Raw genomic sequence first — 144,179 nt, forward strand, 5'->3', positions numbered from 1 at the left:
TTCTCTTGTTGTGACTGAGGTGTCTTGGTATGGGACGTTTATAAACGACTGAGCCTCCAGACTCCTTGGGAGAGCCCAAAATACCTGAGTTCTCTCAGTTTTTAACATGGACTTGATTGCATTACTCCCTTATGTTTGAAGTCAGAAGCCATTAGGATGTTGGACATGCCCACAGCCCTTTTCAGGGGCTTGCAGCAGAAAATGAGAACTTGTTGGATGGTAACTCCCTTTTCCCTGCTGAGAGGAACTAATGCCCATACCAGTGCATGGTACTATGCATGGAGAAGCGTTTCTGACTTAGTACTGGCTACATTTAGCAATGTAGACAGAAATGTCATGGGTCACAGGCCACAGCATACTTCCGGTTTTGAAATGTCTTTTTACTGCTGAGAGTAGCTGTGCCATCACGTAGTCCCTTTCTATGGCAAGGACATTTGGCTTCTAAAACTGGTACCTTAGGTGATGTGTGGCCCCAAATACTTCCTTAAAGGCAGGAGAATTTGACCACCCAAATACTAAACTTCTTTAGCAATAAGACATAAGACACAGAACCTGCTTGTAGAAAATAACTGTGCTTAAACAGGGGCAGAACTGAACAAGATAAAATTAGCTTACTGTCCTTACCCTCTGTTCTTCAACATACACCAGTAGGTGTGAATTGCCCTAGAATTTTTACAGAGAGAAGTGCATTTCCATACCAAAATATAATTCTTAGCTCTTTTTCCATTGATATAAAACAGTTTGTCTCTTGTAGAGTGTCCAGTGTAAGTGGTGTAAAAGACAGCATGATCCCACTCTTTATTTTAGAAAGCTTGGTGTAACCACTCACACGAAGGAGAGTCAGCAGCAGCACTGACTGTTGTTTCAACCACGGTATTACACCATTTTCCATGTGATACAAGTATCTGGAGAGAGATTCAGAAGCAAAGCAAAATACTGTAAATGGGGTCTCCGCTAAGTTTGGGTAGGCTGTTCTTCATTCAGAATGTTTTGGTCTTACACAGATATTTGAATAACTGAGTTTCTTTTTGTTTGTTCACTGTTCCAAAATTCAGAGAGGGAAAATTATTTTAGACTGGATTGAACAGGTTTTATGTTTGTCAGTTTAACTTTAAAATGGCTGAAACTGTCATGTTTTGAACATGGTTCTTTGACTCATTGGAAATAAACCCTTCTATTTAGTTTTCAAGAAATTTTAAGTGTTTATAAAAGAATAAAACAGATGAAAAATAATTTACTTGATTGTTTTTAGCTTTTATGGCATTTTTTTAGATTTTTTTTAAAAAAGCATCTTGTTGAAATTTGAACAAGCTTGTAAAATTTCTTGCTGTGGCCCAGTTTGGAGTGTTTTTACTGAAAATACCGGTACTCACTTGTGTGTAATCCCACTAGTAAAGTAAAAAGCATGAAAGTTGTTCCAACTTGCACCAAAATATGCTGGTCAAACTTTCCTGTTACAGTAGCGCTAACTTCCTCCCAGCATTATTCATTCAACCTTTCCTACATTTTTGTCCCCCATGTTCCTTCCTTTAGACACCAAAACTCTGTTTACAGGCAGCAGTGTAGTATAAAAGTGTAATAGTGACCATTACACATGGAGCAGCTCAGTTATCTAAAATATGCAAAGCCTGTTACATGGTGCAGTGTCTCTTGTTTAAAAACTCGCATGCAACAGTAAAATACATTTATTTGTGGTTTTTGACTTTAAATGACTTAAAAATGTAATCTGAGGTTGGTTACGGGAAGTGAACCACAATTACTGCTGGTTATAATATGACTTATTAGTTTCAGAAGGTTGAATTGTTAATATCAGAGTTCAGATTTGGTTGCTTGACCATGCTATTGACTGAAGCTTTTAAAGTTCCATATATGGTACCATGAAAAGCATGAATGAAGGACCTTATTCATGAAAGAAACTGGAGCTACTTCTGCTCCTCCCTCATGTTGCTTAAACAAAGAAAAATTGAGGCATGGATTTCCAAGAGGAATTCTCAAAGTACATTTGTTCCTGTGGAGATGGGAACACTTTCACTATAATATGCAAATAGGTGAAGATTTGGGGGGGATGTTGGAAGCAGAAACATCTGTCCTCCTTCACTTCCCATTTCTCTGTCAGACATGGAGAATGTTCAGCATAGAAAAGCACACATTTACAAAAATTAGACTGTAGAATTTTTCATAATGGAGGGAGAATAAATATGTGCAATCTTTTGCTTTTGTCTTCTAGAGTACTTGCTTAATTAAAACTCTATGATTCAGTAATTATAAGGTAATGATAAATTTAGCACATATATAATAAAATGTAATATGCAAGAAAACATAATCTGAAAAACAATCCACTTAAATTCACCCATAATGTTGATATAAAAATCACTTTGCTACCCTGTATTTTTGTTCAAGTCATTCCTTTCTCTGTATCTTTCTTCTGTCTCTCCTTGTCCTATTGTATCACATGTAAGCTATTTGTCTTCATTTCCAAGGCATTTTGGGCTTCTGCCCGTTTTTTAACCATCTCTTATTCACTACTGAAATACAACTTTTGCTTTTCTATGACCTACAGTGTCAGATTCTGCATCCTTCATATTGGAGATTCAATAAATGCCTGTGTTTCCTTCCACACTGTGCCATTTGGGAAGAGTTCTTCATAAACATATCCACTGTTTGTCTTCATACTTTCCTTTTTCAAAATGCTCATTAAAAAAAGAATTTAAAAACTGAGCAAGCCAACTTGTCAGCTGCTAGTCTGCTGGTGTCCTGACCTCTCCTCTCATATTTACTAGAGTTATCTGCTAGTTCCTCTCTTTCTGTGTCACTTGGGTTTTGTTTCTTTCATTTATTTAGAATGAAAGTCCTTTGGGCTAAACCCCATCTTTTTTTCCAGTATGTTTGTATACTGCTCTAGTTGAACAAAGCTACTCCTAGAACTAAGACTTTGAAAGACTTAGGAAGGCCATGCAATAGCTTCTATATAATTATTACCTTTGCAGTTTGATATCTAAAATAATCTCTAAGCTTTTATAGATGGGGTATTTGTCCTGGTGTTCATTCAGTTTTTAAGACATGACCATTGACGGTTGCAGCTGTCTGGCTACCTGATAGCTAAAGAGCTTATGCATATGCCATTATGGGTTGTCATAAGCAGATAGTGGCAGGTGACTTTGGGTTGCAAGGAGAATTAAAGAGCAGGCAGGATCATCTAATGTGGTGTGTTCTGGTATTACTGCTATTATCCATGTATCTATTTGTTGTCAGGATACAATTTTGCTCTTGCTTCTGATTTAGCTGGGTGCTTGAGGATTCTGTGTCCTTTTAGTGTAAAGCAGGTCTGTTACTCTGTGGCTGTTACTTCTCTGAAGATTGGGCTGGAACACCTCTCCTGTGAGTACAGGCTGAGGGAGTTGGGGTGGTTCAGCCTGGAGAAGACAAGGCTCTGGGGAGACCTTATTGCAGCCTTTCAATACTTATAGGGGGCTTATAGGAAAGACAGAGAAAGACTTTTTACCAAGGCCTGTAGTGACAGGACAAGGAGCAATGGTTTTAAACTGAAAGAGGGTACATTTAGATTAGATACAAGGAAGAAAATTTTTGATGAGGATGGTAAGACACTGGAACAGGTTGCCCAGAGAAGTTATGGATGCCCCATCATTGGAATTGTTCAAGGTCAGGTTGGATGGGGCTTTGAGCAACCTGATCTAGTGAAAGATGTCCCTGCCCATGGCAGGGGGATTGGACTAGATGATCTTTAATGGTGCCTCCGAACCCGAAGCATTCTATGATTGTTTTCTTGAATTCCACTGAGAGTTGTGTCTGGTAGGTCATTCTTCAAATGCACCGTCTGTCTGATTCTACATGGCAAAGTAGTTTACTTTGAAGCCTGTGGATTCTTCATGGAATGGATGAATACATAGGGTCCTCTGGCATGTTTCACATGGTGAATGTAGTATATGGATGTAAAGGTGCTTGCTATCCCTTTGATTTAGTGCTATTTGTATGCATGTAGTTTTACTCGTGCGAAGAAAAGTGTCATGCCTGATTCTGTAGGATTTTCATTCTTTGGCATGCATCCTGTTTTGTTCAGGGCTCTGGAGGTCATATGGTCTTTTGGCAGAATAAGGAAAATGGAATCAAACTTCACGCAACTTGGTGTCTTTTTTGCTGGACTGTAAAGTATTGGGCAAGGAAATAAACAAAAGCAACCTGGTTTTTTATAATTCCCTCCAATTTCTCAAGGCTGTCAAAATAATTTCAGGAGTTGATTCTTGGTTTATTCTAGGGCCTAATCCAATTTTCCATCAGAACTAATGTGGGAACACTCCTTTGTTTTCAGTGGAAATCGGAGAGTATCCATAAGAAATGTTACTTCACAAATGCAAGCAAGATCTCCCTTTGCTGAGTAATACTTGGTGTTCAGCTCAAAGACTACCTCACTAGCTTCAAAATATTTTAAATTTTGAATTTACAAATGGAAAAGAAGGTTTGCCTCTCTCTGTGATGCTAGTTCTTCTCCCTAAACCTTTTTCTTCTCATTTTCATCCCCCTTTTCTTTTTTCCCTTCCTCACAGAACACTGTAAATTAGACTAGGACATGGACATAGTCCTTCAGGGCTTGTTACAGTGATAGAAATGAAAGTATTGTTCTGTCTATGCAATGTTTTCCACTTGCATTACATTATCAAGCATTTGGTTTGGTTTAGGTTTCGACGTTCTAGTGTTAATGAACTCATTACAATGATATCTGAGCAAAGGTGTTACAGGTAATGGGGTTCCGCTTCAGTTCCTGAGATTATTGCATAATCAATGGACCTTATTGTCCAGACATTTGTTGTTTATTTGGCCTGATTCTACTCTGCTCCCTCTCAACTTCACACCTTTTCTTCTAGCCATGCTTTTCAAAATTGTTCATTTTTCCTACCCTTACTTATTTTCTTTCTCCTTTCTTTGGCACTTTCCTAACCTTCCTATGGTTTTTCCCTTGTTGCTGAGGAGGTAAATATCTATATTCTGAATAGTCTCCAGCCATTCCAGTCCAAAAATGTATTTGCCTCATACTGGTTTGCCAACTTTTGCTTGTTTTTAGCACTACTAACAAGCCTTATTCATTGTTTGTTCCTTTGGGATTTTATAAGGACTATTTCTGGAATAAAACTTTTCATAATATACATAATGTGTCTATTATGTGTACTAACTTTTTTTCTCGTCCAGGAGGAGATTTTGTTTGAGTACATTCCACAGAGGGTTAAGTCTGGCTGGGACCCCTGCAGTGGCATTTTAGAGGTGATGTTATAACACTAACTTAATCTGTGACAGGCAGGATCTCATTAGCTTAAGACATGAGTCAGTGCCTTGAATGAACCATCAATACAGAGAGTCTCTGGAAGCACTTGACTGCAACCTGTTGAGAAAGGGAAATCACCTCAAAGTTGTATTGGAATGGAAAAAAAGTCTGAGGAATTCAGATTCTTGTCTGCGGTGTTGCTTTGACTTGAGAGTCCTAGCTGAGGAGAACCCTTAAATTACGTAGGGCCATCCTTGAGCAAAGGACAGGTCAAGGTACAGTATTTCATTTCTCTCTGCCTCTAGATGTTGTGATTGGTTTCCATCTTCTGCTTCTCAGTGGTAGAGGTTGTTTTACTTTAGAGTTTGTCTCTTATTAAAAGGTGGTTTCCAAGGGGCTGGCAGATGCTAGCTATTCCTTTCCTATTGCAGTGTGGCTCTTAAAACTGTGGTATGGGTTCATTCTTGCAGTGTCCACACCCAAGATGCCTGTGAACAAGGCTTGTGCACCCTGAGCTGCAAGACCAAGTTTGGAAGCTCACAAGGTAGAAGTGAGGGAAAGGAGCCTGTGGGTAAAGTACTACCTGGAGTATCTGTGTCAAGCAGGACAATAAGGGGAATGTCTCTGAAATGCAGCAATCTTCACAGCCCACTCCTACCCCAGTACACATCAAGCCTCTCTGTCAAAAATGGACATGATAAATCTTCCTGAACATGCCAAGTCAACATCTCTGTCTTGGTGAGTCTTGGTTACAATTTTGCTAAGTGTGGGAACTCATCTGTTATGTGCAACTTCAGAAATCATTCTGAAAGCATCATTTGTCTGGCAAATTTGCTTGAAATTTTCCCTCTTTGGTTCCTTTTCCTTCTGATCTTGGATTTCAACAATGTGAGGAAAGAAGAGTCCCCTGAATATCAGAGCCTCAAACTCTGCTGCTGAGGCTGCAGGCCATTGCTTGGCTTTCTGGAAGAGAGGTCTTATGCTGATGAGGACTCATGGGAGCTTGCTTATACCAGATGTGTTGCTTATTACTGTGATGAGGCTGGCAGGTGAGAGGGAGCCTAGATGAGAGCTAGAAAAATTGGTTGTCTGCATTGGATCTGCAAGAAAGCTTGTAGATCAAAGGTCTCTGTAGATTTGCTTGTAGACCAAAGGTAGTGGGTTGCTTCTGCTGTTTGGGTGGTCAGATATATGAATTGGGGTTGTTCTGGATCACTAGTATAGGTTCAACTTGGGCATTTCTCGATTTTCATGATTTGTCTTTTAGGAAACATACTGGTCAGCCTTTATTGAAGACCTTTTTTCTTTCCTTAGTGAGGAAGGAAGGGTTGAGGAAGATGAAGGAGGGAGATAACAGGACTGAGGATTAGAACTGTAGTTATTTTTAAAAAATTCTTTTATTAAAAATGTGTTATGGTACTGCACTACAATCTACGCTCATTTACAAAGTGTTTCAAAATGACACAGCAGTGTGCATAAAACAATTTGCACCCCAAATTGTCACACATAAGACTAATATGAATGACCAGCAAAACATGTTAATGGGCATGTGGAACAGGAATGGGAAAGGAAGCCACATCACTCTACTCATATTTTGTAATGAATTCTTCCAGTGACTGAAAACATAAGTCATTATTCTCCTTCATTTATAGCTATGAGCTGTGTGTCCATGCCTATGTGCTGAAAAGCATTGATGCAGTATTGAAAGAGCACTACACTGCTCATTTAATCAGTGTTGGCTGTGTATTTTACATAGAGCAGATCAAATCTGACTGATTTATCACAGACTTTGAGATAAGTTTTTCTGCTGGTGCAGGCATATTGCCCATTAATGAGAAAGGGAGTTAGACATGTCAGGCAAGAGCCTTCTGTCATCTGCTTACTGTAATGCTTCTCCAGACATGGTCCCACCTATGAAGTCAGGCTATAAGTAGGGATTTTGATTTGGAGGATTAAACTGGTATAGAGCTCTACAGAAGTAATAGGTGCAAATGGAGCTCTATGCATAGGTCAGAAGGGAAGACTTCTGCATGCATTTCAATGTGAATTTATAAATAATTGATGTAACAGTTGTCTTCCCTGTGTCATTTCTTTCATAAAAACTTCCAGACTTTTTTAAGTTGTGGGGAAAGAATATAAAAATTAGTTTTCTCCATTTAGTTTTCATAAAAACACACAAGCTTGTTTGTTCTGCAGTAGTGCTAAGTACTCTGTCATTTATCATCACTTTGCCACTATGCGCAACATGGTCACTCTGCAATGCATAAATATAAGATATACACATGATCAAAAACTGAAAAATGCTGGATATCCAGCCTGTAATTTACTTAAAATGTTTGAAGTGAATGGTAGCAGTGTGCTTATGTATTCATGGATAATAAAGTCCATTTGGTCCTCTTGTGAATATTTGCAATTTATCAGTCGCTAACACTTAAAGCCCTATAAGGGATGTTTTTTATTGTATGTTCAGTTGGGTCCATCATCCAAGGAATGAGATTTGCTTAATCAGACCAGATGTCTTCTGTCTTGTGCCTACAATAAAATAGATACAAGCTGATCTTTGATAGACTGAGTCCCATAATTCTGACTGTGAGCCTTTGGGAAATTACGTGGTTAAGTGATGACAGCAAAAGAGACTACTTCTGAATTTTGTCTATACTTGATGATGAAAAGAATTTGCAATCACTTAAAGATTTCGATGTATTTGCGTGGCTTGTGCATGTACAGAGTAAAACATATGTTTAGTATGTGTCTGAATGCCCTAAGCCAAGGATGAAGAAGTGTATGTGTCTGGCTTCACTTGAACACAGGTTGGGACAGGAGTTAAAAATTTTATATTGAATTCAAAAACCTCCCTTGTCACATATTTTCTGATTAGTGTTATCTGCAGTGTATCTGACTAAAGCACTTCTGTGAGAAACTCTGGGTTCTGTTTGGGGCTTTGTCATTGGCCTGTGAACAACTTTAAGTCAGTAATTTCACTGGGTTGTGCTTCAGTTTCTCTGTCTATAAATGTAAGATAATGTTTGTGACAAGCTTCATAAAAGATGCTGTGATCAACTCATTAAAAAAACCAAACAGTAGATGAGAATGGGCTGGGTGGTAAAGCTGTTAATTTTTTTTTTTTTTTCCAGCTCTCTTTTAGTGTAGGTTATGTCTCAAGTTAGGATGGACTTCCCTTTAAAAAATGTTTGCATGTATCTCTTATTGCTTCCAGAACTCCCCATAATCTGTGTATTACTATCAGACTTTGGATAGGTGACTTGCAGGGGAAGTCTTAGAGCTATAAGTACTGTGAAGTCAGTGAAATACTGCTCTTAATCCAGGTCAGTGCTGAATTCATGCTTTAAAAGGCTAATGGTTAGTCTTTAGTAGGAAAGACTCTAATGAAAGCCAAAGCATCATTAACAGTCATGTAAAAGCAGAGCTGTTAGTCTTGGTATCCTCTTGCGTTCTCTCCTGGGAGACTAAATCACACCACTGTACATTCTATATAAATTAATTGGCTAAAGCATAGATCTTCACTTTCTACTCTGAATGACAGTGAAATTAGGTCTCTACTTATTCCGTAAAATATTTTAGAACTATTCTGGATGAAAGGTGTCAGAAAAGTAAGATGTTTTCCATATATAACATTTCCATTACTTAACACAAACATACCCTAGTTTTAACTGCCATTGCTATGCAAATTCCATGTCCCATGTATCAAGAATTACCAGAACTATTTACTATCACTAGACAGTAGAGCAATCAGAATTAGGGGCCTGTGTCTAACAGCTTTTAGCCAAGGTACACCTATGCCTCTTGAAGAGGAATATGCCTGTCCCCTGGAACATCCTCTCCTTAGACACAATTACTTTTACAGTGTTGAGCAGGGGTGTACCTAGGGATGCAATTGTGACAACATCCCACGGCTCTTACCAGCTGCTTTCACCCCAGGGAAAAGAACGGACTCGGAATGGGGACACTGCACAATGCTTCACTAGTCAGGTGCAAGGCAGGAGCCCTGCAATGAGCATCACAACTCTGATATGCTGATGTTATGGCACTCTGCGATTCCAGTGGAGATGTGTTTTCTCTGATTCCTTTTACCAGAGGAGAGGAAATAAGTCTATTTCTGGATGCTCAAAGGAAACAGGACCTTGTGGGCTCCAGGCTGTCTTTGGAGAACATTTCTGTGGTCAGTGCTTCACTTGCATTGCCTGATGACAAAAATTGTGGAATGAGTACATTTAGCTTTATAGGTTTTGGGAGAAACGTGCATTATCTGCCAAATTGTTTTGTAGACTTTCAGCATCAAAAGCTGAGTAACGTTGCCTTAGAAATTCACTAGTGAAATATCTCTGGTTGTAGGAAGCCCAGGTGAAAAATGCATGCAGCAAGTCTTATTCTCTTGCTATTTTTTTTCCTGGTTTATGAAAAGACAACATGTAGTTCCCTTAGCAAAATCCATGAATATTCTAAAGTATGTTTGCTATTTTCTTACAAAAAAGGCGGGGGGGGGTGTTAAGTGTTTTTGGACTTGCTTGTCAGTAACATTCACTGAGCTGCACTAATTTTGAAAAATTCAGAATAGAGTTTTGCCACTTTAGAGATAATCCATGAAAGCTCTCTTCCTGCAGACTGCAATAAATCATCCCCTCCACTAAAAGCCTGGATGTCATTTGAAATTTATTGCATGGAGCTGGTAGTGGACTTAAAAGCCATTTCACATGTCTTATTACTCCAGTCATCTAATTTATGGGTTTCAGCCACAATTGTAGTTGGAAAAGTATTTTCCTTCAACTGATTAATATGATTTCTGCTTTTGCATTCATTTCATTTTTTATAATTTTCTATAATCATTGCAAGAGACTTTGGCATCCAGCGTTTAGATATGAAACTGAAAGAAAGGTGCCAAGACAGACTGATGCAGATTGACTAAGCTTTACTGGCTCTTAGCTGCACTTGTCAAAAGGTATCTTAGTTATTGTTAGTTGAGCAATCTTGCCTAAGGAAAGAGAAAGCTGTCAGGAGCTTCCTTGTTTAACATGAGAATCTGTAGCTCCGTGGAGGGAGTATGAAGGCAACCTATTAAACACAGATGAGGTAAGCATAAGTAACACACTTAGCACAAAGAATAGTAAGTTATTGGCATTTTTTTCTTTCCACTTCTTAGTGTGAAAACTGGTTTGCATTTACTGTGCTAGGTAAGACTGCCTTTTGATTCTCATCAGGCTGATCACCATAAGGAAAGATGGTACGAAAGACATGCGTAAACCTAGTAAAAAGAATTACAGATATTAACCTCAAGATGGACCATGTTATCCATTTTAGGAGTTTAGTCTTGTGCTCAATTCTGTTGATACGAGTAGTATGTGAATTAGTAATTCCGCAACACACATTACTGGTGTATGTGGTCTGCATGTATGCTCGCACAAATAGTTTATAATGTGTATTATGAAAGTGTCAAAAATTCTACAGGCACCTTCCAGAAGAAATACTGCATAATTCTTGCCCTGACTAGCTTATGCTATTCTTAAATGTGGCCCAGCCCATATTTGTACCAGTGTATGCATGCATGGTGATGGATAGCTGGTGAGGAACAGCATCAGTAATACCACAGTTAATTCCCTAGTATTAGAGCATGTTCTCACTGTATTTTCCTCATATGTAAGTCAGTGCAATAGTGACAGGTCAGGCATAGACCCATCCAGAACTGCTTAAAGACAGTCGATGAGGTGTTGGAAGAAGTTTGTCTGCAGCACCGATATGGCAGTTTTTACCCTGTCTGGTGCCTGTGGCCTGAATGCCCACAGGTAGGTGGCTGAGGGCAGAGCCAAGCTGCGTGTGATGCTGCTTTGTCAGCTGGGCGAAACTATGATTACTGGCCAGAGCGGTGACTTTACTACAGCAGTGAATGTTGACATGCTACAAACAGATGTTTGAAACCAATATATGCTTTACTACATGTTTATGTAAATACAGAGTCTAATGAGGAGAAGGAGGAAGTCATACAGCTCTGACTCCCAAATACCCATTGACTCTGTTTCCTGAGAATTTGAAAAGATTAAAAACAAGAATGGTGTAAAGAGAATCCTACTGCGGTTTCTACAGTGCATGTTTTCTGCTAATAACACCTGGGAGGCAGTGCGAAGTAAGAGCTGAGGTGCTTAAGGGCACCTCTAGTGCCATCTACCTCCTGTGCACATCTGTGGATGTGGGCATGCATCCAAAAGGAGGCTGAGAAGAAAATCAGGCAACGATGAGACCATTGCAACAGGAGGAAATAGTCCTCCGCTGCTGAATCTGTAAGTTTCTGGGTGTAACCTGGGCACTCCAAGATTCAGGGTATTTGCCAAGTGTTTGAGTAAGAGCAGACCTCAGAACTATCAGGTTGATGTCAGGGAGCTGAGATTGCTGCTTGTGCTACCAGGAGGAAATACTGCACCTGGGATGCCTCCTGTTCCCCTTGAAAGAAGCAGCCACCAGAAGACAGATTCTGCAAACCTCAGTAAGGTAGAAATGCTGCCTACCTCATGCCGCATCTCTGCTGGGTGATGTGTGTGGAGCCTCAGTGTCCAGGTTCAGTACAGGTTTATCTGGCAAGTCTACATGGCAGTTTCGTAGGGAATTTGCTCTTGGATACTACTGCAGAATAGAAAGCTGATGCTGTAATAGAGAATACAACGCTGGAAGTCCCAAGATGATGAAAGATTAATGAGTAAGGGTTAGGCTTGCAACAGCTGTTTCTTTCTTTCCTGCACATAGACAGTAATGTTATGCAAAGGTAAACATATTAGCCAAATATTAACTCTTTTTTAAACACAACAAAAAGCAGCATGTGACAGGTTCCTATATCTAAAACAGAATAATGCAGGTTGCCAGTTTCAAGCTGGTATTCAATTGAGCTGCTACTGGAATTTCAAGACAAGATTGTTTTGTGTAGCACCATCAGTTTGTGTTAGGATTTAATAATGAAACAAAGACTTGTTTTCCGTGCAGAAAAGTTTATCTAGGAACCAGATCTTGAGCAATTAATGCAGCTACTACAGCCACAAGACCTAAGGTGATTTACCCAATTTAAGGCTTGCAAAATAAGCACTGCATGTTTTCTGTTGTTAATTTTTCACAGTTCATACTTCAGCATAATGATCTGTCTGTAGTTGGACAATATTTTTGGGGATGTTCAATCTGAAAATTAATTTGCTTCATCTGTAGTGACGTCTTCTTTGTGTTTGCTTCCTGCAAATGTCCCTGCTGTCAAGTTTTGCTGGCACAAATTTTTAAACTACATGCACAATTATTTGTGCTGGAAGTGCATGTGCACTCTTTCATTCGGGAAACAAAAAAATGTGTAAATACTCTCAATTAACCGATAGCGCTTGAAAAGAAAATATTGAACTGTCTCTGCTTGCACTTGCAGAGAGTTGAAATAGAGATTTGCCCTTAACTCAATTGGATACTCAAGTAAATTTTAAACTGCTGGGGGCGGGGGGGAGGTGAAGCTGAATTAATCTAATAAATTCCTTATAGTGAATTATTTGTTCAATTGTTTAATAAATAATTCAACCTATTATGTTTTAATTATTTGCTTCTTCCACTTGGCTTTTGTTTTTTAAAGCAACGTTGTCTTTTTATGAAATCAATGGCTTTCATTTTCTGGTCCCTTTATTTTTCACTGTGAGATGGCAGGTATCACAGGCAAATGTGCAGTCATTGTGCTATTTATTCACCTTGCCACACCGAAGGAGTCTTCTATACATTGCTTTCTATGAGACAGAAACAAAAAAGACCAACTGGGAAGTGAGACCCCAGAGCAGTGCAGCTCAGCAGACAGCAGATTGCTAATGGCACCTGTATTTCAGTTTACAGTAGTGACTGCTAACAACACACACAGTGCGCTCTGCTTGATTTTTTTTTTTTTAGCCCCCCCCCCCCACTTCTTTCCCCCACTCCCACATGCTTAATTAGAAAATCTGATGCAGCCAGAGACGTTATCTGCCATGTGTGTTAGTGAGGAATGCATTCTTTGATGTTCCTGATAAGCTTTTCTGTGTTGTGGGTAGTTAATTGGTGGTGGAAAGGAAATGTCTGGACTAGTGTAAAAGGAAGCTTCCTAACTGTCTCTCATGCAGCTGGTCTCACTGGTTGATGAGCCAAGGTGTGGTATTGATGTAGCAGTGGTGAGGAGGTCTGCCAATATTGCCCACCCCCCAGCAGAACTGCGCAGAGCACCTGCACCTTTGGAACCAGTTCTGAATTCTTCTCATCTTTCATCTTTGCAAGGAAACAAAAATAGGAATAAAACACAGTGCTTCCCAAAACCTGGAGGGCCAAATTTCCTGCTGGTATAAATCAACATGTGCATGTGGACTGTAGTCTCTCCTCTGGTCATGCTAGTCCATCAGCCCTTTGAGAGCAGGGAATGGGGATGGTGAAGCATTTGTAAAACAGTCAACTAGCCAATGGGTCAGATTCTTGCAAAACTCAAAATAAGAACATCAGTTTTATTTGAGGTTTGTTTTCTGCAGCTTTCAAGCCTTATTTTGCCTTTCAACCTTAGTTTGCCTTTGAAGACTTCTCTACTAAATTCTACCTCTCCATTTACAGTCTTACAAACTGTAGTCAAATCTTGCTTTATTCTTCTATTTTAACTAGACAGTGGAAGGATTATGATCTTTCTCTGGAGGGCAGGGCATATTTTGGGACTTTGGTTTTGGTTTGTTCAGTAGTATTAGATCATCTGACTTTTTCTTAGATTTCTGTCTTTTTGCTGTTATTGCTCACAAGAAAACTTTCTTCATCCAGTAATAGATTACTGTCATTGTGAAAGGTCCTTCTGTTCCTAATGAATTTGAAATATTTATCCTGGTTCTTTGGCTGTTTTGGCTATTGGATTGTTACGTCTTTTTGCTTCCCTTCTCCATTTTCTGCACTGTTTAGTTTCTGGTTTATTCTTATCATTTTCACCTTTCTCCTTCTTCCATTTGTTATATGCATTTGAAAAATTACAGATGCTTTCACTTCCATTGTAAGCCTGGCTGCATTTCTGTAACCAGTGTGATTCTTTTTTTGAATCATTACACTGTGGCTTTTGGGGTACCTAATAAGATATTCTTAAATCATAGAATGCTTTGGGTTGGAAGGGACCTTTAGAGGTCATCTAGCCCAAAACCTCTTGCCAATCATTGTCATCTTTCCATCATACATTTTTTTCCTATTGGCTGAATTTGGCCCTAATTCTATTCACTTTTTTGAAACTGACCCTTGAAGAGCACCAAGTAGAAAGGTAGCTGGTTTGAACTTTGTGCTGTGTGGATGTAACAGATATAATGGAGCCATGTTCACTTGTGCGTAAGCAACACTCATTTTAACTGTTTCTATTCCTTCTCATCTGCCAAAATGATATGTGGTATAGGATGAAGGTCCTCAGTGAGACCCAGACAACTCCCTCCCTCCTTATTTTCACTAAATTATTATAATTGACTTTCTTTGTTTTCCTACCCACCCACCCCAATGTGGAACTGAGAGATTTAGCTAATAATCAATGTTTATCTTGCTGGGAGTTCCACAGTGGCTTGGGCTAGTTGAAGGGCTCTGGCAGAGCTGTCAGGCCCAGTACTGACCCTCCTTGCTATCTACTGCATGTTGGTAGCACAATGTGGTATGCAGACTGCTTCTTTCTCCTCTGCCTGGTGTGGTGAATGGATAGCAATTACACGAGAGTCCAGCTATTTAAAAGAGATCCAGAGCAGCTCAGAACAGATTTTCTGTGTTAAACAATTAGCTGAGTACTGAGATATTAACCAGATGTGCTACCCTTTGGGCCAATTTTTGCAGTCTGGTTCACAAATATGTGGTAGGAGAGGAGATTCAACCTGTTTTCCCTCCTCATTCAACGGCAAGGGAAAACGGTGATACTAAGAATGTCAATGAGGAGAGCCAGATGGTTAACTATTCTTGGTCATGCGCCTTTCACAGTGTTGTGCTGCCCTTCTTGCTTTGTTCCCATCCGTATTTGCAGTGCTATGTTCCACGTTGAAGGGATGCTGAAGCATCTAGAAAGCATGGGAACACAATAGAGGAGAAAAACCCGGTTTTGTCCAAAATACCAGATTTGGAATTAAGGCTGAAGAGGACTTAACTTCAGTGATATCTGGGAGGTTATAGTATCTGGGTGAGTTAATGAGTTGTGAAGCATGATTTCCCTTACCACGGACAGTAAGGCCCCCCAAGAGAGGTCACCAAACCCCCAGGCTCTGCCAAAGGGTAATGGAATATGTGAGGAAAGGGTTCATACAAATTAATTTGTCAGAGAAGTGAGGCTGAGGAAAAGCTTTGCAGGGAAGGTCTTGGAAAGGACAAAAGAGAAGATAACTTAGGAAGCATCTTATTCTTTTCAATTAATTTGTCTGGTCTCTAGTTCAGTAGGCCCAGGTAAAAGGATGCTACACTACTGATGAACATGAATGATTGCACTTTCACTCCTTAGTCTCTGTGAAATAGGAGACTAGGTAGCTCTGTTTGCAAGCTGTGAGGGAAGCATGTTACAGCTTCATTTGTGATCAACCTCAAACTTTCCCATCATGAGAGAGTCTTAGATCAGTGATTGCACAGGCCACATCACTTGCATGGTCTATGGTATGCGTATAGGATAATGACTTTTAGTAGTTTGTGCAATGCACAATTTTTCAATTTAAAATACAAATTGCTAAGTTGTGAATTGCACAAACTATTAAAAATTTGTATTTCAGATTGATAAATAGCAGCTAGCAGCATGCGTACACCACAGACTGGTAACTCCTGGTGCTTGAAAAAATCACAACCCTCTTACAGGTTTTACAGTCATTTGAGAGGACGTTTGAAGGCCTGAGTAGTGTGACAATCCCTGCTAGGGCTGACAGTGTATGAGGAGGATTTTTGTATTTTATCTTTTTTCTTTTCTGCTGCTACTGACTCATCCACTCTTTTTGCTGTCTGTTTACACTCATTTGTATGCACTTACTCAGCTGACTGGTTAAGTTCCACCACCCACTTACAACTGCAATGAATAATGTTTTAGGCCTGGTGTCTCACAAGTGCAGGCCCCTCACACATCAATGTCATTACTGGAATTGCTTTTACTGATAGCAGCCACGTGGCAGGTGTACAGAGAGAGCAGCCTGCAGAACGAGCAGCGTGAAGAGCATCATTCATCAGGTTTGCTTACAAAAAGTCATTTTGTCTGTTAGCATGAAAATGTTTTGGTCCCCTTCCTCCTCCATCCTCTTCCTTCCACTGCCCATGATTGCAACGTGCTTTTCTCACTGTCTTGATTTTTCACATCATGGTTTCAAGTCAGGACTCCAGGTGGGACTAGGTTGTGTCTTGCTGTTGCATAGAACCTTTGAAGAAGGTTCAAGGAGTCTCTTGTGCTTTTGGAGGAAGCTTTGTTACTGCCACTTGCACCAGACCAGTTTGATTCATCTCTAGTCAAAGATGTACTTGTCTGCATCAAGCCAGTTGCTCAACCTAAGCCATTGCTTAAATTTAAGCACATGCTTAAGTTTTGCCTGAGCTGGAACCTCACAAGGCCCTTGCAGGAACAGACAGCAAGAGGTTCATAGGCCCATCCCTGCAATGCTACTCATTGGAGGATGACGTCTACGCCCTACAAGGACAGGGTAGCAGTAGCTTTGTTCTGGTAGAATTTCTTCTCAAGTGTATCATTCGTCTCTGAGGAAGGAGCCTTTACCACATGTGTTACTGTGCCCAGAGACTTGACTGGGATGTGACTGATTGAACCCAGTCTGCACTTGCTTTATTCTGTATGACTTTAAGTTCCTTCTGGGTATTTATGATTTATTTTGATGTTTGTTTTATTTTATTTTAACAAAGTGCTTCTGCTTACTTGGAATAATCACCACAATTAATCCAGTAAGCTTTCGTGTCCTTAAAAATGGTAACTGAACATTGGCATTAGAACAATCACCACAACCCCCCCTTTTAAATCTCAATTGAATCTGAAAGACAAAAAAGACTTTAAAGATCTCAGTTGGCATATGAAAGAATGCCCTCTTCTTGTTCTAGGTTGTATTGTCTCATTAAAATGCCCTCTTTCCTGTAGTCACTATTTCACAGTTCAGCCATCTCCAGATACTGTGAAACAGCTGTGCAAAGGTCAAGTGCAAGAGGGCAATGGGAAAAGAAAATGACACCACAGCTCCCAGGGTTTCCAACCACCCTGTTAACAAATTTACTGACACAGGACATAATTTTTACTGACGCTGCCCATTTTTTACTGACACTGACTCTTAAGACTCCATAGGGAGCAGATGCTGACATCTCTCTTGACTTTGAAAAGCTCATTGCTGAAACAAAATGGTTTTATGCAAAGATTTACATACAGTGTCTAAACATTAAGCAGGGGATCAATAGTTCTTCAAGTCTGAGTAATGATCCCACATGGCAAAGCTACATTTTAATTAATAAAAATGCATCCATACTTCATCTTTGTAGTTTTTTTTCCCTGTCTTGGAGGGAACCAGTGCGTCCAGGGTTTGTTCAAGCACATCCCTATTTCTTATCATATACTAGCCCGAGCCTCTTGGGCTCTCATTCTGCTTCGAGACCTGTGCAGACAGACCTGACACCTTTATGACATTTTAGTGAGGCCAGCGGAGCTTGGTGCGGGTATCTGTATGTCCTTGCAGATCTTACTGTAAGATCAAGCCCTTGGTTAAGAGGTGAGGGTGGCTGATAGATTTCAAAAAGCTTGTCACCTCCTGGATAGATTTCATTTAAAATAGACTTCATTGTTCAGAGTTGTCTGTTTTAGCACCATGCTTAGCTTTTGTTTCCTTGGTCTCTCCAGTTGTTTGTTGTTGACTTTTCAGTCCTACATAAACATGGTTTTGTCTGGTTCACCTCTTAAACCTGACTGCTAAACTGTGCTCTGTGTGGTGCACTTGCAATTTTTCCCCTTTTGCTGCTTGTGTTCCCTCTCAGTTGTTGACTGTGACTGGAAAATAGGCGTACGAAGCATTTTGCATTCTCTGAATGTACCACACAGTAATTCTGCTGTCTGAAAACTCTGTAATGTCAATAATTGATGCACTTGAGAAGTGGTAATTAAATTAGTTAATTATGCTGGTAAAATTACATGCAATTATGTGACTGCAGGGTATGTTTAGTAAATTAGGCTTTCCCATACTCACTACATATTGTGGTGCCAATTTTGTTCCTTGATGATTAGGTAGCTTTTGATACTTCTTAATTGATTTAATACCTGGATCTTCATTAGCCCTTGATTGCTATGCAATGTATGTCTGACATTTTTCTCTCTGATATTTCACAGAGTATCGTTCATCAAAAAAAATCAATCTATACATATATACATATTCCTGTCAGATGTTAAAGCATCAAGACTTCAGGGAAATGCTCTCTTCTACAAGTGTCTTGCGGTGACTTGCCCACTAGTGTGAGATGCCAATCAACTAACTGTCCCTGGGAACCCTCTAATATAGAATGACTGATTTCATTTATGTTTCTCTTGAAAGATCCAAATAAATAGGTGTCTCAGGGAAGATCGGCACAGTCACAGCTGTTTTAATGACACCTGTTATCTTTGCAGAGAGCAGTGAAAGGTTATTAAAAGGTAACATTAATTCAAATAAAAATTTCAAGGGGGTCAGATTTGATTGTGTCTGGTGCATGGGTAGGGTTTGTTATTCTTCATTCATGCTTGCTCAGTATTTTACATGTCAGAATCACCTCCCAGCAGATGGTTACCTTCATGCTGGCTGTGTTTACTATCAGAAACCTTTCTTAGATCTGCTTGTCTCCACACCCCATATTTCTCCCCTCCAGCACGTGCTCTGTTGCTGTCAAAAATGATGCTTCTGAGTATGATCCCTGTTTGGAGATGTTAGTGACAAGCTGTACTAAAAGCCAGATCATGTAGATTGAGCTATGGTCTTTTATTCCTGTTCATAAGGCAGAATTTCTGTGGGAGAAAGGAAGGGGTAGGGTGGAGCAATTGCTTGTTCTTTGGCTTTGGAGTCATGAAGCATATACCACTGTGTCTACCTGAGCCCAGTCCAGCAATGTGCCAGTATCAAAAGCAGTGGGATCTGAATGACAGCACAGTTAAGTAACTGGACTGAACTGACCTGAGAAGAAAAGGTCCAGCTACTGTGATGACTTTAGAAAATGATGGATGACTGTATCCTGTTGATGTAATGTTTCTGGGAACTTGATACAAATATAGGCAGGCAGCACCCTTGGTTTGTCAGTAAACTGTTTTGAGAAATACATGCTTTTCTTTGTCCCTGTCCCTCGGCAGCACCATTGGCCAGGCTGCTGGGGAATGTGGAGCCAGTGCTTGTGCCACACTGTGAAAGGTGCCCATGCTAATGACATGCTTATCAGTGAACTAAGCATGCACTCTTGGAGAAATAACTCCTGAGGAAAGGATTCTGGAGGCAAGCAGGTAGTCTTGTCTGAGTTTTGCTTCTTAAAGGAAAAGCAGCTTTCCTGTATTTATCTATGGCTGCTATGGCAGCTTTGTGATGGCTTTAATATTAACCCAGGGGGAATCAGTCCATGTTGCTTCTGTTTGCTTTGTTTAGGCCTTTACTGTCTTTTCCATTTTCCTGCTTCCTCTCAACAATGTCTATTACATAAATTCTTTTTCTTCCACCTCCCCTCATCCCCCCGCCTAGTTTTGGCCAACTCTCTTTACATGGGAAGAGTGCAGCTTAGGCTTAAAACTTTACAGGAGAGAATTTCCAGTGTTTCCAGAGTGCTCAGTAATGTCTAGAGCTGGCAAGATGGGTGGCTTCTTAAACCCTATACATCATGACTCTTCAAACTGGTTGATCTTGGGGACTGAGGCTGTGTAGTTTGCGAGCACAGGGAAACTTCTGAAAAGAGGGAGTCTGCGTTTCTCCAGACTTCTAAATTAGTGCTTATAGGGAAGTTCCTGCTTTTATGAATGCAACAATATCACAGATTCTTGAGCTGGTTCTGTAATTTTCAAGTTCAGTGTAAAATTTAAGTTGACTGGATACTACTGGATGTGAAGGGTTTCCTATGTACTTACTCCAGCAGCAAGAACTGTGGCTCTGTTTAAGAGGCTAATAGGTATTTTGAAAAACTATAGTTTTGTTCTATGAGAAGAGGGGCTATTAAAATATGAAGGAGTAGAGCCGATTAGAAGGAAAACAGTGAAGAAATGTGCAGATTTAGATGGGAAATCTCTCTCCTAAGGATATTAGCAGTATGTATATAGAGAGAGATAGGACCTCCTGCAGGCATGTAATGGTCTTCCCAGTGAGTCTGTTAAAATACCACCTGCTTTGCCTGGCAATCTCTGATATTCAACAACTTTGTTCAGATTTCCATATTTGGGAAGGTGCTTGAATATTGAAAATGAAGGGGACATCAAACCTAAAATAACTGTAGGAGAGCTGGGGATGTGCAGAAGTTTCTTGCTTTTTTTCTTTAGTGGGGACAATTTCTACCTGGCTCTTTTACAGTCTTCTGAAAGCAGTGCGTTCAAAACAACCTATCTTTATTTGGCACATTTGTGCTAGTGAAGCTGGCGTGCTACCTTGTTAGCTGGCGTAATGCCATCCCAACAGATGGACAGGAGTATAGACAGCCAAGAGACCATGTACAAGCATCAGTATGTGTGTTGAGGGCAAGATCCCCTAACCAGAAGTATTGAAATGCTTGTCTGTCCTGTGTTTTTGTGCTTGTGGCTAAGATGATGTACCAGCCCTGAGTGGAATTAGCTGCCCTGGTATAAGCTAATCCTTCACCCCTGGCCATGCAGAATTTGGGTTACTATTCCACCAGCTATTCATGTGGGAACTCTGGGGATTCCTGAAAAACACTAATGCTTTCAACATAGCAAATAGTTTAAAGTGTGGTGGGGCCAACTTTTAAAGTCATATGTGCAATAGGTCATACTTATAACAGTCTCAGAGAACAAGCAGAGCTTCATCAACGGTGTCAAAATCAGAGGTGTAAATGACTGAGTCCAGTTCTGCACAATTCATTGTGCCAAGATTTCTGCCCAACTTGGAAAGTGGGCAGAGCTTGTCTGTAGGTTGCCACAGAAATTCATTGTTAGACTTCTCTGGACATCTTTCATGCTGTTTGTCTTTGCCTGAAGAGACAGCATTTTCCCAGTGGGACACACAAAACCACAGCTGTTGGCATTAGGTGCTTTTGTAAATTCAAGTCGTGCAATGTAATACTGCATTTATGGAATCAAAGACAAAGAATGGATTCGTCTAACGTGTAGTCTAAGGAGTGGAAGGAAAGCCACACCTCCATAAGATAATAGCACTTGTTGAACTCTAATCAGCTTTGAATTTGGGATTCAGGTAGTGGATGTTTAGTCTGGGAATGGCCACTTTTGTTTCAGTTCAAATTTGCTGCAGGGTGCTGTAGGGTAAACTGAAAAAAACTTTGCTCATAACTGAAATGAGCACTTATTTGTAAATGTCTTGCTAACTAAATTGGTTTAAATTTGCCAGGGTTAAACTGTAATCAAACTCTAAATATAGACTCTTTCCAGACTCCTGCTTGAATTTACTTCATTTAAGAACTGGCAACCATTTCAGAAGAGTTGTATAGTATTTTTAAAACCATACAGAAGACACTCATAGAATGCTATAAGCAGCCCACAAGGGATTGAGATCTGCAGTTCAGAGCCCTGCACAATTGTGAGTAAAGGCAGACAGTGGTATTACCAATAGATTTGTAAAGCCAGTGCTGTAGTATTTTGTATTTTGAAAATTATCTTTGCAACCATAAAGACTGTGTGCTTAGATTTTCTCTTCCACCAACAAAGTCTTAGATTCAGCTTTTAGCTGAAATATTTTCACACAGAAAAGTCTGTCTTGCCATAGGTGACTAGATGAGCATTTTTGTCTCAGGCCTGCTGGTGTCAAGGTCTGCTTTGGTACATACTCATCATGTGGTATCTCTTCCTTACCATGTACTAATAGATATTTTAGGATAACTTTGCATGAAAGACCTGTAATTATATTCTGCTAATTTTAGCAAGTAGAGCTAGTGTTGAAATGGCAATATTCACATTTGCACATAATCAATTCAACAAATGAATCTCTTCCCTTTAAACATAACACCCAATATCTCCTGTATTAAATAGCCATTGGCAGCCTGAATTGCAAAGGGTCCTGCAGATAAGCCAGCAAAGTCACCGATCTGGGTCAGGATCACGTTTGTTGGATGAAATATTAAATGAATTGGTCCCAGTTCGATTCCAAATAGGTATATGTGTGTAGGTGGCAGAAATGTCTTTTGGCCTACAACCAGCCTTGCTTTTCTTGGAAGAAAGAAAGAGTGTTGAGACCTCTGTTAGACTGGAGAAGAGAAGGCTCAGGGGTATCACATCATTGTATATAAATACCTGAAGGGGGAGTGCAAAGAAGACACAGCCAGGCTCTTTTCAGTGGTGCCCAGTGACAGGCAAGAGGCAACAGGCACAAACTGAAACACAGGAGGATCCCTCTGAATATCAGGAAACACTTTTTCACTGTGAGAGTGATGGAGCACTGGCACAGGTTTCCCAGAGAGGTGGTGGAGTCTCCATCCTTGGAGATACTCAAAAGCCATCTGGACATGGTCCTGAGCAACCTGCTCTAGGTGACCATACTTGAGCTGTGGGGGTTTGGACAAGATGACCTCCAGAGGTCCCTTCCAACCTCAGCCAGTCTGTGACATGAAGCTAATTGTTGTTGAGATTGAATTCACATCATATGTGCCAGACTTCTCAGCCAAAAGGAATTTAGTTCTCTTTTATTCCATGCCTTTTGGTTACCTGCAGAAGACAGTAAGCAGTATCTGTATTCATCAGCATACTTCCTCCTTTTTTCTGCAGGAAGTGCTCAGGATCAAAGTATTGGAGAGCAGTTTAAATGTACTCAGCAGGTCCTTGGTTCTCTATTAGTGCTGTCAGTAATTTTTTTTTTTTGTAAAGTAGGTCCTTATGTGAAGGCATGGGAGAAAGCTGTACCTATGATCTCTCTGATCACTCTTTCCAAGTGTCACAGCTCCCAGTATGGGGCTATTTGGGTGTATCCCAGTGAAGGATTTGGACCTTTGCGTGATAATAGCCTCCATTCTGATCTCTTGCCATGGAGAGAAGGGTGCCTTGCTCCTTACTCTGCAGTCCCCTAGTTTGCACATATCCATGCAGACTTCTCTACTTTCACTCTTTGGATGCAGCTTCACATTCTTTGTAACACAGGTTAATCAGTCTCCCCCCCTCATCCCACCACCATTCACAACTGAGTTACAGTGATAGGCTTAACTATACTTGAGACCTGATAGAAACTTTCCTTGGGAGCCTGCAGTGTGTGCCTGATTAGGTTTATAAGGACATAGTAGTGGTCATACTGGCTTCAAGCAAAGGTCCACCTATCTCAGTAGACTCTCTCCAGTTGTGGCTGCAGGTGGGTTGTGTAACAAAGAGTAAGAAGAGTGCAGGGATGCATGTGTGATACTTCACCATAATACTCCCTCATCTCTGTCTGGCTTTCCCTTAGCTGGAAGCATTTCCCGTGGCCCTACTGACCCTCATTGAATTTATCTTCCAGAAACTTACCAAGTTTCCCTGACAGCTTTTAGCATCTGCAGAATCCTTTGGCAAGGAGTTGTATGTTTCCTCTCCATGATGTGGAGAACCACATCTTCATGTGTTGAACCTAGCTTTTATTAACTTTGTTTTTTTCTACCAGTGTTTTTCTAAAGAGAGAATGAGAGAATGGGAGGGAAAGAAAACATCATTGATTCTTGTCCCTTCTGTAGTGCTTGTGATTTTACAGGCCTGTGTTACCTTATCCTCCTTCAGTTTGCTTTTTTCCCTAGATTGAATTACTCTCAATAGCACTTTCCAAATAGAACTATCATCTATTTGTCAAGGTTCTTATAAAATATGGGCAGAAAAAGGTTGAAAATGTAGAAAATTTTAATATACCCAGGAATCAGGCATGTCTGAAGTGTTAGTCACCTGTCCTGATGCAAACAAGCACTCTTTCGGTTCCTCTCTTTTCTCCCCACCCCTCCTCTTCTTCAGATCTTTTTGTGATGCCTTGGATAATTTCTCTGTGTGTAAGTTCTGACTGAGCCTTGGGAAGAGTATCTTCCCAATTAATGACATAGCAACTATTGTTCTAATTGCTTTTGTATTGTTAACCCAGAAATGTCGTATCCCTGGCTGTATTTTCATTTCCCACTGAGTCTTTCTAACAGGGAGAGTTCAACTTTTAATCTCTATCTGGCCAGATAGAGCAATGTTATGCAGATAAATCTGAGGTGTAAATAGTAATGCACCCCACTTTTTACAGACTTGTCCTTTTCTGGGTACGTGATTTGGCATGCTGATGCACTAGGCAGGAATACTCTTTGCCTATAATATACTCTACACCATTACTTGCAGTAATAATATGATCACCTGTATATCCTTAACCAAAAAGAGAAAGCACTTAATTAAGTATAATCTTCTGTACAGACCTGTGGAGTAACAATTTGATTTCACAGACTCATCCTAAGTCCACTTAGATTCATAAAGCTCCACATACAGTGCAACCAAATATGCAGGAGAGTACTAGTGCATATTAGTTTGCACTAATATGTGTATACTAGATATTAAATCTTAATGGTAGGCTTAACAGTAGGCTTTCTACCAATATATTCTCATCCTTTGCATTTTACATATTAAATTATAATTAGTAGCAACAAGTGCAGACTAGATTCTCCCTGCAGAAAAATAAAATGCAATTGGATAGCGAGCAAGGAAAAGGAATGCAGATATCAGAATGGTACATGGAGCAGCTACAGTACAGTTATATGCTGGATTGGCTGTGGCTCTCCTGAGCTATCACAGCTTGTCCATTATTTATATCAAGTTCAAAGATGGTTCCATTAGAAAGATGGAGTGCAAGTCCTCCACACAAACCAAAGATGCTTGTTTACTCTTACAGCTCTCCTTTCATCTCTGGTACTTAATGATTCTTGGCTTTTCCCTCTTTTCTGTCTTCACTGTCATGTTAATGCAGCTGATAGTGAATGTTGTCCTTATTTTAACCCCCGTCAATTTAGGTTTGGGTTATCAAGCACCCAACTCACAGTGACTCCAGGATCAGACATTTAGCTCTTTAGTAGCAATGTGGGTGCACTGCAGTAGCTTTGATGCACTGGCTGGCTGTTTCATCATTTAGATAACCTTTCCTCTGCTTGCCACTGCTCTAATATATGTGTTTAGCCTGTTGGACACCTCTAAATATACTTAAATATGCTTTACTACACCTTTTTTTTTTTTTTTTAGTCTGAGATTTGGTACTGTTTTTTCTGTCACATAGATTCCTTACATGAGTCCTGTCTACTTTATTGATTTCTGATGGGAGATACAGCACGGAAGTCTAGGCAGAGGGGTTTGAGTAGATCAAGATTGTACAGTTCAGAGTAACTATAAAGTCTCAGTTTGCCACTGCAGTGGAACAAATGGCAGAACTGTTAGCATGAAATTATGGTGTCTAGGGCAACTATATATTTGAGGCTTAATCTAGTGCTATTCCAATGGCTCTGGAAACTGGAATTTGGATGCTGCTGCTGTGATAATGTATTACAATGATACCTGTGTAAATTGGTGGCTCAGCTTACAAGTACCTTGGATTCTGTTGGCTTTGACAGGGAGAGAGGAAAGATGGAAATCTTGCAGGGTGAGGTCTCTAGGTAGAGTCATTGGACTGGTATTTAATGTCTTGTCTGGGTTTTGGTGCCACCAGTCCCAGATATTTAAAAGGTCTTAAGTTAATTCTCCAAAAGGTTTATGTTGTGAGATGCAGAAAACCAAAGCAAATTATTAAGTGGTAAGGGGGTTTTATGTTCTCTTTTAAAGTCTTTTCTGTTTTTTGAGTTTCAATGTCCCAATTGGGTCACGATTTTAAGTGGTTTGTTTTCTTTTTTTTTTTTTTTTTTTTTACACCACTGTTAGTTTTAAAGAGACATTTTGGGTCTTGCATAACTGCTAACTTTTGGGAGCTGGAACTTTAACCAAAGCATCAAATACTGTAACACTTATGATTGAAATTGTCAGAGCTGGCAAGACTGGGCTTTCTGATTGTCAGTTTATTTTATAGACATGATCAATTGTAGTAGGTCATATAAAATGCTGTAAAAATAAAATTAAATTATATGTTCCTTCAGTTTGTTACAAAGTAGTTGAGAACATGCTGTCAATCAGCTATGCCTATTGAACATGTCCAGCCAAACCCCGAATGTGTTATACATGTTAATCTGTTTGTACTTGCAAAGAGTGTATATATACAGAGTATTAGGGCGTGAGCTCTCTGTGCATATTTGAAGATAAAAGATTTTTTGTTTCTTTGAATAAGGAATACTTTTATTTTACAGTGCATCAAAAGTAACCCTAACTAAGCCATATAAAGGCATATCACATCCTTCAGCTTTGTGACTCACTTATTTCTTGATTATACGCCAAACACAAATTCCAGTTCCTTGTGTTTTACTTACAATAACATTAGTGTTTAATTCTACAGACTCAATCAAAGCTACACTTAATATAAAGAAAACAAATTCCCTATTTTATAGCTGCATTAAATACTTTCCCCTAAAATGGTTTAGGGGGGTGGTTTTTTTTATTTATGGATTTTTTTCACAAAGCTAGAGACTTTGTTTTGGTTTTAGTACTCTGTATTTATAGTTGTGGAACGATCATTTTCTGGTTGATTTCACATTGAGCTCTCTCAAAACTAGTTGTAATAGTTCCATGCTCTTTAAATCTTTTTCTTTCTATCACTGATGTTACAATATATTATACTTTATATTCTTAAGCTATTAACTCTCAGCTCAGTTAATGATTTGTTGGTGGTTTAAGGGAGAGTATCTGGGTCGTTTGTATTGATATTAGCTTTTATTTTCTTAAGAATGCAAATAAAATAAATAATTCCAATAGTGGAAAAAGAAAAGCAAGGGGTTTGTTTCATGGGGCTTAGATAAGACAGGCCAACACATAATGTGGTGATCTTGAACTGGCTTTGGTTTCTAATTTTTTTTTTGGGGGGGGGGGCAAATGCTTGCATGGTGTTTGGTAGTTAATGATGATTTGCTTTTTCTTGGAGTGATGCAAAGGATAAATGGGATTTTTTTTTCTTGATACCTGGTCTCCAGTGTTTAAGAAAGTTTGCAAGTTACTTGTGGGATGTTTTCATTAATCTTTCCACCCAGTTCAATTTAAAGGTCCAAAATCAGAGACTCTGAATATATCTGCAGGCTGGGGAAGTAGGATCTGCTTCCCAGCAGGCACTGGAATATCTTAAGTCCTTGCTCAGCATAGGAACAACTGAGCAAGCCAGGCATCCCACTGCAGAAGCAGAGTTCTTTTGTGTCCATAGGCATGACAGATAGGAGGAAGAAACCTGTCTCCTTAATAACGGAAACCTAGTCTGGGTTTTGTATCAGGTTTTGAAGGGGGGGGGGGGGGATGGTGGTCAGAAGTCACTGCTTTCCTTTGCCTTTCCTTCACCCAAAACATACACAAATGTGCACACTGGCTTATAGGAACAGAGTGGACAAAAGCTGTGTTGCCATAGCCTCTCTGGAGGCATGGGCATGATTATACTGTAGTGGCAGTTGGGTTTGGTCTGCGGGATGATCTTTAAGCAGATGATGGAGAGGGAGTAAAATGAAGCAAGGAGGGAAAGATGTGGAATGGAAAGAGTGCTGCTTCCCCATCCTCATATTGTGCTTGTTCACAAAGCTTCACTTTGTAAGGAACAATCTCTTTGGTGTTCCTAGAGTCCTAAAATGGCATGAACATGTATGACAACATCACACCTGAAATGGTGCAGGACCAAATGTCCTCTAAACATCCCCAATTAAGTGTTGTATCCTAGGTTGGGACAGTACTGAGATGCTGCCTTGAGGCTTGCTGAAGTTTGTTGTGACTTGACTATGGGTAGTAGCAAGTGCCTCATATGGAGTTCCTTTGTTAAATATGGACCTGAATGCAGTCCTGTGTTCAGTGCCTCATTTACCAGCTGCTATTTAAATTTCCCTCTTAGCTCCACTTTCGCCGCAGGACAAAATGCCATCTGTCCTTTCTTGCTCTGGGACTGACTGCTACTTTACTGCTTTAACTAAGTGCTAGTCTTCCTTGTTTGTTGGCAGGGCTCCTGTTTTCTAATGTCTACATTCTTCTTTCTCTTTAGCAACTGTATATGCACAGAGTAGCATCACAACTTTGGGATGAAGAAAAGAAATTTGGATAGACCAAACTGAGGGCAGAGCTGTACTGAGCCACAGACTTGTCTTTTCTTTCTGGTTGAGGAGTTGACATGGAGGGTCTTGTTCAGGCTTGTGATAATTGGTACTTGCTGAATATGTGCTTCCATGCAACAAAATAACCAAAATAATTATATTTATTGAATATTTCTATTTTATTATACTTAGACTGAACTGGTCTGTGTGTGAAAGTCATATAAGAGCACAAGTGATCAAATCAAAGGTTTCATCTCAGACTACTTCTTGCTGAGCATATTATTCTGAGGAGTGTGGTCTGAAAGACAAAAGCCTTGAGTCATGGCATAAACTGGAAAAGATTTCACGGTAAAAGGTCAGAAGAGCACACTACAAAAAGGTGAAGGCAGAGGGGAGAATGGGCTGTTGAAAGGACTGGTTTTTGGCTGATGGATTTACAAGCAGAGCAAATGAGCAAAATCTCATAGAGCAAGAGAACGAAGACAGTGTCCTTTACTGCAGCCTGATTTTGGCACTCCTCTTTCTCCTCATTACCAGGAGAATAATTCCATGAAATGCAGGTTTTCTGCTGAATTCATCCAGGATCTGGGTCTGATCTGGATCTAAGCATACCTGGGTAGGATTCTTTCCATCACCTACCATATCCTGCTTCTTTTGAAGAAAGATGCTCTTCCTCTCTGCCTGCTGCAAATATCCCATATGTGATGAACCTGCACCCGGAGTATGTACATGGAGTTACTGTCTATTGGATTCCCACTGTAAGCAACCCAAAAAAAGGTTACAGCTTTTTACCAGTATAGGGTTTTTTCCATCCTCCGGGTGGCTACAGAGGTGATGTTGGTGCAGGTCTTCCTTTCAGTTAAAATCTGTCAACTCAAATATACATATTTTTAAACCCCATAGTGCTGTCATGAAAGAACCTTTGCAATGAAATGTTTTGAATTGGGAAACACTTCAGATATCTGGCCCCATCTTCTAAAGTCACTAAAGTTTCTAAGTTATTTTCATGTTCGATATGTGTAAATATGGATCTAGTCCTTGTTGTGCTCTTCCAAGGCTTTGTTAAACTGCTAAACATAAGTGTGCTCAGGGAGGATTTAAAGTCTAGTGCTGTTACCAAAGCAGAGCCACCAAGGGTTTACTGCTCCCATACAAAAGTGTTGCTGTTAGGTGATGTTTTGTCAATGGGAGAAGACATCACAATGCTGTTTCCTGGAAGCACTGAAATCTATCTATTTTATAACTATGCTTTCCCCACCCTAGCAGTCTCTAGTCTTAGCACCATGTCTGTCTTTTTTTGTTTTTTGGGTTTTTTTAAATATCCTATTACTACAGCTGGATGATACCTTTTATTTTGTAAAGCGTACCTCACATAGTATCCACCATCACTCCAGGGGTAAATAGGATAGCATATGCAGTCTGGTGTAGGTGTAGAGGTAACTACATTGAGTAGGAAATGGGAAGTGGTATGGAAGTGGAGCATTTCATAATTCCCTGTCTGAGTAGCCTTTTGCAGTCAGGACATCAGCAGAGGTACCAAGGCAAACAGCAAACAACAGTAGAAGGGGAGAGAAATTGAGGGGGAAATAAGGTGGAGAAGAGAGATTTCGTGGGAATAGGAGTTTGCTCTTTGTTGCTGTTGTTGAATTCTGTTTGTGTGGGTGGATTGGCAAATCACAAAGCAGGTGTAGGGAGTTGAGGGAGAGAAAGAGTTTTTGCTGTTAGAGGCGAGAATGTGTGAAAGGACGGAAAGAAAGCCAGTACTTGTTGAATACAGGGGCCATAGTTCACAGGTTGGCAAGAGTAAGCCCGTGAAGAGTTTTTAAAACAAGGAAGTCAGTTTTGATCTGAATCCCATAATGAAGTGAAAGCCAGTGGAATTGTCCAGCACTGCCAAATCCAAGTATTCAAAACTCATGAGTTTTCTCTCCCTGTTCTATTACAACATCTTGAAACTGGCCTAAATGTCACAAAACTTTCAAAAATAATCTTGAGTGATTTTTATTTCTTTATTTTTCCTTTTAAACTTTATTCTTTCTTTTCATCTAAATTTGTCAAATTTCAGCTTCCTCTGAGACCTTGCAGAGCACCAAAGCCAGCAGAAATATTTATGTTCACATAGTCTTTGGTGTCTTAATTCAGTCTGGCAAATTCAGCTCAGATATTACACTGATGACTTTCTGTGTCATGTCACAAATTATTTGCCAAAAGTATTACTTTTGTTTCTTTCTTCAATTTATACAGAATTTTTCATCCTCCTTGATGAAGGCAGGTGTGGGTTGTTTGTTTGTTTTTTTTTTTAATATATTGAGAGAATTATCTACAGCACAAATTTGTTCATGGTCTATTTTTAATAGTCAGACTCTGCAGATTCAGAGTGAGACTATGGAAGTGTGCAGTGGCCTGACGGTTCCTAAGCTATCATCAATAATGTTGATCTATGCTTCGTTTATTTTTTTTTTTTTATAACGTTAGTGCAGGCAGCATGTTGACAGATTATAGAGCCCTTCACAAGCTGTCCAGGTAGTGAATCTTTTTATAAATGGGACTGGCATGTGGTTATAGAGTTCTGTAGTGGCACGTCTGGAGAGAGGGGTGATTCAAATGCAAAGCAATTCTGACTTCTTTCAGGAAAGATGTCTCCATGCAGTGCATCAGACTCTCTGCAGCAAGCTTTTAACTAGCACATTAAAGTAACTTGCTGCTTTTAATTGTCTCTGAGACAGTAGTGATAACAGATCACAATGAGAATAAACCTCTTCTTTTGTGTGTGTTACATCACATAGCATCTGTTGTCCCTAGCTTCCCATTTTGACCTGTATTTTGATAGAAAGATTCCCAAAATCTATGTTCAAAAACCTTGCTGTAGTTGTATTTCTTAGGGCAAGCTGTGTGCATCTTCCACTGGTCCTGTGCTAACTACAGGAATGATTGCATGAATTCCAAATGTACATTTGGCACAGGTGCAAAACTTTTGATTGTGAAAAGAAGTTAAAACCCTTGCTCCATTTAAAGGGGGGGGGGTGAGGGGGGTAGAAAAAAAAAAGCTGAAATTTTCCATGGTAACTTGAAAATGAAGTACTTTGCTCTTGGTCTGTTCTGATTTTACTTTGAAATAAAGCCTTAGAGCCCAAGCTGTAAGTCTCTTGGTCCAGCAGCAACTCTGTTTCTCAAGTATAGGCTGCTTGCCAGCCTTGCAAACTAAAGAGGATTTGAGAACCCAGAAGTCCTGGATCATTTGTGCCAGTTGCAAGATGTCATAGAGCTTTGGGTTCTACTGTAGCGCCAAGAATGGGGACGGAAATATGCTGATGTGCAGGGCAGGCAGCAAAACTAGCTCTGACTGAGTTAATTTGGGGGCTAGAAGCCAATATCTGCCTTGGCTTTTGCACCTTGCTTCCCAGCAGGACTGGTGAGACAGTGTTGCTTCTGGTACTTCATTGTGCCCCGTAGGCAAAGAGTCCTAGCTAGTGCTGAGCCTCCTCAGGCCTGCAGAGCTGCTATGTTACCAGCTCCATGGCAGCAAGCCTGCAAGCTCTGAAGTCCCTGACTATGGATGTGATTTGACTGTGAAAACAGTTTCCATAAGGCATTGCTGAGGCCAGAGGATTTGGGAGGATTAAGCAAGGGATTGAACACTTTTGTATAAATAACCAGAATATCCAGAATTATAGCTGTTAATGCTAACAAACATTTTAGGTGGATATAAAAACGTCATGCTTTAGGGTTTGACTTTTAGGGATCATGACAAAAACCCCTTCTAAGGGGTGACATATCCCAAATCTTACCTCTAATAGGTTTTCTTCTTTCTAAGACACTTGGTACATGGCTCAGGCTAGAGGCAGGATGTTAGAATAGACGGGTCACAGGTAAGATTCTGTGTGTCACTGTTTATTGGTCTCCAATGGCTTCCTCTACTCTTACTCACCATGAAGACTAAGTGATTTTGGTACATTTATTTATTTGCAAAGCATTATCCAGCATTACTAAGGAGACATGCATGTGAGTAAAGTGTACATTGGCATGAGTGCCTCTCATTAGTTGGACAGCAGTAGCGGATGCTCACTGGCTGTACTTGTTGTTCTAGTAATCGGGCATCTTCACAGAAACATGTCAAAGGGTGGCAAGGAAAAGAAAAATCTCACCTTTCATTAGGTTTGCTTCTGTGGCCTGAAGTTATGACTTAGCTTTCAGGCATGAGAAACACCCGTAGTACCACACCTCCCTGGCAAAGCCAGGTGCATGAGCACTCCAGAGGCTTGTTCTTGAGGGAAACACTGGAAAGGCACTTGTTCTCCGTGCCTGAATAACATCTAGTATTGTTACCTCAGGCACTTTTCTGTCTAGCCCTGTTAGTAAAAGAGTGTCAATATAGAACTGTTGCTATGCTTGCAATAGCATTGCAGCACGTAAAATAAAGGTCAGTAGTTGTGACCTAAAGAACTTAACAAGAGAATGGATAGATCTGGAAAGCAAATGGGCTGTAGTCAGTGGTGCCCAGTTCTTATCTCATTGGTGCAACTGAAAACTTTCCATCATCCCTTTCCCAGTTTATGGGTGGGAAACTGAGCACATCCAGGGAAAGGAACTGCTGGAGACCCCTGAGTAGGCTAGAAGTGGAGTTGGTAGTAGGGCTGTGCCTGTTATGGCCTGCTGCTCTTAAAAGAAACAAGCAATGTTCTTCAGGATTTCATACATGCAGATGGGCTCCCAGTTCTATTTCTTCATGTTTTGCTTGTTTCCGATGATCTTCTTTTGAGCTAGGGTTCATTGTGGAAGTACTAAAGCGTCACAAAAACACACACTTTATAGGATTGCCAAACAGGTTTTGTGCTTTTAATCAGTTAAAGTAAACATCTGGTTCTTTGAGAGATAGTTCCACTAGCTCCTGAACTGTGAACATGGGCCAAATGTCCTCAAACTAGGTGGAAAAAGACTCATAAAAGGCAGAATTAATGAGATCCTGTAGTCTGAGCAAGGCTCATTGACTTGCCAGATCCTACATAACCAATGATTTAAACGGCATGAATTACAGAAGCACTGTCAGTACAAGTTGCAACTTTATTATGCCTGGTATAAGTTGCTGCATTTCTTCATCCTTCATTTAATGAAGGATGCTTTGAGGTTAGAATGTGCTGTAGAAAGTGCTAAGCAAGTGAAATATTGTGATTCCTGCTAAAACTCTGACTTCAGTCAAAGTTTTTTCTTTAGAAGACAGAAGAATGCATCCAGGCATATTTTTTTTTTTCTTCCTCTTCTGTCTTGTGAATGAGAAAGCAAGGATATTGCAATGTGTAATATAGATGCAACAGTTCTACCTGCCTGCAAGAGCAGGGAGATGACTTATGCTGCTGCTTGTTCTGCTACACCACAACTGCAGGTGGCACGCTCCTTTCTTTGTCTCTTGTCCACTGAGATCTGTGGTTTGGTGTCCATGACAGTTGCACAGTTAAGTGACACTCAGATAAAAAGCTTTCTTGTAATTCCTTTAGCTATCCCTGCTCACAGCAAAGGCTGGAGGAACTTTAGCAAGACTTTTTTTTTTTTTTTTATTTTGTTACAGTGCGTGCTACTATACATTGAAGTATATATCTTCAGTGCCAAAAGGGATGTCCATTGAGATCTAAGCGTATTTCCTTTAATGTGGCTCTTTGTAAGCGTACCTACTTATTCCTGTCATCTTTATCTGCTCCCTCTGCATGAGAAGGGAATGCATACTTCTCTCCCTTTACAGGTCAGGAATTTTAAACCCTGTGGGACAGCACACAAATGCACTCTCTGGGATAGCTAATGACTTTGTTCTGTTACTCACATGAAACACTATTTTGCCTTGATTTCAGCCTTCGTTCTACAAGATGCTCATTCTAGTAAAAATGGCAAATAATGGAAACATTTTTCTTTTGTGCAGATTTATTCATGGGCCAGGCCTCCCAGTTAACTGCATTGCTAGAAGTAAGGGGAGTATCCCACTTGCAGAATGATGCTGGCATTAGCACCTGAAAGATAACTCCAAAGTAGGCAGTTTCTTCTGTGCAGTTAAACTACTTCTGAAGTAAGAAATCAAGTGTTGACTATTTTATTTCATATGCAAACATGGGTAGGAGGATTCTACCTAGAGCACATTTTGCGCATGTTTTCTAATTGTCTATGTAGTTGGTGGAGTGATGTTAGCCAATAAAAGGGTACAAATAGTTTCCTAATTGGACAGTTGGACTCCAGTGCATCAGAGTCATCTTTTGTCTCTGTTGCTAATGTCCAATGCTGTTTCCAGTTTCATGTTCATTTCAGGTTTCACAGGCTGTAGCTTTCTGACAACCTCTTTCTTCCTCTTGTCCAGAAGTGTCTGCAAGAGCTCTGCCAAGGGCTTGATTTGCCGCATCCACTGATGTGGCATGTCTGTGTTTACAGATGTCCAAGAGAACCCCTCCAGTGAGGTGATGTAGGCAGGTGAGAGTCAGGACAGCAGCTCCTTAGACCTTTCTCCTGCATGAACTGGCCTGTCTAGTGCAAGTGTGGTTCAGTGTGACCTGGCTGTCACACTTCCAGTTTCAGAACTCATCTACCTGCAAGGATCTCTGTCCTGGTCTTCCCTGTGCAGTGTGGACATACCCTAAGCTAAAAGGCCAACAGCTCTTTTATTACAGAACATGATACTAAGTCCGTTGGCAGTTTTATGCTTTTACTACTATTCATTAGGTTATATAATAATAAACTTTCCTACTCAGTTGAATAGTTAAGCAGATATATTCTCTTGTTTTTTATGATGCTAAAATTGCTAGCCAATTTTCATGAGCCTTGCGTACAATATTAGAGTTCTCTGGGTAATACATCCTGTAGTTCAGATAGTACAGTGTACTGGTATGTATAGTATTTCAAGGTGCATGAACTGGTATCAAGAGTTGTCTGTTCTCTTCTGTACTTTTGAAAATATATGCACACTATGACATCTTTGACCATTATTGCTAAGCGAAGCAGAATGAGGTGCCCTCGCACATCATTTCTGCAGGATACTACCAGTGGTAGAACTGGAATTCTGAGTGCTAGACTCTTGGTTGTTGTGGTGTATTCCAATTCAAAGTGTCTTGGTTAAATTAGGTGGGGATTGAGACAGACATATCAAAACTGAATTAAGCCTTTGAAGGATTAGAAGTAGTAATTATAATCAGACAAGCATTTAATTGTATGCAACTTAAAACAATGCCTGTCTATTTCTTTAGCTTGTGATACATTAAATCTTCTGGTATGTTATGCCAGTTCAGAATAGATCCTTTTTGTTCAAGGCTTCAAATTCAGAATTAAAGTCTTCCAAAAACCTTTTTGTGAACTGTTCTGTGAAGTTTATGATGACAAATAGCAATTCATAATTGATTCTTCTTACATTGGTATGCAGATCCATCTGAGCATGACCAGGGAAGCCAGGAACTTGCTGCTGTCAAACTTCCTTGAGAGCCTGCTGGAGGCATAATGTGCTTTCCAATATTTCTGTGTTACCATGATCTCTAATCTAGAGGATGAAAAAGGAATAAGAAGGAAGGACGTATTTAGTCAGAAAATCCTCAGAACTGATTGCTTGAAGTGGTTAAGAAAGCTGACAACATAATTGCTGTAGGGACTTCTTTTCCGAGATTCTTGGCCAACACAGTGATCATTGGCTGGGCTGAAGGTAGTACCCCATGTCAAGTAGGTACAGAGAAAAAGGGTAAAAAACCTGCCTGTTAGGTGGGTTTAATGCATAACAGGCAGGTTAGAGTGGGGGCAAATGTAGCATGCCAGGAAGCAGAGATGAAGCTTGAGAAGCATATAGCCATAGAGACAGTAACCTTGCCATCATGAGATCCAACAGACTTGCAGTTTTCATCCACAGCAACTGCTGCTTTGGCCCAGGTCTCTTGCATTGTGCTCCCAATGTTAAAGGAAGGGAATGAAAGGGAATCATAGAATCATAGAATAGAATCATAGAATCGTTTAGGTTGGAAAAGACCTTTAAGATCATCCAGTCCAACCATTAACCTACACTACCAAGTCCACACTAAACCAATCAAGGGTAGACTAGACTAAACCATGTCCCGAAGTGCCACATCTACCCATTTTTTGAACGCTTCCAGGGATGGTGACTCCACCACTTCCCTGGGCAGCCTGTTCCAATGTTTGACTACCCTTTCCATGGAGAAATTTTTCCTAATATCCAATCTAAACCTCCCCTGACACAGCTTGAGCCCATTTCCTCTCGTCCTATTGCTAGCTACTTGGGAGAAGAGACCAACACCCAGCTCACTACAACCTCCTTTCAGGTAGTTGTAGAGAGCAATAAGGTCACCCCTCAGCCTCCTCTTCTCCAGGCTAAACAACTCCAGTTCCCTCAGCCACTCCTCATAAGGCCTGTGCTCTAGACCCTTCACCAGCTTTGTTGCCCTTCTCTGGACACACTCAAGCACCTCAATGTCTTTCTTGTATTGAGGGGCCCAAAACTGGACACAGTATTCAAGGTGTTGCCTCACCAGTGCCGAGTACAGGGGGACAATGACCTTCCTGCTCCTGCGGGCCACACTACTCCTCATACAAGCCAGGATACTGTTGGCCTTCTTGGCCACCTGGGTACACTGCTGGCTCATGTTCAGCCAGCTGTCGACCAGCACCCCCAGGTCCTTTTCGGCTAGGCAGCTTCCCAGCCACTCTTCCCCAAGCCTGTAGCATCGCATGGGGTTGTTGTGACCCAAGTGCAGGACCTGGCACTTGGCCTTGTTAAACCTCATACAGTTGGCCTCAGCCCATCGATCCAGCCTGTCCAGGTCCCTCTGCAGGGCCATCCTACCCTCCAGAAGATCGACACTCCCACCCAGTTTGGTGTCATCTGCAAACTTACTGAGGGTGCACTTAATCCCCTCATCCAGATCATTGATAAAGATACTAAACAAGGCTGGCCCCAGAACAGAGCCCTGGGGAACACCGCTTGTAACCAGCCACCAGCTGGACTTAACTCCATTTACCACTACTCTTTGGGCTCGGCCACCCAACCAGTTTTTAACCCAGCGAAGACTACGCCTATCCAAGCCATGAGCTGCCAGCTTCCCAAGGAGAATATTATGGGAGACTGTATAGCTGTCATCTTCCATTTGTTGGTGTGCCTAAAGGTTGTAGAGGTGAATGCCTGAAGGCTGGACAGCTGGGGGATTTAAGAAGAAACAATCTTGGTTTTGCTGCTGCCCTTGGGGCATGTCTCATTGTGCATGTCTGTGCCTCACTGGTCTGCCAAGACCTTTTTGTTTTTTCTGCCTTACAGGAGTCTGCAATGGAGGCATGCCTCTTTCTAGCATGTCTTACATGATAGTTTGGTGGACCTAGAGAAAGGTTTGAGGCTGAAGATTTATGCTTTCTTTTGGGGCCATATACACTAAGGGATAACTCGTGTTCTTGGATCTAGCTCATATTTGCCATAAATACTCCACTTGAACATTCTTCTTCACTTCTTGATCATTTTCCAGATGTGGCCCTGAAACAGTGCTTTCCAGGTATAGTGTATTTCTTCACCTCACTCCCTTATTCATGACTTTTTAGTTCCTGAGGACATATCTGAGTGGGGGATTTACCTCTCATCCTTTCTATTTATAAAATAAAGAGAGAGCTTTCAGGTGCTTACACTCACCCTGCTTGTAGCAGATTCTCAGAGGTCAGTGACATATGTGATATGGTGGAGGAGACTGTATAAAATGTGATGTATTGTCTCTTCATCTGTCCATCGAGTTTAGACCCTATCTTTTACTCTGGCAAGTGAAAGCCACTCATCCATTAATCACAATGTTGATAAATATGGGGAGCATTGCAGGGATGGTGGGTTTAAATACTAAGGGCCTGCCCTAAATTATTTGCCCTGATAATTAAGTTTTCTCTGCTGTTTGAAGCATATACCCAGCAGATAATAGCATTTAACCCAAGACTGAATACGTGGAGTTTGTCTACAAGCCAGATATATAAAAAACATAGAAATCATAGAATCATAGAATGCTTTGTGTTGGAAGGGACCTTTAGAGGTCATCTAGCCCAACCCCCCTGCAGTGAGCAGGGACAGCTTTAACTAGATCAGGTTGCTCAGAGCCCCATCCAACCTGACCTTGAATGTTGCCAGGATGGGGCCTCTACCACCTCTCTGGGCAACCTGTTCCAGTGCTTGACCACCCTCATTGTAAAAAAACTTGTTTCTAATGTCTAGTCTAAATCTATTCTTCTTTAGTTTAAATCCATTATTCCTTGTCCTGTCACAACAGACCTTATTGAAAAGATTCTCCCTATCTTTCCTGTAGGCCCCCTTTAAGTATTGGAAGGTTGCAATATGGTCTCCTTGCAGCCTTCTCTTCTCTAGGCTGCAAGGAGACCTTATGGGTCTCCATAATGGGTGAATGCTTCCAACTCCGAGTCAGAGATCTGGTAAAACATGGAGGTGTTGGGGTAGGACTTAAATGTGCGTATTGGAACATTGTTTATATTCCCTATGTTGCTCATATTTTTCAAGTATTTCAGCAAATTTTATTAATGTTTTAAAGTCACTATTATCTTCAAAAGTAGTTTTTAAAAATAGTATATTTGAAGCTTTTAGCCTCATTTCCCTGTGTTTAAATGATCTCTGAACAGTGTAGGGTTTTCATGAATATATTCATCATTTGAAATCATCTTGATCTGTAGATTGTTCTCAAGCAGCTTGTTATGACTGCACAGGATACAAAATCTGAGCTGTGTTGGTTACTTTGATTGGATTAAACTAGTGCTTGGAATCAGGATTTGGGTGCAGATACTTACAATTTCAAGTCCCAAATTTGATTTCCACAAACATTTCTTAACATTCAGATTGTTCCTGCTAATGGGTTTGCTTGCTTAACTCCTCACAGAAGCAGCTGAAAATATTTGCTAGTTGTTACCACTGTAGTTATTTTGGAGATATTACACTATTTCAGTTAATCTTAGCCCTATTTTTACATGAATAATTAGAAAAAGAAAAACAGATACTATGCCTGGTCTAGTGTCTGTGAAGCACATTGAGAACCTTCTTCTAGAAAAAGGAAAAATAAACAGCAAGTAGAAGATAGCACTGCTTTAGTGACATTGCAGTAAATGCGCTCATTCATACGAGTAAGGATTTCTAGAAAAAAAAATCTTATACATAAGGTGATTAAGAGAAGTAAACCCAGCATTGCTTCTTTGTTGTTAAACAAAGATGTTATTCTTGCACTTGTAAGATTTAGTAAGACATTAAGCATGTGTGCATGATGTCAAGATATTGGCTCTAGCATGTGTTCTTACAGCCTTTATAGTTTGTGATGACATAATTAGGTACATTCTGTGAAAGTAACTTAAAATGTTACTGTCTGTTCCAATGAATTGAATGTATTTGGTCCAGGATATCTTGCTGGAACATTTGCACAGCCTTTTGTCTGGAGGCCTGGGGAGTTCAGAAGTGAAACCATCTTTCTTTTGTTCAGTGCAGTCACGTGTCTGCAGGTTTCCATATGTTTCCAGCATCCAGAGATGCTGTCACCACTGAGTGCCTAATAAAAAAACAAGATCCCTGGCAAGAATCATCCTTTGGATTTCCTGGCCCAGAGAACAGCTGTACCTCATTGCAGTTTGCAGGCAAACTGGTGCTTAGCCTGGAACCGAAACTGTTGGCTTAGATATTCAGTGGTACAGATCACCAAGCAGTACTTAGCTTACTAAGCCCAAGCTCTCTTTTTGTTTTTCCCAAATGTCCTCTCTTTCAAATGTCCGTGCAACTCTTGAAATTACTTTACCCTACCCTTCTGTTTCTGGCTCCTAGTCATTAAATACTTTACATTTGGTACATTGCTAGTCTTCTCAGGATCTCAAAGCACTTGAAGACCTTAATTCACACCACCTTCTGAAACAGATACTTAGGGCATCTATTTTAGAAGTAGCTCAGCTGGAGGGTAATAGGCTAGCTCATCCTAGGTAAGACAAGCATTTCTGTGTGCAGCCAAGAATAGGTTATAAGTGTCCAGGCTCCAACTTCTGCTATTGTATTATTATTCTTTGTTTTTGTAATAATATATACAACAAATGTATTATAACTTAAAAAAAAAAAAAAAGGAAACACATACAGTCAGTGAGCTGTTGCTGAATTCCTAGCATTCACTGTCCAGTGTCACTGGAAAAAAAAGGTGAGTTGGGTTTTGGTTTGAAATCCAAGCTGAGTTCATGTATGTGTATTAAATCATGCTGAGAATATATATAAGAACAAGACACCCTGCCCCCCAAAAGCTGTCTCTACAAGAGCTACATTTCTGGAAACTAGTGGTTTTTAAGATAGAGTGGACAAAACAGTAGTAATTTGCAGCTGAGGTCCTTCATCAGTCTGGAATTATTCTAGCTGTATCAACTCCTTGGTTGTTATAAATCAGTTCTTCTTACTCCTGCTCTGTGGTTGTGCTCAAAATGAGCAAGACTAGTTGTAAATATTCTTTTTTTAAAATTTCAGACTTGGGACTCAGCAGGATCTTGACACTGCACTATTTATAAAAGAGTAATTGTGGTTAGATTTCATAATATAAGAGCTTGCACTGGGAGGGGAACTGAAGTGAGGTATGTGTGTGTGGTGCTCCCTGGATCCCAGAATAATGACTGGTTCAAGCTGCTTTTTCAAATATGTTGCCCCTCAGCTGAGAATGGAAAAAAACCCGGAACGTGCTCCAGTCTGGACTTGGCCACAGTGTTTCTCTCTCTCTCAGGAACTCAGCTGGCCTTGCACATGTCTTCAGGGTGGAGACTTACAGCTTTTGCTGCGCTCTCCAAAAAGCTGCAGCGGGGTTGCATTTGTAGGTTTTTAAAAGCAGTGATCGTTGTACCAAAACAGCTGGGCCCCGCACACAGAAGTTTCCATCTCAAGTCCTGAGCTGATCTGTTCAGAGCTCTGCGGATGAATCACTTGCTGCCTACCCAGGTAGGGGGGGCACTCACAGTACTGAACTTTAGTCATCCAAGATGGGTGATTGCACTTGGAGGGTGGTCTCTCTCTATGGGTTGTGGTGAGAGGCAGTGAGTCAGGCTCCGGCTTCAAATCACCTGCGGGAGGAACGGCCCTCTCTCTTTCTCAAGTGAACCTAAAGCATATTTGATCGCCCAGGTTAGGCACTTAACATACCTCATATGGATCTCCCTCCCAGAACTACTTTGGAAATTGGTGGGATTCAGTGTAGATGTCCAGTTTTCACATGCATGGAGCCAGCTGAACAATCGGAGTAAAAGTTCAAACATGGCCCTGCAACCTAGGATAATAAACAGATGTACAAAGAGGAACGTAATTGTGGGGGAAGTGAGAAAAGGGGGTGAGTAATATCATGTGGCTGCTCTGAGAAACAGACACACACCCTGCCAGCATGCTGGTCTTTTAATTCTCTTTCAGTTAACAGTAATGCACCTGGTAAAAGGCAGAGGGGTAAATAATAGCTCCTGGATGGGCATGCCACAAAGGCTACCTTGGCCCCCAGTCAGCCCTTCTTCATCTTCTGAAATCTGTTGTGCTGGACTCAAAACAGTTTCATTGCTCCGCTGACTACAGTGCAGTTATAGGCTGAGGACTTAGTCTTGGATGCAGAGAGAGCTTCAGAGAAGTTTGCATCTGGAGGTCTGTGGCTTGGGGTCATCTCTAATTACCAGTAACAACTCTTCTTTCTGGTCCTCAGCTGCAATAGCAAACTGATTTAAACTAAGTTACAGCAGAAGTAGTTTCTAAACTACCTCTTGTTTCTCTGCTACTTACATAGGGGTCAGCACGTACCTGGCTGCTTGATGAGTGTGTGGCTTTCTCCTTTCCTTGACTTCTAACATAGCAATAAAACACAGTTGGGGTTCTTCTTTGCCTTCCCCAAGCAACACAGGCAAGGAGAACAGATCAGAGAAGGACCCATGGGCCAATATAACTAACCTGAGGATGAGGAGGGAGATTTCCACATCCTTTGAGAATATCTGTATGGAGTTCCCTCCTCCTGCCAGTTCCCTGTGAGACAGGGCGAGGCAATGTAGTCCTGAATGCAGACCTGTGCCTCAACAGCCTGGCTGAGCCCACAGTGGTTTGTTTTGAGAATGGTTGTCCGATCTGCTCCATGTTTACTTGAATGTGGAATGATGTTTGCACAGGAGGGAAGGTTGTTGAAGTTTTAAAATAGAGTGGCATCAAATTCTGGTTTTATAAAAGACAGGTAGAGAGAAGAGGAGGGGTAGCTGTAGCATCTTAGAAGCAATAACTTGCATGCAGCTGGTGTGTTTATATTTGTGCAAGGAGCTATTCCCCGAGGTGCCTGCCTTGTCTGACTGTATGTCTAATATAATACCCTTAAGGCTGACCTCTGCTTTCAGCACAGAACGCTGTGGGATTACTGCTGTAGCTGAAATATTCCATGCATCCAAGTGTCCCGGTTGCAGAAAAAATTTGCTAAGCATGTTCTCACTGTAGGAACGTTCCCAACTCTTTCAATTGTTAAAAAGACATATTGCTTCCCTCATCCTTAGATCATCCTTTGGCCCATGTAGGACAGCTATTACTTGACTTTCTAAATTTAGCAGTTTTAGACACCTCTAATTATTAATTTAGTGCCCAACAAAACTGCCACTCAGAAGGAGGAAAAAAAAATATTTTTCTCTCCTTCATAATACATTCTGTTCAAAGTGCTTTCATTTGATGAAAAATGTTTTCTTTAAACCATTAAAGAGAATGGAGAAGTATGCCAGACAGCCTCACTAAGACATGCTGGCATGGAACAGGACATGAAGAGAGAGGAGGGTAAAAAAACATGTGGAGCATTACTACTACTGGGCTGAGAAACAGTACCACTTCACACCGAGAAACTAACTGGACCTTGACCAAGGACACAGAAAATTGGCAGCATTTTAGGTCTTAATGCAGAGTTGGTGCTTTAATGATGGCTGACTGAAACCTGAGCATTGATGTAGAGATGATATATGAACAGGACCTTTTTGGGGTCTACTTTTAATTTTAAAATAATGTGGCTTTTTAAATCTAAAACCAAGTACGAAACACACAATAAGACATAGACATTTAAGCTACAATCTTCTCCTTTGTAACTAGCAGATGGTGTGAAAAGTGAGACCTTTTAATCCGTGTATATGTAAACAAACTTCATGTCTTTCTGGCTAATAAAATACTGCACATGAGGTGCAATGACATTACTTCATGGCTCTTATCTCCATTCTTTGGTTTATGCACTTACAGCACAATATCCTCTAGAACTATGATAAATTTGGCATTTTTTTTTTCTACTTTGGTACCCACCTCTGCTGTGTCTGCTAGGCTCTTGGAATGCCCTGGAAATGTTCTGCCATGCAAAATGTAGTGGGGGTAAACATGAATCATTTCCTCTGTTCTGGTTTCCTGATAGGTTGTTGTGAGTCCTCAGACACTGTTTTTGAGACCTTCCTGGTAGGCATTGTCCCCCATGTTATTTCTGAATTAGTTTGTGTCTGTCTGTGCTTCATGTCCTGGGAGACTGCTCCAGACTTTTTTCTTAATCCACTGGTTATCCACACTGTTAATGAGTCAGTAGATGCCAGGACTCCCATCTGGAGCACGTGTTCTGCTCCCTCCACGGGAAATCCTGGGCACTGAGGGTGGAGACCTGCATGTACTGCCCATGCTATTCCCTGGACTGTGGATGTGAGTGATGCATGCAGGCTGTCTGTCCTCTGTATAATGTAGATGCAATAGGTTCGTGCCCTCAGGCTGGGGAACTGATGTGTGTTGTGAGTGTGGCCCTATGCCAGAAAGTCCTTCTTTCCTGGAAAAGTAACCCCTTTTTCTGAACATGTATTTTTTCCTCTAATTACCCCTCAGCTCTTTGAACAATACTGCTGGAAGCCTGTCCTTGCCTTTGGACCTGTATTTAGTAGGGAAGCAATTTAAACCATCCAAGCATGAGATGCAGCGTAATCAGCATCTGCTGTCTCACATTTTGCCACCTGCAATGTATCTGCAGTAGCCCAAGGGGCTGTGTTCACACAGCCATGCTGTGGTAGGGGAAGACCAGTTCTCCTCTGGTTGTCCACATGCATCTCACATGTTCTTGTCCCAGTGGCAATGTTCCAATGCAACCTCCAGCTACCCTCTTCCCACCTGGCTCCTGGGAATTAATTCGGCTTCTTTACCTAGTATTTCCAGTCATGAAGTTGAGTCTTCAAATCATGGCACTTCAATTTGCTGCATGGCCTGGATTTTTCTCCCACTTTTCCTATACGTGCTTACCAGGGCTTTGCATTTAATATGAAAATAATACATGACTTCTACAGTGCTTTCCATCTTCTAGAGTCCAAACATGTTAGGAAAGAAGATAATGTTTAGGTAACACGCTAAGCATGCGAAGTGCTGGGAATCACAAATAGGGCTATAATGCTTAGCTATGGTTAAATAACTAGTTTACAGATGACCCCTCAGAAGGTTCCAGTTATGAATGCAGGAGTTTAGGAGGTGCCCTGAGACGGTGGAGTTAGCAGTGGCTCTTAGATTTTGCTGCAGACATGCAAATGGTTAATTCCTAATTGCCAGTAGATGGCTCCCAAGAGCATTGTCTATACGATATTTTTCCAATGCATATGAAGCAGAGTTTTGGCGGGCTGATAACCTCCAGTGCTCTGTGACGTACCAACTGAAGTTTGCACAGCATCAGGACATCTGTTGCCAGGCTCATGGCATTGTCCTGTGGCCACAAGGCAATACAGATGACCCATGCTGTATGCGAAGAAGTCTGGCCTCCCAGTTACGTGGTGATGGTGGCGTGGAAGAGTCGCGCTAATGCACAGAGCGAGGCAATAGGTAGAGATCCTGAAATAGCAGCTGTGTTGTGGAATGACTCAGCTGGTTATACATCAGTAATGCTGACTGGGTGGAGGTGATAAGAGCGGGTGCAAACCCTTCAGAGTGTTTCTGTGCTGGCAAGCAGAACCTGACTGCTCGTTACATTTGTTGAATGCCTCCAAGAATGAGGCCCCTGATTTCTCTTCCAGAAATAGAGATGATAAATAATTGTTATAACTGCCTCCTTTTTCTAATTGCCTCCAAATGGATTTCTTTTTTTTTCCCCGAGATTCTAATTAAGTTTTACATTAATTATAAGTGTGCAGCATCCTTTTACCAGCAGAAGAGCCTTCTGGGAATTTCTGCTGTGTTGCAGATTTGAAGGCCTGGTTTTAGTCCATTTGCTGAGGCCTGTACTCCTTGGGGCTACTATTCTGTTTGACTCCCTCATTAAGTATCCTGAGAACTCTTCCTTTCTCCAGGATTTGAAATCCTTAATAAGGTTTGTATTTTCAAAGGCAAATGCGTTTCCCTGGGAAAGCTGTGGAGATATTCTCTTTTGGCATTAGGGGAATTCTCCATCAACTGAAGTCAATCAGGAATACTGGCAGAAGAGGTTTTATTTGTATATGGGAAACCTGCCATTATTAAGAGAGCAGAGATAGGCTGAGATTCATGAACTGGAGAACAGTTTTCTCAAGGGTGGCTCTCTTTCAGTCTGGCTCCTGTGTCCAAAACTGCCAAAGAGATGCCAGCTCAGAGCATAGGACTACTTGGTCAGAATGAACAGAGGGGACAAGGGAAGATTGAGGCTGAAGCACAGGCAGTTCATGGCAAGAGTGCCAGGTCTGTAGAGGAGGATTTTTCTATTTGTTCTGAGAATGATGGGCAGATTGGAATGGACAAACTGCTTGGGGCAGTTTTAGTTCTGGGACTGTGCAGTGCTGGCAACAGTAGGGTCCTTCTCTTTGTCTGTGGTTCCTAAAAGCTATGATAATATGATGCAAATCTGAAAATAGTATGGAGAAGAAGAGGGGACCCAGAAATGAGCTGTTCTTGGAGAAGAACCCCAGGCCCTTTTTACTACAGTTCTCACTCAGAAGATGTTACAGCTGTGCTGACGTGCCCATATCGTTGCTTTTTTCTGTTCCATCATCCTCATGGCTAATGATGGGTTACCAGCAAGGAGTGTCATGAAGCCATGCCACACTGCACACACATTTTTAGTATGGTGTTTTAAGACACACACATCTCTCTGGGACTTAGGCAATGCTGTACTGGGTGAGCAAACTTCTGGAATGTATTGGTGACATATAGGTGTGTATGCACAGTAGCACTTTAAAGTTACAGATACAATGCATGTGGATGAAGATCAGTGTCCTGTTTTATGGAGGTTATCAGGTTAGAAACTCTCAGATGCCCCTCTCACCTTCTAAGTGAGGAATTTCTCCACTCTTGACGTGTGGTTGGGGGAACATATTTACATTTTCTTGTTCTTATATGTGCATTTGTACATACATATATCTTGGGTGTTTAAGAACACAGACAGTGCAGCCAGTGTGGAGAGGCATTATGTTCTGTTTCAATGCAAGAGCTGGATGAATAAAAGGTATTATTTACCTTTGTTCAGTGGTAAGTAATGGCTCGAAATCTCTGACAGGTTTATGTAGTGGTTTAATGGGTTTGTGTGTAATGCATTAGCCTTCAGTAGAAGTTTGGCTGCTGCTGGCTTACAGGACTGCACTCCAACGTATGTTTTATGTACATTATTTCTGAAATAAACCAGCCACCTGAGGGCAATTATCTTGTGTGCAGTGTCTTTTTACATAATGGCATTTTAACCACAATATGGGCAGTGAAACTGAAGATAGGAGTTAAAGAGAAATGATAGTAAGAGCTAGGTAAACCAGCACCTATATCATCTTCCTCAAATATGTTTATTTGCTTTTCAGTATGTCTGAATAGCCTCCTGGTGGTTGTAGCACTTCCCTTTGGCAAGTAGTCTGGTCCCAAGAGTGGAGCAATCCCACATCTTCCTGCCAACTTCTGTCACTGCCAAGTGTTGTGGGGTAGAGACCATGAATGCTGCTGTTCTGGGATCCACAGGAAGGCTGAGAAATCTACTGTAGGTCCAGCAATTCAGCTCTCTCTTACTATTCTGAGGTATCTCCCTTCAGCAAGTATAGGATCAAGGGAGCATGCTGGATTGCTCTGGGTGCTTTGCAGTTGACTTTATTGTTTCATTCTCAAGTTTGATGGTGGCACTGCTGGTCAAAAAGGAGTCCTGTTCCTTAAACTGTGTTGAAGTAGTCAGTGCATGAGTGAAGCTCTCACTGTAATCCTCAGGTACCTCCACTAGAGCATGGTGCATGAAAACTCAGCCTGTTCTATGCTTAAACACCCGCCTGTTTGGTGGCAGTGTTATACAGTAGCTGAGAACGTTGCCATAATTGACCAAAACCGTTTGGAAGAAAACAGATAAGTAGAATAAGTTGGGGTTTGTTTTGGTTTTTTTGGTTGGTTTGTTTGCTTTTTACATAGAAATACAGCAGTGATACCTCTGCTCATTTAAATAAATAACCTCATCACATGTTATACTCACTGGATATCAAATTATTAATTGAACATCTCATCTGAAAAATTTGATCTCCAATGGCAGACTTTTACAGTATTAAATAAGTTCTGTGGCTATCTTGGAGACAGGTGCATAAGTAAGTTGGTTTAGTTTGTGGTCATTACAGCTCACTGGTTTAGTAACCACAGTGTATGCATCTATGTTTTGTTCAGCTCTTTTGGCTTCGGTGTAAGCTGCTTTTAAAATTCTTCTCTACAGATATGGAGATGACACATAATAAATGAATATTTCAATTATTTATCTGCCATGAAGACAAGCTGAAAACGTTACTTATTTCTGACTACCATGTCTGAAATCAACTCTAAACAAAAATAGACCAAGTCTAGATCTTTGAGAAACTGTTTTGATGAATAGCTCGAGATACAATCATAAAACCATCAGACTTGATGTACTACTCTTTGTTATATAAATCATCTAGTTGCTATAGTGAAAAGGTTATGGTTGATTGCTACTCTTGCAGATCACTGAATTAATAACTTATATCAAAGTCCACCTTACAAGTTGAGATCTAAGACTACAAAAATACAGTTCAGTCATGTATTCATTGCCATATATATGAATTTGATGCATTAATGAGAGATCAAGCCTGTAGAGTAGAAGCCAGTGCTAAAGTTGCCCAGGTGAGGACTTCGGACCTAGCGGTGGTGTTCTCTGCTAAGTTAAAGAATAAATGCCTAATGTATAAATCTTTTTATTTGATTGAACTGTTTTCATTAAACCATTTGTTTGAACTCTTGCATAGGGATAGATATGTATGTGTAAATTAAAATCCTGACCTAATGCGGGTCTCAAAAGGATAATTCCTGTTGTCTTGTGGTTCTGCAAGTCTGGAATTTGTTGCCGGAGGAAATTCTTGCGGTGGAAGGCACCACTCTGTGTGGGGCAAGGCCAAGGATAGATCTGGAGAGCAGGCAGTGAGATGGAATAAGTTACCCTTCATTTGGGATGCAGGGATTTCTGGGAATGACCCAGACTGGGGAAGAGTAACGTCCCAGTCTAAGCACATGTGCACAACTCCCAGATGAGAGAGTAGCAGTGACAGAAGACCTTAGAGGAAAATCAGCGTAAACCTTCTTCACACAGCACTGCTGCAAGTTATCAATGGCATATTAATGAATCGACACTCCAAACTTGGTTGCAGTCATTATTTTTATAGAGCAGTTATTTTCCCTCACTCGTGTTTGGATGGGTATCTCCATTAGGTGGAGAGAGGAACTGAAGAGTAGAGGAAAAGTAGCTTACAAAACTCACAGTTCTGATGCTATGTTTTTTGTAATTTGTGAAATTCAGTAACCTCTGAAGATTACTGGGAGAGGGATAAACTATGGCTGATAATAATTTTAAATTTGTGGGCTTGCATTTTTTTAGCAGAAATGATCTCTGTAATGCAGGACTAAAAAGCTAAGTGATCATAATTACCCTGATTGACCTTAGGATGGAAGAATCTTCCTAAATCTGATTCTCATTCATTAGTACCAAGTCCCCAAGCAGTACAAATATAATCTGGATCAAGTGTCAAATTAAGCAGAACACAGTGTGGAATTTATGCTGGGTTTGTGCCAGCTGTAAGAGGACAGACAATACCTAATACAGCATAAAGTATGCTAGAAATGAGATACCCCTTCAATTTTTTTTCTTTTTGAACATATTTGTGTGGAAGTGAGTTTGCCATAGCTCAGCACTTTGCTGATGGGTTTGATCCAGTACAAATTGCCTTAATTTTTTTTTTTCTGCTATATGGAAGAGTGGCCTTGGTCAGAAATTCTGAACAAGTCTTGCTAGTCATAGGAATTGTGGGAAGAGCTTGTGGGAAGAGCTGTTCTCTCTGCAGTTTTCAAATGTGTTTTCCACTTCTCTTGCCAGTTGTGGAAGTGCAGGAAATCAGAGGTTTTGGGAGTAGGGTTGTACCAGTTGTGTTCTTCAAACTGGGGTTCTTGCAGTTAGCTATGGCTGGTTCCACTCCCTGCAGAAGAGTGTTGGGAAGGCGTTGCCTGTGGATTATTTTGCTGACACTGATAGTACTAGCGTGTGGTCTTGCAGGAGCCGTGTATACAGTTTGGTTGTCCTGCCCTCAAACATGATTTTTACACTGAGAGTATGTGGCTGAGCTTAATAAATTAAATTAAATATTGGCCTTGCAAACTTGGAATCGGAGATCAGGAAGTGCTGGAAAAGAGCTAAATGATTTTACAAGTACTTGGCATCATCATGTGCTCCGAGCTTCTGTGTGAACATAAAACTGAAAGCTATCGCTCTATACTGCTGGCCTTATCCTCGCGGGTTGTGACACTGAAGTAGATCCTGGACTACAGTTGCTGCTTGAACAGAAAGCATGGAGTTGTGTTGCTGGGCCTGTCTCTTGCTTTGCAATTGCAAGCTTGCAGCTTAGAGACAAAAGTCCTCTGAAATCAGTAATCTCTTGAAAATATGGATTGCGCACCCTTATGAATCTGTATTGTGCTTGTCATGCCCTGTTTCCTGAAGCCTTCCCTGCCATTATAGAAAAATGTATTATTTTTGCTGTGGCAAAGGCATGGGTCAACTTTTCCAAGACAAAAGCACTATGAAAACAAGCTGCTCTCATTTTACTGTGAGGTAAATTTACAAGCAACAGCTTCAGGCAGGTATGAGATGTTGAATTTACTTTATTTTTGGGTGAAAATAAAAACACCTTTTTGTCAAGTTTTTATGTGAGGGATAGCTTCTGCATCCTAATCTCTGCAAGGTTAAAATTACTGTTGTTTTTAGCTGTGAAGGCAAACTGTACATCTAATGATAGAAGGGCATTTTGTGTTGCTTTTGTTTCTCAAAAAGCTTGTCCTTTCCCAAATTGCAGCGATACACACATTGCTCAAGTTCAGTTTCCAAAATAGGCTCGTCTTACATTTGGAGAGATGAAGTTTGGCTGGGAGCAGGGAGAAACAGCAACTATATGCTGTTTCTATGGGAAGTATTTATAGCTGTTTATGAATGCAATTGCATTCCAATAGTTTAAAAAAGGCATGCTGAACAGGATATACAATGTGTCTCCTTATTTGAACTAGCTTTGAAAAAACTGCCGCCATAGTCCTTTTTTTAGCTTGATTTCCTGAGGAAACTTGGCTTAAAAGATCATGCTCTGTGTGTTTGTGCATACATGTCTCCCTTTGCTCTTAACTTCTTAGTGCTTTCACTGGTTTTAACCAAATTTGTCAGAAGTTCTAAGGATAATTAGTTCCTCCAGAGCTGATAAAACTGCATGACTCGTGAAAGTAAGTAGAGGAGATATATTGTTGATGCCCACATTGACGTAAAGGCAGCAATGTAAATGTATTACTGGACAGTGGAGATCAGCAAAGGAGAGTGATGTTATGAATGTCCTGAATGTGGAAGAAAATTTGTGCCTTGAGCACGAACAGTATTAGACAGAGAGAGTTGAGCTGTGAAATCATGACTGATAGGAAACCAACCAGTTTTCATTAGTTTTGCTTGTCGAGGAACTTTTATACTGCCGAGAGTTAGTAGTAAAAATATGTCAACAGATCCCATAACCATCTATTCAGCAAATTAAGGTTTTTATGTCTGTATAGCTCTGGAAAAATTAGCATTGTATTTAAAATACATTTATATTTTTAGCTTATGTCTTCTGATTAAGTCTCTTATGTTTGTCCTCAAAAAAAGAGCTATACAGCTCCCTATGTGAAAGCACAATATATATAACTTTCTAGAATAATTGCACACTAAATAATGTCAGTTTAGCTAAAAAAGCAGACAACTTTTATGAAAAATATCAATTATTTTTTCTCTGGAAAAGCAGTATAATGAAAAAATCTGAATTGGCTTTAATCTGCTCAGTGCAATTCCATAGAGAGCAGAGAGATACATCTGGACCTTGGTGGTAGGTTTCCATGACTCAGTGTGTATTTGCAGTGGGTTGCCTCTTCCCTTCCCAGGGAAGAGTCATCTGCAACTCTCCAAATAAAACCTAGTGTCACATCTAAGCAGTAGATCCAAAGAGCTAGGTTTTTAAATAAGCATGAGATACCCTGAGACCATGGATAAGATTGCAAGAACTGGAGAAGCTGTATGGCACGCAACCCAGTTTCTAGTTTCCTCCTGTGATTTGACACAGCCAGCACAGAGACATAAGAAGATGGATTGTTCTTCCAGTCTTCTTTTCAGTGTTGTAACTGAAATTATACAGTTACCTACTGCTAATTTGGGCAACATGGAGTTTAATCGCTTCTTGCTGCCTGACCAAGAAATCTGGAAAGCTGCATTTTACTACCTTTTAAGACTTACTAGAATGCCAATGAGGTTCTATCATAGTTTTTAATTTTATAACCAAAAAGGTAAAAACTTGGTCCAGAAGTAGAAATCTGACACTGTGCAAATCTACCTCCAACTGAACTCCCCAGCCTTTCCTGTTTTCATTTCCTTAAATCCCTTTAATGTGAAAGTGTTTGCCTTCTTTGCACACACAATGGCATTCCATTTTCATCTTGCTTGGTGCTGACTCTGCATTCCTGTCTATCTGCTGAGTTATTGTCTGGATTAATATTCATTAATTATGTTGGCTCAATGAGGCTGTGCTTGGTAAACAGCTTCTTGAGGATGTTACACGTTTTCCTGTGAGTGGTGTTTAGTGTCCAGAAGATTAAAGTGTAAGACTATGGGTATAATCCAAATCCAACAAATGCTATCCTTTCTTAGGGTGTTTTAGAGGAGAGGGGATGGATGAGGGGAAGGGAAGTGGAAGAAGAGAGGAATAAACTATAGAATTGCTCTTGCATCAATAGCAGGAGCTGCCCTGTTGTTGTGTTGAGTGGCCAGTGCTGACAAGCCCACGGTATCTGGTATTACTCAACTACGGGTAAAGAGAAGTGCACTAAACCAACTTTTTCCTGCTACAACTCAGAACTCTAAGATACATTTCTTAATGCTAATCATCTTAATTTTCATAATCAGTTTTTCTGAAAATGATTCAGGCATTAAGATGCATCTGAACAGGCATCTTTCCTGCCTGCAAAGGTAAATCCCTCTGGTGAGCTGAACATTATAAATTTAAATCCAGGATGTGGGCTTGGTTGATGTACTGTACTTAGCAAGACAGGTACAAATGATTGGGGAGAAAAAATTTGCTCCGAATCTCTCTGTGTTCCTATACCCAAAGGATTTTGCTTTAAAGAAGATTACTACTGTTTTAAGATTATCTTAAGGTAATATGTAAGTAATTAAGGAACCATGAGCAGAGGAAAGTTGGGGTTTTGTTGGTTTTTTTTTTTTTTCTTTTTGAGCACAAACATTGCTTGAGAGTAATCTTTAAAAGAATAAAGGGTCCCAAGGATGAGAAAGTTCAAGCTGAACCTTCCTTCTCAAACAGCAGATAATTCAGTAGCCAGCACTTGTTGTTATGAATATGACTTCTTGTAAGGCAGTAAAAGTTAACTTTGTAGCAGCTGGAATCCAGAGATTTCAATGTCTACCGATAGTCTAATGGCTGTTAGAGGTATGTTGTTTACAGTGTTTATGGAGAGGCAATTGTGCCTAGATCTTGTCTGGTTAAATTGGCTTTGTCCACTCAGGAATTGGAGCCTTTTTTTTAACATGCAAATGGTATTTCTCTATTTGCTTAAAAACAAGCCCAGTTCTAAGCTCAGTTGTACTTTTAAGATTGTCTTCTTTTTCAAATGCATCTCTTTTTAAAGGCAGTTACTGCTGGGAGGTTGCAGCTCACACTCTTAGAAAAGTTAGTACCTTACTCCACGTTTGAAAATGTTGGTTTATTGCTTGATCCTGTGCTAGCTAGCCACCTTCCACATAGTGATAGTCATAACTCTGTAAAATTCACTGGAAAGTAAGCAAGCATTTTGAGTTGCACTCAAGGATTCTGTATTACCATTAGTTGTATTTGACCCTTCAAGTGTACCAAAAGCATGACTATGTCTGGTACAAACCTTTTGCTGATAGCTGGCCTGGGGAGATGGGTTACTGTAAGAAAAAGGATCTTCTGAACAGGCCACCTCACCATTCTTTCATGCGCAAGCTCTCAGTAAGAAAGCTCTCTGCTTGCTCTGAAGAAGAAAGGGGAAAATGCTAACTACTGACAATCTCCATTTACATGCAGTATATATGTACAGTATTATTTATATACAGTATGCATATGCAGCAACATATTTGAGCTTTGTTTTGTGGAGCGGTGCATGTTGTGTTGTGTAGCCTTTCTTTGCGTTCTCATTTTAGGGAAAAAATAGCAATGTCTTTCACCTAAACCGTGAAAGAGGTGCTCAGTAGAATGCAGGTTAGCCTGACTTTTAACAGCTAGTGTGTTCATGTTAATTAGGGTTTAAGGAAAAAAGTAGGGTCTTACAAGTAGGGTGAGTGTTTCTGCTGGTCAGTAGCCCTTGTGCTAGAGAGGCGGCTTCTGGGGAATGCGAGCATTCATTCTGAACAGCTGGCATTGGGGAAAGCCTGCTTTGGTGAACTAGCCTGTATATGTAAGACATTATTTTTTTCATTGGACTTGGTTTCACTGTACACTTTTCCATAGATGCTGACATTGCTTCGTTTGGTACCACTAGGATTTTTAAAAGGAAGTCATCCTGCTGTTCCGTAGCTTTAGACACCCATCACGCCGATTAACTGAGAGAGTGCAGTCTTATGTGTTGTTATTTAGTTTTCACTAAATGATTTTTGTTTACTTCAGTTCAAAACCCCTTTCTTCTGCATTTCCAATATCTCTTGGGAACTTGGTCAATGAGGAAGAGTATATGGAAAAAAATAACCAGAAAGTTTCGCATTTCTTTTTTTTTAAACCTGGAAATGAGTAATGTTTCAGGTGAAATTTTGCAGATGAAAGTTACTTGAAAAGGGACATACTCAATGCACCTGCTTAAGAGACCAAAGGATTTTGCCTGTAGAACCCTGGCATGGTTATTGCTGTTGACATCAAAAGTATGCTTCATAGGTATTGCAAGGCCTGGCATAAATGTCCAATCTAAGTTTTCCTTAAAGAAAGGGTAAACTTAATGTTCATCTTATGTTAACAATTAAATCCCTCAGGAAACTGTGATCTCAATTACTGTTTTTTTTAAAAAAGTCCTTTTTATTAGTAACAAAAGACTGAACTTTAAAAAAAATTTTTTTTTCATTTATTTCTTTATAAATTTCTATTTATTTCAGTTTGATCAACAAAGTAAAAACGTATCAAGAGAGTTATGATGGATTACTGTTCTGGAAGCCCAGTGCCAGCTGGGAAATAGCAGCAGGAATCTAAGCTACAGTTTTGCTGAAACTAATGTTCTGGTGCTTTTTTTTTAAACTCCATTTATGAGCTCATCATGACAGGAACTTGTTACCCATGTGTTAATCTTCTGAAGAAGTAGAGTTTACATAGCTAAGATGTTTCATAGTTTAGGCAAACAATGCTAAGGAGCCTTTTGCAGCTACAATTTGGGATATGACAACTCCTCACAGTTTGTGTTTGAAGTGGCTAAAGCTATTTAGCTTTTGTGGGCAGATCCCTTAACCCACGCACAGTTCTACCCAAGTAATAACTACAATAACTAAAACTTTCCTCTGACAATAAAATTCCTTTGTCTAATGCAAGCAAAACAAACCCATTTATAAATAAACTGAATGTAACTGAAGTCTTGAATATTCTCTACAGTAGTCCACACACTTGATCACAAACCCTAGAGAAAATTAACAAACACCGTGCTACTGGTGCTGTTGCATAGTTGCAAATAATATTCTGCTTGTAACCCATTTTGCTGGTATTCAGAAAGCCAGATCTCAGTTCAGTTAGACTATCAGGGTAAGAATCTATCTGGATGATCTCATGTTCTCAAAATAATAGAGAGGAAAAACTTGACTAATGGTGAGGGTGGGGGCATGTATTCATTTGGATTCTTTTGAGAATAAACCCTCATTGCTTTTTGCCTTTGAATAGAGTTTCTGTAAAGAACACTAATATTCAGTAACAGTGTGAGTGCCTGCATAGAGTAAGCATCGGAAGATAACTGAGTCCATGGCTGAAGCAGATGGAACCTTTTATAACACCAGTTGAAACAATCTGGGAGCTGAGGGTAACACTGTTTTCTCAGGCCCAGAAAGGAGGAAAGTACTCTTTTGCTTCTGCAGAAGAGGGAGTATTGTGTTCTCTATCATGTCCCTCTCAGTCTCCACTTGAACTCCCCAAAGGACTGTTTGACAGTGCAGAAGCTTTGGTTTATTTAATACAGAAGGACCTTTCTTTTTCTTTACCAATAATGTTTTGATCTTAGCTGGGATTGAGAAGTGCTTCATTCCTTACAACTGCTTGGCAGTGACATAAAGGCATCCAGTGTTTAGCAGGTCTTCTGAATGTACATTGCTTGGGAAGAAAGCTGAGCTTCTTCATGTGTAAACATCTGTCCTAGTCCTGTAATGCCTGGACAGCTGGAAAACATGCAGTGCATTGTGAGTGTGCTCAAAACTTCATCCCTTAATGTATATCTTCACAAAACTCAAATCATTCTACTTCTTGAGGGTGGAATTGCTTTTCCTTGATCATGACACTTGAAGGGCTCTGCTCTGTGTGTTCCAGAGGCCTGGCTTTTGTACTAAGTTTTATTCTATTTTGTCTATCTGTGATGGTGTCAGACACTGCAAACAGCACTGAGAACGATGACAAACATGAGGTTCCTAGCTTTAGGGCTTAGCTCAATGGAGCAGGCTATTTTTGGTGAGGTCCATAAAGCATTTAGTCTCTTTGGGCCATGGTCTAAAGTAGATCAGCTTATGGTCTGAGCCGAAAAACAAAAAACATGATAAAGTGTGTGTTTTGTTTTCACATGTAGAGAGACGGATCTATACAGTGGTACTGTTTGCTTTTGTCAGTCCAGGCAGTAGCATGTTTGTGCATCTGTTACTCTGTGCATTATGGTGTGGTCACTTTGCAGTCATTTGTAGAAACGGGTATCAAATAGCCCCAATAATATTATCTTTAGTATGATTCCATTTCCGGAAACCTTCATCTATCCTTGTTCAGGGCTTGTTGGAGGTTAAAAGACATTGTCTCAGCAAGGGACATTAAGTAGCCGTGTCACCTCATGAGAAGCTGCAGTTATTCATTGCTGATGAGTGGTGCATCCTGTCAACACGTGTTGCCTTTTTCTTCCTGTTCTACTGATACTGGCAGCTCTAAAATGTCCTAAACGTCAGGGACTTCCTTTGAGCCTAGTACCTCGATGGGATTACAAAAGAGAGGGTATTGCAAATGCCCTCCCTGCACTTACGAGCACATATGTATCAGACTAGCAATTTGTGATTTATAAATGAGTGAAAATACTTAATTTGTCACACTTCTTCCAAGGCTGCATTTAATGTGAATGGAACTGCAGATCTAACACAAGAGAGTGAATATGACACAGTACCTTTTCCAAGAGAATTACATGGAATACCTGGAGGTTGCCTATACAAGTACCTGCATGAAGCGCTGCTGTCTGCTTCCTGGCAAGGGCATGCACTTTTGGGGTGTGGTGTTCCACTCTGCAAGGTGCCTGATCCTGCATATGTGAATTTCTAGCTCACCTGCTGGACTGGACTTCTCAAGCAGCTTGGATTTATTTTCTAGACCATACTGGGCAATTGTAAGCATGTGATGCACACAATACTGGCAGCAAGGTACTTCATCATCTGATGCAGCAGCTGAGCAGTGGTTCATGGAGCGCGGCTTGATTGCGGGTGCCTAAAAAAGGACATGGGTGTCATGGGTGCCTAAAGTCTGCTGACTTTGTTTGGATCTTTGGCTAAATATTCTCTGCTATTTTCCAGCTTCTTAAGCCATACTAACACCCACTTTGTAGAATACTCCAAGGTTTTTCTCTTCCTGCCTTGCATCCTTGGTGTGACACTTTATTTTGGAAAAATTGGGGATTAACTGGCATTTCCTTGAATTTGCAAGTTCTAAAATAGTAGGTAATTCCTTGGAAGGAAAGATGTTAGGATGTTTGACAGAAATTGGTAAATTTAATGACCTTTGATAAAAGCCTGCAGCTGTATGATAATATAGACAAAGACAACTTTGAAGACAGATTCAGAAGCCAGGAATTTAGAAACCATTTTCAACATTTCAGCCTACACAGATTACTAAATAAAGGATTTCAACAACTGAGGCAATGTTTTTGTTTGTAAAAATGGGTGCTTAGTACAGTCGGATGATGAATTAAGGACAGCCGGAATATATCAGAATATACTTTCCCACACATCCAGTACAATTGAGCATTAATACGTTTTCATCCCTTTGTAATTATTTTCTCTTTGCAGCTATTTCCAGATTGTTACCATCTGTAATTGTGACACTTTTACAAGAAAATTGATTTAGTCAATTCAGTTTCTGTGATTTTTATTATTGTTGTCATTGTTTCAAATCCAGAACCTTCTAACTTGGCATGAATTCTTCAAACCTCTTTTATATTGTGCAACCAATAACCAGCTTATTTTTTGTCAGAAACCTGCCTTTTTTGTTTGCTTGCTCTTATAACTTTAAATAGAGTTAAAGACTCCCTAACAGACAATGGTCAAGTGCTCTGGTGACATTCTAGTAAAGAGATGAGCAGGTTTGCAAATTAAAGAGATTGTGGATGAAGAAGGCAGCCATTTAATAGCTGTTTTTGAAAGTTGTGCACTGGACAATGGAAGAAATAGCTTTATTGTAAACATGTATTGTATGAATGAGACAAGCTTCAGGGCTGACTAAATTGAATTCTTTCAGGACAAAGGTAGTTTGAGAAACTGTGTCCTTTGAAAATAGTCATGTGGTGCCAGTTACCTCCTGTGAGATGCTGAAGTGTGTTGCTCCCATTGAAGTCAAGGGAATTGAAGTCCATTAGCACATTCAGGAGCTCTTGATAGAAATTATCATAGGTTTAATGAGACAATCGGAAAGTACAGGAAAGATTTGTGTGTGTGTGTGTTTGAAACAACCCAAAACACACCATTTGAAATGGATCAATCTCCAATCAACTTTTCTATGCTGTATTTCACTGAAAACTAGACTAAAAACAATTTTTGAATAATTTTCAAAATAACTTTTGAAAATGCCAATTCACAGAAAACAGCAGGGGTTACATTCTTATTTAGTGAAGGCTAAGAAAAGACTGCTTCTGGTGAAATAAAAATGTCAGTGATTTTGAAAATTGCCTCAAAGCGATGTGAACATTTTAAATAAAATACTGGGGAAGCATTTCTTCTGAAAGATGAAAAAAGAATTAGTGACAATTTTCAAGTAATGCTGTTTCAGTGACAAAAATGTTGTGGAGACTGTTTTAATGCTAAACATGTACTGTGTGTGGGGGGAGGGAAAAACTCCTCTGTGATGCAGAGTTGAATTGTGTGATTGCTTTGCTTGCTGATGCATGTAGCATAATACCTTTAAAGAAATATGCTTGTGTATCTGTGTCACATGGATCTAGCTGCCTGTTGTCCAGTTTTTTTCCCAAGTCTGTCTAAGCCACTATCCCAAAGAAGTAGCTCATGTACAAGCTCTGGATTGTAGTGAACCCCAGGCTTTTGTGAACTCCTAGATTTGGCCTGCACCAAGATGCTTGGATTTGCAATTTCCCCGTGAGAGTTTTCCTGTACAAGCTGGTGTCTATTGACCCTTATTCCACCAGAAGCTTTTCAGCCTCTGAAATCAGCAGTCTGACAGGTAAAGCAAAGAAAGACCTTCTCCTACATAAAGGTATGACATAGCAGATGTCATCTGCTATGATGACAGATAGGTGATGTATTTTATATATTGCCTATGATGTACTATCCTTCTACTAAGTAGGCATCCTGGTGGAAGTGTGTGTTATTTTTACTCTGCTGCACTATTCAAAGTAGTGATTTTAGTGGCAGGTGAACATTAAATGCGTATGTTCAGATCAGAGCTTACATTTGTAGTGGCTGCACATGTGAAAGTAAAACATAAGACCAAATAGTGAAGTGATTTATAGAGAAAACCTTGTGATGTTCTCAGCAGCTTCAGTGATGAAGCAATTGCTGTAGGCTAAAACAGTGGCTAAAAAGGTGAGTGTACAGATGTCATGAGGAAAAAACAAATAAGAAAGATGAGGCCTAGGAGGTAATTTATTTGGAAATGGAGGAAAGATGAGGGGGTAGCTCTTCAGCTGCTGTGAAGGGGCATATATCTGGCAAAACGGGTAGGGCTCCCGTCAAAGTTAGTGGAAGTTGTTGTCTTGTTGACTTCAGTGGGAAGTCCCAAGATCAGGCAATTAATGTTGGGACCAAAAATTTTTTGAATGATGAACCTTCTTGTAAGTGATGAATGTAGCATGGCTTGCTAATGATTAATGCATAGTTCGTATTAATAAATCATATTAATTGTTCTCTTCCTCTTTCCCTTTGCGTTTTATTTCTCCGTGTATAAAAAGCACTCTGTATGCGTCCAAAACTAAAAAGATGTCTAAGAAGAGATGATTATGCTTGGGTCCAGACAATATTAAAGGAGATTTAGACCAAAATCTTATATTCCTTGTAAAACTACTGATCTGAATTAGGTGGATATTTGAGAATATTGTTATGTTTTACTAAAAGCTGTCTGTTTCCAAGTATAGTTTTCTAACGTGTGGCTTTCATATCTTTATATTGTTACATGACATTGCATTATTTACAGCCATTAATTGCTATGGATATGACTCATATATCCCAAGGGGGACATAGCATGTAGGTAAATATGAGAAACTGAACTTAAAAAAAAAAAAAAAAAGTAGATGACAAGCACATTGTCCAGAATTTTTCTGAAACTGTAAGAAGATACAGGCTAACAGAAGAAGCTAGGCCAAAAGCAGAAGAGGTACTTAGGAGCAGATAATGTAAAATGTAATGTGCATAACATGATTTAAGTCACTGAGTATTTTTGAGTCAGAGCAGAGTAATAAGAGATTTGAAAAAAGTCTGAAGATATGTCTATTCATCCAAGCCCTGAATCAGGGAAATGCTTTAGCATGTTCTTGCCCCCTAACTTTTCAGGTCTGCATGTTTGCAAACCCTTGACATAAGCCTTTATTTTGAAAGTTAAGCATCTGCTGAGTACTCTTCTGAAACTCATAAAGGCACAAGGGACATCTCTTGGGAAAAAGGAGGGTAAGGTAATTGCAGTGTTAGCCTACAGTGACCTCAGATTTGTTTCTCGGTTTGTCCTCGGTGTCCTGAGGGAAGTTATGCAAAGTGATTACACACTTTCTTCCTTGTACATAAGAGTGGGTGAATAGCCCTGCCCTGGTCCCTCAAGTATTTTGAGTATGATTGTTGGGCACAAGGCACTTGCCATTTCTGTCCTTGAAAATTATTCCCCTTTATTAACTACAGTGAAAACACCCAAAAAACAATTTGCATACCTGGTTTTCATCAGAAAACATTCTAGAGTACTGAAAAATATGCACAGAGACTTGCAGTCTGTTCCTCATGTTGAAATTTTACATGAAGTTAAGATACATTATTAAGAACTGCTTACCTGAACAGGATGTTGCAGAATTAAGTCTTCAGTCCACTCCTAACATTTCCAGCTGCTTGTTTTTAATTTAGTACAACTCCCTTTGATCGTCATCACCAACTGTCCCTGAGTTTCAGACATGAAGTTTAACAAATTTAGTAAATTGAGATACTGAGAAAAACAGACACAGATTAGAATCGTCTGATGAGGGGCACAGTCCCCCTCCCGGCTCTAAAGCAAAACTCAACTAGTGGTCATCGCCCTCCCAGGAGAGGACCTAACAGTATGGTTTCCATTCACCCGAAAGCCATCACCAGAAGGAATGTGGCAACCCAGACAGAGGTCCCACGCAAACATACAGCCATCCAGGTCTCTGGCTGTAGGGAGTGCCTGAGCCTGTCACTCGTACCGGAGGGCAGCACAGGCAACGGCTGTCTTTGGTGTGACTAGGTAAATGATCTGCTCAGCCTGGTGGCAGAGCTGAAAGAGGAAGTGGAAAGGCTAAGGAGTATCAGGGAGTGTGAGAAGGAGATAGATTGGTGGAGCAACACCCTGCCATCCCTGGGGCCAAGGCAGCAGATGGAGGCCCTGCAGGGAGCAGAGGATCCCCTACCCTCTTGCCAGCAAGCAGAAGGAGGGGGATCTAAGAGACATGGGGGAATGGAAACAGCTCCCTGCTTGGGGTGGCAGGCAAATCCCTTCCCAGCCTCCCTCACCTTCCCAGTTGCCCTTACACAACAGATATGGGGCTCTGGAACTTGAGGGCCAGGCAAATGAGGATGTAGGTGAAGATCCATCCAGGGGGTTTCCTAGGGTGAGTCAGTCAGCCCCACGCATTACGACTACTTCTGTTCAGAAATAAAGGAGGGTAATTGTCATAGGTGATGCCCTCCTGGGGGAACAGAGGGCCCAATATGCCGACCAGACCCATCCCAAAGGGAAGTCTGCTGCCTCCCTGGGGCCTGGGTTAGGGACGTTACTAAGAGACTCCCCGATCTGGTACAGCCCTCCGATTATTACCTGTTGTTGGTTATGCAGGTAGGCAGCGATGAGGTTGCAGAGAGAAGTCCAAAAATGATCAAAAGGGACTTCAGGGCACTGGGATGATTTTTTGAAGGATCAGGAGCACAAGTAGTGTTTTTCTCAATCCCATCAGTGGCAGAGAAGAATACTGAAATGAACAGGAAAGCTCAGCTGATTAACACATGGCTCAGAGGCTGGTGCCATCGGTGGAATTTTTGGTTTTTTGATCATGGGGAGGTTTACACGGCACTGGGCCTCCTGGCAGCAGATGGAGTTCAGCTGTCTCCAAGTGGGAAAAGGATTCTCACTCGTGAGTTGGCGGGCTCATCAAGAGGGCTTTAAACTAGGTTCGAAGGGGGAAGGGGATATAACCAGGCTCACTAGAGAGGAGCCCAAGGGTGGCATGGCAATGTTGGGGGTGAAACCGATAGCGCAGCTCAAATGCATCTACACCAATGCACGCAGCATGAGCAACAAACAGGAGGAGCTGGAAGTCATTGTGCAGCAGGATAGCTATGACTTAGTCACCGTCACAGAAACATGGTGGGATGACTCATGACTGTAGTGCTGTGCTGGATGGCTATAAGCTCTTCAGAAGTGATAGGCAAGGAAGGAGAGGTGGTGGGGTGGCCCTGTATGTTAGGGAGTGTTTTGATTGTATAGAGCTCAACAATTGTGATGATAAGGTCGAGTGCTTATGGGTAAGGATGAGGGGGAAGGCCAACAAGGCAGACGTCCTTTTGGGATTCTGTTATAGTCCACCGAACCAGGATGAAGAGGTAGATGAAGCGTTCTATAAGCAGCTGGCAGAAGTCTCACAATCACTAGCCCTTGTTCTCATGGGGGACTTCAACTTCCTGGACATCTGCTGGAAATACAACACAGCAGAGAGGAAACAGTCTAGGCAAAGTAAGGAGGGCCCGCAAAACCACTGCCATGGACTTCCAGAGGGCAGACTTTGGCCGGTTCAGGACACTGGTTGGGAAAGTCCCTTAGGAGGCAGTCCTGAAGGGCAAAGGGGTCCAGGAAGGCTGGGCATTCTTCAAGAAGGAAGTCTTAAAGGTGCAGGAGTGGGCTGTCCCCATGTGCCGTAAGATGAACCAGCGGGGAAGATGACTGGCCTGGCTGAACAGGGAACTTTTGCTGGGGCTCAGGGAAAAAAGGAGAGTTTACCACCTTTGGAAGAAGGGGCAGGCAACTCAAGATGAGTACAGGGATCTCGTTAGGTCATGCAGAGAGGAAATTAAAAAGGCAAAAGCCCAGCTAGAACTCAATCTGGCCAATGTTGTAAGAGATAATAAAAAATATTTCTACAAATACATTAACAACAATAAGAGAGCCAAAGAGAATCTCCATCCTTTATTGGATGCAGGGGGGAACATTGCCATCAAGGATGAGGAAAAGGCTGAGGTACTTAATGCCTTCTTTGCCTTTGTCTTTAATAGCCAGACCAGTTATCCCCAGAGTATTCAGCACACTGAGCTGGAAGACAAGGATGGAGAGCAGAATGAAGCCCCCATAATCCAGGAGGAGGCAGTTAACGACCTGCTATGCCACCTGGACACTCACAAGTCTATGGGGCCAGATGGGATCCACTTGAGCATACTGAGGGAGCTGGTGAAGGAGCTTAACAAGCCACTCTGCATCATCTATCAGCAGTCCTGGTTAACAGAGGAGGTCCCAGATGACTGGAGGCTTGCCAATGTGATGCCCATCTACAAGAAGGGCTGGAAGGAGGATCTGGGGAACTACAGGCCTGTCAGCCTGACCTGAGTGCCGGGAAAGATTATGGAATGGTTCATCTTGAGTGAACTCAACAAGCATGTGCAGGTCAACCAAGGCATCAGGCCCAGCCAGCATGGGTTCATGAAAAGCAGGTCCTGCTTGACCAGCCTGATCTCCTTCTATGACCTGGTGACCCACCTGGTGGATGAAGAAAAGGCTGTGGATGTTGTCTACATGGACTTAAGTAAAGCCTTTGACACCATGTCCCGCAGCATTCTCCTAAGGAAGCTGGCGGCTTGGATGGGCATACTCTTTGCTGGATAGAAAATTGGCTGGGTGGCCAAGCCCAAAGAGTAGTGGTGAATGGAGCTAAATCCAGTTGGCGACCAGTCACAAGTGGTGTTCCCCAGGGCTCAGTTTTGGGGCCAGTCTTGTTTAATATCTTTATCAACAATCTGGATGAGGGGATTGAGTGCACCCTCAGTAAGTTTGCAGATGACACCAAATTGGGTGGGAGTGTCGATCTGCTGGAGGGTAGGATGGCCCTGCAGAGGGATCTGGACAGGCTGGACTGATGGGATAAGGTCAACTGTGTGAGGTTCAACAAGGCCAAGTGCCAGGTCCTGCACTTTGGTCACAACAACCCCATGCGATACTACAGGCTTGGGGAAGAGTGGCTGGAAAGCTGCCTGCTGGAAAAGGACCTGGGGGTGTTGGTTGATAGCCAGCGGAACATGAGCCAGCAGTGTGCCTGGGTGGCCAAGAAGGCCAACAGCATCCTGGCTTGTATCAGGAATAGTGTGGCCAGCAGGAGCAGGGAGGTGATTGTCCCCCTGTACTCAGCACCGGTGAGGCAACACCTCGAATACTGTGTCCAGTTTTGGGCCCCTCAATACAAGAAAGACATTGAGGTGCTTGAGTGTGTCCAGAGAAGGGCAACAAAGCTGGTGAAGGGTCTGGGGCACAGGCTTTATGAGGAGCAGCTGAGGGAACTGGGGTTGTTTAGTCTGGAGAAGAGGAGGCTGAGGGGAAACCTTATTGCTCTCTACAACTACCTGAAAGGAGGTTGTAGTGAGCTGGGTGTTGGTCTCTTCTCCCAAGTAGCTAGCGATAGGACAAGAGGAAATGGGCTCAAGTTGCACCAGGGGAGGTTTAGATTGGATATTAGGAAAAATTTCTTCATGGAAAGGGTAGTCAAGCATTGGAACAGGCTGCCCAGGGAAGTGGTGGAGTCACCATCCCTGGAGGTGTTCAAAAAACAGGTAGATGTGGCACTCTGGGACATGGTTTAGTAGACATGGTGGTGTTGGGTTGATGGTTGGACTGATGATCTGAGAGATCCTTTCCAACCTTAATGATTCCTAGTTTTACTTTCATTAAAAATTAATCGGGCCACCAAGCCAGGAAACATGAAATTAATTATTACTCTACCCTTAATTGGTTTAGTGGTGGACTTGGTTAATGGTTGGTCTGGATGATCTTAAAGGTCTTTTCCAACCTAAATGTTTCTATGATTCTATGATTTGGAACATACTTCCACCATATTTTTTTATTCCTTTTATTGAGGAAAAGTGTTTTAGTGGAGCCTAAAGTCCAGGCCACATTGTAGGTTTTAAGGTGGCGGGGGGGAGGTTTGCCATCTCCATGATACTGGAGATTCCATCTCCTGCAATCCTGTTAATTCCAAGTCTAAAAAAATTAAAAAGCTTTTTAAGGAGGCACTTAATGGTAAAACAGGTGAAAATAAGCAAACTGTGGCCATTTTCTAGGCAGCTGGATCATTAAGGAGAGACACAGATTTGGAAGTTCAAGTGGAAAAATTTCAAAGGGTGATAAGAATTCCATGGAGAAAATGTCTGAATCATTTGTCCTGTGTCCTTTAAGTTTTATTTCTCATGAGGAGTCTCCTATTCAAGGAACAATGACACCTATTTCTGATTAATCTTTGACATTTGAGAAGATTACAACTGGAGGTGGCAAAAATACATCCTTAAAAAAATAAAGCCCTGTTTTATTCATAGTGGTGAAACATTATTGGATGCAGTAATTTAGATTTTTCACTACTGTCTTTTCCCTAACACCGTCTCTTGATAACATGTTAACTACTGAAACTACCTTACTGAAGGTAGTACTCAGGATGGTCCTGTGCATGTAGTAAATAGCCTGATGGTGTCTTGAGGCTGATGGGGAGTAGTGGGCTATTTTTTTCATCAGTGATGATAATTATGTTCTCAGCAAATTTATGAGTTTATTGGCACTGTGATGAATATCACGTCTCTATCATCCAGAAGGAGTAATATAGAATCTATGAATAGAATTTTTGTTAATTGTACTCTTTTTCCTTGTTAGCTCTGAAGTAAACCTTCAAGTTCTCTGAGTTGTTATAAAAGATATCTAATTAATTTTTGTGTTTAATTTTTTATGTTTTTGCTCCTATCAAAATAGACATTATTTTAAATGTGTTCTAGGAAAGGGATGAGCACCCTGAATTATTTGTTGCAAATAAATTATACAATAAACAACCTACTTTCTGTTGTTTGCAAACCAAGCCTGTTATCTCTGACTGTGTTGGTTTTAAGCATTAGGTGCATCTATTTTGGTCTACGGATTATTCATGACAGATTCATTTCAACTAGACAGTGCTTGTGATATGTAATGGATTATCCAATTCATATGTTCGGGGTTTTTTCCCCTGTTTCATCATTGGGTGACTGAACCTTTTTTTGAAGAAAGGAATAACGGTTAAAATTTGTGTAATCATTGTGAGCCAAATGTATTTTGCAAATGACCTGGCAATTATCTGCATACAATGAATAATGCAACTTGGTGAATAATAGCAGAACTAACTAATTTAATGACTTAATTCTCAATTAGTTCACTGTTTGACCAGCTCTACTTATTTTATCCAACAAGTATGGGATGCAGGGTGATCCTCTTCTCCCTCATGGTGGCTATATGTTGGTCTGATTCCACTGACATTGACAGAATTCTAATTCCCATGCAGACATGTAAATGATGAGAGAGGCATGCTCTCTGAATGCAACTGTCAAACAAATGTGATCAGACTCCTTACTGGGTATTGTGTTTATGCTAGTCTAGTGCAGTAATGACAGTTGAGACTGGCCCTAATATCACAATGGTATCCCTGAGCTCAATTATGTAGAATGGTTTACATGCAATGTTAATCTAAAAGAACGTGAACAAATATCCCAAATGTTTTTGGTCTATTAGGTACGTACTACTTCTCATTGACTAGAGTGGTGACGTGGCACATGAATGACCCGCTAGATTCTATTTGACCCACCAGTTAACACTTGAGATTTGGAAGAATTTGAAGTTGTCTACTTTCTTGGCAAATACCCCACAAGACTGAGATTTGAGAAAGCTTCTTGACAAGAAAAACGTAAGCAATGGTTATATGAGAAGTGCCTGTCATGAAAAATCTTAAAGATTTTGGCTCGGTGGTCAGAAAACAAACCCATTTCCTGTGAGTTTAGCAACTCTGTCATGAATTATCTCAGTTTGTTTAACACAGTTTTCAAAGGTGTGTTTTTTGTTAAGACTGTGTATGTTAAGTGCTACAATTTTCCTGACAGCTTGGATAAGAAGTGATGAACACAGTGAATAAGATCCATCAAATAGGGCCAGGAATTATATCTGTTCTAGTAATGTCAGCTCATCTTAATACTGCATTGCTTGGCACTATACCTTTCTCACATTTTATAGCCTTCTTTCCCTCTCCCCCTTCCCTCTCCAATCCTGCTCCCCAGCGACCCCCCCCCCCCCCCCAAAGTCATGTTGTCTTCTGACACTTACACTTCTGTCACATTTCTGTGTTTCTTTTGGTAGAATCCAAAGGAATAGCAGGACTCTTGACATATGGGATAGATGATCAAGTTACAGTGTTTCTCAAGTTTGTTCCTTGACAAAACTTCATCTTCTGGAGATTTGCAATATATCTGCTTTTCCTTTTTCTTTTCTTTTTTTTTTTTTTTTAATTCATCATTTCTTGGCAAGTTACTTGTTTTCCAGTGAAAGCTGTTGCCTTTACTGTAAATGACCATTCAGAACTTTGAGCACAGCAAGAATAATGTGTCTGTTTGGCTAGAAGACGTGAGCTTAGGGATAATCTTCTACCTCTTCTCGTACAAAGAGATCTGTTAATGAGCCAGCGCATTACTCAGATGCTGGCAGCAGAGAGCCTGCATTTTAGAATGAGATCTAACTTAAAAAATATCCATCAATTTGATAATATGTCAGGTAACTACCTTATTGCAAATAAAAGTCCTATTTTCTAGGTCCTGAAGACTTGGTTCTTTTACCATAGATTGTTCTGAAGTTTCAAGAGCCATAATTTTTTTCCTAAACACAAAGCAAAATCTCTTGCAGGTTCCCTGTGTTACTGGTAAAAATACTGTTGGTAGGAAGGAAAAACTCATTTTTGTTCTATCTTTCATGAACTGAAATGGAATTGTTTTATCTCCCAAGTGGACTAAGTCTGGAGGTCTCAATATTAGCAGAATCAAGTATGGTCTCAGCCCAGCTTCACTGCTTATTTTCTTATGTGTGTGTGGCAGGGTACGTGATATCAAACTGAAGAAACTTTCCACAATTTATATGATCCCCCCAGCTCTAAGCTAATTTCACTTTCTAGTTTTCATGCGCTGATACTGAACTGTTTTGAGCTCCCTGACAGTGCAGGGAGCTATTTAAATAAATGCATCTATTTGTTTAGGCAAATCACAGAGCAGTAGTAGCTTCTACAGTTTGGTATACATTTCAGAAGTAGGCTCTTCATTTGATTCATATCCACAGTTGCACATGAACACAACTCCTCTGTGTGGCTGTCCCTGCTGATTGGGAGAAGGATGGTAGAGAAGTCTGCAGGAATTATAGTGGTTGTCTTCTGGAATTTGGGGAAAATTTGTACTAATTTAAGTAAACTGTCTTCATTTTTGCTGCTTTTAATAATGGGTATTGTATTCCACATACATTGCCTCCCTCAGTTCCAGGTGCATGCTACGTCTAGAAGGCAAGGAGCATTTTCCTTTTGTCAGGAGTCACATTAGGGGCAGAAGAGTCATGGAGGGATGCTTGTGGAAGGGGATGGTCTTTAGCCACCATTCATCTGCTCCCATTCTGAGTATGATCATGCATTAGGGGTGTAGCTGTGCAGGTTATTTACTTCTCTGAAAATGACTCAGGTAAATTTTCATTTTCAGATAAGGTATTGAATGAGAAGGTACTCTCATTAAGGTACTAAGTGAGGCGGTGATCCAGGCAAGGCTGAGAGAAGCAGTCCCAGAAGTCATGAAGTCACTTTGCTTTTAATGGCATGTTGTGCAGCTTTTCCTTCACAGTTTACCCCATCACCTTCTGTTAGGAAGATAAAGCCAGAAGTGCTTCTGTAACTGAAAATGAAGTTCCTCTTCCCCTACCTCTGTGCTGTAAGTAGCATGACTGAGTAGCAGAGGTTCTGCCACCCCAGAAAGAGATTCAACATTTGTGTTAGTTGCCTGAGAGAGTCCAGACTTGCACTGACAATTCAAATGGATCTTCTGGTTGGACAACCTTCCAACACAGCTGAAACAGTCTTCTTTTGTTTGAGCTGAAGTCCTATTCTCTTTGAATAGGACTGTTCTCTGACTGCTACAAGGTCATTGCTGTTTTGGCATTTTTCCTGATGTTTTTATGATACTCATTTTAATGTACTGCACATTTTTCATTTTGACACAGTGCTCAAAAATTTGCCCATAAATGCCACTTCAGCTGGGTGAATGCTGCTTTTTATCACTGCATTGCTAAAGGCATTTCTGTTGTTTTCCCAGACCACTGCTTTGGTTTGTTGATGTTGAAACCAGTTTCAGCACAGGCACAATGGGTTAATGTTTTCCTGCTTGTTTGTGTAGTGATTGCAGCTCTGAGACCAACCTGTAGCAGGCAACAGAGTACAGGCGTTTTGTAAGAGATATACATAAAGACCTGCACATTATTTTTGAGAGGAAAATTTTAGGGACAGAGAGAGGTAAGATGGTAAAGAGGAAAAACTATGGATATTGTCTGATGAAATACAGTGTAACAAAAGAAACGTTAATTTTCCCATTTCATGCCCTACACCATTTTTCACTGTGCAGCTTCTTGTTATGTAGGAAAGGTCTCTTTGTTTCAAGGTGCCTCGATAAGGAGTATGCAACCTTCAGTGGACTTGGCTGGGGTATGCAGCCCAGGAACCTTGAGGAAGGGGGTGATAGGAAAGAAGGCAGTGCATAATCATGTTGTCCCATGAACAGAGTAGCACTGAACCATGGCATGGCCTATTGCTATTTCTGCTTTTCCAAATGGAAATTAAATGACAACAGCCTCCTCTTTGGTCCATTTAATTTCATCTCCTTTCTGGATTAGCTGTACTGAACAGTGGGGGAAAGGAGACAACATTGTCTCCTCTGACCCACCTCTGTTAGAGGCTCGTGTGGGTAGCACAGAAGAATCAATCCCCTTGCTTCACTGTGGGAGCCTGTCAGTGAGATTAGTCCAGTGAGATTAGAAACAGCAAGACTGGTCCCTGACAGCTTTAGTCCATGTTGAGGTTGTCTTCAACCCCCGGGGCTGCTGAGATGTTCTTTACAAGCTTCTGTATAAAGTCTCACCACAAAAATCACTCTTTGTTTTTTAAACTAGCTTGAGCAGATATTTTAATTAAAAACTACCAGTGGCAGTACATAATAGGGCACTGGAAACCCTTTCTCTGTGGCAGTTTCTCAGCACAAATACTTCTGTGTGGTTGTGGTCACATGTTTGATTGACTTGGTTCCCAAGCTGGTGTTCACAGTACTGTATTCATCTTGTTCAGATGACTGTGAGATGCAGCCTGGATGCACTGATGCTGTCAGTGAGTGTGAGGAGAACCAGACAGTTGACAGCATCTCCATTTTTCAGAGCTGATGTAGGATGATCTGTCACATGATGCTAGGCCACAGCCTGTCATTTATATAGCCACAGCTGTAATGTGGGTAAGACGAGCAGGTATGAGAGAGAAGTGACAAGTGAAAAAAAAAAGGCGGGGGGGCACAGGGGGACTATTTATGCCCACCTCCTCTCACAAAATTGCACAAGCATTTTTCATTTTAATGAATGCAATATTAATCCCATATCTCAGATCTACCTGCTACTTCTACAGGTTGGAACAGCATTGGCAACCCCTCCATGCCTGCTGTTCAGGTTAACATGCCTGCCCAGGGCAGGTGTCAGAGATCCTTTGGGCTGATCCTGTGCGACATCCATTATGGCTGTTAAGGAAAGCCTTTCTCATTGTGGCTTGGTGTGCACAAGCAACAGCAGCCAGAAACTCAGGAGATTAAAAAAATTACTTTATTTTGAGCTAAATAGCCATACTCTCAAGCCGGGAGCTGCAGCAGCATTGTGTATTTTGTAGGAGGTGCAGAGGAAGGAGACCCCTAGGGGTGTATTCAGTGCTGTCAAACTGCAGCACCTAAGATGGATTTAAGGGACCTTCTATGGCAGGAGACTAATAGGTGATTCAAGCCACCCTTCCAGGTCATGTAGCCTGTGGTCTCTATACAGTTACTGGGGAGACAAGTGTGGGGAACAAGTAACTCTGTGTATACAGTTCTTCATCTGGATTTTCCCCTGTGCATCAACTCCTGCTCTTCCTTGTTTGGCTGGTCTTCCCTCTAATTTGGGAATAATAGTTCTTGTAGCACTGGGCTGTTCAGAGCTGTGTAAGGGAAATGCAGCTACATTGTAAGGGCAGTATTCAGAAATGCATCTTCTACTTGCCGTCTGTCTGTTTCCCAGCCTGTTCCCATATGACCCCAAAACAGGAGGTTGGATGCAGTGGTAGAGGGGTGAGGCATGAGCTGCACTGTCTCAGGCTTTGCACTAGGAGTTGTGGGCCTGAGTCATGTCTTGTGAGTCCCGGTTGCCTCCCTACTTCACTTTTTCTCTAGGATATGCGATAAATTGCTGGTGGCCTAAATGTGCAGGGAACATAACGTGCACTGGCTACCATGCTGGGGGCTTAGAAGAGAAACAGAAGGCAGCTTCTGCCCATTCCTCTCATTCTCCATTCACCTTTGCACAAGCGAATGGAAAGTCAATGCCACTCAGCTTACTCCTTTCTGGTTTGAGGATCAGTCAGCTTACACAGGGGTGTGTGTTCAAGGGAGGTTGTTCTGTGCATCCTTAAAGTCTTGCTTGACTCTGTAAATCATATTCTTGTGCCTATCTTGGGTTAAAAAGAAAGCCCCATGATGTATGTGGTACTTCTGTGACTAACATTACATTTTTCTTAATATCATATACTTCTGTTGAGATGACTGGGGCACCACACTTGACAATGATGAATTATTTACAGCAGACTGACAGCCATTTATCCTGTGGTACTATCTGCCATAAAGATCACATTTTGTCTTAGCAGTTTCCTCCCTTTGTTATTCTTTGAAACAGTATTTGAAGATGTGGAAGCAGTGAGGAACGGATAACCACCTCTGGGCCATGGTTTCAGTGGTATGTTTAGATGCTCCTGGACAACAGTGTTAAAGGTTAAATGCTCTTGGCATTTGATGGGAAAAACTCTAACAAAGGTGAAGAGAATGATGCAAGCCTAGCATGAGCTTTAACTGTTTAGGATGTTTCCCATGTGCATCCTTTGCTGGTCTCCTTGGTATAAGGGTCATGTTGTGGGCAAGGAGGAGGTATGACTGGAGCAGAACTGGCAGATGGTCCCTTGAAGGTCGTTTCTTGTTGCTATCTCCTGTAGTGATGCCATATGCTGTGCAGGGGGATGTTTCCTTCCTCTTCATGGAGTGTAAACTCATCAAAACAGTAAGTGCAGCATGCCATCAACTCTCAGCTCTTGAAGTTTCTGATTAGGTCTGTGGCTTTAAGACATTTTTTAGTATGTTGTCAAAGAGTATATAGAATAAATATGTTCAAAAAGAAATTTTAAAACATCTGTCCATGATGAAGGTGGAGATTTTCTCTTTAGCGATTTAACTTTTTTCTCCTGAAATTCTCTTTCTGCCTATAAGATTTTTTTTTAATTTTTTTTTTTCCCCCCCTAAGATCTTTCCTTGTAACCTGTGAACATCCAAAGTATGGGCAGTGCCATATAAGAAATATGTGGAATTGAATGCCACCACTGCTTCTGGAATCATAGGTGCTCCTCTTAGCTGTTGGTAACGGCAAGTATTTCCAACAGGAAATACCTGAAGCAAACACCCACAGCAACTGGGGGGTAAGCAGTGTATCAAACAGAAGACATTGGTTGTGTCTTGAATGCAGTGTTTCTGAACTGCCTGTGCAAATTTTACTCTGTCTCACTGTGGAGTCTTTCTAAAATGAGAGTTCCATGGTCAAAGCACATGAAAACCATTGTTGCTTTATATAATATGTGATCTTTAGAAAGATTCCCCCCCCCCCCTTTTTTTTTTTTTTGTTAATTATGATTAATAACATCAGGAGAAGATTTTTATCCTGAAAGAATAAATGAAGGCATAAATGAGTCAATAGAGGTACAAATCCTGGCATACTTTTTCAAGCAAATTTGTCATCAAAGTAAAAGGGAACAATGTCTGAGTAAAGCAGCAGAGCAGGATGTGTTTGCCCATTCAAATGACTTGAGCCCTTTCTAAAAGGGCTCGACTGTCTTAGCATTATACCACCTTATGCCACTGGCATTGGTGTTTAATATCACTCACTCATCAGTGCTGGCTATGACCTGGTTGGCCCAGACAATAACTATAACCCTGAACCTTACAAATCTTTAGAGGGAGGAAAAGTTTTTGTGAAGTGATTCAATCCACTTTCCAAGGGCTAAGATAAAGATCCAGGAGTTTCTAGTAGCCAGGCCGCCAAGGCTTAAAGTGGTATAACTTTTCTTTGTTCTACTCTTCTCTTTTGCTCTTTAGGTTTCATTGACATATCTCTGTCAGCTTGTTTACAATTTGCTATTAAAGCTTGAAAGATGACCTTGAAAGATGATTATCAAGCAGATTCAGGTAGATGCAATAGGCAAAAACATAGAAGGTGTGGAAATTTAGAAATCATAGTCTGACTTATGTTTATTTCATTTTCCTGCTCTAGAATGGTAATTTGAAGCACTGATGTGCTGGTATTCCTGACCACTGAAAGTACTTTTAGCTGCTACATGAGAGAAGAATAGGAGAGTAATAGAGCCAACATGCCTCAGCATTGCCTGGTCATCGGCTTTCTTGGGCTCCAAAACTGCTTCCATAGACAGAGACTTTTCAATTTTGGAAAGGAAGCAGCTCTGAAAGAGGAAAAAAAAAAAAGGTAATCAGGACATTTTTGCAGGAAGCAGGATGATATTGGTAAGTTAATGCTGTCATAATGTTTAGATTTTGGGAAGCAAAGTAACTAGTTTATACCTGCAGTAGATTCAGAACCATAGCGCTGGACTCATGTAGCATGTCCTGCGAGATGCTTCATTTAGTACTGGCAAAAAGCCAAAAGCCACACCTTAAAATGCCCTTTTCCAGTTTCTCCTAGCCCAGGTGAGTCTTGTTCTTGTCTGTTGTGAATGTGGACAGTGAATGGTTTGTATACATAGCTGCTTATGTTAGGCATGAGTTCAATTCAGTTTAATTACTATTTTGTATGGGCTGATGCAGAGCTCTATTACTTCATTGCACTGATTTTCAGGTGATACTGGATATAGAAATCAGAGGAAGAATCAGCAAGATTGTGTTTAAATAACAGCATAATTAACCTCCTATTATGCAGCACCTTTGTCTCATCCCACAGGACATACAAAGAATTTAAAGAGCTGGTATAAGAGCGATGCAAAGAGGGTTCACACATGCGTGATGACTGCTTCTAGGATAGAGTGTGGAAACTGTGTAATATCATATGTCCTTAGTGCACAATAGTAAAAGCTAATTTATTCAACAGAATCAGCAGCAACATTTTTTTTTCTCAGGTGGCAGAATAGAGCTACCTGGGTTGGTATTTGGCTAGTATACTGAAGCTGATGTGTAAATTCTGGAGCTCAGATTACTGTTGGATATTCCAATTCCATTGGTCAGACCTTTGATAACTCATCTAAAAAGTGAGGTCTTTGTCAGTACAGCATTTACTTCTGACGTGGCTTACTTTGTAGTGTTTTTGCTGAGGAGAAAAGCGATCTCCTTCCTATGAAGGAAATATGGTAAGTCCTGGCCTTCTTCTCTTTAGGGAATAGGGTTGTAGCCAATAATTTAAGATACGTTGCTGAGCTTTCCTTAGGTTTCAGAAATTTTGTTATTTGTTGGAAGCAACTCCTGTGTTTAATTTCACTGGGAATGTTGTAAGTAGTAAAATTGGCATGGGATAGGCTGGTGGTGGAGAATGATGTTAGAAAGATGCGGAACACCCAGGTACAAAGCCCTGTGCAGAAGACAGGTGCTGAAAGCTGGGGAAATGCAATTCATCTTCAGTAGAAACATGCTGAGCATGTCGGTGGAGTGTCTCAATGTGAAAAGGCCACCTGTAGCACCTGGTCCCTATGCCTGTCTTCCACAGCAGCCACTTTCTTCATGAAGTAAAGGTCTTTGTGTTAATGGGAGTGTATGACAATGTAATGTGACTTTTGGAAGGGTTACAGCAAGTTCTGAATGATATATGAAATGAAAAATCCCTGCCTGGTGCAGAGAAAGCATGTACAGCGCTGGATGATACACTGCCAACAGTTCTAACAAGGGGCTCCTTCACAGATTTTCCACCTCAATCAGCAATGCAGTTGACATCCCCTGAGCAAAATCTCTCCTCTCATTTTTTTTCCCTTCTCTGTGTGAGCGAAGAAAAATTCTTCAGCTTTATAGCTTACCCACTGCCTAAAATACTCATTCAATAATCTTTCTCTGCTTCCAGTTGTGACAGTCTCCATAGGCAAGCATCCTCTCCCCATAATTCATTCGGGCTCTTTCAGGTACTTTTACCATAAATTTATTCTCCATACACTGGGAGGGTGGGGCAGGCAAATGTTGATCTGTGATCTAGTCAGTGATGTATAACATGTGCTGGTCAAGTCTAATGCAAAAATTAGAGATGAAGTGAACAACAAGGCCAGGTAAAGAGTGATCACCTAGTTTAATGCTTCTGTTCCAACAAAACAGTGTTCTTTTATACAGTCAAGCCCTAGCTAGTATATATTGGAATGGAGAATGGAGTAAATCACATTTTGGAAAGCAATGGCTTGTGGAAGAACTTAGGTGGCATCACAGATAATTTCTTTGACTTGAATTTTTGCTGCTGTGCTGTGGCAAAAAAGAGCTAATGTGATCCGTGAAAAAGAGAAACATTTAGTACTGTTTGTAGGCTTCCTCCTAGGATGATGTGTCCTGTTCTGCCCAAGGTGAGTTATAAAATGAGTTAAAGACTGGAAAACAACAATTGGGATGAGGGCCTTAAAGAATTCAGAGTATTCAGCTAATTTAAGAGCAGGCTGAGAGGCCACTCTGAAGAAGATACCTGGTAACAGGGGCTTTTCCACCTGGCTGACAGAAGGTGAAGTTCAGTTAATTCAGTCTTGAACTAAGAAGCTGCTTCCTGACTGCGAGGTCTGCTGAACATGAGAGTGTCCCTCTGGGGAAGAGACAGAGTTGTGATACTTCAAGCCACTTGATAAGCCTGGGCTGGACGGCTGTGTCCCTGTGCAGCTAGCCTTGCTCGTCCCTTTCCTTTAGGGGAAAGCATTGCACTCAAAAGCTTATAGCCAGCAACTCCACGTTAAGACAATTAACAGACCTGAATGTCATGTCTCAGATTTTCAGTGAGCTGTCTGAAGATGATCAGGGCAGATTTCTTTTCATCTCCTCCCTTGCGCAACAAACAAAGATTTCTGTATGCTGCTTCTTTTCATTGTTATTAATTGCTTTCCCCTGCAGCATTAGAGATTGGCCACAGCAGGAGATCTCTTTGTAGGTGGTATAGAGAGTGATTACGGATTGCTTTAGTTGGTTTGGGAGGGAATTTTCCCTGGGTCAGGTTGGCAGGTTCTGTGGATCTTTCACCTCATATAGCATGAGGTGTGGTTCCTCTGCTAGGATCATTTGTGTACATCTCACATGATTATTTCCTTGCCATTGCAGGGCTTCCTCAGGTCTTGCCAATCCTGTGCCTGTGGCAGATAGTTTCCTAAGCACAGAAGTGCTTTTCCCTCACTAAAGTCTTTGGGCATCAACTAGGATATTTTGGTTAAAGTTAATGGTCTGTGAATACACAGTACGTGCATCTGGTATCCTTTTTGGCCTTAATTTTTAGGGAATGATATCTATATGCTGTCTGATTGGTTAAGGCTGGGGCGGTTATTTAGGAAAGCATGCTCTTCGGTTCTGAAAAATGGCCTGACTCCTAGAGGGCTTGTCCTGGCAGCCTGAGAAAAGCTTAATCTCTGTTGAGAGGAAGTCCAGCTTGCTTTAGTTTAATTACAGAGACCAGTCAAGAAATACAGTTCAGATTGTGCATTTCCATATGTAAAAACATGCAATTCTGTAGATTGATCTCAGCTAGGTATCTGTGCTGTCTGAAAGGATATCCCCTTCGATTAGCTTTCTGGCTCTGTACAGAAACAACCAGTGGGAAAGAAAAGATAACTCACTTAGAGCGTTCTTCTTGTAGTTAAAGTAGCTAGATGGCCAACGAATTCCCGTCTTGCTGTGTGCTGGTACTATAGGAGTATCATTTCTACAATGACTTTTCAATGTCAGTGAAGTCAATGAGGTATTCCTGAGGTTGAATCTGTTTTCAAAAAAGCATACAGTTTAGCTCTTAAATCTGTCTACTTCAGCAAAATAACAAAACCTGCCTTCAGAATACAGGATTTGCAGCCTCAGAGGCCCTGTGATATATGTGACACAGAACCTGACCTGCTCTATATGTAGGGAAGTATTTGTGAATGTTTGTGTGTATAATATTATAGTATAGTAGGCATTTTAAGAAGACTTCCATTTCACGGGAGCTAGAATTTCACCATACAGGTATATGCAGGTGTGCAAAGATAATGTGTGCATGAAATGCTAAGTTGAAGTTCTGCTATTTATAGAATGTGTAGCAGAACAATAGAAACAGACATCATATAAGCAGCAGTGTTTGATAGTTGTCTTTTGCTTCCTGATCAGAGAGAGACATTTGTATTTTTCATGAAATGGCCTTTGCAGGAATGCCGTAAGCAATCAAGATTCACCCTGTACGTATCAGGAGAAACCGTGCCATTTGCACATGTCTGGCTTCATCCCATAAAGTAGAAAACAGCAGCAATTGTGTGACTTCACTCAAATGCTATCTGTTGTTCAACATCTTTCTTCTTTGTACCCCAAACTAAAAACTTTAAAACAAAAATAATTGAAAAACAGAATACTGTATTTCTAAGCTGAGTTGTCCTTAAAAATTCGAATGAGTCATTTAGATAACATTCACAATACCAGCAGCTCCAGGGCACTTTAGAGAATACATTTCAGCACAGAGACATTTGAAACAAAAATTGTAATGTTCTAAATGGAATTAGATGAGCAAAACCATGTCATACAGAGATGAAATATAAATAAGTGCTTTAGGCCCACTCCATGAAAAATGTATGCACTTTTTTAAAAGTGTTTTTCTTCTGCGATGGTTTCATTTCTGTAGAAACCAGTGCTTGGTTGTGGGTTGGTTTGTTGTTTGTTTCCCCCCCCCCCACCCCCCCCGTGCATTCTCCTAGAATGTGCTTTTGCCACTCAATAAAGCCTTTCCACTAAATGTCTGTCTCTGTATTAAGCCCCCAAGGAACTGTACAAGCCAAAGGCAGATGGAAACAATAGGCATTCCGTGTTCAAATGTACAACCTACAGAAAGTTCATTTGTCAAAAGTCTGAAGAACATTTCCAAGGAGGCTGCTTCATAAACAACATCCACATGGGGCAGATCTGACTTGTGCTACTGCTTTTCATGCACGTATTCCATAAGAATTTAATTGGCTCTTTACTCTTCAATCAATAGTTAAAGCAACATTTACAGAAGCTTGTTCCAAATCCCAGTCTCAGTTCTTCTCTCCTTCCCCTCCCACCCTATTTTTTAAATCTCTTCATCTTTTACATTCCCTAACTACTTTCCTTCTTTTTACAGAAGCCTTATCCTAGCCCATCTGTTAAGACCAAAGCACTCTCAGACTTTATTGAACTCTTTATTTTTCTCAGACTTTTGTGAACTCTATTTTTGTACCTGTTAGAGTTGTGCTCCTTCATTGGTAAGCATGCAAACTCCGCCATGGTACCAGTCTTGGAGATATCAATCATTAATGCCAGTATAGTAGTGTTGAAAGTTAATCTAACCTTCTGAATCATGCCTCGAAGACAAAGGTCACTCTGGTTGGTACTGTCTAGCAGACAGCATACCTGCTTTTTAAAGCTATAATTACTTGTGGTAAACATTTGCCTTCATTCCTTGACTTTGTATTAATGAAATATTTTAATGTCATTAAGATGCTGATTCTGTAAAGCTGTGAAATCACCTTGTCTCCCATGGACTTCAACACCTTCCCTGATCAGACCCCAGATTAGTGGCAAGGAAAACAGGGAAGACTTTGTCGATACCTGGATGCTGCAGGCATGATTCTGAGCTTATTCTCATGTAATCCAGAGCTGAGACCAGCAGAGCTGAAGAGCAGTCAGCCAGCTACTCATAGGCCATGCATACATGCGTAGGACACATGCTCTTAGACCAGGCCACATCTGTGCACATTCTACCCAAACACCTTCTGAATATATGGACTGTCAAAATAGGCAGCTGATTCAGAGTGCTCTCATCATATAAATGGAAGTAACTAGCTTCTGGATTAGGCCAATCTGAGTTTGCCTAGGACACCCAAATCCTGCATCTGGTGCTTAAAATCCCAGGTAGTATTTTCTGGTGCCAGAGGAAGTTTAAATGGTATCATTAGAAAATTAGTCACCCACAAATGCAAGATTCAGTTTTGATCTGTAGTTAATCAATGACCACATATCTCTTCAAAGTTACAAAATGTTGGAAACATTTGGAAACCAGATTTTCTGGTTACATACATTTCTATGCATAATCTCCTAGCACTAAAAAATGTATAACCAATTCTTAGCCTCTGACTGGATTTCAAAAGCAGCATTTGCAAATAATAGACACAGAAGAGTGAAAACCACCCCAGAAGAGTGAAAACTACTCCATGACATTTTATCACATGCCAAAGAACATCATCATTTCCTCCCAAGTTACATCAAATTCATCTGAACGAGCCACTTCCTGGCTGGCAGGGCTCAGGCAGAACTTGGATCTTGGATCTCCCCCTCACCTGAGCTGCATGGAGGTGCAGGGGTGTGAATGAGTGTGAGCCTGATGACACATTGACAGCTTTGGGTAATGTTCCTCCAGTTGAAGTACTTGCCTCAGTCTCTAAGGTCAACAGTAAATTTTTGTCTGTTATGGCTGTGGAAGCTGCTAGCTTTGCAAGGTTTGACCAGCACAAGAAGAGAAGCTGCAGCCTGACCCTCTTCTTGTAATGTAGGGCAGGAGCACAGACTGGATCTGGTCTTAAAATGGATCTGGGTCTCCTCATGGCAGCTGCTAAGTGTGTTTATGGCTAACACAGGAGCTTTACACCTCCCAGACTTGGGGCCAAAAAGCTCCATCTATAAGATGCTGACACAGTCGATGTGTTTCATTGCCCTCTGGTGGCGTGTCCACTCGAGTATAAAGCTATTGCTGTTACCAGTTGCAGGAGTATGTGCTGCTTGTGTAAGAGAAGCAGGTACTATGAAAAGCAGAGAAAAATCGTGCAAATATTGGTCAGGGCCTTATTTTGTAAGAACTGTTGTCTGCTGTTGCTTTAGCTTATCATGAAAATTGTAAAACAAAAACAATGGGCCAAGGTCTGCTATCAGTTATCCCCATGCAAATCCAGAGACTTCTGCTGGAGCCAGACTCATCACTCTGGATTTATACCTGTGCAAATAGAGTTGGAAAGTGGCTCGGAGGGACAGGACAACCTTTAAACTGCTTGACCATTAATCTATGGTAAAGTTATGAGTTTGCCCTTGCAGCATATGGGCAGCCTCTTAGAGCACAAAGAAGAAAAAAAAATTCTTAGTGAAAATCGAAATGTGTTCAGTACTGTATAGTCACTGAAGCCAAAATTAAAGTGGGCTGAATGTAGCACCCTCTCCTGCAATAGTCACCACCTGCTCTCTGAGGTTGGGCAACTCACCTCCCAGGTCCTGTAGCCTTAAATCGCTGACAGCCCTTGACATGTTACATTGGATTTTAGCAGATGAGGTTAGCTGCTTCTTTCAGTTGTGCTGGTACTAGTGGAGTAAACATGGATTTACACCCATGGGTCTGCTGTCTGAGATGTGGAAGAATATGAATGTTTTAGCATAAACGATCTACTGTAAAGCATTATGTTTCTTTCTTGCTAGATATGGTTCCCAGGAGAAAGATACTGTGAAAGTGGGTGACAACCTTGGAATCAGATCCTCCCGTTTTTGTTTATGTTAGTTTATTGACTTCAGTGGCTGTCTACATATATGTTAATGATTATTCGCATGTCTGTGGTATTTTTATAGGCGGGGAAGAAGTCAAATACATTTAACACTGTGCTTCCAGGAATAGGTCTTTACAAGTCATGGCAGAAGCATGGTAGGAAATGAGCCAGAGAAGCAATGCTTTTTCCATTTATGCTGGAACAGTTTTGACTCCACAAGGTTATCTGTTATCACAAAGAAGTCCAAGATCAGGAGAGCCAATGGAGAATTTTCTTTGTCAATTGTTTGCATCCCAGCTACTTTTGCTTGCATTTGTCATGGAATATATGAAAATAGTCATATTCCACAGTCCACACAGCATGTCAGCTTTGAGACAAGTACTCTGAAATGTGCTCACAGATGATAAATTGCACACTATGTCAACTACATCTTTGTCATGAGATTCTATTTTCTATTTATAGTTGAAATGAAACACTTGAGAAAAATTCTAAACCAAAGCAATTTCACAGAAATCTCATAAGTTTTTCCTTATGTGTATATCAGTGAAAAGACCCTCCTGTGCTATCTTTTTGCTCTGTGGGGCTCCAACAATCAACTTCTGAGATCAAAGTAGGATGCTCTCAAGATTGTGAAACTTATAATGTGTCCATGTAATCTAGCTAGTGTGCCTTTGGAGTATGATCCCTTTCAAACGTTAAGGGGAAAGAGCACTTAATCATAACACAGTGCAAATACATACAAAATTTGATACAGTTTGGGGGAATCAAAACCCATTATCTCCATAACAGAAGAGATTGTTTAGTTACTTCTTTGGCTTGCCATACTAGTTCTGTTTGAAACTGTCAGTGATGTCTGCGATGTACTTTGCAGTACTTTGCCTCTCCCCCAACCTTCTAAGACGACTTCCTTTTCATTTATGCATCTTAAACATGTAATCTGCTGCAACGGAGGTATGGGTAGCAAAAACTGGAGGATACATGTTTGGAGATAGCACTAGGTACGCTTTGAAGCTAGAAATGCAGGTGTGTTTTTTCTCTGATTACAGCAGCCTACTTTAGGAAAAGCATAGGAAAAGCATATCTGGATAGCAGTAATGATGCATTCTGACAGGAGATCTCGCAGCTCACACTGGCCTAGACACAACAGGATGTTCTGCAATGTGCTGAATGATAATTTAAGATAAGTAGGCCTTGTGATGGCTTCCTTCTGCTTTGGGCACCCAAGTCTTCATGGCATGCACAAGGCAAGTTTCTTGCCTCAGAGAGAGTCATCCAAGCAAGGATCTAAGATTAGTGAAGTACACACAGGAGAGAGACACTGCTGTCTGGTCAGCATCCTCTGTGTGGGATTCAAACAAGAGCTTGCTTGAGAAAGGACTTATAGCTCTCTACATGGTGAGGAGGGCATTTGTCCAGGAGAGTTCAGATCTCTGGTACCCACATCCTGGGGAAGCCTGGAGCAAGAGCAACCTTCAGCTTTGTTGCAGTTGTGGAAGTGGAGCTTTATGCGATACTGATAGAACTGATTATACTTTGTGGCCTTTGTGGCTTTCCTCTACTACTTCTGGGCTTCTCAAAGTGCACTTTATACCCAGCTATCCCTTCTTGTTTCTAAGAGGAGATTGGTGGTTTATTCCAGATTTACATACATATAACTGATTTTAAAGGTAACTCTAACTTGAACACTAGAATAGCTGGCCTGTCAACCTGAAGGTATAGACACTTCTTCAAAATTATATGTTCCTGCATCTGACTCCACTCTAAAGCTGTAGTGGAAGTAGGGAGGTCCTGGATTTAAATTCTCTTCAACACTGTAACCTTAGCCATCCATTGATCTGAGTGCCATGATCTAGCTTAGAAGTGTATATGCAGGACATTAACAGCAAAATAAACTATTGCAACATCAGTGTAGTGTGCTGGAAAGGTTACTGAAACTCAGTTGGACTAGAAAGGTAATTGATCATACTTAGCAGCATTTTTACAAATAGTGAACTAATAACTTGTGCCCAGTCTTGCAAAATAGCTGCATTAACTGCCTTTCTTTGAAAACTGTTTTATGGAGGAAGGGATCTTTAAAAGCTACAAATAAAAAAATCCTGATGTTCTTTGTTTAAGTTAATAAGACCACCAAAGAGAACACAAAATCCACTCTCCTTGTTTGGAGACAACACCACAAAACCAGTTTGCTCCCTGCCTCCTTTCTTTTCTCTCTTCCATATCTCCTCAGTCATTTCCGTCTCTTTCCTTCTGTTTCTATTCAATGCACTTGTTCCATGCACTCTTCTACCAAATTTTGGATGACCTTAGAAAATGAACCTCCCTCCGCTGCAAGTTTGGTCTGCTCCTACTGCCAGCTTTCTGCCGTTAATGTTTAATCAGGGAGCTTCCTCCTCTGCAAGTTGCCTGTCCTGTTTAACTAAATCTTTTCACCCAGAGCAGCAATAGTGTTTTGCTTAACTGGTGTGCTGGCAGAGTTTAATAAAGATATCTGTCTGGATGGTGATGTGATAAGCACTTGGGTCAGTATCTTTAACTTTTACTACACTGCTTTGTTGTTTGCTTATTTGTTTAAAACACTTGACCCTTATACTTGCAGTGATGAAAAATAAACTAACTAGCACCCAGCTCCAAAACTGTTGCTGGGGGAGGGCTGCCCACTTGAAAACAAGCAAGAAGTGTTACAAATATTTGGACTGATTAATTCACCAGCTTTTCTTTACAGAGCTCTTTTGTGGTATATAGCCATTCATTGACCAAGAGAGTACATTGTCCATTTAGTTACTGTTTTGTATCTTGTGTCAAACAAAAGCCACTGCCTCCTACAACAGTAACAGCTGAATATTTTCACTGCTCATGCAGTTTCCTCCTCTAGCTGCTGGATCATCAAAAATTCTAATCAACTCTGATCTAACACAAAGTACTACGTGGCATTCATCATCTGTTTTAGCCTTTAATGCACCATGCAGGTTTTAATCAAAGGTATGCAACCATTAGCAAAAAAGAAAGACAAGAATTATGATGGTGTCCTAAGCAGAGCTCTTAAGCTGACATCACAGGCAGCAGATAAGTTCATCTCCCCCTGCTGAGTACAAATACAGGAGAATAAGATGGGTCTTGTTTGAAATAATTGCAGGAGAGCACCACTGAGGTTTCAGGGCCATGACTTCTGTTGTTTTGTTTTAGTGCTAAATGGTAAGACTTATTTGCTTGGCTTTCCTGAATATTGAAAACAAATGTTGGCACTGTTGCCTTGTTGTGTGGGGGTTGCTGGATCATCTACTCAGTTCAGTGTACGCCTGTATCTTCCACTGTTGTCAGAGGGAGCCAAGGGGGTTGGCAGTGATTGGCAAAACTGAGCCTAGTGCCTTCCTTGCAGCAGCCGGGCTTTTTGGTCTGTCACCTCCTCCTAAGTGAACTCCATTAGTCACCTCCCCTCTTTTTCTTAAGTGCAGGACCAGCAAGGTCACTGCTGGCTTGTGGATAGAATTAGATCCATGTGCCCTGCTTGCATGCAAGCAGCAAACTTATCCTGCTTCTCCTGGATTTGGCCTCTATTCCAGCACCTCTTGCTTCCCTGCCTGTTTAATCAGAGACATCCATCCCTAACAGGATGGCAAGCAGCCCCTTCCTGCTTTTCCCTGACTCACTGCTCACAAAGCACCAGGGTTTCATTTGATTGTAAGGATGCACATTCAATACCAGGTCAAGAAGTTCCTCCTTGTGCTTCCTCACCCACCCCAGCCCAGTAAATCAAAACCAAGCGGCGACAAGCCACTAGCATGGTATCAAGCTTTGAATCCAGTTTGGCATGGGGAAGAGGCACTGGTCCATGCTGCAGAATTGTTTCATTTCTGCCTAGTTGAGGGAAGGGTGAAAGTCTTCTTAGGGAGGGGAGCAGGCTGTGGACGCAGTAGTGGGATCTTTCTCCTGCCACTTGAACTTACTAGTATACCTTGCTGGAAGTGGCTGGTGTGAGGGTGGAGGACCTCACACTCCCTCATGTGTCCTGAGCAAAGCTATCCTTCATTGTATTTGAGGGTTGGCTACCTCTAAGACAAGTGCAGTTGTTTGCTCAGCCTTCCCCCTTGCCCTCTTCTTCCTTCTCCTCAGTTCTGGTATTGGCAGAGCTGTTTCAGGTCCTGGCTTAAGAATAAGTGGTTGTGACCTGTGCCAGCTTGTAGCATTTCCTTGAAGCCATGATAGCAACAGGGAATGAAGCCATGTATTGCTCTTTGGCTGTGCCCCACATGGCTGGTACGGGTGGGGAGCTGACAGTCACCCATGGAGCCTGATGTGAGCAGGGAGTCACTATTTAAATGAGTGGAGGCCGTTGGGCTTGTAAAGCCATGCAAATAGTGCATGGGTGGAATTCCTCCTCAGGCCAGCTCTCACAGAGCATAAACTTGGTGAATTATGTTGATTCTGGGGTATGCAGCAGAATTTCCCCATGTTATGGCAAATGTAGAGGACAGTGCTGTGGGCTTAATTCCCCCTTATAAATCATTACCACTGATGGGATCTGGCCCTGGACAGACATTAAAAATTGGTCTTTCTAATGTATTGTCTCGGGGCTGGGGCCTGATTTTGCTCATGTGCTTTGTTCAGTGCATAGCCGCCAGTGGGGGATGGTGTTCAACAGGGCTGTGTGTGTACTCGCCCGCATCAGCTCCCGTGTTCAGCCTTCTGCCAGACTGAGGTCCCAGGCATGCAAAGGCTTTCACACCACACGCTGTTGCTCTTGTAGCAGAAACCTTATGTAAATTGCTGTCTTTTATTTTGACATGGCCTTTAATGTGCAACATGTGGGTATCTTAATGACCACCTCTGGCAAAAGCTTAATTTGGTTGAGGGGTGGGGGGAATGGATGCTTTAAATCTACCTGTGCTTCCTGTGTCTGGCCTGTGCCCAGCTATGCGTGGAAACCAGAGATTTTCCACAGCACCTAGGGTCCAAACAGTGGGATTATATTTTCAATTTCCTATTTAACAAGGCTAAAAAATCAACAGGTTCCTGTTGTATTAATTTGGGTAGGTCATTTGCTTTACCACACTTATAGGTGTTGGTTCATCATTGCAGTGTATTATTGTGGGTTCCAGAGGTGGATAATCAGCAGTACAGTGTCGCAAAGACTTAGTTCTAGGTCACAGACAAATAATGAAAGAATAGCAGTCACTGAGGATTCGATTTACATACTGCAGTGACTATGTGATAGCCCTTTTTGTGAGAAGGAAAGTCTCCCTCTGGAGACCACATTCTAACCAGTAGCAAACATTCAAGCTCCCTGGTGCTTCAGATGTCAATTATACCAAAGCCTCTTATTGTATAATGCAGGTCTGTTATAATAATACTGTCTGGAACAGCAATAATAATGTGAATGAATTGTGAATGTGAATTTCCAAACAGTGGAGATGGGAGAGGGAGATTGATCAATACAGCACTAATGATGGACTTGTCTTTCACTGAAATAATTGTGATAGGGTTTATAGCACTTCCTTCCTACACCATGCTGTGCGGCAGTGTTGGTTTACTACCTGCTGTTATTGCTTTTGTATAAAAAGGTGTTAAAAAGAAATGTCTGTCAAGTTTTAAGGCTGTGAGTCTTTTTTAATGCAGTGAGCTTGTTCTAGTCAAGATGGTCTGAGGATATGAGAGATGCAAGTTCGCAGGGAGAAGTGAAATCTTATTAGACACGCTGACACAGTTAGGAAAAAAGCTTTTGGGCTCGGAAACCAGTAGCAAGGTCCCCATTTTTATGGGGAATTACTCATACTTTATCATAAAGATGCCATTTGAAGGCCAGAGTTTTTCCAAGTGGACTTGTCCTGCTTGCTTGGGCATACAAAGTTCTCTTCTTTGAGGGGGAGCATGAGCGCTTGAACATGTAAGGGTTCAAAAAAAGCTCTGGCACGCTAAGCATGTTTTCCACTTATGTGACCCCATTTCTTGCCTGATTATTATGTGGGGGCTTTCTGTGTTATTCCATCAATTGTATAGCATGCATACTGAGACCTGTTAGAAGAAATACCCATTGAATCTTCTACTTGAAAAAGAGATTAGTTCTTTTAAAAGAGTCAAATTTTTGCATCAACATTTGTATTCATGCAATGGGAAGCCATATTCTCATAATGTGTTCCTGAATGTTGGTGGAGAAAGCATGGAAAACCTCATTAAGGAAGATGATAACAGCATATTGGAAGTTATTTGTTTGTTATATATTAAGTCCTAGCATTTTCTTCAGTATCTCGGAGTTACTTTATTTGTCAATATGCTGGAATGATGGTTTCCATACATTTTGTTTTGTGAAGTGAGAGAAATTGAAAGAAAACATAGCCCGAGTCTAATGATAAAAATCCCCTCTGTTGAAGCTCTTCATTACAGTACTTTTCAGAACAGAAAAGACGAGCTGCTTTTGCAGTGGCACAGGTCCAATCTCAAACTAGAATCAATTGCTTTGCCAACGCTGAACACAAAGGATGTTCATTGTTTGCAAACTGAATTTTTCTTAGTTTGTGCAAAACCAATGATCAGATTTTTTTTTTTTCTTCCTTAGAGAAACCCCTGCAGTGAAAAACTGCAGCTGATTCTGTGCTTCCCATCCTGGTTTGCAGGAAGGCTTCTTGCTTCACAGTGTGATTTCTTCATAATAGCTGCATGACAACAGCATGCCAATGTTTTGAAAAAGCAATGGCCAACGTTATAATGCAGTTGCTTAGGTTAGCTACTCAGTGCTGGTTTGGTTTTTTTTCCTTGAGAAAATAAATTTTCCTTTGTGATCTTACTCTTCTGAGGCTCACCTTGCTATATATAACAAACCTGTATCTCTGTCTGTCTGTCTGTCTATCTATGTATATAAGTTTTGGCATGAGTAGAGGGACCTTCCCAGGCCTGTCCCCTCCTGTCACAAGTAACTGTACTGTATCATGCTTGGTATCAACTGATGAAATTCCATGTTAAAACCGAGGAAAGGGTTTTTTCCCTTGTTATTTTTATGCAAAATCTGCCTCAGAGTCACTTTTTTCCCTGAGGCTTATGACCTTTTTTCTTAATATCTAAACATATTCTGGCTGACTTCTCCCTATTGCTGTGCCAACATTGTCTTTACATTCTTCTTTCCTCCCCTCATATACTTCCTCCTTTGGTATATTTGCAGAGAGTAATCACATCCCTTTCCATGTCTTTTGCTGCTGAGCCAGCATCTGACAATACAAGGTCATTATGGGATAGCAAAAACTCCCCCAGACATTCACATTTAACCCCTGGGACGTAGTGGTTATGGCATCTACCTGGAGTCATCCTGACTGTGACTGCAGAAGACTGGATTCTGAGTGGAGGCCGGTGAGGTTAATTTTGCAAAGTTGTATTTATTTATTGGCCATATCCCCCTGCAGAGCATTGCATAGGATTCCCTGATACAGAAAGCTGCTTCATGCCAGAGCGCGGGCTGTACGTGTTCCATGGAAAACAGTCCCACTTGCCCACAGGAGAGTGAAAGTAATCTAGATGCTGCATTAGCTGTGTATGTATTAAATCTGAATCAATTGCTTATTTGAATCTTGCCTACATGTCTCTTTACGCAACATCTCCCAGTTGGCTGCAGTTTCCTCAAAAGTCTTTGCAGCTGAATGATGTGTTGTAAATTACTCTGTGGTTTGTGGAGGTGTTCAATATTGGTAATTCAAGCCATGCTGCCTGTTTGTTATTGGTCACGTGGCACAGTTTTTCTTCCCTGACTGAATGAGCTTAGTGGGTCAAAACTTTCTGTTGAATCCTCACAGGAAGTTATTTGAAAACTTTCTGCAGAATATGCAGGGTTAAAGGTTTGCTTGCTCTTGCACATTTGCACTGGTTTAACATGACCACAGAAATGCTTGTAGCAAACTTAACAGGGGGTTGTGTATATAGTAGCACTGATTTGTTTTAGGAGGTCCTGCAGAAACTTGTTTGCAGTATTCCTGAGCAATCTTGTCAATATACTAGCATAAAAACTCCTTCATTTGCCATTTGCTGATAAGTATTGCAAGCTGACACAGGTTCTTCCGAGAATATTTGCTAAATATTTAACAAAGTGCTGTAATGAGACTTTCTTTCCTATATGTTATATATTCTTATATATTTTTCCGGTATCTAGTATTACAGGATGTTTGCCAGTTCTCTTGGTAAGATGCTATACAGTATCAGTTATGACATTTATCAAATAAAAGAAATGGCATACATTTTGTGAAGCATTCTGCTTTACTTCTATTTGCAGATTTTTTTTTGCCTGCTTGTTCACTAATTGGCAGCACTGAGTAATTTGTAATCTGTCTTCCCACTGAACCAGTGAGTGTTCTGTGTTCTGTGTGCGTATGCATGTGCTTATAGAGTCTTAGGATTAGTCTACATGGTAACTAGAACCAAAGGAAATAACTGCATTCTAATTCATAATATTTTGATTAAGGTCTATTTGTAGACCCTGGTTTTGATGTAATTTAAGCTGGTAAAAGAAATCACATTAAGCTATACTGAAATGGCTCTGAAATCTGTGTCTTATGCTAACTACTGCTGAAATGCTAAGGGTGTGATTTACAACTGATTTAATTGGATTGGTTCCATTTACCATCTAAACAAGCCCTTAAATGTTGGAGTGTTTACCACCTGTTGTGACTCTTACCTTACAGAGATCTTTGTTCACAGGCAGGAGAGTGTGCACTGTAATGAGAGAGGAAAGGGAGGGCTATAAATGTGCATCTCAGCTTCTGCATGCTATTAAGATTGTCCCTGGAAAAATGTGATTTTTTTTTCTAAAATTCACAATAAATTTCTTCAGTATGTTGATGGCAATTTCTGCCTAGCTTCTGACAAGTATGCATTTCCTTCTCATCAGCTGGGATAATGTGGAGAAAGGTTTCTTTGTTGTAGTTGTAGTATATCATGCTAGCTCCTCTTGTGCTGCTGCTGTAAAAATCTATGTCTTGTAACAGTTTGTGAGCAACTCTGATAAACAATCCTGAAAAATATGAAGGATTTCTTAAAATTTAGTTGGGATGTTGCTTTTTGGATCTGAGTCTTTGCCATAGTCAGTGAGAAAGATATATTTAAGACAGAATACTGTAGAAACCCTGTGAGATATTTTGATGTAACCAGGTTGGACTGCTGACACAGCATAGTCACCCTGCTCCCCTCATAGTGTTCTCTGCAAAGGCTGTCTGTCTTTGCTGATCTTCTGCAATAGTTCTGTCTTATTTGTTGTCCTGGAGAAGGGATGGTATTTGGAGCTTGAAAAGAAAAGCTGCAATGGGACCCTCTTTGAGGATCAAGGACTGATAGGAAGAGGCAGAATCCACCTAAGTGGGGCAAAAGCATCCTCGCCAATGGGCTGGCCAACCTGGTGAGGAGATCTTTAAGCTAGGAATGACTGGGGAGAGACGGGATTACCCACAATCAAATGAGGAAGTGGTCATCCAGGCTGCTAAGGAAAGGGTGCAGGGTGATGTGGACAAGACAGACATGTTGAAACCAACAAAACAGAATCTAAGGAGGCTCTCCCCAAGTGTGTGCACACTTGGGCAAAAGCAATCCAGGAGGTTTCTGGAGTGCATTGATGAGAAGGGTCCAAGAGAGCTGGTTGATTTTCAAGAATCACCTCTGCAAGCTTGAGATTGGTCCTGCAAACATACAGGAAGTCAAGCAAAGGTGCCAGGAGGCTGGTATGGATGAACAAGAATCTTCTGACTCAAACATAAAAAGGAAGAATATAAGAAGTGGAAGCAGGTACAGGTGACCCAGGAAGAATATAGACACACTGTTTGAGCGTGCAGAGATGGGGTTAGGAAAGCCAAATACCACCTATTGAATCTGGTAAAGGATGTGAAGGGCAAATAGGAGAGCTTCTACAGGTGTATCAGGTGCAAAAGAAAGATTAGGGAAAATGTGGGCCCACGGCTGAATGAGGCAGGGGACCTGATTACAAAAGACACGGAGAAGGCCCAGCTACTGAATGTCTTCTTTGCTTCAGTTCTTACTGGTAAGATTTGGCTCAAGAAATCCCAGATCTCTGAGACCAGTAGAAAAGTCTGGAGCAAGGGGGACTTGCCCTCTGTGAAGAAGGATCATCTTGGGGAACATTTAAACAAATTGGACATACACAAGCTCATGGGGCCTGATGGGATGCACCCATGAGTGCTGAGGGAGCTGGCCAATGTCACTGTGAGGCCATTCTCAATAATACATGAAAGATCATGGAAACTGGGGGAGGTTCCTGAAGACTGGAAGAAAGCAAATGTTGCTGGTATCATCAATAAGGACAAGGAGGATCCAGGGAACTATAGGCCAGCCAGCCTCATCTCAGTCCCTGAGAAGGTTCATGGAGCAAATAATCCTGGAAACCATTTCTAAACATATGAAGGTCACCAAGATAGTGGGGAGTAGTCAGCATGGATTTATGAAGGGGAAGTCATGCTTAAGCAACTTGATGGCCTTCTACAATGAGATGATTGGTTCCATGGATGTGAGAAGAGCAGTTAATGTTCTTTATCTTGTCTTCAGTAAGTCTTTTGATAGTGTCTCCCATAACATCCTTATAGACAACCTCAAGAAGCATAGGCTAGATGAGTAGACAGTGAGGTGGACTGAAAACTGGCTGAACTGCTAGGTTGTGATCAGCAGCTGGAGGCCAGTCACTAGTGTGTACCCTAGGGAAAGATACTAGGGCCAACACTGGCCCATCTTCATTAATGATCCCATTGATGTGACAAAGGGCATCCTCAGCAAGACTGCAAATGATACAAATTTGGAAGGAGTGGTTGATAGTCCAGATGGGTGCCCTGCCATTCAGAGGAACTTCAACAGGCTGGAGAAATGGACCAAAAAGAACCTCATAAAGTTTAACAAAGGGAAATGTCAATTCCTGCCCCTGGGGAGGAACGGCACCATGCACCAGGACAGGCTGAGAGTCAATCAGTTGGAAAGCAGCTTTGAAGGGAGTTTGACCAGGACAAGTTGACCAAGAGCCAGCAGTGCACCCTTGCAGCAAAGAAGGTCAACAGCTTCCTGGGCTGCACTAGGCAGAGAATCACCAGTAGGTCGAAGGAGATGATCCTTCCACTACACTCAGTCCTGGTGACACCCATCTGGAGTTCTGGGTCCAGTTCTGGGCTCCCAAGTGCAAGAGAGACATGGACATACTGGAGTGGGTTCAGCAAAGGGCCATGAAGATGACTAAAGAACTGGAGCATCTGACATATGAGGAGAGGCTGAGAGAGCTAGCACAGTTCACCCTAGACAAGAGAGGACTCAGGGCAGGTTTTTTCAATGTGTATAAATACCTGATGGGGCAGGGGTAAAGAAGACAGAGCCAGACTCTTCTCAACAGTGCCCAATGAAAGGACAAGAGGTAATGGGTACAAACCAAAATTCAGGAAATTCCATTTAAACATAAAAGAAAACTTTTTTACTGTACAGGTGGTCGAACACTGGAACAAGTTGCCCAGAGAGGCTGAGGACCCTCCATCCTTGGAGTTACTAAAAACCTTACTGGACCCACCTGCTCTAGGTGCCCCTGCTTTGAGCAGAGATATTGTATTAGACAATCTCCAGAGGTCCCTTTGCACCTCAGTGATTCTGTGAATCAGTCATTTTTGCACTATTCTCTAGTTAAGGTAAATTTACTTTAAGGTAAATTAGGATTCTGCTAGATATATGCCTCTACAAGGAAACTAAACTGAAGCCAAAAAATCACTCTGAACTTAAACTGAGATAGCTCAGGTCACAACACTAACAGATTGGGGAAATATATTTTAAAAAAACCCAACAACCCAAAAGGAGGAAGTCACCCTCCTTTCCTCCAAGGCATGTTTACCCTGGCTTCTACCAGCATCTTCCTTCTTCTTTGACCCCAAGTAACTCATTACCTTGTCACTTCTTTTTGTCTTCAGTGTTCCACACTGCTCTGCATGTTCTCTCTCTTCAATGACTTGACTTAAATATTACCAGCCCACTAGGCTCACCATTTCCTGCTGGCCCAGCAATCACAATTAAAATGTCTCACATTAGAGTCTGATTCAAGCAGAATGCCCTACTGGGACATGAGTTCAGTGGCAAAAACAATAATCAAGCTTTCAATAGGATTTGCTCACAACCTTATTGCTTTCCCGAGATACTGTATTGGGTTTGCTTGGCAAGGTTTTGGGAGTGGGGGGGATACAGGGGTAGCTTCTGTGAGAAGCTGCTAGAAGCTTCCCCTATGTCTGACAGAGCCAATGCCAGCCGGCTCCACGATGGACCCGCTGCTGGCCAAGGCTGGGCCAATCAGTGATGGTGGTAGCACCTATGTGATAACATATTTAAGAAAGGGGGAAAAAAAAAAACCCCTGTGTGACTGCAGCCAGAGAAAGGAGTGAGAATATGTGAGAGGAACAACTCTGCAGACACCAAGGTCAGTGAAGAAGGAGGGGGAGGAGGTGCTCCAGGTGCCAGAGCAAAGATTCCCCTGAAGCCCATGGTGCAGACCATGGTGAGGCAGGCTGTGCTCCTGCAGCCCATGGAGGTCCACAGTGGAGCAGATATCCACCTGCAGCCTGTGGAGGACCCCACGCCGGAGCAGGGGGATGTACCCAGAGGAGGCTGTGACCCCATGGGAAGCCTGCACTGGAGCAAGCTCCTGGCAGGACCTGTGGACCCATGGAGAGAGATGAGCCCACAGTGGAGCAGGTTTGCTGGCAGGACTTGTGATCCTGTGGGGGACCCACGCTGGAGCAGTCTGCTCCTGAAGGACTGCACCCTGTGGAAGGGACCCACGCTGGAGCAGTTCATGAAGAACTGTAGCCTGTGGGAAGGACCCATGTTGGAGAAGTTCATGGAGGACTGTCTCCCATGGGAGGGACCCCACGCTGGAGCAGGGGAAGAGTGTGAGGAGGAAGGGGCGACAGAGACAACGTGTGATGAACTGACCACAACCCCCATTCCCTGTTCCGCTCAGGGGAAGGAGGTAGACAAAATCAGGAGTGAAGTTGAGCCCAGGAAGAAGGGAGGGGTGGGGGAAAAGTGTTTGAAGATTTAGTTTTTATTTCTCATTATCCTGCTCTGATTTGACTCGTAATAAATTAAACTAATTTCCCCAAGTTGAGTCTGTTTTGCCCATGATGGTAATTGCTGAGTGATCTCTTCCTGTCCTTATCTCAACCCACGAGCTTTTCATTATGTTTTCTCTCCCCTGTCCAGTTGAGGAGGGAGTGATAAAGTGGCTTTGGTGGGCACCTGGTGTCCAGCCAGGGTCAACCCACCACAGATACTGAGAAATCAGATGCCATTAGGCACCAAATTCTGTCATCTTATTTGTTCAGACTTTCACTTCTTTCTTTGCTCCTTCGATTTTCCCCAGTGTTTAGCCCCAAATTCCCTGTGATGTCTAGGATGCCATAATCTAGTAGCCACTTTCTTTGTAATTTCCCAGAGTTCATCAGAATTATGGATCTTTCTGCCTACAGGTTACTGGGTTCATTAGTGTTCAGCTCTTAGCCACCTCCTCATTCCATCCAGCCTAATGATGTAAAAACAGAACACATTATTTGGGTGGAGGTCTCTGTTGTCACATGCTGTCATCAGTGAACATCTCAAGTTGCTTCATACATTGGTTTTCACAGCATTCTTCTTTAATGGCTTCCAGCATCTCTGTTTCCAAGCTTTAGTGAATTCAAAATGCTGGATTAAATCAGTAAATGAGTCTCTAAGACCCATGTGGTTTTTGACCTTCATGTGCTCCCTCTCATTAAGGCCATTGTTTGTTCTCTTTCTCTACTCAGAAATGTTGTGATTCATCTATAGGGTGAATTCTGAACCTCAGAATTTCAGAAAGCCAGATGCAGCTTTTAGGATGCCAAATGAAGTCCTTAACTGGATGCCCAATTTGTGCCTGCAAGTAAGCAGGCTGATTCACTGTACAAGCAGGTACCCCTCTTATACATGGAGCCTGCCAAACCATTAGTAGCATCACTCAGCAGTTTCACTGTTTCTTGCTGGTCCAGGAACCATAAGCAACAAACTAATTCAACTTATAGATTATTAATTCTACTGAAAAATAACCTCTCCATTCTCAGAACACTTAAGTTTTGTGTTGGTGTTAAAAAAATAATACTACCAAAAAAAAAAAATCCCCAAACTTTTGGGGAGCAAGGCCACATTATGTTTGTAAAAGTGTGTGTATACTGTTGGGTTTAAGTACTGTCCATTGTGCCCAGAGCAGTGTGTTCCTTCTGTAAGAGAATATGTTCATATTTTCATGCTTTTGAAACTTTTAGTAATATTAGATAGGATATTGTGCCTGGCAGTGTTGTCTCTATTTTGTGAACCCAGTCAACAGCAGAATTCCTGGAACGTTCTCAGGGTTGATGGGTAGCTTCCCTCTACAGAAAGAGCCCATCATCACAGACTCCCTTTGCCATGAATTCTCTAGAGTCATCTAGAAATAAGTATATAAATTGTCCAAGGATTTTACTTCAATAGCTCTATCTCTTACTCAGAGCCAGATATGTACCTTATCCTGTCAAGGTAATAATGTGTTAGCCTTTGACATACTTTTCACTTCTTGTACGTTTTGGCAAAGAGGAGGCAGGAAAAGTTTCTTTTCTGATATTTCTAGAAACAGTGAGGTGTTTCATTTCATTTGGTAGCAGCTAGGATTTCTGCTTCTGAAAGTTATATTGTGGGGACCACACCTGCTGATTTAATTTATGATAAATCTGTATCTTTTCTTCTTTGGATTAGGTTTTGCTACAGTAAGTCATGCAGTTAAAAGTCATGGGGAGAATCATGTCATCTCAGAGACACAGGTGGAGCATGCAGGTAGTAAGGGCACTGGAGGTAAAATCCTAAGAGGAAACAAATCTTAGTGATAAAGCTCACTGAAACAAAGGATAAAGTTTTCTTAGACTTACACAGGGTTTTGCATCAGGCTGCTGGTAGCAGTTAGATTTTGCACACCTACCAGTTTATGGCAGATTAATCCACTTTTTTTCTTTTGAATGGAAAGTGTAGTGTATAGAATTGAAATAAAATACTATAAATCTCAGTAGGACTGAAGACCCTGGAGACAGAAGAGCACAATCATGGTGTGGCATATATAGTTGAGTAAACTTGTTTTTACTGCAGGCGTCTTTCTGAGATCCCTCTTGGCTTTTAGTTCTCCTCTACAGGCAGCTTGTAAACATTTCAGCAGAGGTTATGTGGCAGTGAATCTCTTGCAAATTAAGTCTGATTTGTCTACGTTAAATTCTGTTTCCAGTACTGTTTTAGATTTAGGACAATTAATTACAGTAATGATAGCATGAAGAGAAGTTGCATGCGGAATGGGAATACCAGAGCAAAAAAATGAACACTATTGCAAATATTGGAGGAAATCATTGCCTGGCATATGTAGTCAGAACTCTCCTGGACTAGGATCTATCCTGATCAATGTACTTAAGTTCCCTAAACCTTTGTTAAATCAACGCCTTTTGAAATTGCAGGAGGATTTGAATGTTCATGTCATCTTTGTAGCAAATTGATTGTAACCGACTTTTCTCTGAAAAAAACATATTGTATCTGTCGAAAAGCTTCTCCCTTCCTCAGAACACTTGTAATTCTATTGTTGTTAAAGCTATTTAATCACTTTGGCAAAATCAACATGGAAAAATGAACGAGGTTTGTGAATGGAAAGATGACTTAGTGGGAACTGATCTATAGAGAATGCTTTTGTAAGAAGTATTATTTGTCTCCCGCCTTTTGTCGTCTGCTAAAAAAATACTTATTTAAAATTTATTTCAAAAGCTGAATAGAAATAAGACAGCAAAACAACCAGCACTGTCTGGCATGTTTCGTCTCATAATTATAGCATCATTATCTGGATTTTAGTAAACATCTGCCCAGTGGAAATTATCTTAAATGCACAGACAACACACAAATCTGTGTACAGGGAAAATGACTTTATCCAAGGTATAGCTGTACCTTGTGGGTTTAGATATCAGGTTAAAGGGAATAGGCAAAATACTGCCTGTGAGCATATGCCTCTTCAGATGTCACTATAGTTGCTGATGAATCTTCTGTTGGTATCTTCCCTAAAAGCTGTTGCTGCACTGCCAAGTCACACAAAAACAAGTGTATGTGAAGTCCTACACATAAGAGGCAAAGAAAAGTTTTGGGTTGGTTTTTTTGGGTGGGTTGGGTTTTTTTTCTGCAGGGTATCTTCTGCTAAATCAGTATGGTTGTTTCTCTGGGTTGATGGTGTGGAGAACCTCTGAAAAATCATTCCCATGGTTCCACTTCTTCCCTTTGTTCCCTCTACCTTCAAATCCAACAAAGTCACTCATGCCTTTGTCTGGTGTGAGGGTTTGTGGTTAAACAGTCTCTCAGGCTGGAATTTGTCACATTAGACTGCCATCCACTTGCATGTGGATGAGAGTAATGAACTGCCTTTAATACAAGGTGGTCTTTGGACTTTCAAAGGTCTACAGAACAAACCCAAATTGCTTGTTGATTCGAGTGAAACTGTGGATGGTAAGGCTCTGTGTATTTTTACTGTTGCTCTTAGTGGGGGTGGTTGTGGCCAGGTAAAGAAATGCTACTCCTTCAGGAACGCTTTAAAATTATCTGCTCCTCTTTGGAAGCTGCCAGCTGTATACTCAGTCTTGCACTCCATGTACTTCTAAATGCTTCATTGACTTGTGCCAAGAGGTGGAAACTGGAATGCTTGTTTTGATACATTCCTGATGATTTTGATGGAAAATCTAAATATGTAAAGAACACAAGATCCTGCCCACTAGCAGCCAAAAGGATAAAATTTCACATTTGTTACTCTGGGGAATCAGAAAAAAAAAACCCAACCAAACAAACAAATAAAAAAAAACCCACCCAAACAAAACAAACAACAACAACAACAAAAACAACAGTAAGAGCAAGCTCTTGAAGTTAGAAAGAAACCAAGGAGGAAAAGCTGTAGTTAAGCTGAGCGCCATCTGTCAGAGCAGACTTTCCCATCTTATAGAATTACAGAACAGCCCAGGTTGGAAGGGACCTCGAAAGGTCATCTGGTCTAACCTTTCATGGGAGAGGGATCCTAGCTGAGATTATCTAGCACCCTGTCCAACCTTCTCACATGGCAAACATTCTGGTTCCCCATACACTGTAAGGGGAGAGCTGAGTAGTGCTTCCTAGCCTGCCTCATCAGATTGCTGTGTTGGTGGCTTTCGATCTGATTGTTAATTATTCTTTTTTATTGCATGTTTTTGTGTTAGACACTTAGCTCTTGTTTGTAATTAGACATAGTGATTATAGTATCTTTTTGTATTACACTGGAGTGTTCCTTTAATGCAGACATCAAATAAAACAAAACACATAAAATACAAAAAAAAAAGGATTTCAATGGTAATGCTTGGGTCCGAAGGAGTGAAGAAGTGGGAGAAAGTGAGTTGCAGTTATTGCTTTTGGCTCGAGCAATGCACTTAATTTTTTTTAATTCTTCTCCAAATTATGTTTATTCATTTATTACAATTCACTGAGTGAATTAGATATAAAACCAATCCAGATTTTTAAAGACAGACATTATGTGTTGTATCTAAATGCAACTTTTTTTGTTGTTGTTCAATTGCTGGGAAATATTTTTCTTCCTAGTTTAAATGTTTCCTGAGGAAAGGGTTACATGGGGTGAGGAGAGAACACTCAGGACGGGAGACGTAGTAGGGTGTCTAACAGCACAGAGCAAATTCGTGTTGTTGCTTCATGGCAGCATCCAGGCAGGGATCAGCAGTGTAACGGCTTCCCTTTTTCTAAGGAACAACATGTGTATTCCAGGAGTACTGTTCCACGTGGCCCCATCTGGGAGTTTGTTTCAGAACAGAATTACCTTCCCCATGATAAGAATTTGCTTGAGGAATTATTTTGGAAAAAGGCCATCTGCTAGGGAAAAAAAAATTAAAAATGCATGATTCAGAAAATAAAGCTTTGATTACTGCTCTCTTACAAGGATGGATGAGGAAGCAAGGGTCTAAAGAGCTGTCCCTGGAACACGTTTTAGAACAAGCTGTTGGGATTGACTGTAATGTCATGCAGGGGATTCTTGTGTGAGATATGCCAGTCAATTGGCTCCCACTGAATGAAGCAGGTATCCTTCACCAGCTTTGGCTCCAAGTCGTTCCTGAACAGTGCACGAGTAGTGAGGAAGAATATTCCTTTATGGTACAAGCATCATCAGCACTTGGTGACATCTGTGGGGCTGGCATGATAGAGTGGGATAGAACTGCCCTGAAGAGGCAGCTGATGAGATGTTTTAATGGAGAATATTATTAGGTGTTTGCTGAACCCAAGACAGTTGAAACTAAGATGGTTTTGGAGTAGTTCAGCAGATAATTCTTGAGTGCCTCAGCAGAGACAGTAGCGGAGAGATGACATCTTATCAGTAGATATTAGTCATACCTTCTATAAAATCCCTGATCCTGTTCAACCTAGAGTTCCATCTACCATAAGATTTCAGTCCAAGAAACACTAAAGAGTTTGAGTGAACTCTCTTATTTTTACATGATTTTTAAAACTGCTTTCATTCCCCCAGTTGCTTGTACAAGTATAAATCAGGAGTAAGTTTTGGAGTGACTGCATTCCAGAGGAAGGTCCACAATGAAATAAATCCTCCACTTTGCTGGAGACCTGGGTGGAGGAGGACAACCTTCCTTTGTAAAAGCTGTGTTTGAAAGTGCACGGAAGATAAGATACACCAGCTGTGTTAAAACAAGCCATTTTTGTCTCACACATACACCCTGTAATTCTACTTTTTAATTCCTAGGCAATCACACTGCTGGAATCTTATTCAGCCATTGAGTAAAATATATGTTTGTCTTGCAATTATGTAAATAAGGTAAGTGGTTAAGATTTAGACCTGGAATAATAATGTTAACATCATTGTCCCTTCAATAAACAGCAAGCTTTGGATGTAACATTGGTTTTGCTATATATGTTCCACACCACAGAAAAACATAGGCTGACACAGAGATGATGTGGTATTCTTATTGTATATAAAAGAGTATTTAGGCAGGGTAACTCCTACTGCCATTCACATGCGTTTGAAAGAAAGCCCTGTTTCATCAATGGGAATGTGTCAGAATTTTGTAATAAAGCATGCTGTGTAATATATTTAAACACAGTCCAAATTAATTAAAGTGTAGTGGACGTGAAAGATTCATACTCAATGTGACATTTCAAATAGGGAGAAAATATGATAATGAGCTATTTCCATGTGTTGCCATCCTTCTGGTTAAATAATACTTCTGTTTTCAATGAAGTCACTGAGCAATAACATTCATTTTTGGAGTTCCACAGTGGTTAGAGCTGATTGTATACAGGCTGTAATCATTATTCTAATTCTGCCCAGGAAACCCTCTCTCCCCACCATGGAGAAATTTGGAATAAAAAGTCTCGTTCCAGGAAAAAGAATTTCCAAATAATCCTGGGCACCAGATCAAAATATGAGCTCCAAATCCGTTCCTTCTTCTTAATAAGAATCAGCACTTTGAAAAATGCTGCTTTGCAAGGAAATAATTACATTAGTCAGCCTCTTGGCACTGGTGTGGGCTGGAGCCTTCTCTTAAAATGAGGCCCAGCCTCACCCTGCAGTGCATCCAGATCCCCCAAAGATGCAAATAGCCCCAAGACCTTTCATTTACAGGGCCATTGTTCACTGCCAGAATTCCCATAGCTCTGGTGTTGCAAATGGCTGTGTTCTCACAGGCAGAAAACTAAAACATGGGATAACAGGACAGAAAGGGATCTGGAGGCATAGCCCATCTGTACTGATGCTCAAGGCAACCTTGGGTAAGAAAGATATCATCTTGTGTGCCGAAGAGTAGAAGCCAAAGAAGGAGCTAGAAATAAGAGATGACTGTTTCCATGCTGTCCTTTGCTTACAAAGGATCTGATCACACAGATGTCAAATTTAGCTCTGCCTTAGATGCAGAGCCTTTGGGTAACTGTACAGCCCAAAGGGTTGGTGATATGTCATTACGTATTTGCCTCTTACTAGGTCTGTTCTTTGGATTTTAGTGCTTACGGTCAAGACAACTCTAGTGTTCAGGACCTGACAAGCACTAGCAAGATTCTGCAAGACTGTTTTGATTGCTCCAGACTGGAGAGATCTTGTGTTTAGTCCGGAGAATAAACCTATGCACCTTTCATTTGAGTGATTTTTAGATCCATGCCAAAATATTCCTTTTTATTAAGCAGCTATTATCTGATTTTCAACAGTGAAAATGTTGCACGTCATTGGTGAAGGATGAAAGCAAGCAGTGCCCATTATTGGATATCAAAGTGCAATGCCTGGAGCCGTGATCTACAGGAATAGAAACAAGCCTTGCCTAGCACCAAGATTTTAAACCCTCCAAGGAAGTATCCAAGCTGGCCAACACCACTGACTTCAGTAGGAGGTAGGTGTTGAAGTACTTTTCATGTGCTTATGGCTTACGTTGTCCTTATGTTGTTCCAACTTGTTCATTTGAGCCCTCCATCCCATCACCAGCAGAACTATTTCTTTCACAGCTGCCCTTCAATTAGACAAATCATCAGTACCAGATTTAAGTAATGTGGTAGAGCCTGTAGACGAAACTAATAAGGTTGGTGTGGAACAGAATAGACAACTCATCTGTTTTGTTCAAAGACTACTAAGAAAGGGATCTATTTCCTAAAGTGCAGGGAGACTAAATTATTTCTAAGATAGTTGTATGCACGTTGCACGTTAGCTCTGCTGAGTTCTGTTGAATACACGGGAATTGAGTCCCTCAGTGAGGTCGATGAACGGGGCAGGCACTCATGTGCCCACCCCATCCCTGCTGCTGATCGCTTTGTTGGCAGTGTGTTTCAGGAGCTCTATATTCCTCCCTCTTTAGGCTAATATTGCACCAATTGTTGTTTGCTCCTATCCAGCTAAATAACCAGTAGCAGGTGCTCTTCTATTGGCTGCCATTGACCTAATGGGAAAACACTATGCAGATGTAGCTTTCAGTCATCATTTGGACATAGTTAGAGAAGAAAGCATCATTAACCCGCTAGTATTAAAACTAAACATAGGAATGTGCATGTGTCAGTAGGGAAAGCATGTAACCCTACCTGTGCCGAATCAGAGCTTGCCAGAATCCTTAGCACCTGGTAAAATGATTGATGGAGCCCAACTGTGTGGTGGATGCAGATTTACCCCTGTGTTGCAGGAAGAGCGCTGGGGCATAGGAGAGGAGGAGACTTCCAAAGGTGCTGATGCAAATTAGTTGCAACACTTTTACAGGCTTTTGTGCATCTGTAGGAGGGGGTAACTGCTACTGGATAGTTTACTTTGTGACTATGCCAAGGTACTACAGAAATGCCATGTCAAAGGCAACAGAGGAATCCAGACTGCGTGCTCTGTGCTTTAGCCACTAGGCCATGCTGGTTTTTCTGCATTTAGGTTTAGCTCTTCTGTCTCTGGAGTATTCTAGCATTGTGGTCTCAGGGTACCACAAGGTGTCTGAACAAAGAGAAAGACTCTTCCTCTACCTTGGAGCTGGTTGTCTGGAAAAGAAACACAATGGATAAAGTTCAGACCTATAGGATCTAAGCTAGACTTACTGCTCTGGTGTGCTCTTGTCTGCCTGCACTGCTGCTTTGGCAGGCTGGCAGCACCCAGCAACCCCACCAAGGGGTAGGGACGCTGCTGGGCAAAGGGCTGTAAAGTTATGTCCTGTCCTGAAGAAGATGGGGTTATCCTCAGCCAAAATACAGAGTTGTGTGTGTGTGTTTAGGAGGAGAGAGTGGGAAAATGAACGAATAACAAAGCTCGTGTCTTCTATCACCAAAGAAAGGGTAAGTCAGGAATAATTTGGAAGGGGGCAGTACATTACAGCTGTCAGTGTGGGATGTTTATGGCATTGAAGGAGATGAAAGATTAGTACTGGTCAGAAATTTTCCACAAAAATGTTTTTTTCTTAGAGGAAGATTACTCATTAATTTTAAAGGGTTTTGTGTGAGAGAGACTCTCATCCTTGTATTCAGAGTGTGCTGAGTGTGAGAAGGGCATGTGTGTCCCTGTCTATCCCAGTCATCTTCTGCTTCCTAGTACCTGATGTGTAAATCTGAGATTTAAGTGCTGCACACTCAAGTCTTCCCCTTTGCTTGCTCCAGATCAGACATTGATAATTCAGTCCAGCATCTCCTGGATGATTGTCCCAGTGAACAGGAGCTTCACTGTCTCAGTCTGAATAAGGACAGTTGTCCCTGTGGCTTTGCTAGTTCAGAGATCTCTGTTATTTATCAAATGGAGAATAAGAAAAAAACTGTGAAATCTGTTATGGAGTATAGGGAAAACCAGACTTACTTGTGATCAATGCAGTTATCACTGGCAGAGGGATGGTGGGAGTTGATTGTCTGAACAGCAAGAAGAGAAGACAGTGGGCTGGAAGGCAAAAACAAGAAAGCTGTTTGATGCAGTGAAGGGGAGAGAGCTGGTAGAATGATGCATGAAGGGAACAGTGTGCAAAAGTGGAAATAACACATCGGGCAGCAACATTGATTTGAGGGAAGCACAGAAGTGCCAACTCTGCAGATCAACAACTCGGACAAATTACAGAAACTAGTCCAGGATAGGTCAGACAGAAGCAACCAAGTTCTCTTGCATTATGCTCCCAGACTGTGCAAGAATGGCACTGAATTGAATATGGCCTGTGAGAGCCCAGAGGGCAGTTGATAAAATCCTGTGCAACAGAGAGAGAGATGAGGACCAGGGCAGGGCTGCTGGGTGCAGAAAAGGGAGGGTTGAAGAGGGATGTGAGGGCATCAGCTCATCTGGAGCATTCTGTGTTGGGGGGTAAGATATAGAGGCTGTTGTAAGGGCGTAAAATGGGTGAGACTGTAAGGAAATAAATCTGGTTGGGAAGGGAATGGGAATGAAATAGCACATGAACTCTGGTAAGTAAGGGAGTGAGAGGACGTGATATCTAGAGAGCAGGCAGAAAGGAGACAGAAGAACGGGGAATGCCTTTCTAATTATGGGTATCTGTAACTTTCCTGAGATATAATGGGCAGAGGATGACTAACAAATGGCTGAGTCACAGAAACTGTGTGGCTGAGAGTCTCAATTCAGCTGCTGAGGGTCTTGAATATTCACATGAAACTTGGAAATTTTCCTCTAGTACTATTCTGGTGCAGGTGATCCTAAACCTCCTATAGCAAAAAAACTTTCTAGCTGTTGTTTGGAAATATCTAGCTCAGTAAATAGGTCAATATTCATGCTGGCAGGCAAGTTTATTAGCTGATTCAGCCATTCCTAGTGGAGAAAGGCACTTTTGGCCCACTACATAATTGTTTGTCTATTTTCTACCCATAGAACTATTTGCAGGAAATGTTAATCGAATGTTGTTTGAGCCTTCACCGTAGCAATTTGGTGAATGATGGTGCTTAGAGTCGGAACAATGCTCTGCCAGTCTTTGTAAGCCGATTTATTACCATTAATCATCTACTACTTGTAGAAATTTCAAATACTTGATGCTTCAGGAAATAAGGAGAACATGTGTCCTCTGTTTCAAGGTGCTGACTATTGAAAGCCTTTTTTTCATGCATCATTAACGCTGGCATAAATTGGTAGTGCCACCAAAAGAAGTGACCCATACCTTCCACTCGCCCTCCTCCTCCCCTGTGACCTAGACTGGGGAACTGATGTAGGTTAAAATTATCTGTTGTCCTGGTCACTAGCTGATTAACCATGTACAATCATGGTTGTCTGAAGTATTTCAGATAGTATCTTTAGGGAAAAGATATAAATGTGAAATACCCCCCACCCCTCAAGAATGGGATAATTTGTTTTCCTGATAGCAATTACTGAAGAAATGCAGGCTGATGGAAACCAGGATTAATGTCCCTCCACAGCTCAGCTGGAGTTTCTGTGTGCACAGTAGGGAGATTTGGGCAGCAGTGGGCTTTTGTGGGTAGCATAGATTAATGGAGTTTACCTTCTGACTTGGCAATCTGTAGTTTACTTGAGACAAGTGAGTTGACCCACTTCTCCCTTACCTTTTTGTCAGGGGGAAAGGGCAATAAAACAAGCAATCTGACTACTGAGGACAAATCTAGAGTAAGCAGGCTTTTAGCCTCAGGTCTTAGATGTCAGTCATATGCAAATCAGTGATAAATCAGTGCCACCTGGCTCATGAAGCTGCCTAGGAAATCACCAACTGAAAACATGATTTTTAAAAGTACACAACTAATCCTTCTCTCCATAAAGAAACAGTCCTGACCTCCCTGTTCAGGAGCATTTTTCAGAGCAGGAGCTGGACTTTTTCACAAGGTTTCCTTGCAAGTTCCACATGGGAAGAAGGGAATTACGGAGTTACCTGACTCCTAACCCTTCGTTAGTGCTTTTCCATCCCTTCTTCATAATAGCCAGAAGGTCTCAGCAGCTGATGCTTTTCTGAAACAGCGGAGAGGAGGTGGGTCTGATTTTGTTTCTTTGTGAAAAGTTTTACTGTCACAATTCCCTGGATGGTACACAGTGCTCTGGGCTTCTGCCTGCACAATAGCTAGTTTTAAGCATTTCTGTTTAATCAAGAGTGAAGTAAATGTCAGAGATTCAATGTTCTAGATCAGCAGTTTCCAACACTGATACATCTTAATCAAGCAATTAGGTGCCTTTTTTGTTATTGTTTGGTGTTTTCCACATTGGAGAAGGGAACAGATTTGCTGCTTTGCTCTGATGGCTGCTAGCAGCAGTGTTTGTTGTTAACAGAGACATTTACACCTAACCACCAGTTGGCAGGTGTTTACACTTTGTTACTTGCTATTCCCACATGCTGAGGATTGTGGGAAAGCTGTCAAACTCTCTGTCTTGTGTAACGCTTCACTTTTACAATAGCAACAACAACAAGAAGCTCCGAACAAATGCAGAAGCTCTGTAGGAATGCAGCACTAGGAAGGGAAACAATAGGACGGATTCTCAGGCCTCCCAGCTTCGATGGGAGGTAATATGAGGCTTTGTGGAAAGTTTCAGATATTTCCTTATTTTGGTTTGGAAGTGGGCAGACGGAGGTTGAGTGCTTTTCTTTTTATTTTTTTTTTTAATTGGTGATATGGTCTGATCTTTAGAAGAAACTAAGAATGTACTGTGTGTGCCCCAACATTTCTAGTCTGCCTCTGACATTTGTACTCATTTGTATTCAGGAAAAAAGGTATTAATACAGCATACAATCTGAGAAAATAATATGGAAAGAGGATAGGATGCTTTGATTTGTTTGGGGGTGACTGGCAAGCAAGAAATGAGAATTTCTATTAGTACAGCCCTTCTGGAGAGCTCAGATGTGGGCAGAAAAGACAGACCCTATGTGAACTGTAGCAAATACATACATAAAAATACTTCTTTCTCTTTTGCTTGCTGTCATCCATATGCTCACACATACTCTGCCTTTGCAGCCACAAGGTCATTGTTTTATAGTTGAGTGATCCAAGTGATTGATTTATTACCGATGAAATGAGGTTTGATTGATTTTTGATTTACATGAAGACAGTAAAGAAGGAGGAGTGGGAGGTGCAAGGCAGCTGCAGAGTTGAGTACAAAGCAGAAACTTGCTAGAGCAAGTGGGCCAAACACTACAATGACTTACATCAGTGTTCAGTTTATATGGATGATTTTAATAGGGCTGCACTGCATAATTGCATCCCTTCCCCTGAAACAGTGTTACACTGATAACTTCCTTAACCTGCACAATTATGCCCTCAGTAAGGAGGGATTTCATGCATTTGCTTTTTGATGGGAGTGCTTCAGATGGAGAGAACATGATAAAAGAAGTGATAATGGATTTTCTTGCATGTGTGCTATGGCTGGGCTGCCTTTTAAGCATGGTTCCAAGTTTGGAGTCATTCTCCAGTTCACCTCATGTCCAAACTGAACGCTAGCTTTGGATCAGCTTTACGATGTGGTAGGAAAGAGACTTATCCTTGCACTATGAATAGGCTGGGTTCAGGATAGGGCATTTCTTGAGATACACCCATGGTGGCTTGAATCTGCCAATGCCCATCCTGTCAAACCTGAAGAAATGTGTCCTGACGGGTGGGTTGGCCAAGTTCTTTCCTGGAAAATTCCTACTGCATGACAAGAAGCCCTGTGGGATTTGGAGGTGGCTGAGCAGCAGGTTGTTAACAATATGGTTCCACAGTCATGCTCTAGTGGCCTGCCTCCAGGTCTGTGTTAGGCAAGGCAGTGTCAACATAGCCTTGAAGTCTCTGAATTTAAGTTGATTTTCATTCTGGAAGACAGGATTGAGATTAGTCAAAAGTTAGGGGCTTAATGAAGGAATTGCTGGATGAAATCCCCTGGGCTGTGTTTTGCATTGGGTGGGATCCCAGTGGTCTATTCTGAGTTCACAGGTCCATGAACCACTGCATTAAGCAGTTTTTCTTTTTTTTAATGGACTTAACATTATTTTCTTGACATGAAAATCATCCATGTACCTGTGCATTGCTTTAAGAAGCCTTTGCATTTGCAGAGCCACCTCCTGCAAGCTGGTTCTGAAAGATCTGCCTGCTAAGCTTGCGTGTGTGGAGGAGGTATTGGCTTGTGTACATCTGCATGATGTATTTCCTAACTTCAGACTTCTCTTAAAAAATTATTTGCTCTTGTTTGGCCACAGGAAGCAAGTCAGGGGAATCACTAATATAGGTAAAATCAATATATAGAACAAATAGTCATAAACAAATACTGTATGTAGCACAGTCCTGAATTTGTTCCTGGGCATGTTAAGTGATATTTGTGTCTTTTGGAAACCCTAGGTAGAAATATCTTGTAGGTTAGGGAAGCCACAGTGAAAGTGAGAGGAAGGAAAACTGGTCTTTTCATGAATGGGACTCAGAAAGTGGGTTTGACTTCTGCCACACACCCTCTGTTCTTAATTTTTTTTGTGCACTATTTGTTTTTTGTAAGTGGGGACAGTGTGATTTGTAGATTTTGCAGGGCTTGAAAAGAACATGCTGGTTGTTTTTTGACGTGTTCAAGTGAAAAATAGGTGATTTATTGCAATGAAATTGTAGATTTGATTTGAGGGTATGGCTACAGGCTGACAAAAGACCAAGTTAACAGGCAACAAGAAAGTCCTTTCCTGAGATGGAAGTCCATCCTCCCACCTCAAGGCCAGGCATACCTGTAAGCACAGTCTCATCCATTGCAGCTTTGAGAAAAGTGGGTCATCCCATTTACATGGTGGTAATGCCATTTCACTTTGCAGTGCAATAGGTTGGGACAGATGCTAGCAATCCTCTGTGTGTTCCTTTGTTGGGGGGTGAGATCTCCCTGAAACATGGCAGCAGCTTTGCTGTGATCATGTGCTATCCACAGTTGCTATTTTCTACTGGTACTGCAAAGGTGCCTAGAGGTCTACAGTGAGGACTTGGATATAGCTGGTTTTGGCCGTAGGCATACACAAGAGTCAGGTCCTCCTTAAGGGGTTGTCTGGAGTGCTGATCCTCCAGACAAGAAACTTACCATTTAAGTCATTTGCTTATATGAATATCTGAAAGACCTGAGCTGAGCTTTGTGGCTTCCCAGTACCTTAGCTACCTTAGTTTGAGTAGAGTCATTAGTATTTTGCAAGGGGATTCATGTTTAATTTGGATTATTTGATCTCCGTAAGCAAAACAAGGAAGGAAAGATTTCTTGAGTTTCTGGCAGGATTTCTGTTCTTTTTTTTCCCTTTATAAACTTCACGTGTTTCTTTTTTTTTCTTATTGCTTTTTCCCACCCCACCCAGGCTTAAACAGTGCCGGGAAATTCTGTACTTACCCAGCTGTACTGTCTGAGGAAAGCCAAGTTGTGGGTTTTTTTTTTTTTTTCCATGCATCAAAATCATAATTGTTTGAAATTACTTATTAACTCACTGAGTTTCCCAGAGAGCAGACTTCAGATACTTAACTGATATGCCCCTTGTACTTAGCCAAAAGGCCAAACAAAGGTTAGAGCAAGTGGATACACACGACTTCTTTATCCAAGTCCTTGAGGATTTCCCATTAGCTAAGTCAGACATTCTTTCTTTTTTTCCAAGAAAAAATAATTAACATGGATCAAGTAAAATAGGTTAATTTATTATTGTTGCAGCCCTCTTCCTGGTGGAATCTGTGCAGTCTGTGGACAGAGAAGCTATAGTTGGTTCCTCAAATGGCTCTCTTGCTTGAAAAGATACAGTGATGACCTCAAATAGCTTACCTCAAATTGGGTCATTGCTTAAGAATGCGTATTATGAAATAGTTTTAGACCAAGTTGATTTGTGCAAATGGATCGAATAAACATTTCCCTGTATATAACCACTGCTTCTGTGTTGATGACAAGATTGTGTTACACATGTTTCTGTGTCACTTCACAGCAGTGTGACTTTTTTCTTGCTACTATTAAATGAAGTCCTAAAACACTGCAGTTCTGTGGGTTAGTACTGTCTTGCTCTGCTAGCAATGGAAAATGTTTGTTTGGACTGGCAAGAAACACTGTTATTTTATTTACTGTGCTTTTCAGTAGGCACATTATATGTTCGGGGCCATGGCAAGTGATTACACAGTATATAATCCTGCAACATTCACAAGTATGCACAACCACATCGGGATGGTGAAACCTGTATCAGTAAAAATACCATGACCTAGAGCTAAGTGTTATCTGTGGCTGGAGTTCCCAAAATGCCCAGGGTATGCTCATGCAACAAGAAATGGTGCACCAAAATAGAACCCTGCATGAGAAAGCCTCCAGGCTGCAATAATATTTCCCCAGCCGCACTCCCTGTTAGGCCCTTCCTGGCAGAGCTGGACTGCATCCACAGGTCATGTTGACTTTGTCTGGATTGATGGGGTTTCAGCAGCTGTCCCCTGCTGCTTTCAGGAAGTCAGGTTGGGAGCTATTAGGTGAAACAGCCCTGTAAGATCAGGAATGGGTGCCAGTGTCTGGCTGTGAGTGGTGGTGTGATTTGTGTCCAAAAGAATAGTATCTAGCCGTACACACTGTGTCCATACCCATGTCGGGGTGCGTCAGAGGACTCCACAGGAAGAAACATGGAATCTGGGGGCAAATTTGGGGCCCTTGCTCTTCTGACCCCTGGAGAGCTCCAGCTGATACGGTACGTAATTCCTGCGTCATTGTCCAGCTGTTGCCTTGTGACTGTGCGGGTCCCTCGCTGGGATAAGATCTACATCCAGCCTTGCTGAGTCTGGTGGCACAAAAGCTGTCCTCCCTACTGCACTGTTTGTTGTGCTGTAGATTTCAGGAAAACATCAAAGAAGAAATGGAAAAGGGGTCTTGAATGCCTTCATAATAGGCAAATTAGCGAAACCTGCTGAACCTACAATAATGCCTAAGAAATCTCTCCTTTTTCCCTGGGTTTGTTTATATCTTACTTGCAGTTTGCTGCCAGACTTGTGGGGCATGGAGCTGATGAGAGGCTTCTCATGGGAAATAGTTTTTTCAAGCAGTGAGTCTGAGCTGTAGGACTTAAGGAGTCAAGGAATGGTCTTCTCTCATCAAAAGGTCACTCCTAGAGTACAGATGTTTCGCAGACAGAAACATTAATATGTGGAGCTGTGATTCTGACCCTTCACTTTGGCTTGATACTAATTAATTATGTGGAATTTTGAATAGTTCAATCCTAGGTGGCAAATACTTGGATCCAGGTGGTAACTGGTACAGATAGAAGAAAATGAACAGCAACTTTGCTGGTTTGGTGTTTTTTTCTTTTTTTTTCTTTGGGAACTTAAAAATTCCAACCTTGCCGCATTAAGCTAAGTCATGCAGAAATGCTCCAGCTGTTCTTTGCATTGTGGAAGCCAAATTCAGCATTTTGATGGGGTTTTTTCCTTTGTTTTTGAGAGACCAGTTGTGGAACTATTTGATGTGTTAGATAACAAAATCCTACCTGTACTCTCCTTCCAGTTATTTGGATTTTCTTAGCTATCTTATTTAAGGTGGACTCCTTTCAGCTCATTTTGTAAAATACCAAGTTCACCATGAGGTAAAGTGGCCAGCCTTCTTTGCGAACTTGGACGTCTAGTGGTGCTGGTGGACTGTTAGCCCTTTAAGCTCCTTCTCCTTCACTGAATGCTCTGGTGGCAGTTGAACATGCAGGAATTTTGGCCAAAAGTGGTAGAACGCATCAACAAATAATTTCCGTGGGGTTTTTTTTCTGTTTTTAACAAGAGCTTTATTTGCTACGATGTGTGGTGGACCATTTTCAGCTCCCTCCATTGGCACAAAGAGGCAATCCTTCTTTTAATACCCTGAGAGACAACTCATTGAAGTAATTTTTTTTTATTTTTGAAAGTAAGATTTGTGTCCTATTTTTCCTAGCAATTTCCAGGTGTGAGCTCTCTCTGAAATGTAGACGATCATCATCATGGTGTTTTAATGAAGGCCTATGTCTCTGCTTACCAGTGAGTTTCCTGCCCTCACTTCACACACACTGTGTGAAGGAAAAGGAGCACTGAGTTTGGGAACTCTTACCCCATGGCATTAATGCCTAGACCAGTGGGACCCATGTCCATTTTTTGATGCTGATGATGTACTTCATTTCAGAGTCCTGCTTGTGACCTGCTTATGCTGTGGTTTCTGGATGTGTGATCAGGAGAACAGTACATGCTGTGTGGAGCAGCCTGCACCTGAGAAGCTCCAAGGATTGATCTGAACACTGGGTAACCTCACGCTTACATGCAACATGAGATGGTGCCCCTATGCCTCAAGTAAGCATGGATTTTCAGTGCTCAGCTCCTTCTGGTTTAATGGAGAAGAAAATAACCTGTGTCCATTATCAAATTATGCAGAGTCCTTTCCACAGGACTTGTAATTTCAAAGTTGTTCCTCTTGTTGTTTTCAGTGAAGCTGTTTGAGGATTTTCAGGGTTACTAATATTTTTAATCTAAGCCTTTTTAACTTAAAAGGTAGTCAGCTTTCATAAGGCTAGAGCCAGGTGACCGGTGAAGGTCACAGCAAAGTGACAGGTGCAGTGTTAACTAGCCTGTTATCAGTGATTGCACCAGTTACAGTTCTGTACCTGACCATATGACAGCACAGTAGCCTATTTTGATCTTCATTTTTCTCCCTTTAATTGGGTGGCCTTTCTTGTGTGTCTCGCTGCCTATAGTCTTGTTAACTCATGAGCACAGAATGGACTGGCCAGGATATCAAAAGACTGGGTACTTAAAATGAACAAAACCATACAGCAGTTTATAGCAATTCAAAGAATATGGAAGCATTTGCACTTCTGATACCACCTGCTTTGTGTGCCAAAGACTGTAATGGGAACAAAAAACTTGACAAGGTTTTTTGGGGAAAAAAGCCTTTTTGTAAAAAAAAAAAAAAAAATTAAAGAAAAGGGTAACAGAAGTTGTCTTGGGATGTGAGTGAAACAGAAACATTTGTCATGAACTGAGGGAATGAGGTGGATCTAATTACTGTGTAACAAAACAAAAGAAGATGGCTTGAGCAGCCGTTTAAATTTCAGATACTTAGCACTGCTGCAGTGCTACAGATTTGACAGCTGTAAGGTAAATGTGGAAAATGTTGGTCCAGTCCTTTTTCTGGGGTTTGCCAGGATCACAGGGTACTCGTACAGAAATCCATCAAACACTATTACCTCCATATAAGTGTTAATAATATTCTTAATCTTCATTATATTTTCTCTTGGGCCTATATGCTGCACGAATATTTCTTGGCATGCCTACAGATCTCTAATTGTTTATGTATTTGGCTTGCCTCAGGCCAACTTTAAATGAATATGTACGGGAATCTTTGCTGTGTGTGGGATTATTTAAGTACCATTACTATACCTGTGTGGTATTGTTGATCGTGTGTCATCCCATTCAAAAAAACCTGAAGAAAATGCAGAAGGGGAATCCTGATGAGTTTTTGATCAAAGTGATATATTGGGGAGTTGGGTCAGTGATATTCAAAGGTGTTAGGGCTACCTCTGTACATTTCAAACTTCTGTTGGTAGAAGTAATTGTTTATACTTTTTTCAGGGTAGCCTACAGGGGATAAGGCTGTGCTTGCAACTCATCTAGAAATGCCTGAAGTAGCTCTAAGCTACCTTGTCTGATAGCACAGAGTTCAGTGTGGGCAGAAGTCTTGCCTCTGACACTTGATAAATACATGGGGGACATTTCCTCTCAGGTGAGCTTGCTTCTTAGTCTAAACCAGAACTGAGCTATCTTTTTTTTTTTTTTTTTTTTTTTTTTTTGTCTCACTCAGCAGCCCTTCCTTTGGATCCCAGCATTAAGCATGAAGCCTTCTGGTTTTTGTACAGTGGAGTGACCTAGTTGCCTCTGGGGATGGGCAGCCAGCAACTTGAATACACCCCTGGCAGTGGAGGCTATGAGTTTCTGAGTAAATGCCAGTGAATGGGGAGGCGGACATAGATCAGGAAGTTGGTCCCACAAGATAGCGAAAGAAGTTATGAAATATGGTGCTATAAAAATTCTTCTGTGGGGTCCTCAAACCATTGGCACGTCTCTGTTGTGGTTTATGACATTTCTGGCGTGACAGAGAATAACAGTCCTGTCTTTCAGTGTTCAGGGTTATTTATTGTGTGTCATTGCCTTTGAGATGGCTGTTCCAGACAGGTACTCTCACATCCTTTCCTTATTCCTGCACTGTTTCTCTGCTTTGCTGTTTCTGTGTGGTGTTATCTACCACTTGAGGAAAAAAATACAGGGTGAGAAAAATGTGCTTTGCTTGAATGGCACAGTGTAAGGGCCAGATTTCTCAAAGAAGTTTTGTGCATGTGTGGCACTGACAGTTGAAGCAGGGCAGTTACGTGTGCAGAACAGAGCATGCAAATGCCTGCAGAAATCTGGCTGATCATGGCCAACACACTCTGATGCAGGCACAAATGCAGATTATGAGGCACAGTGCTACACCAGTGCACACTCAGAAGTGTTTGGCAATGGTCCTGACAGTGTCAGGGCTGAAGCTGTGGCTAAAAAGGTACTGAGCTGCATGGATTTGCCCCATAGACCACATGTGGCCCTTGGGCCACCAGCTGATCCTCCTGAATGAAATCATACCACAGTTAGTATCCCTGACTCAGTTCCTATTGTGTATTCTCTCTGGTGGTTCAATTTGGACAGATTTCCAAACTGCTCCAAGTGGTTTGAGTGCCTTGATGTGGTGAGTGGCCTGGCCTCAGTCATGCTGAAGGGCTTTTGTAGTTCAGTCCTTCTGCAAATAGGAGCCTCCAGCCCTAAAGCAATGAGCAGACTTCCCCAAAGGCAGGGAGGCAAGCTAGAAGAGTGACTGCTCACAGTTTCTCTTTGGTTCATTCAGGTTAAAAAATCAGCTTTGCATGTGGAGAAAGAGCAGAAGCCTCTGTTGGCTGCCTTCCAAGAGACTTGCACCTTCCTTTTCCTCAATTCTGCAGCAGGGAGTTGCGATTTCTTTTCCCTTTCACATACCCTTACCCCATCACAGACCTACCCTGTCTCTCAAGCTATCACAAGACATTGTCATGTCTCTCTCTGGCCTGACCCCAGCATCTTAACCCACTCTCCCTGTGCTCCCTCACTTTTTGTTTTCCTTGTCTCTCCGTTTCACCTCCTGTTAGGCAAGATCTCCTGCGCAGAGCTGTGCTGGAATAGAGGCTGCATGTGGGCCAAGAGAGGAGAAAGGATTTAGACACCTCAAAGCATAGCACATCTTGACAAATAGCCTAGTTATTCTGGATAAAGAAAGAGAAACAGATCTGATTCTTAGCCATCACCACTGAAGCCTGTGCTGCTGCTACAGTCCAGGCAGCGCTCAGTTCCCGTAAGAGGATCAGGTCGATGGGAAGGTTTCTGTGGCCGAGCTCCAAAATGCTCCCCAAGAGTCTCTGGGAGTGTCAGCAGATTTCTAACCGAGCCAAGAGAAGGGCCTCAGCGGATCTCCTGGCTAGCTGACAGCACCTCTGAACTATGCGTAGGATTAGCTGTTGTCACTCGCGCAGCCTTCCTGTAAACTCAGGGTGTTCAGCCCTCTCCGCTCCCTCAGAGCATTGCAAAGGACAGGGGCTGCGGAGGCGTTTGATCTGCAGGAGGTTGGTACCGCGTTAACCACCGCGCTGCATCCCTGGGTGGTGAAAGAGAAGGGGAGACGAGTTGTGAAAGAGGCTTTTCGATTTCATTACTTTCTTCCCGCACCCTGTATCCTGTCTGCGGAGAGCACTTAGCAGATTCATGGACCTGGACTTCCATGTGAGTTGAAAAAAAGAAAAAGTGAGGGAGAGTGAGAGAAAACCAAGGGAATCCATTAAAAATTGCGTCTGCTACCTCGTTAATCTTTTGCAGCAAATAATACATGCAAAACTTGGGCTAGCAAAGTCTCCAAAGAATAACATTTTTTTTGGTGAGGTTTTAACAAATTAAAGAAATAAGTTAAGTCACTAGCACAGCAGGAAAGTGCTTGAGGCCTCCAGGATTTGTATGTTTTACCATTGTTCTAAAAATAAACTGGGAAAAAAATTTTAGAAGTCTTTCAGTTGAAAAATAATATTTGCTTTAAGTGGCTGTGTTTGGGTTTTGCTCCCACACAGCGCTTCACCACCTTCCCCGGCCCTGCAGCTGACTTTTGGAAACAGAAGGCAGAAAATGGTAGGAGTGGAGGTAGCAAAGCCATGTGGTGAAGGGAGAGGCATGCTGGGCATTAGCGGGAAGGACGTAAAGCAGAAATTAAAACCCCTGTGCCTCACCCCACTGCAACTGCTGAGACAACGCATATGTTTGAGATTATCAACCAGCTTTCTGGCCCCCCTAGGCCCAAACCAGTGGGGAAGTTTCTGGCAGCTAAGGTGAGTTTTGGAAGAGGGGTGGCTGGTGCCCCAAATAAATGGCCAGGCTGGTCCCCTCCTCTCTCGCTGTACTATAGACTGGTCATTTTTTTTAACGAGCAGAACAAGGCTTCCCAGGTTGCCAGAAATCAGATGAACAAGGTCTGCCTTCTGATTTCCCTTTTGCAAACTCCTTTTTGTAATTCGCAGTAAAGTCCCTAGAGAGAACAGCATTACCTCTCTATTTTCTCTTCTGCCCTAAAACTGACCACTTCCCCTCTCATCCCAGCTGTTGCCTCAGTATTTTCTTCCACTGCCTCTCCTCCCTGGGCTACCTCCACTTCCCATTCACTGCCTGCTGTCATTTCTTCCAGCTCCACCCAGGCCTTGCCTTGGGGAAGAATAACTACACTAACTCTCTTTCTAGCCTGTCCCAGAAATGGGAACAACTGGTTTTTGTCAAAGCCAGCTGAGCTGCATGATCTGCAGGCAAACAGCATTTTGGAGAAGGTTTTTTAATAAATGATAGGTAGATGTCTAGCTTCCCACTAAAGATTTTCACTAGGAGTTAGGTATCATGAATTTCTCCTACTCCAACCATTGCTCACACTGAAGCTGAAAGCATACACATTAAAAAAGAAATCGGTTAAGGGATGCCTTCAGAGTTGCAACGGCAAGGCTGCTGTTTTCTGGCAGGTAATCTGCAACTTGACTGTAATTGCCCCCCTACTCACCTAAATTCTGCAGTAGTGGGAATTATGTATGTGCATGAGCAGTATAAGGAAACATTTACTCTGACATTCTGCGTAGCTTTTTGCTGCTGGAGCTCTGACACTTGTTTCTCCAACCTAAGTTCCCTTCCCTGTAGAAGCCTCTCAAGGGACTTAGCCACTGATTTTGTGTGGATTACCTGTGGGGGGGGTAATCAAATGTGCACAGCACGCATACACACACGCACTCATATACGCATGTGCATGACACTTCCAAGTCAGCGAATGCCAGAACTCTGGTTACCCCTGGTATCTTCAGTTAGTCCCCTTGTGAACGTTTTTCTGCTGTAGCCTTGAATTACATATGCTTCTGCTATTTCCCCCCTCTTTCATCCCTGCCTTATTTCATGCACAGAATGGGCTGTGCTCAATTACTGAGCAGCAACTTAATATTTTGTTTTCTCCTTACGGCTCAGTGTGTGGCCCCTAGTTTTATTTACTGTACAATATTCAAGCCCTGGTCCCATGACAAAATGGTTGCTTTCCTCATGGGATTTTCTGTGTCCTCATCATTGTATGTGTATCTGTGGCTACACAAGTGATTTATGGTGGAACTTGTTCTGGTACTTTTCCCCAGCCTCCTGATGCTGCCCACTTACTGCTTTCATTCTTGGGATGGCTTTAGAGTGGAAAAATATGCTAGTGAAAGCTGTATAATTTTCTGTGAAGGGAGCTGGCTACTCTGTCTTGTTTGTTTGCAGGTAGTGCATATTCTCTTTTGTTACAAAAGCTGTGGGTGAGCAGCAAAGAGGAAGGCCGTTTTATTCTGCCGGACTCAGTTCTGAAGAGAGGGGAAAACTGCCCTTTCTCAGAAGGCTATGGGGAGTGCAGAAGAGCTTTTACAGAGGGCAGTGTGGGACATCCCATTCTCCCTGACACACACCCCCAAACATGGAGCAGAGCTCATGGGAGACTCCTGAGCATGGCACTGGGCCATGACATCCTCGTGTGGTCCTCGTAGAGGGTCTCCTGGGAGCCAGCAGGAATGGTGCAGGGCTTGGAGCTGAGCAGGGTGCATTGAAAACTGTTGGACTAAGAAAAGGATTGGGAGCTCCCTAGCATGTGAACACACAGCAGCCAGGAAGGTGCAGTGCAGAAGGAGTGGAGGGGGCTGGGTTTTTTTCCTGTTCCAAGATCTGTGTTCTCTCTGTTTTGAGTAGCCTGGATTCACATCTGTGCAGATCCTCACCCCTTTGGCATGCTTGGGCTGCTCACATTAAGAAAAATGTGTGAGAAGACCACCTCAAAGCGCTGGCCAGCTTGAGACCCAGTTGCACCCAAAATGCAACCAGCTTGGCAGCAGCTGGATTTCTTTGGCCCCATCTGCCTGTGTTGTACACTGTTAAATCCCAGTGGCAGTCCTGGCTTTGGGGCTCTGTAGAAAGCTTCTGGCTCTTGCTGATTGCTGTGCTAACTCCTGAGTGGTTTGGGAAGGTAGGCTCTTTGTGGTGCTGGCATTTTCCCCTGAGGAGAGAGGGAATAAATTTGGTTCCTGTAAGGCTGCAACAGCAACCATGGCCTATAAGGAAGACCTGAGACACTGTATGGTGTTGGACTCATGACTAAAAAGGATGGTGTTTGCTGGGCTGAGGATGACCAGAAATAATCCCCCTTTCCCTGCAGTTAGCAAGTCAGCAAGGTGTTTAAGGTATTGATGGTTGGATGGACTGAGGCTAGATCAGTATTTAGCATAAGCCTCTAGCAGGCTGAGGAGAAGGTCTCTGAGGCAGCGATGGACTGTTATAAGTGTGGGGCTTATGTGTGAGGATGGATAAAACTAGTGAAGAGGCTGCCAGGTGCTAACTGAAGGAGGAGAAGAAATGGGTTTTTTTATATATATGTATATATTTTCTATAATGTTTTATTGAGGTTCTCCTTTACATAACTTTACGAGAACTTCTGTTTGTATTTTAAAGGTCATTAGGGGTGTTCAAACCAAGAGACTGCAGGAGGTACATGACCTGATCAGAGTTTTCCAGAGCAGGTGACTAGACAAAGAGGCTCTCTCAGTTTCCTGAAGTGTGGGGGACATCCTTTAACAGCCATCATTTAAAACATGGGGAAACATATCTATATCTACATGAATGATGTCTCAATTCCACCACTGTGGGAAAAAATAAATCCTTACTCACTGCCCTAGTCGCTGTGGTGTGAGGCCCAGGCTTGGCAGGAACCATGGTTCAGTCTCCTCTGAATTGCCAGCTCTCTAAACAAACTGTGTGTTATTGAAACGGAAGAAACTGTTTTCCACTGGGACTTAAAGTAACTTGTATTGAGCCCTGGGAGTTTCCAAGCTACCAGATTTTGAAATTGTCTTTGTTAAAACAGGAAAGAGATCATAGAGCATGGAGATTTTGAGTCAGTGGTCTGGATCTGCTCATCATGGGAACAAAGTGGAGATCTGCAACTAATTTCAATGTCTGGAGAGCAATGTCTATCAAGGTAGGGACAGAGATCCCAGTAGCCTTCCTTTTAGCACTTGCCATGTGATCAGAGAGCAGCTGTGTTGCTGCGTGCCCCCTTCATCACTCTGATGGTTGACTCCAGCCTCGAGTACCAAAAATCTGTAGCAACAGGTTTCTGGCCTTACAGGGAAAAAGGGGAGGAGATGGGCTTGCAAGAGACTTATAAGGTCATGTCACACTAGAAAACTAGTGTTTGCTTTTGTTTCTTGAACAGCACATACTAACTCCAGAAGGCAGAAAGTATGGAGCAATAGGACAGGTTCTCCTGAAGTGACTGTGGGGTGGCCTGCAGGGAGCCAGGCTAAACTGAAGCTAAGGAATGCTTTATGGGCAGTAAGTTAAGAAAGAGATTTAATTTTTTTTTAAAAGAGGGCAGCTTGGAAGCTGCGGCTGGTTCTGAACCAGGGCTTAAGAACTGTAATGGGCAGACATGGGGTTAAAAGGGGCTGACCCAGGTGAAGGATATTGCACATCTAGCCTTGGATTTTGAGTCCAATTTCTGTGATAAGAACTGTCTTTAATGTAAGCTGAAAAGATAGTATGAAGATGAAACTGTTGGAAGTAAAAGAAGTCTGGCCAAAATTTTCATTTACATGGGCTATGTAAACCTCTCTCAAGCTGTAGTTACTGATCTATTTTTATTTTCTTTGCTTCCAGAGGCAAAAGTAATAACTCCATACCAAAAAGGCCAATTTTCCCAGCATTTACCAAAACCAGCATGAATTCCTCAATGGCCAATGTCACAGAAGTTGCTTGTCTAAAAATTTAGAGAGTTTTGTAAGCATTGACGTTCTGGACAGAAAGGGGCCAGCTAAACCCCAGACCCTAGATAAGTTTGGATCTTTATCCACACTTGATGTCTCATTATTGTGACCCAGGTTCCTCTCTGCTTGATGTCTTTCCAAGGTTCCCCTGTATTTGTTTTATCCTTGACAGGCTAGTGAACATCTACTGGCACTTGTATCAAAAGGTTTGGAAAGGGAACAGCTGAACATAATCTTCAGGTAAATGCAGCATACCATGACCACAGATAAATGGTCTCTCCCATGAACAGCAAAGGGAGGCCTGTAGCTCTGAAAAGCTTTTGATTTAGATTTCTCCCTAGAGAATAGTAGAAGATCATGTTATCACAATTGTGATCCTGTAGTGTGGTGAGCTGGGCTGTGGAAACTCTTGGGTACATACCTGCAGCTTGGTTACCCAGAGTATTTTGTGGCTTGGGTCAGAAATGCGCTGTTGGGTGGTATGCTACTGGGCTTAGTGGCTTGAGCCTTCCCCAAATTAGTCAAAAGGGGAGAAATGAACTGCATATTCCACCCCTGATGCAATAGAAGTATACAAACAAATGCATCCATCTCTGCTGGGCCACATTCACATGTACGTTTTGGTTCCTCAGTGCCAGGTCCTGCTATGAACTCTAGCTCTGCATGCTGTTAGAAATGGCAGAAAGAGATAGATATCTGTATCTCTACACATGCACTTTTTTTTTTTTTTGACCTGCAGCATAGGGTGATGTTTGCTTAATCCATGGAAAACTGACATACCCATACATGCTGTGACATGTATTTCTCCACAAAATGCAGACCATAGTTTTACACTGGGTTGCATTTGTTACTGGATCCTCAAGTCCATTTCTGCTGCATAGCTAAGCAGGTATGTTTGGTATTTCTGGGTTTTTTTTTTTTTTTTTCCTTACCCCCTCTTCCCCCCCCGCTTTCAGTTAAAAAAAAAAAAAAAGCAGCCAAACTAAAAAAAAACCCACCAGAAAACACATAAATAATTCAGAACACATGCTTTATGTCAACTGTTTCACTGTTACTATTTTATCTCTATAAACAGGGCAGAGGCAAACCCCATCCAAACAAGGAAGGGGAGAAAGATGCATTGCAAAATTATGGCTGGGTCACGTGAGTCAAGAATATATGCACAGATAAATTTTTGACTGGAAGGCCCAGCTCAGATATATGATGCCTGCAAGTTAGTGCTTCTGCATTGTGAATTGTTGAGTGCACATATAGTAAGTTGTTTGCACTCTGGCTGCATCTGACTTGTTGCATGTGTGTGGTTGCTATTTGTCCATGACTTTGCATGTCCAGGCTTCCAGATGTTCAGAAACCCTACGCAAATGTGCTCTAACAAGAGACTCCATTGGAGGGTGCTAAACTTCTTGGCATTCTCCAGGAATTCAGCCCCTTATAAAATATGAAGTTTGGGTCACTTATTGTAAGGGAGAAGCCAAGTGCAAGCTCCTGAAGTCAGATGGAAGTGCTCTGTTGAATGAAAAAAGGAGTGGGGCTGGACCTATAACAGATCTCATCTTCTATGCAGATGTGGCAGTTCCATTTGCTTTTTCATCTTGTGGGTTCTTCGCTGATTGGCTGCTGAGAGAATTCCTGCAAGTTGCTTTAATTTTCAGCACACCTTACATACTACCATGCCAAAGCCCTCGTCTCTTTATATGGAGATGTTCCCTCACACTCCACTTACTGTGCTTCAACATTGCTGTGAGTGCCCATCCCTCATCCCTTGTAGCTGCTTGATTTGTTTTAATAACTTCATGAGGTATATTATTTTGTATATCTTCTGACACACTAGAATTAGACTCTTCCCTATTTTACTATGGTGAAAATAAATGTCACCATTACTTGCCTACCACTTAAGTTCTGGTATGCACTGTAAAGTTAAAGATAGCACAACAAACTAGGTAATATCCGAGGCTGTCATGTCCACAGTGTAGAACACAACAGGCCAGTTCAATCTTTCAAAAGACCCATTCATGAGAATTATTTATCAGCCCTTTTTTAAAAACCTGTATGAAGGACATGCCACAGCATTGCTGTGAATATCCTGTCCCAGTACCTTATTTCTCTGCAGTTAGAAGATTTCCCTGATGGCCAGCATAGTTGACTGATGCAAATCTTATTCCCTCCTCAGCAGCCACAGAGGCAATCAGTAACAACCTCCTATGTACCAGATAGATGGGGGACCCTATAACATCGATGTTTCTGCTATGGTTATGAGGAACCACAATTCTGGGAGCCTTTCTCTGCCACGTGTTTCCCATGTGACCTCAGACAAGTCTGTTAATCTCTGTATTTTGCTACCTCAAAGGGATGCTATGAGGGTAAGTTCACTGGTGTTTCCAGGGGTGTTCAGATACTGCACTGACAGGGGCTACATAAGTGAATAAAGAGAGAGAGCAGACATACAGTTATTAATCTGGTAAAGGACTGATATTTAACTCAGCAATGCTCCCAAACAAATGTCAAAGATGATATTATCAGCATGTGTCTTATCTCTGGAATTTTGTTTTGTGCTGTGCTACTTTACTTGTTGGTTTGTGGTTTGTTTTGCAGCTTCCTGGAAAAGAGAACTTTAGAAACATGAACAGAAAATGCCTGGTAAAGTTGTAACCGGCTCTGACTGTCCGCGGTATGACAGCCAACAAATATCACCTGCTGATGATTTACAGATTCCTGGGAGATGTGCTGTTGAGTCTCAAAGAACTGGAACAAGAACAACACACCCAACATGCTTTTCGGGAAACACTGTAATGTATCCACCCACTTCATGCTCTCCTAGTTTAGGATGTGTGTAGTGTGTAATGATGAACAGGCCAACTGGTTACGTTGCTGTAAATCTCATTCCCCACCTTACAAAATACCCTTGATTGACCCCTTCTTTCATGAAAGCTCAGCCCAGGGTTTCCAGTCCATCTCTTGGGAGAGAGACAGATCACACTAGCTGTTCGCGAACGCGCTTCTCCAGAGAGAAAAATGCAATGTCTTGTAGTTTTTATTTTATTGGGCAGCCTTTTCAAGTTCTGTGATCCACTTTTGCTTCCCTTTAAACTTTGACCAGTATTTATTTATCCCTTTTTAAACACAATAATTTAATTAAGAAAGTAATCAGCAGTGTTGAAATGATCTTTGAACTACACCCCTATCACTGAAGGCAATTTATGAATGCATTATACAGGAAAGGTCCTATTATCTAAAAAGCTTTCTACTAAAAGGATTTGGCATCTGAAAAGTAAGACTTGAAATTATGTGCTAAATTTATAATGTCGAGGTGTGAACATTATTTATAGAGCCTGAAAGGTATTCCAACTGAATCTGACAAGTTTGTCTGGATTGTTCATTAAAAATAAAACTGTTTCAACTTTAAAGGATTTCAGGAGTGAAATGGATATTCAGGAGTCCAAAAGACAGATTGTAACAGTACCTGTGTAACAGATAGAGGTTTAATGGTCTAGGCTGCCTCTTCAGTCAGTGGAGAGAGATTGGCATGTTCCAGATATGTTCCATTTTCTTAGGCACGTTCTGGATATGTTCCATTTTCTTAGGCACTTATATTTGGCTGGAATTTATTGGCTGATCATCTCAGCAGGGCATTAAAAGGGTGTCTGTAGTTAATCATTATCATCACCTGACAATTCCAGTTCCCTCGGCTTCAGATCAAGAGAACGTTTCTGAAAGCTACCTGGGATGTAGGCACCTTGAGCAGAAAGTGACCAGGCCCAAATAAGAGAGTCCCACCTGTGCATTCTCACTCAACCCTAGGAATTGAGCTGTTGCTGGTTGTGTAACAGGACAGATTCAACAGGACTGTCTCCTCTCTGCCAGCCATGTGGTAAGTGAACATCAGCACTAGAGGACCCAGTTCATAAGTCCCAGATGGCTTCTGGGGTATGAAGTCTCCAAGACGTTTGGCCCAACATAGTCAAGATAGTTATGTTTCTGGACATGCTCAGCAGAAGAATGAAAGGTGCCTCAGTAAGTGGTCTGGAGGAGGACCCAGTGGTTAGGGGAGGGACAGAATATCACTTGCTGTCAGGCCTCTCCACTCCATCTGAGTGACACTGTGAGCACCTAACCACAGGCTTAGATCCAGTCCTTTGTCCTCCATGGACTTGAACTGACAGGTGGAGATAACCAATTAGTTCTATCCAAATGCAGGTCTGGAATCAGGGTCTGATAGCTGGAATTAATGAGTGGCACATGTGAAGCCTGGTTTGCTATGGCTTTGGGTCTTGTGACTGAATTATCCTGTGTCTAAGAAGGTATGAGCTCTATTCCAAGGTTTGGCTGTGGTTGGGAAATTCCTCAAACCGCTTGCCTCTGGGGATCCTCTGGTGACTAATAAATATGATAAAAGAGTTTTTCTTAGCGGTCTCTTTTGTTAAGAGCACTACAATTATTTCCTGTACTGCCTTCTTACTTTCACAATATTTGTGGAATTTCATCTTTTATCTCTTAGTCCTCTAGTAGGTTGACTTGAAATGTGCCAACAGGTTCAAAAAGCTTTGGTGTGGGGAGAGGAGATAGATACAGGCTGCCATGCAGTGCTTTCTGGAGAAAAGTAAAAATAAAAAGGGCATAGTGTCTGTCCTATGAAGTTTACTGTATCTCTAAAGGAGGGCAGAACACAAGAGTATGGACTGATGCAGGTATGGTATATTAAGGACTCATGCCAGAAAGACCAGGGAATTCTTTTAGCAACTTGATGAGACCCCCAGTTAAATTTGCCACTACCTACGCTGCTGGGTTCTATTGACATGAGCTTGCTCAGAGGTATGATGCAAGAATTAATATCCTCACAGTTTCCATTGCCTCATTTGATTAGTTATGTATTACATACTCCACATGGGTTCTGTAGGGAAAAGAGAAATAAAGATGAGTATAAAGATGAAAAGAGAGGACTGCCATTTTTTGCATGAAGAGCAGATTGCAGGAGTGTGGCGTTTTTCCCACACATCTTGAATAGTTTTCGGCTTGGGCTTTTTGAGAAGTTTTTAATTAATTTATTGTTTAAGTAACTGTAATGAGAAGAGCCCCTGCCACGCTGATTCTAATGAGGATTACATGTGCTCTATGTCTTTCTCATTGTGGCCTGTACCATTTAAATATCTTAATCAACATGTGCTGTGGCAGATTTCACATATCTGCTTAAATTAAAGCTTGTCAGTTTAGGAGCTAAGAAGCATGCAAATATTTGAGAGAGATTTGACATTCACTGCTGAAATCATTGCACTAAATATCTGGCATTAATGACATTACTTGAGAAGGTTAGAAATTCTTGCTGTGTTGTACAGGCTGGACATTCTGGACTTAAAGAAGAAAAATGTACTTCGCCTTCTGTGTTCATAATTAAGGTCTTCACCAAAATTTCAGCTTCTTTTTCTTCTGTATTTTCTTTGAGCAATATGTGACTGTTCGAGTTCCTCAAAGTTGCTGCTAGAACAAACAGTACCAGTATCTCAGAAGTAGTTAGAGTAATAGCATGATTTAGCTGTAAAAGGAATGGCATTTCCTTATGTTCTCATCCCCCAGAAATGCAAGGGAAGATGGCGCTGAGCTGGAAGAGTCTGATGGAACCTTGGATATTTGAACAGCTCCAGCCACAGGAGAAGCAGCTTAATTTCCCATGTGCATGTGTTTTTTCTTCTTACAGGTCACTGTAGCAAAACACCATACTGTATGTAGTATGTACGGCAGTGTACAGCATGCAAACTTTTCTGTGCTGGACATTACTTGCTTGTTGACCCACTGAAGTCAAACTTGGGTATTAATACAGAGGTATTAGACACCTATGTTTAATCTCAATTGTAATGTAATTGTGGTGGTACTTAATTGGTCCTTACAAAGGGGACCAGAACCCAAATAATCCAATATCAAGAGAGAGTCTTTGCTACCAAATGTAGAGTTGTTTTCTTTTCTCATACAGGATCAGCGAATATGCAGTAGGCAAACAATTTCAGTGCAGGTGGGATCATAGGATAATTCAGGTTATAAAACACCTCAGGAGGTCTCTAGACCAACATCCTGCTCTAAGCAGGAATAGCCATGGTATGAGACGGGGTTGCTCAGGGCTTTATCCAGGTCGGCCTTGAAAACCTCCAAGGAGGCTGCACAACCTCTGGGATCCCTGATTGTCCTCAGGAAAAAGAATAAATATCCTTATAGCCAGTCTGAACTTCTCTTGTTTCAGTGTATGCCTTGTCTTCCCACCACGTACCGCTGTGAAGAACTTGGGTCTGTCTTCTTGATGACCTTGCTCAGCAATGGGGTGCTCTGCTGACTGCCATCTTCTGGTGACTGAGGTGCAGAGAGGAGGCCCAGATGGTGTTCTGACACCTTAGATGGTATAAGTAAAGTAAAGGATGTTAAATACAGTGTTTCCTCTTCAAAAATCTGTGTATTGGCCTACTCCCTCAATCGCATTGCTCCTTTCAAAACATTTTTTTTGTTCAACCTCAGACTGCTGGGTTTCCTACTGTTCAAAGATTCTGAGAGTTGGGCAGAGGGAACATTTTGTTTGATCTATATTGGTCTATCTTGTTTGCAATTAGGCGCAGAAAAAAACACCAATTCCCACAGAGGCTTTCAGCGTCCCATTTTCCACAGTTCATTCCCCATTTCCTTTAGGATCTGACTTCTAGCCATAATCATCTGTAGTTATAACTTGGCTGTTTCAGGCTGTATTCCTTTAATATTTCTTATTTATTGTCAGACTTTGTGTAAGTGGTGGTACAAGCCCTGAGCACATCCTGCTCTGCATAGTCCTGTCAGAGCCATGGGAGAAGAGACATGAACTCAGGTCCTGGCCCTGCTACCTGTTCGCTCTTGGTTGTGTCGGCTCCGATTATTGTCCCTTGCAACTGACATAGAGCCTGCTGTTAGGTCCAGGTCACTAGCTTTGAAGGAGCAGTAACCTGCTGCTCCATCAACTAAGCTCAACCTAGGTTAAGGTCAGATCTGTCACGCAGAACTATTTATAATTTGAGTGAAGCTGCAGAGGAAGTGGTGGGCAGAATACTGGTGGAGTTGACAGAGCAGAACCAGCTTTTGTAGCACTTGAACTTTCTTGTAAGGGAATTTTGCTTTGTGTTCGAACTCAGGACAGGTCCAAGTGGAGGTGTTCAGTCCAGCAGAAACCATATGGAGGAGAGGGTTCTCTCACCCTAAAACATTGTACAACTCTACCTCTTCAACTGTACTCCTCCATGCTATGGGCTCCCCTCTGTGATACTCTCCCTTTCCTTTAGCTTACCCAGTTTCAGGCCTGGAACAATCACTGTTGGCAACCTCCTGTAGCACCAGAGTGCTGAGTGTTTCAGGCTGACTGGTAAATCTTCACTTTTTGGATTAAAAAACCAATATATAGAAAGATGAAATGATGTGGTACTGCCCTCTGTGCTTTGCAGAACTGCCATTTCCTGTTGCCTGGGCCCCTGTTAATCAAAAAAGCTTAGGAGGGGCTCAGGAACTTCATACACTCAGGGTTCCTCTGAATTTTGTTCTCACTAATTGTATTCAATTAATTTGTTTCCTCTGAAGAGTTGGACAGGCTTTCTCCAGCTTTGGTGCTGCACATTAATACTTACGCATAATAAGGCTTAAAGAAAAGATGAATGGGTGAGTAGTCTGGAAACCTGAGGCACATTGCCCTTTTGAGTAATGATTCTGCATAAGGAAGGGGGAGGAAAATATTGCCATAGGGCCTCTATGACCTGTTCATGGGTAAATAATTATTTAGAAAACATTGATTGGGAATGAAAAGTCAGCTCAGAGGCCTGATGGTTATACAGCAGTCCCCGGGGTTAATCTGGGAAGGTTGTGAAGTCAGTCAAAAATCAAATCCATCCCTGAACAAAACTGCCCCAGTAAAGTTTTTATGTTGGAATATATAGAGAAAAATAAAGCAATGTTGATTGCTGTAGGCGGAGAAAAGCATCCTCCAGGCTTGTGACATTTTTAAGCCACAAAATCTTGTACATCAGATGGATCAAGCCCGATGCTCTATATATGCACATGAACAATATCCTTTTGAGTGATGAGTGTGTAAGCTCTGCTAGAGTCTCCAGCACATAAAGGACTTCAAAATTGACTCATCTAAGTTTTTATGGCATGGTGTGTAAGCCAGCAAAGTGAGGTTGGAGAGTCAGGCAAAGCACCTGGGAAGACAGAGGTCTCCCACTAATCTTTATTATCTTGGATGTCTCCCTTTCTTGGCTCCTCTTTCCCAATTGGAAAATGAGGATAAAGCCAAGGTCTGATGGACAGTGTCTGCTTTATTTGTTCTCAGTTTATAGGTTAGATTTCTTTTTAAAAAGACATAGTTGGATCAACTGCAGCCCTTGTGAGATGGGTTAGATGGGTTCTCCTACCCTTTATATCCATGCAGTAGTGTCAAGGAGGAGGTGATTTCACAGAAGAGGTAGGGTATGGCAGACAGGGAGGAGCAACTACTCAGTAAGAGAGGCCTCCAGCCCAGCGGGCAGGTTGGGAGATAGCAGAGATAAGCAAGAAGCAGACTCAGAATCAAGTGGCTTTGGGATAGGAAGAAGAAGCTTCATAGGCACCAGAAGAGACCACTATGCTGTGGTCCAAATATTGACTGAATTGAATGAAACCAGGCTAGAAGGCATCCTTGTAAGGATGCAGTGGGCTGGGAAAAATCAATTTATGTTCTCCATTTTATGGTGATTGAGTTTGACCTAGTCAGTCCAGTCTACACTGCTTTAAGAAGTTAAGGATTCTAATTTATATTCAGTAAAATCCAGTTGTTTTATATTCAAAAGCCCTTCTTATCTCTTTTGAGGGGCTCTGGATAAGGGAGGTTTTCCTGCCAAATTGGGATCTCATAACACAAGGATGCTCTGTCTTTACAAGATGATTTGGACTTCTTGGAGTGAAAAGTACCATAGAGGAGTGAAAACATAGTTATTGAACTGCTGAATACTTACTTGGGTCTAGAAGCCCATTTCCTGCACTCATGTGCAGCTTCCCCCTGCTGATGAGAGCCTTGCTGAATACAAGCAAAAGCAAAGAATATTCTGCTTGTTGTGCTGAAGTCGAAACATCTTCAGTCAATTAAACCATTAAAATTATCTTCTGTTCTTTGATCCCTTTTTGTTCCCATCTGTCCCTTTGCTATATCCTTTCAGATGCTGAAGTGAAGGCTCTTTGGAGACAGAGCCACCTCTGCTTCTGCGTCTCAGTATGGTGCTGCTATGGAATGTTTTCCATCAACTCCAAGTCCCAGTGGGGCATATAATTCTCCATAAATGGGGAGGCAACTTTCCAGGCTTTACCTGAAAGGAACACACAAAAGAAAATGTGCAATATATGGTTTTCTTTCTTTTGATCCCTTTTTCCATAGATAGTTCATGTCAAATTTAACTTGAATAGTCCCAGTGAGATCCAGTTTATTAGCTCTAATGATTTATATGTCTTACAGACATAAATGTCCCTTCTTGCCCAGTCCTGCAGAAGTCACTATACTAAATTCCCAAAATATAGTCTGAGCCTACCCAGACATCAAGATCCCAGTAACCGGAATATGTTGTTTAAGTTGGTGAGAATTCTAGAAGTATCTTATCACCCGAAGTCAGCTATTAATTGTAAGTAATAATATTCATTCTTATTAATTATGGCTATAGAGTTATGTTGGACTCTCTCAATTTTTTAATGTTTTAGGCAATGCTCCATGACACTTTGACCAACATTTAGAAAAATGGCCTGTATGTCTTTTTCTCAGAGCAAATAAATTAATTTTTATGGAATAGAAATGGAGGGTAGAACTGAATAAGCTAGTTGCAATGGAAATAGTCTTTCAAAACATTGGAAAAGTTAGACACTCGCAATAGCATGTGGTCTAATTTCCTGAACCTGTGAGAAAGGACATGAATTATTATATAGCTTACTGCTGAACATATGCTTGCTTCCTCATGTATGTAGAAGGCAAGGGTAGAATATGTGCATGAGTTGGGTCCAGCATTTCTCATTCTGTCTCTTACAAGCTCAAAACCAAAGCAGACATTGTGAATGACAAAAAGGCATGCCAAGAAGTGAGCCAGAGCAACTTACAGTAGTCTAGATGCTTCTAAACTGGACTGGACAAGAAGAAAAGTAACTTTTGCTAACAGATACCTTTCTAATTTCTCAATAGTGTTTATTTTGTTTTAAAAAAATCTTGTCAGAAGCTTTGGAGTTATACTTTTTCAGTGTGTACCAAAATGGTCAATGTTGTAATTTTGTGTAAGAACCATACTTATCCGTTGCTCCTCTGGCACAGCAGTCTTTCTCCAATATTCTTGCACTTTTTTGACAACATTTCCAAATAAGTTTACTGAAGCTTCAAGTATGGGTGGGGACAAAGAGGGTGCAGTGAGTTTTCTTGGGGTGTTTTTTTGCTTGTGTGTGTTTGGTTTGGTTTTTTTTTAAGAAAGAAACATATCCCTGAGTTTAAAACTCAGAAGGAGTCTTGGCCCCTTTGAGGCAGCATCAAGGTGGGATCCTGCAAACATAGGTTTGGCTGTCATCTAGGGAATGTAGTGTATTGACAATTCATGTTCAATTTACTGCCTTTACATGAAAGGATTCGGATTTCAGAGCCTGATGGTGGGGTGACATTGAATACAAGATTGTGTAGCACTTTATAGAACTTTTCTTTTACTAGCAGCTCTATAATCACATTAAGTTAGACTGAAAATTTGAGCTAATTCTTTCCCTCGAGGCCCAGGCTCTAATAATGGTCAAAATCTGTGAAATGGGATAAATACAATTCAATAATTATATTGATAAATAAAATGAAAATCAACTAATTGTGTCATTCAGTCAGTTGCCTGCCTCCGTTGTTGCTGCCTTTCTGCATCAGTGACTGCTAAACTTTTTCTGTCACACTTCAATAAATTTAATTGTGCAGAATAAATGAGCTAATTTTTGAAGTCACAGACTCTGTTTGAAAGATAAGGATGGTGATTTATTGACCTCCTCTAACTCTGTAAGAGTGTCACCCTTCTTTTTACTGACAACCATAAGAAGGGGTTTTGTCCCTCTTCACCCAGTGCCTTGCTAAATCCTACTTTGTATATTTACCTTCCCATCTCATTTTCTTGAAGTCACATAATACACCACAATAGACCAAAGATCCCTGCTTCAGTTGGTGGCTATACAGACTATTCCAAGTGATAAGCAGAGCTACGGGGCTTTTATCTTTCTTTTTTATGCTATTTTCTTCTGATGATCATTTCATTCTCTGGATTTTGGGAGGATGGCTGCTAAGGGGGAGTACAAGAAAAGGGGCATAGATTAATACATATTTTTTCTGGAAGCTCTGGTCTAATCTCATTCATGAATCATGAGCTCATGCACCCTATCAGGATGCATACTCATTTCAGTGCTCATTCACATGGATAGTTTGACCATGAACACAAGAAAAAGGCAGATACTAGGCATTGGACATGCCTCATGAAAAAAAAAATGCCTGCTTTTTTTAACTTTTATTTCTGTTTCTTGTTTTTTGTGTTTAGATGCTGAGAAGACGAGGAGAAGATACTGACTGTCTTGTCTGTTATATTACTGCTGCAGTTTTGACAGCAATGGGTTTGTTAAACTGGCATAAAATGGTAGGAGTGGATAGACTGCACCCTTTCTTTCCCACCTCTTTGATTTACTTTGATTGTGAGTCAGGGTTTTTTAGGAAAATATCTGTATGACAGTTACAACTACCCTTTTTCATAAGGCTGGATCTTTTGCTCTATTCTTTAAATTAAAGTCATAAAACAATCTGTATGTATATGAAAAGGGATGATTAGATACTGTGGTACAACTCTATCTCTGTTACAGCAGACAAATCAGTTGTCATGCTATAGCAATATGATCCTTGAATCAAAAACCTTGGTATACTGTTGAGTCAATAAAACTCTTTAGAGAAAAATAAAATCAGCATCAACATATCAACTATGTCAAAAATTATCTCAAAGTTCTGCCTCCCTGCCTTTGGCAAATAAATTCAATAAATTAGAAGGATGGGGACACCTTCTTTATATTACTAAATGGCTGCCTGCTGAGGTGCATAGAGCTGTGCAAACCAAACAGTTTTCCATCTCAGTGTATGCTATGTTTGTTCTTCACAGTGAGATTGAATCTATTCTTCTTTGACTATGGTGCTAGGCAACATAGCAAGTCAAATACATATGAAAGCTAGCTAGAGTTTGACAAACTTGGCCTCCTAGAAGCGCACAGCAGAAGACTTTTTACTGTGCCAGGATTTCAGCCGGGCACCTACAACACAAACTGTGAGAAACCTTTTTCTCATGTTTTAGTTATTATTGGGCCTCTTTCTGCTGTAGTTTTCTTCTAAAGAAGACTTACAACATCCTAAATATTTCCTGTCAGGTGTTGGCTAGGTGAAATGTATCCTAGGGAATTGCAGCTGGAGGAATCACAACATCCCATGTACAGAGCAGTCCAAATTTCTGCCAAACTCTTCACTGTGTCTTTAACTCAAAATGCTTGCACTCTTTGTGATTAATGCTTGTAGCAAAAGGCAGACCTAAGCCAGGAAAGCCTTCTGCAGCATGGCTCTGCCTTCCTTCAGACAAAAACTTATGTCCAATTTAACAGCCTACCCTGGGAGCTCCACATGATCCTAACACAGACAGCCTTTGCATGAGATGATAATTGCTGTTCCTCCCCATTTTCACTGTATAGTTGGTGTTTGTGCCTTGGTTGCTGTGGGTCGCTTAATTTAGACTATCTCAGGAATCTGTCAACCTGCACCTGAGCAATTACATTGCTTTTTGGGGGACTATGAAACTAAATTAAACCTGAACAAAACTTAACTCTCTGGTGAAGAAACCTTTGCCAACTTAAAAGGATAAAATTCCACCAGCATGTAATGTGTTATTGGGCTGTAGTGAAATACTTTAGAGAAAGATTTCCAGTTCATAAAACGCTTCCAAAACATTGATTGACCTTATGTTTTGTGGGCCATTATCATTTTTCCCTTTGCAAACTAAGTTCCAATTGTTCTGCAGATTCTTTGCACCAAGAACAAGAAGATAAAGTTTGTACTGAAGAGCTGGACCTTGTGGGAGGTACAGGAGATTTCTAAAAATGCTAAGTCTGATTCAGACCAACATTTCTAAAACCATGACTTCCACCGAAGGAGGACTGTGTACTTCCTCTGAAAGAGGAAGTCAGCAAACTCTTACAATTAAAGTAATGCTCATTTTCCCATTCAGTTTTTTTTCCTGCTGTGACCTTTGCCAGATCTTAAGTTGTAAGTAGAGGAGTAGAACATATTTCCTAATTAACCTGAATTGAACACATTCATCATGCTCTGTAGATCATAATGCAGTTCTGCCCTTCTTTATCCTTTTTTGTTGGTGCTCTGGTTATGCGGGTATGACTGAGAGTTGCTGGCCTGATCTGGAAGTGGCTTGGCAAAATGCCACCTGCTTGTCACTCTAAGTCTGATTTACAGACCAGCTGAAGGGTAGAAGCTTTGGTGAAATATGCAGTCTGTAGATGAAACCAAAGTTAGGCAAATAAGGGCTCTTCATGAAAGAAAGCCTATCTTCCCTATTGCTGAATGTGGAAGCTGGACTGCCCAGGTGTGGAGATAAATCAGAACTGACTACAGAGATGAGACTTCATACTGCCTGGGTGAATTTAGGTATATTCCTAAAATACCAGGCTTTGGGTTCATTCTGCTGAAGAAATGGAAGCCAGCCCCGTTACTGGGGCAATGGGTGGCCAAGGCCAGGGTTGAGATTTGAGATCTTTCTGTGTTCTTTGATGTTTGAAAACTAAGGTGGCAATAACAAAACCATCCAACTATGTGAAAATGGGGAGCTTGAGGGTGTACTGAAGGCCAAGTGAAAAGAAATGGAAGGCAATGTCTGGAGACAGGAGCCATTCTCTGTCCGTGGCTCACTTGGGTCCCTGTATTGCCAGACCTCTTCCAGTCCCCAGGACAGACCTAATATGATTAGATCAGAGCATCCCCTACTTCACAAAATATGCTTACTGCAAGACACTTGTTTCCAGTTGGGATTTTTTTTCATGTTGTAGTTTTGAGACTGCCTTGGAATATTTTATATAACATCAGCCACTGTGCAGATTTGTGTATTGTACTGTAATTACTTAAATAGGGGATTTTGTATGCTACAGCCAGTGATTCATGAACTGCAGGGTATCTGCAAAAACAGGCTTTCATTGGGATTATGGGATGTAAAATGCCTGAAGGTTTTTGCCTTTGATAGCAGACCTGCCACTGCATCCACACAGGGTTTGTCTAACAAATTGTATTAGTGCTTTCCAGCATCCTGATAAATTCCCTCCCCCAACTCCTTGCTATTCTGAAGTGTTTTGAAAGAAAACTGGTTCTCTGTGAATTATTGCTGTGGCAATCATTAAAGCACATGTTCAGCATGCTTGCTGTTGACCATGCAGTATAACAGAGAAGAAAGTTGAAAAGATTCTTCAGGAAGAACTTAGTATCATGATATTTGCAATTACATGATTTCTAAATAGAAATAAGGGAGTTGTGGAGGGTGTGGGGAAAAGACCACAGTTGGATGTTCTCAGTGTCTTCAGGAGGATGTAGTCACTTATCTTCCATCAGTTTAGGGTTATGTAGCTAAATCCCCTACCTGCTTTTGAAAATAGTCTCAGCTGCTGAAGAAAATGGAGCTACTGTTTCATTTAAGGCATTGTCCAAATTGGCATGTCAAATTATTTCAAGCCCACGAGAAAGAGGAGGACACACTGATGATGGCGTGTTCATGCCTGCATATCCAACCAATGTGTTAGACAATCCTTGCAGACACAGGTAAATCTAGAGCTGACAGGTAAGTCTTCCATCTGTGAGATCCAGCAGGAACTGGGCAAGGGGAATCATAAATATATGATAATGCCTTGCTGCCTGGTAAAAAACTCTAATTCATCCAGGCGATAGCAGGTTTCTGGTGAAATTTCCTTGCTGACTTTTCTGTCAGCCCATTTCTAAATGTCTGTAGGTTTCGTGCCACAAAGACAGAAACAGTTGTTTCGTAGTTGCTTGTGAGTTTTAATTATAGCACGCAGAGTATTTCAGACATGCCAATGCTTGTTTTTATGTTGAGATCCACATGGCTGCATTTTCTTTCCAGGGGTTGGGAAAGATCATTTTCTTAGTCATATTTTTCTCAGATCTAGAGCTGTGCAGATAAAAAAAAAGCACCAAAAAAACTTACTGCTACTAACTCCCTTCCTTCTGAAGTCATTGCAGCTCAGGTAAGGAAGTTCAGCAGAGAGAAAGTACAATTCTATGATTCTATGAATTCAGGGTAAGTAAAATTACAGTGCATGTTTGGTGCCCATAAGATTCTTCACTGACTTTTATTCCCGTGCATAAGGGTCATGTCAGCCATTAGCAGTAAGAAAATCCAAGGCCTTCCAGTCCTCCACCCTTGTTCACTTTTGGCTGTGCCTGTTTCAAGGTGCGTAGTGTGCAGCACATCGCTTGCTATTTTAAAAACTCACCAAAAATATGAGGGCAGCAAGCCGTGTATAGCTGTGTATATACTGTGTGTATACAGACAGAGCTGCATGTTCTTGGCTGAATCCTGTGTTCAGCAGAGGTTCTTTGGGGTTAGGTGCTTTGTAAAGGTGTGGGTTTGTTTTTAAAGTCCTGCATGCTTCCACTCCCGCTATTCTCAGTTCTATTTTACAGCGCTTGGCCATGCAAAGTGGTGCTCCCAAACGGCATCGGACGAGACTCAGCCCAGCAAAGCTATAGGTAGAGGAGAACTCACTGCCACTGTTTTCCATATGTTCTTCTGTATGGGGGCTGGACTGGACCTCAACCTAAAGAGGAAGCAGAATGGAAACTTAATGGAGAAATGAGTCCTACCCTCAGGTATATGAAGCAGCCAAACTCCTTTGTTCTCGTTCTTGCTGGTTTTAGCATGTTTCTGTCCTGGAGGGTGTGTGGGGGGGGTGTGTGTACTACAGGCAGCACCTTCATCCCTTGCTCTGCTGAAGTCCACAAAAACATGTCCTAGTGCTCAGCCTTAATTTGCAGCCCTTCAAAAGAACCTTCCCCTATTTCCTCTTCTTTTTTGGTTTTTTGGGGGTTTTGTTTTGTTTTGTTTTGTTTTAAGTTACTTCACATTGATTAATCATTTTAGAAATGTTTAGGGCTGGGATTGTGAAACCTTTGCTGGCAAGAATTTTTCCCCTGGAGTCAAGGAGACTACTCATTAGCATGACTACTTGCCAGTGTGAGGGAGGGATTCACAATCTGGACGTTTGCAGTTTTAAAAATATGTCTCTATTTAGCTGATTTGAGCAGCTGAACAGGGCTGGTTATGGAAATCAGACTAACAGGCTGCACACTCGGGTGTTTTACTTCAGAATGCATCTATGGTGAAATAATGTATTTTTATGTAACACACACATTTAAACAGTATCTCAGTTGTCTCATTGGTGTCTTCAGTCTTATTTACAAGCATTGTGTGATACCCTTTCAGCATAAACTAAACCAAACCTTTGTTGTTAAATCCCCTCTCTATACCCCTCTTAGCTTACACACAGTGTAAAAAAGTATGTGGGTCAATATTGACAGGAAAGCCATTATGGGCCAATTACGCAAATCTCTCAGAAGCAGCTAGTGCTTGCAGGACACCCGGTTTTGAGCCCAGTGGGTGGAGGGGGTAGAAGGTGAGGAGCTGGGTAAGGTTGTGTCTGCAGGACATAAAGGTGGCATGGCTGTACCTCTTGTTCCTGCTTGCAAGAAACAAAACTCCAAGGAAAGAAGTCTGGCGCTCTGACAGAAAACCCTGTGGTTTATATTACACTGGTTCCCTACTGTGAGTCCGACACTCCCCCTTTTTTTCTGAGGACAAGTGAAACATTTCTGCCTCTGCTCTGCATGGCTAACAGCAGCAGTGACCTTCAGGCTTGCTGCTTAAAACTGGTGTGGGATCATCCCAGTGAAAATTCAAAACAACACTATCTTTCCCTTTCCCCCATGCTCTTCCACCCCACTCCACTGTGTTTACTCCCCTGCATGCAGCATGGCCATCCAGCCTGGGTGCTGGGCTGCTGGAGCACAGGAGTTCCCTCTTCTGTCTGCATCTCCCTCCACCTTGCACAAAGCTGACAGGGGGATTTTTCACCTCCTCACTTTCCTTTTTCCTCTTTGATTAACTTCGGACCAGATGGCCAGTCCCCAATCTCTCAGCATGCATTTGACTGACAGGAGCCTTTGATAAACCTCATAAGAATGAAGTCATCTTCAGGTCACCTCCTCTGCCTGGCCTTTAGCATCCCACACATACCACCATTATCTGCTGAATAGGAGACAAAGGAAATTAGCTCCAATTTCCTATCGTCCCCATTATTTCCACACTGATTTAAACAATGAGGCAATGAGATGCCCTTCACTTTCCTTCGAAAGGTACAAATGTCAGCTGTTAAGAAATGCAAACAAGAGGGTTCCCATGTTAATGGATGGGCTTCTTTGTAAAGCCATGAAGTGGTAAAGTGGATTTATTCACCGCCTGTCTGGAAAATGCTTAAGACACTTCTAAACAAATTCTTTAACCACTTTTATACTCAGTGCAGAGCACTTGAGAAGCCTCATTGTTTTGGTCTGGATATATATAAAATGAGGTGATATACCACTCTGTTGTTTTTTCCATAGGCAGTTATCAGAGCTTCATTTGAGACAGTCCTGAGCTGAAATCTTGGAATCCAAATTCCTTGATATACAAAGAGGTTTAGCTGTGTATGAATCCAAGTACTAAGATATAGGAAACTACCTCCCATTTCAGGTGAGGGAAGAAATTTGGATACTCTGGACAGAGGACACAAGAGCGTGAATCAGAACACAATCTCTTCAGAGATATTTAAGTAGTTACGTCACATCCACTTGGCTATTAACCTTTTATCTGAGAAGAGAAATAACAATACACCATAAGAAGTGTTGCCCCAGGGGTATTTTAAGTCAGGCATGGTAGAAAATATCTTCAAAAATATTTATTTTGACGAGTTTTTTTTTTTTTTTTCCCCAAGATTGTGGTCTTCCACTTGAGTTGATTTGACTGACAGTTGATTCTGGTTTTTTGGCAACTGAAAGTATCTGAATGTTTGGGCACTTGCATGAAACCATTCTCCAGATCACTGGCACACCCATATACATTGCAGGAGATTAAAACAGCAGTGATCTCCAAATTAACTCTTGGGAAAACTGGTCCATAAATCTTGCTTTATTCTAAGATATAACTTTGCTTTTCTTCTTTGCTTACTCGTCTCTCCCTAGTAAAGCAGTCAAGATCTTCCCTCTGAAACAGGGGTCACCACAGAGTCATCTCCTGACATACAGTTGAAAAGCACCACACAAGAATGTATCTATTTACTCCACAGAGCAAGAATCATGCTGAGAGCTAGAAACTGTGAGCTGTATTCCCATTGCCTGCTACGAAACATGGGAGCAATGACAGCATGTCAGGTCAAGAGACTGGTGAGCAATTCTGACCACCTGTTATGCCAAGTTGCTAGACCTTGGCTACCTGTGAAGTCAGTGGAAAAAAAAGTCATCCTGGTTCCCAAGTTAGACACATAGAGAAGTCAGTCCTGCCTACTAGATGTGTTGTGACTGCTGCTCACAAAATGTAGGAGTCTGAATCAGTCCTTGCTTATTGACCTTAGATGCCATTGTAGCAGGGGTTTCTAAGTTAGGCTCTTAACACTGGGCAGCCTGAACATGGCACTGAAAGTGGTGGTCTGTGAAGGCCTTTCTGTTGTTTTAGAGTCCTAGGTAGTGTTTGCCACATACCTTTAGCCACTGATAAAAGCTGGTCTTTTTCATTACAGTGTTATTACAAGTACATGCACTTTACCAGTAGCAGAGAGAATTCTGATGATGATCTAGGTTGATTTATGCTTCTGGGCACACTTGGATATCCTCCACCACGAACTCTGTGTCTAGTGAGTCGTGGCAGAACTGGAGCACAAGAGAACATCTAGGTTTTAAATAAAGACCCTCTCCATATGAATTCAAACATACTCTTGCTGCTGGAGGATGACATTAATATGGAAGTCAGGTAGCACCTTTCTTTTTTTGCTCTGGGAGAGTCTTTTCTATGGCTTTCCATACTAGTATAAGAAGATCCATATTGTGGCACTGCAGTAAAGGGTTCCCATTCAAACCTGGATATATAAACTCAACAGAAGTCCACTAGTTGAGAGAGGGCTTGAGAAAAGTAAGTTATCCCTAATTAATGAAAATATTCATTCTTCAACCATTCCTGCAAAAATCAAAAGAAATGTTTTTTCTTCTTTTGTATTTCCAGTTGAAAAGCTTCCAGTGTGGCCTGCATCATTAAAGGACTCCACCTGCTTTGCAATTACACCTTGTTCCTCTTTCTTCTATATTCCATCTTATAGTGGTGAATCTTCAATCACCACAATTTTGTTGGTGCTGACAATAAAAGGATGGTCTTCTGACACCTCTGGATAACCTGTAATTCATGTTACTTCTTGAAGTATTTGACTAGATAATATAAAAGGCCAGGTGCTTGCTTCCATTTATCAAGTCTCCCCTTTTCCATGCTGGTGTTTCTATCTTGATAATGACTGACTTTGTCATCAAGCTGCCTTTTTCCTGACTCCTTGATATCAAGATGGTCAGCTGACTGAAGATGGGCCCTGGGCTTAGCTAGAACATGGCCTAGTCTTGGTATTTACAAGAACACACAGCTTCTGTCCCTGTGATCAGCAGCCTTGGTAGTATTTGTAAGACATCTGAAGGCACCTTTGCACTGGTAAGGGTGGGAAGCTCAACGCATTTCCATGCATCCTGCTGCATGCTTTCCGATTGAAATCTAGAGGAGGAATTGAGCTTCTGGCAGCAGTTATGCGTTTGGCAGCCACAAAGCTTCTTTTAAAGGCCCTGCTGTGTCAGGGAGCAGATCAAAGTGCAAAAACATTCTTCTGAAGAGCTTATTTTCCTTAGATAGGGAAGACTGAGTTGTATGGAGCTAACCTGTGGCAGGGATTGAAAGCTGTCTGCAGTCCTAAGTATTTTTTTTAAGCACAATTCTCTCCCACAATTTGTTTTTCACATACAGCCTGTCACTACTTGAGGTGTTTGGCTGTCCATCTCTACAGATAAATGGACACACCAGAAAGATACACTGGCACCAACACAGTTTAACTTAGGTCACTTCAGTAGGTACTCAAGTCAGTGTGAAGGAGCAAGAACATGGCAAAACCTCTAATCTCAAGCGTTTTGATTTTTCTTTTTTTTTTTTAGCAGAAGTATCAGCTATCTGCAATTCAAAGCAAGAGGTTGGGGGGCGGGGCTTATGCTTCCCATTTTGCTTTTAAGAAGGTCACAGTGAAAGCTTGTGATTGAATATTTTGCATGGAACTGCCTATGACAAAGACAAAGATGAGGGGTTTGTCAGAGTGCTATGAAAAGAGAGAGAGAGAAAGAGAAAGATCTGTGTTAGATTTTTAAGGTATATTTGAAAGAATGAAATAAAAAAAAATGCTTTCAAATCCTCAGGGACTTTCCAATTTATCAAGAAAGACACATTCTTCCTAATGAAAGGTTACTGACCTTCATGAATGTGACAGTTCAATTACAGCCCATTCATATGCAGAGCAGCCGTTGATAAAGGATTTAGGAAATGTGACTAGCATAGCAAAAAAAAAAAATGGGGGGGAATGTCTAGAAAATTATTTTTTTTATTGTGGAGCAAGAAATATAAATAAGATTCAGTCAGGTAGTAGAACCTTTTCTTCTCTGGCCCAGCAACCCATTAGATTTGCTTCAGTGAATACATTGACTTTTTCCTCTTCTTTTTCTACTAATATTTCTGTCTTTTTAATCCTCTGAACTATTAAACCTAACAAATCATAAAGCCCTTAGGGTGCTGAGATACAGGGTTTCGAACATTTTTTCCCTCTGACTGGCAGAGAAAGCTGGAATGTGTCCTAATGTTATTTTAAGTGCTTGACTAGTATTTAAACTCTTAAATGGATGGAAAGTTAAAGCAGCAGCAAATGCACATGAACATACATGTACTCCCCCCCTTTCTTTTCCTTCCACCTTCTCCTCCCGCCGCTTCCCCCCACACACTGAGCTTGGTCTCTCCAAGGCTGTTAATAGCCAAAGCAGATATTGGCTAGACTCTCTGGAGCCAGCCTTCAGCCAACTGAGGGTGACACCTGTGAGCTGATGTTTGTTGAACTCCTCCAGGTGTAGGAAAGATGCTTAAATTGACATAAGGCAGGAGCTGTAAAAACAGGCAAGTATGTCACTCGTACATACAGCTCCCTGGAAGATCCCAAGGCCAAGCTGTTGCGAAACAACTAGAAAGAAAGAAAAATGTTTCACTTGCTTTGAAATAATTCCAGATTATCTGTTTATCTATCCGCATGCACACACACACTCATGGATCTAGGCCTACGTGCGCTGTGCACACGTGAGTAGGCATAGAAAATAACATGAGGTGTATGTCCCTACATACACATGTACAAACCCCCCTTGTATTTTAAGGTGATAGCAGGCGCAGCAGTTGTGGAGTTAGATGAGGACAATCCTTTGCTTAGTGTAAGCTCTCACAGGTGGTCCCAGATGGAGCAGCTGTGGTGGAAGTTTAGTGCTCACCTATATTTATGTTAGGTCATGATTATATGGAAGGCATTGTCTTCCATGGAGCAGGAAACAGATTCTTGACTTTAAGCAAGTGCTCAAATCCAAGTCCAATCAGATGGGTGTGAAGAAGTGCTAAAACTGTCTGTGGAAGTCAGAGCCAAAAGACATTTCCTTGACCTTCACTCAGTATCTGTGAAATGGCATGCATGTTTCTGAGAAATAAGAAGTTTGGTTAATTGGTGCTACCTCCCCCCAGATACAGGGCTGAAATTTTCCACACTGTTCAGGCTGGGAAGAACTGCATGGACTGAGACTGTGAGATCTCTGTTCTTCCTAGCAGAGCAAGCGTGGGGAGAGGAGGCCAGTGCAGAATATCTTCTACTTCTGTTATGGTCAATTACAGTTTCTGGGAAACCAGAACCACTCTCAGTACTTCAAGCTGCTGCACTAGATGTCTGTCTTCCCTGCCTGGTTACCTTTTCTGAGTAAATTTCAAGGCCTATCCCTAGTGGATATTTTGAGCTCCTTGCTTGCTGCATGCTGAAATTTGTATACATTCTCAGGAAAGTCCTGAGGGGCCTGTTCTTGAGGTCATGAGGTTTTTCATCAGTAATGACCCATTGATACTGACTGCTTTGCAAACTCGCAGCCTCTGTTGGCTCTTTCAGGTTTAGGTGATCATTGTAGAGGAAAGAACACTTCCTTGTCCTTAGTCTAATTTTAGATCAAGGGCTGGCATGGAATTGGCTTTGGCAGCATTGAGTGATAATGTCTTATAGTGATGTATACAAATAAAGTAATCAATCTGTCTTTATTGGTTCTTTCAGATGACTTTGAAATGCATAACTGTAAGGTACTGAGTTATGGAAATCATGGTAGAAATTACTGGGATTCCTTCAGAATGGTCACATTCTCGCTTCTCTTTTAAGCAAAAGTTCATCTGATCAAAGGGCTTTTTAAGGCAGAATGCTTTGTTCTCCCTTTTGTTCAGCACATACCTGAGACTTTCAGGGAGGGTGTTAGGAGGCCTCAAGAGAAATTAATCCAATACATTCCCACAAGATCTGTTTCCAAGAAATCTGTTGATGCAGTGTAGCAGGCAACCCAGCATCTGTTTTGGACAACCTGAAAATTTTTATATGCTGCTTGCTGCTCCTGGCAGTATGCTGCCCAGACTGCACTAGAAGCTCTGGGCAGGCTCTAACAAACAGATGACCATCTCCCCTGTCATCGCTTTTAGCTGTCTCATAGTGTGACAAGATTAGAATCAAGGCCCTTTGAGCACTGGAGAGGAGCTTCTAGTAGTATGCTCACCACTTGCTTTTAATGTTGAAAAGAAAAACAACATAAAGGGATTGAAAATGTTGACTTTTTTTAAGTACAGAAAACCTCTTTGGAGTCTCTTTGTGCAGTTAGAGTCATTGTAAGTAGGGTCCCAATCCAGCAGAAGAGTTAAACACTGAAGCTGGAACAGTATTTTATCTGAACTGAGGACTGAATCAATTATATTTAAGATGGAGAGAGTACAAGAACTAATCCAAGTACATTCTATAAAATTCCCTGTGTCATTCCTCAAATATGTTTTCTGCAACCTGCTGTAGTCTATTTGGACTATGATATGATATAAAGAGTTTACTGGAATTCATGTGGGATAACCTTTCTGCAATGTTTTGTCTTTGCCTCTTGTAGATAATGCGTGCCATCTAGGCTCCCCCACTGTAAGATCCACAAAACAAGACTATAAAACATTTGGCACAGAAAATCTTTACTGTCTTTTGAAATTAGGCTTACTTTTCACCACTAGTAAAATGTATTTCATTTACTTCCAATGCTCAGTGAACAATTTGATCAACTCTGATTTTTAGATAGCTTTGTTTTCATTACAGTTTTTAATATTCAAAATCAGCTAAAAGGCATCTTTACTGAATGCAAAATAATAATTATTGGTACCAGCATCATGAGAACATTTCTGATCACATTTGCTTTCGTTAAAAATACAGTCTTTCTTTTCTGCTTACATTTAATTGG

This window comes from Pelecanus crispus, chromosome 2, assembly GCF_030463565.1.
Source record: "Pelecanus crispus isolate bPelCri1 chromosome 2, bPelCri1.pri, whole genome shotgun sequence".
Lineage (NCBI taxonomy): Eukaryota > Metazoa > Chordata > Aves > Pelecaniformes > Pelecanidae > Pelecanus > Pelecanus crispus.